At 47.1% G+C, this 137,688-nt stretch overlaps 12 protein-coding genes and 1 long non-coding RNA gene across 27 annotated transcripts; 5 read left to right on the top strand and 8 right to left on the bottom strand.

Annotated features, from left to right (window-relative positions):
* Positions 1–22,699: 22,699 nt before the first annotated feature.
* LOC120641306 (mitotic spindle checkpoint protein MAD2-like) lies at positions 22,700–24,491 on the top strand. Its single transcript, XM_039917366.1, has 7 exons — positions 22,700–22,984; positions 23,075–23,090; positions 23,230–23,360; positions 23,458–23,578; positions 23,684–23,787; positions 23,904–24,025; positions 24,129–24,491. The coding sequence occupies exons 1-7, from the start codon at positions 22,912–22,914 to the stop codon at positions 24,186–24,188; spliced, it is 627 nt and encodes a 208-aa protein (XP_039773300.1). The 5' UTR covers positions 22,700–22,911; the 3' UTR covers positions 24,189–24,491.
* A 236-nt stretch (positions 24,492–24,727) lies between these two features.
* Positions 24,728–28,219, bottom strand: LOC120641305 (trihelix transcription factor GT-4-like). 2 transcript variants are annotated; one of them, XR_005662216.1, is made up of 5 exons: positions 27,550–28,215; positions 26,934–26,972; positions 26,700–26,831; positions 25,939–26,166; positions 24,728–25,116 (listed from the first exon to the last, which is right to left on the bottom strand). XR_005662216.1 is itself a non-coding variant. In XM_039917364.1 (4 exons), the coding sequence occupies exons 1-4, from the start codon at positions 28,085–28,087 to the stop codon at positions 24,914–24,916; spliced, it is 912 nt and encodes a 303-aa protein (XP_039773298.1). In that variant the 5' UTR covers positions 28,088–28,219; the 3' UTR covers positions 24,728–24,913. The 2 variants fall into 2 exon arrangements, 1 of the variants encoding a protein (XP_039773298.1); XM_039917364.1 differs by lacking the exon at positions 25,939–26,166 and having other exon boundaries at positions 27,550–28,219.
* A 1,149-nt stretch (positions 28,220–29,368) lies between these two features.
* LOC120641304 (F-box protein SKIP14-like) lies at positions 29,369–40,424 on the top strand. 2 transcript variants are annotated; one of them, XM_039917362.1, is made up of 4 exons: positions 29,369–29,386; positions 37,577–38,463; positions 39,213–40,000; positions 40,158–40,424. In XM_039917362.1, exons 2-3 carry the CDS (start codon positions 37,609–37,611, stop codon positions 39,735–39,737), a joined length of 1,380 nt encoding a protein of 459 aa, XP_039773296.1. In that variant the 5' UTR covers positions 29,369–29,386; positions 37,577–37,608; the 3' UTR covers positions 39,738–40,000; positions 40,158–40,424. The 2 variants fall into 2 exon arrangements, with proteins under 2 accessions (XP_039773296.1, XP_039773297.1); XM_039917363.1 differs by lacking the exon at positions 29,369–29,386 and having other exon boundaries at positions 36,754–38,463.
* Positions 40,425–41,613: 1,189 nt separating this feature from the next.
* LOC120641307 lies at positions 41,614–44,271 on the bottom strand. 2 transcript variants are annotated; one of them, XM_039917367.1, is made up of 3 exons: positions 44,081–44,150; positions 43,795–43,959; positions 41,614–42,615 (listed from the first exon to the last, which is right to left on the bottom strand). In XM_039917367.1, the coding sequence occupies exons 1-3, from the start codon at positions 44,133–44,135 to the stop codon at positions 41,657–41,659; spliced, it is 1,179 nt and encodes a 392-aa protein (XP_039773301.1). In that variant the 5' UTR covers positions 44,136–44,150; the 3' UTR covers positions 41,614–41,656. The 2 variants fall into 2 exon arrangements, with proteins under 2 accessions (XP_039773301.1, XP_039773302.1); XM_039917368.1 differs by having other exon boundaries at positions 41,614–42,618; positions 43,922–44,271.
* A 24,507-nt stretch (positions 44,272–68,778) lies between these two features.
* LOC120641308 lies at positions 68,779–70,462 on the bottom strand. Of its 2 annotated transcripts, none has more exons than XR_005662217.1 (4): positions 70,249–70,462; positions 69,950–70,048; positions 69,112–69,192; positions 68,779–69,007 (listed from the first exon to the last, which is right to left on the bottom strand). It is a non-coding gene; the product is annotated as an uncharacterized LOC120641308 (long non-coding RNA). The 2 variants fall into 2 exon arrangements; XR_005662218.1 differs by having other exon boundaries at positions 70,297–70,462.
* A 621-nt stretch (positions 70,463–71,083) lies between these two features.
* On the bottom strand, positions 71,084–78,138 carry LOC120641302 (glucose-6-phosphate 1-dehydrogenase, cytoplasmic isoform-like). Of its 7 annotated transcripts, none has more exons than XM_039917355.1 (16): positions 77,839–78,138; positions 76,608–76,812; positions 76,224–76,309; positions 75,905–75,953; positions 75,653–75,833; positions 75,011–75,168; positions 74,860–74,928; positions 74,503–74,561; positions 73,962–73,998; positions 73,597–73,668; positions 73,181–73,328; positions 72,877–72,972; positions 71,995–72,065; positions 71,782–71,897; positions 71,543–71,588; positions 71,084–71,434 (listed from the first exon to the last, which is right to left on the bottom strand). In XM_039917355.1, exons 2-16 carry the CDS (start codon positions 76,782–76,784, stop codon positions 71,264–71,266), a joined length of 1,536 nt encoding a protein of 511 aa, XP_039773289.1. In that variant the 5' UTR covers positions 76,785–76,812; positions 77,839–78,138; the 3' UTR covers positions 71,084–71,263. The 7 variants fall into 7 exon arrangements, with proteins under 7 accessions (XP_039773289.1, XP_039773291.1, XP_039773292.1 ...); XM_039917357.1 differs by having other exon boundaries at positions 76,608–76,826; positions 77,839–78,127; XM_039917358.1 differs by having other exon boundaries at positions 76,608–76,809; positions 77,839–78,107.
* A 6,448-nt stretch (positions 78,139–84,586) lies between these two features.
* Positions 84,587–88,837, bottom strand: LOC120641301 (plant UBX domain-containing protein 1-like). 4 transcript variants are annotated; one of them, XM_039917353.1, is made up of 8 exons: positions 88,569–88,837; positions 87,699–87,801; positions 87,538–87,606; positions 87,337–87,410; positions 86,785–86,914; positions 86,010–86,114; positions 85,565–85,766; positions 84,587–85,011 (listed from the first exon to the last, which is right to left on the bottom strand). In XM_039917353.1, exons 1-8 carry the CDS (start codon positions 88,728–88,730, stop codon positions 85,008–85,010), a joined length of 849 nt encoding a protein of 282 aa, XP_039773287.1. In that variant the 5' UTR covers positions 88,731–88,837; the 3' UTR covers positions 84,587–85,007. The 4 variants fall into 4 exon arrangements, with proteins under 4 accessions (XP_039773287.1, XP_039773285.1, XP_039773286.1 ...); XM_039917351.1 differs by lacking the exon at positions 84,587–85,011 and adding an exon at positions 85,028–85,306 and having other exon boundaries at positions 88,569–88,819; XM_039917352.1 differs by lacking the exon at positions 84,587–85,011 and adding an exon at positions 85,029–85,278 and having other exon boundaries at positions 88,569–88,819.
* An 8,017-nt stretch (positions 88,838–96,854) lies between these two features.
* On the top strand, positions 96,855–101,332 carry LOC120641300 (serine/threonine protein phosphatase 2A 57 kDa regulatory subunit B' theta isoform-like). Its single transcript, XM_039917349.1, has 2 exons — positions 96,855–98,937; positions 100,564–101,332. The coding sequence occupies exons 1-2, from the start codon at positions 97,753–97,755 to the stop codon at positions 100,918–100,920; spliced, it is 1,542 nt and encodes a 513-aa protein (XP_039773283.1). The 5' UTR covers positions 96,855–97,752; the 3' UTR covers positions 100,921–101,332.
* A 203-nt stretch (positions 101,333–101,535) lies between these two features.
* Positions 101,536–104,305, bottom strand: LOC120641299 (26S proteasome non-ATPase regulatory subunit 6). Its single transcript, XM_039917348.1, has 8 exons — positions 104,056–104,305; positions 103,847–103,961; positions 103,080–103,170; positions 102,846–102,991; positions 102,537–102,756; positions 102,361–102,469; positions 102,070–102,238; positions 101,536–101,983 (listed from the first exon to the last, which is right to left on the bottom strand). The coding sequence occupies exons 1-8, from the start codon at positions 104,195–104,197 to the stop codon at positions 101,809–101,811; spliced, it is 1,167 nt and encodes a 388-aa protein (XP_039773282.1). The 5' UTR covers positions 104,198–104,305; the 3' UTR covers positions 101,536–101,808.
* A 183-nt stretch (positions 104,306–104,488) lies between these two features.
* On the top strand, positions 104,489–108,662 carry LOC120641297 (elongator complex protein 3-like). 2 transcript variants are annotated; one of them, XM_039917346.1, is made up of 9 exons: positions 104,489–105,041; positions 105,762–105,831; positions 105,948–106,120; positions 106,259–106,433; positions 106,535–106,698; positions 106,831–107,053; positions 107,140–107,244; positions 107,530–107,682; positions 108,383–108,662. In XM_039917346.1, exons 1-9 carry the CDS (start codon positions 104,548–104,550, stop codon positions 108,539–108,541), a joined length of 1,716 nt encoding a protein of 571 aa, XP_039773280.1. In that variant the 5' UTR covers positions 104,489–104,547; the 3' UTR covers positions 108,542–108,662. The 2 variants fall into 2 exon arrangements, with proteins under 2 accessions (XP_039773280.1, XP_039773281.1); XM_039917347.1 differs by having other exon boundaries at positions 106,535–106,701; positions 106,834–107,053.
* A 764-nt stretch (positions 108,663–109,426) lies between these two features.
* Positions 109,427–115,727, bottom strand: LOC120641296 (anaphase-promoting complex subunit 2-like). Its single transcript, XM_039917345.1, has 16 exons — positions 115,513–115,727; positions 114,976–115,065; positions 114,477–114,708; positions 113,616–113,887; positions 113,429–113,500; positions 113,086–113,327; positions 112,133–112,549; positions 111,842–112,043; positions 111,615–111,729; positions 111,453–111,535; positions 110,884–111,003; positions 110,707–110,795; positions 110,556–110,637; positions 110,019–110,210; positions 109,858–109,926; positions 109,427–109,762 (listed from the first exon to the last, which is right to left on the bottom strand). The coding sequence occupies exons 1-16, from the start codon at positions 115,693–115,695 to the stop codon at positions 109,640–109,642; spliced, it is 2,583 nt and encodes an 860-aa protein (XP_039773279.1). The 5' UTR covers positions 115,696–115,727; the 3' UTR covers positions 109,427–109,639.
* Positions 115,728–125,020: 9,293 nt separating this feature from the next.
* On the bottom strand, positions 125,021–126,723 carry LOC120640207. The gene is made up of 3 exons (XM_039916068.1): positions 126,214–126,723; positions 125,689–125,756; positions 125,021–125,075 (listed from the first exon to the last, which is right to left on the bottom strand). The coding sequence occupies exons 1-3, from the start codon at positions 126,721–126,723 to the stop codon at positions 125,021–125,023; spliced, it is 633 nt and encodes a 210-aa protein (XP_039772002.1).
* A 1,372-nt stretch (positions 126,724–128,095) lies between these two features.
* Positions 128,096–136,250, top strand: LOC120641295 (kelch domain-containing protein 4). Its single transcript, XM_039917344.1, has 20 exons — positions 128,096–128,372; positions 128,736–128,822; positions 129,244–129,312; positions 129,551–129,683; positions 129,775–129,821; positions 130,156–130,242; positions 130,693–130,754; positions 130,964–131,006; positions 131,114–131,194; positions 131,622–131,729; positions 131,901–132,006; positions 132,760–132,823; positions 133,298–133,340; positions 133,626–133,847; positions 133,922–134,083; positions 134,240–134,359; positions 135,261–135,407; positions 135,604–135,690; positions 135,782–135,850; positions 135,948–136,250. Exons 1-20 carry the CDS (start codon positions 128,241–128,243, stop codon positions 136,056–136,058), a joined length of 1,980 nt encoding a protein of 659 aa, XP_039773278.1. The 5' UTR covers positions 128,096–128,240; the 3' UTR covers positions 136,059–136,250.
* Positions 136,251–137,688: the final 1,438 nt, after the last annotated feature.

Below are 137,688 nucleotides of genomic sequence, written 5' to 3'. Positions count from 1 at the left end.
CCCCAAGGCGACTCCGACTGGGTGCAAAATGACTGCGCAATCGTCTCGTGGCTGTACAACCGCATCGCGCCAGATCTTCTCACTGTCGTCTCCACCGATGATGACACGGCCTACTCCCTGTGGCATGGAAACCGCAACATCTTCCGCGACAACAGATCCGCCCATGCCGTCTACCTCAACGCCGAGTTCCGCTCCTTCCTGCAAGGCGATCTGTCCGTTCTCGCCTACTGCACTCGCATGAAGACCATGGCTGATCGTCCAGAACATCATCCGTGGACTAAATCCGCGTCTGCACCACTACATTCCACATCTGACCCTGCGCCGGCACCTGCCCTCCTTCCACAAGGCTCGATCCATGCTTCAGATGGAAGAACATCGCCTCGCCGAGTCCGCCAAACTTCAGGCTGCCTCAGCTCTCATCGCCCAGGCTCAACGCGGCAGCCTGTCTTCCCCACCTCCAACCGGGGCCACGGGCAGGTCTACCACCAGCAACAACCCTCGCCGGTCCACGCCGTCCTCTCCGTCGAAGAAGAAACGGAAGAAACAATCCTCTTCTGCCAGCTCTTCTTCCACGGCGGCCCGTTCATCGTCGTCCATGACTGCTTCACCGGGCTTCTTCCCCAGCATCAACCCATGGACAGGCATGGTGCAAGCCTGGCCGTTCCCACTGATGTCCCATCCCACTGCTGGTATTCTTGGATCGCGGCCCACCAACCCCGCGCCCCAGGCACACCTTCCCAGCAACACTGCGCCGCCTGCCTTGCTAGCTCAGATTGATCCTCAGCTCTTAGCTGCACTGGCGAACATCTCGCTCCAGCAGCCTTCCTCGGGTGGCAACTAGTACCTTGACACTGGCTCGTCCAGCCACATGGCGTCGGGCTCTGGTAACTTCTCCTCCCTCCAACCTCATTCTTCTTCCTCACGCATAATTGTGGGCAATGGTTCCTCTTTACCCATTACCCACATTGGCAATGCTCTCATTCCTACTGCCACATCCTCTCTCGTTCTTGATAATATACTCGTTTCTCCTTCCCTCATCAAGAACCTAATTTCAGTCCGCTCCTTGTGTCATGACAATCCCATTACAATTGAATTTGACAAGTTTGGCTTTTCTATCAAGGACATCAAAACGAGGACAGTGATTCTCCGCAGTGATAGTGTCGGCGATCTCTATCCTCTTCAGACGTCCTCGCCATCAACCCACTGCCTCGCTACTATCACCGCCGACCTTTGGCATCAACGGCTCGGTCATCCCGGATGGGAATCACTTCAGCATTTGCTTCGCTCATCAAGTTTCAGTTCTAATAAAGATCTGTCACACACTTGTCATGCATGTCATGTAGGCAAACACGTGCGTCTTCCTTTCAGGAATTCAAACTCCAAAACTGCAGCACCATTTGAGCTTGTTTTCTGTGATGTTTAGACCTCACCCGTGAGCAGCTTCACTGGGTACAAATATTACTTGGCTCTTCTTGATGATTACACTCATTTTGTGTGGACTTATCCTCTGCGCCACAAATCTAATGACGCTCAAACCATCAAGAACTTCCATGCCTACGGTCGCACGCAGCTTGGCCGCCTGATTCTCGCCCTCCAAACAGACAATGGTCGTGAGTTTGATAACACCACACTGCGCACGTTCTACTCCGAGCATGGCATCGTTCTTCGTCTCACCTGTCCATACACTTCACCACAAAATGGGAAGGTTGGACGAATCCTTGGCACCCTGAATGACGGAGTCCGTACCCTTCTTCTTCAAGCTGACATGCCACCCCACTTTTGGGTCGAAGCTCTCACCACGTCCACCTTTCTTCTCAACCGTCACCCATGCAAACTAAAACTCCTTCAAACTCCTTTTCTGCTTCTCTTCGGGCGAGCACCAGACTACTCGATGCTACGCGTCTTCGGCTATCTATGCTATCCCAACACCACTGCAACTAGTGCACACAAGCTGGCTCCGCGCTCGGTTGCATGTGTTCTACTTGGTCTTTCGCAGGATAACCGCGGATATCGGTGCTACGATCCGGCTACTCGACGTGTCATCATCTCTCGGCACGTCTACTTCGACGAAGGCGTCTTTCCCCTTCGCACCCAGCAAGGCGCACCTGCATTGACAAGCCCGGACCTACGCTCCCCGCTGCTCTGCGACTCCGTGCCACCAGCACCCAGCGTGTGGGCACCGTCCATGCCGTCCTCCCCAGGTGATCCGGTGCTACCGGGTCCTATGGCAACCACTACACCAACGGCTTCATCACCGATCACCCCGGCTCCTGCACCAACCGCGACTTCCCCGCCACCTCCGACGCCAACGGTGCCTGCAACCACATCCCCGACATCTGCGGCCACAACACCGCCCACGGGAACGTCTTCACCAACCAACATTCCCATTGTCGACCGAGCACCTGCGCCACATCCGATGACAACACGTTCCTAGGTCGGTACACAGAAACCAAATCCACGTTATGCCGCCGTTGCCACCACTGCACCGATCTCACCAATCCCGAAGTCCGTCCACGCCGCCCTGCGTGAACCGAACTGGCGTGCAGCAATGCAAGCCGAGTTCGATGCTCTCATCGGCAATCAAACCTGGGAGCTTGTTCCTCGACCGCATGGCGCCCATGTTGTGAGCGGCAAGTGGATCTTCCGCCACAAATACAAGGACGACGGCACACTGGATCGGTACAAGGCGCCCTGGGTGGTCTGTGGCTTCACGCAGCGCGACGGCGTCGACTACGGTGAAACCTGCTGCCCCATCGTCAAGTCCGCCACCATACGCACCGTCCTCACACTCGCGGCGAATCGAGGATGGCCGGTGCATCAACTCAACGTCAACAACGTCTTCCTCCATGGCTTCATCGACGAGATGATCTACGCACGGCAACCAGCGGGGTTTACCGATCCTGATCATGGTGACCACGTCTGCAAGCTTACCAAGAGCCTCTACGGTCTCAAACAAGCTCCGCGGGCGTGGTACACATGGTTCCCCGGCTTTCTCCGCGTCCTCGGCTTCAATCCGACGACATCGGGCAGCTCGTTGTTCACCTCCGTCGTGGGAACGACGCCGTCTACCTTCTTCTCTACGTCGACGACATTGTGATCACTGCCTCCTCGATGGACCTACTGCACCACATCACTGCATCGATCAATGCAGAGTTCAAACTCAAAGACATGGGCCTCCTTCACTACTTCCTTGGCATCCAGGTACAAAGAACAGACTCGGGCTTCTTTCTTCATCAACGCCAATATGCCCTTGATCTGCTGGGCCGCGTCGGAATGCAAGATTGTCGCCCCTACTCTACACCCATCGACACCAATGGCAAACTCTCTGCTGATTCCGGCACTAGGCTGACAGACGCCGCATCCTCATCATATTGCAGCATTGTTGGTGCCCTGCAATATCTGACAATGACAAAGCCTGATCTTCAGTTTGCTGTGCAACATGCGTGCTTGCACATGCATGCCCCAACCATCGATCATGAAGCTCTCATCAAGCGAATTTTGCGTTATCTTCGTGGAACTTGCTCTCTTGGTCTCCAGCTCCGGCGATCGACAAGCACTGATATCGTGGCTTATTCAGATGCCGACTGGGCCGGATGCCTGGACACATGGCGATCAACTTCAGGATTCTGTGTCTTCCTTGGTGATGCACTGATTTCTTGGTCCTCAAAGCGCCAATCCACTGTCTCACGATCCAGCGCTAAAGCTGAATATCGGGGAGTCACCAATGCAGTCGCTGAATGCACATGGCTTCGACAACTTCTCAGTGAACTCAGCTGTGCACCTGATCAAGCAACGGTGGTCTTCTGTGACAATGTCTCGGCTTGCTACATGAGCGCAAACCCAGTTCATCACCGACGAACAAAACATATTGAATTTGATGTTCACTTTGTCCGGGAAAAGGTTGCCATCGGATAATGCCGTGTTCTTCATGTTCCAACGACACAACAGTTTGCCGATGCCATGACGAAAGGGCTGCCCACATCGACCTTTCAGGAATTCCGCAATAGTCTGTGCGTCTCGGATCATCTCGACGCTCACACTACGGGGGGTGTTAGCGCACGTTGTACATGGTGACCACGTCCCGTGGCTCTCCTCGTTTGTAGCTAGATTAGCTGAGTTAGTTGCTGACTTGTTTAGCTTGTACTTGTCTATATGTACTCAAAGATCACATCAATATAAATTGTTGTTGTGTCCATCTTCGTTTCCACCGCTTACAATTTCTTTGACTTCATCATGTGTAGATTTGGGTTCAACCAGAAGCTCCAAAACAAGCAGGGCCTTGCTTGCAGAATCTGCAGTTCCTTTCTCTTCGATGCATTCATGAAGAGTGTGATCTAGATTGGACACTGTTTTTCTTACAAGCTGCACCGCTCCTAAAGAAAATGTTTGTAGAGGTACTTTATCAACTGTAAAAATATTCCATAGTTATTTACTCGCCCGGTCCACAAATATAAGCATTTCTCACATCCGCAAATACTAATTCCTCTTTTGAAACTATAATTTAGTTTAACCTAACTGCCATTTGTTTATAAACGAATAGAGTGTTAATCATCAATGACACAAGCTTCTTTACATGCTCACTACTTGTTCATTTTTCAAAATGCCTTTAACGAGTATATTTTTTCTCTCTCCAGTGTAGGTATGGGACCATACAAGTTGTGCACATGAGGAGGATGAGCCCAAGGAGTTCACCGAGCTATGTCAACTAGTCTATCAGAAGAATAGTGATTCATTAACCTGGGCACATAATGATTTGAAGCATTACAGTTTGAAAGAGCTTATCATTAACGGATATCAGATCGAAGAGAAGTTCATAAGATATACAAGGCGTGTTGTGGAAGCAGCTGTAAATCTAGAGTTGGTAATGTTGCTTGATTTCACTTCGTGTGAATTCTGTAATTTTTCTGCTTCAACAAGATACCCACGAACTGAGGAGGAGAGATATCTGATAAGGAACCAAATCTTAGGGTGGAGTACTTCCGGTTCCAGACCCATCAAAGTAGGATTTAACGCATGATTACATCCATGTTATCCAGATCTTGTATGCCGAGCTTACGATTGCACCATGTTTTTACATGTTGTCGGTACCCTGTAGCAGGGATACCCACTCCTACTACAGCAAGGCAGGACTCGCATAGTCATCCATAACTATGCCCTAAGGAGTGGAGCAGCCGGGCCCCAGGGGGTCAGGCTCTTACCTCACCGGGCCAACGGCCACGGACCCGTTCCCCGCTCTGGGACGGGTCCGGTGACGCCACGTGTCCCTGAGGAGGGGAAGCTCCGCGCCTACAGCCGAGGGCTCGGAACCCCCATAGGGGTCCGAGACCTCCCCGCGTCCGTCCGGACCTCCCACGCGCGTAGAACCAACATACCGCCGGGGCGGGGTCCGGGGGCGCCACGTGTCCCGCAGGCGCAGGCGCGGGCGCGAGTCTTCCGTTGGAAGACTCTCCCACCCACCGCATTCAATGCGGGTGGTTGAGGCGTGCTCTGCCGCCGCGGCACGCGAGGCAGCCTTTGTCAGGCCTCACTGTAGACCGCATATTACCGAGGTACACAGTGCAGCCGCATGCGCCGCATCCGTGCAGAGCCCGTCTGCCGCATTAAATGGATACGACGGCACGGCACCTTTTCATCATACTGCCTACGCCGCAAGCTACACGGCCCGTTCAGCTACACTGCAGGCAACGCCGCAAGCTACACCCTGGCGCCGTTTCGACAAGACAGGGCATGGCTATGCAGGACGAGAGATTCCCATGGTAGAGCAAGGAAATCCAGGAATGAGATCTCCGTTGCCTGCAACGCCATAATGTCTGTACAGTATGTTATTTTATACTACATCGTTGGGCCCACCTGTCGGGGACTCAATGGCCATGTACGCGCCTCCCTTGAGATAAAAAAGGGAGGCGCTCGCTGCACACAAAAAGGCTCTGAAGTCCCTCTAGGCTGGCCTCTGGGGAGACTCTCTCAACACTCTCACTACACAAGCTCGGATTCACTCCGAACGAGCCCGTTCTCAACCTCTTGAGAGCGCAAGCAATACAACACACAGTGGACTACGTATTACGCTCCGGCGGCCCGAACCACTCTAAACCTGCTGTGTTCATCGTGTTCTTGCATCGAGATTGGGCCAATCCAAGCTAACCCTCGAGTACTCACCCTCTAGATTTAGGCGGGTGCACTACGCCACCCGGCTGTGGGTTTGCACACCACGACATTTGGCGCGCCAGGTAGGGGTGGTTTTAGCTAGTTTTAGCTCATCTCTTGCCCATCTCCATGGTTCGGGTGGTTGAGCACTCCCACAACGACGACGACGTGGAGATGACGGAGGGTGTGGCGTCCTCCGCGCCACACGCCTCTCGCCTTCCTGCGCCAGGGATAACCATGCCCGTGGAGCAGCCACCGTCGGCAGCGGCGCGCGCTGCACGTCGGCAAGAGTCAGGGCGCCCTTCAAGGGCACCCTCACAAGTTCCAAGCGGCAGAGCACTGGCGGCAGCTAGGGAGTTGCTTCGCAACCCTCCAGCTACTGCAGCCTCGCCAGACGCCCTGAGGCAGTGGTAGGACGACATTGACCATCTCCTCTATCTGGCTCAGGCCTCCCCCAGTTCTACAAGGACTGGGCAACGACCTCCGCCGGGCAATGCGGTGGTACCCTACCACCGACGCCAGGGCGGTGCGTCGATGTCCGTGCGCTCCCCCACAGTGAGGGGTGTGCAAACAGAAGACCTGCGGGTGGAGCTCAATCGCTATCACGTGGGTGAGGATGCCCGCATCTCCGTGGAAAGGGCGCGAGAACGCCGCCTCAACATCGAGGGCCGCAACCACAACGCCGACTTGGATGCAGCGGCACCCAAGCCTCTGGGAAACGCCCGGATACAGGAGGGCACCCCGGTGGCTGGGGTGGGTTGTGCTGCGCTGGTGGATCACCTCCGCGCGGTGGCATGGCCATCCAAGTTCCGCCCGCACCTGCCGGAGAAGTACGACGGTACCACTAATCCGTCGGAATTCCTGCAGGTGTACGTTGCCGCCATCACAACAGCTGGTGGCAACGACGCCATCATGGTGAGCTACTTTCATGTAGCCTTGACTGGGCCAGCCCGGACTTGGCTCATGAACATCACTCCTGGGACGATTCAGTCCTGGGAGGAGCTCTGTGCGAGGTTCACTGCGAACTTCGCCAGTGCGTACCAGCAGCATGGTGTGGAGGCTCACCTCCACGCCGTGAGGCAGAAACCCAGAGAGACGCTCCGAGCATTCATCTCGCGCTTCACCGAGGTACGGGGTACCATTCCTCGAATCTCTAACGCATCTATCATTACTGTTTTCCGTCAGGGGGTACGTGATGAGAAGATGCTCGAGAAACTGGCGACACACGAGGTGGAAAGCGTTACCAAGCTTTTCTCCTTGGCTGACAAGTGCACCAGGGCCGCTGAGGGCCGCGCATGGCACTCAGCCCCCCCAAGATGGAGACGCTAAGGCTGGTGGCTCCGGAGCTACCGTCCAGGGCGGTGGCAAGAAAAAGAAGAACAAGAACCGGGGGCGCGGGGAGCCACATCCCGGCGGTCCAGTCACTGCAGCAACGGCACCAGTTGCTGCGGCAGCGGCTGGGGGCCAGAATGCGCATGGCAAGCGTCCGCGCCCGCAAGGTGGCAACGGAGGTTCATGCCCAGTTCATCCCACCGCTCGCCACAGCGCCACTGACTGCCGCGAGATCCAGAAACTCGCAAAGCGGGTCAGTGGGCGGCATGAGCAGGCCTCCAAGGATGGCTCACCCCCTCCTCGCCAGCGGTCTGGCAAGGAGAAAGCCACCGGCAGTGAGACCGCTGCCGGGGAGAAGGAGCTGGGGTACCAATCCCCCGCTCGAGAGCTGAAGGGCATTTACAGCCACGACAACTCTGACTTTGACAACGAGGAGCACCGCAAGAAGCTGTACGTAATGTACGGCGGAAGCTGGGAGCTTGTCTCCCGGTGGGATGTGAAGACCCTTCGCCGAAAGGTCCTTTCAGCGAAGCCGGGGGTCCCGAAGGCGGCGCCGCACCACAGGTGGAGGAACACCACCATCTCTTTCGGGCCATCTGACTTCCCGGAGAACATGGCCGGGGCTGGTGTACTTCCTCTAGTCACCGCCCATGTCATAGCCAACATCAGGCTCTACCACGTGCTGATTGGCGGTGGGGCTGGCCTCAACGTCATCAGCTATGCAGCGTTCAAGCAGCTGCAGATCCCGGAGTCCAAGCTGACTCCCTCTCGCCCATTTTCCGGAGTGGGCCCACATCCGGTGTTCCCTCTAGGGAGCATCACTCTGCCGGTCACGTTCGGGACCGAGGAGAACTTCCGCACAGAGAGCATCCAGTTCGATGTTGCGGAGGTGAACCTCCCGTTCAATGCCATCATTAGCAGGCCGGCTCTCTACCACTTCACGGCCATTGCCCATTACGGGTATTTGGTCCTGAAGATGCCTTCCCCTGCCGGTGTCCTCACCGTGTGGGGTGATCACACCACTGCCGTCGCTGCAGTTGAGAAGCTGCATGCTCTGGCGGCAGAGGCTGCACGTTCCGAGGAGGACACATCCACCTCGTGAGCCAATGTGCCTTCCAGGGCACATAAGGTTCAACCGTCTGACCCGGACAATGTTCCCATGAAGACCATACAGATCAGAGCGGACTCCTCCAGGACCACCTGCATCGCGGAAAACCTGGAGGAGAAATAGGAAGACGCGCTCATCACTTTCCTTCGGGCAAATGTGGACGTGTTCACCTGGGAACCGTCACAGATGCCCTGGATCCCCAGGGAAGTGATCGAGCACCATCTGAGGATCTACCCCGACGCCACGCCGGTATGCCAGAAACCTCGGAAGCAGTCCATGGAGCGGCAGAACTTCATTCGTGAAGAAGTCCGCAAGCTGCTACACGCTGGCTTCATCGAGGAGGTCCACCACCCCGACTGGTTGGCCAACCCGGTCGTCGTCCCAAAGGCCAACGGGAAGCTTCAGATGTGCATCGACTACACCAGCCTCAACAAGGCATGTCCTAGAGACCCCTATCCTCTTCCACGTATCGATCAGATTGTGGACTCCACCTCCGGGTGTGACCTTTTGTCTTTCCTAGATGCATACTATGGTTTCCACCAGATTCAGATGTCTAGAGAGGATAGGAAACATGCTGCTTTTGTAACTGTGGATGAACTTTATTGCTATATTGTCATGCCATATGGTCTGTGGAATGCCTTACCCAAGTTTGTGCGAGCTATGAACAAAACTTTCTGTAATCTAATTAGAGATATAGTTGATGTGTATGTCGATGACATTGTGGTCAAGACTAAGGTAGGGTCAACACTAGTAGACGACATGTCCCTCGTCTTCGACCTACTGCGTGCCATGCGCACGAAGCTAAATCCCGAGAAGTGCGCTTTCGGCGTCTTGGCAGGGAAGCTGCTGGGTTTCCTGGTCTCACATTGAGGCATCGAGGCAAACACAGCCAAGATCAAGGCGATCGAGGCGATGAGGCCTCCTGGCCGCATCAAGGACGTCCAGAAGCTTACTGGATCTCTGGCCGCTCATAGCCGCTTCATTTCGAGGCTAGCTGCGAGGGCCCTCCCCTTCTTCAAGCTATTGAGGAGGTCCGGTCCATTCACTTGGACTGAAGAGGCTGAACAAGCCTTCCAGGAACTGAAACAGCACCTCACCTCACTGCCAGTCTTGGTGGCTCCAGAGCCAGGTGAGACGTTGTTTTTTGTATCTTGTTGCGTCTGTAGAGGCGGTCAGCATGGTGCTGGTGGCCGAGAGGATGGAGCAAGCTTGCCAGGGGGACACCAGGGTCTCCCCGGCCAAGGATGGTGAGCCGGACCACGGACATGAGGGTCCGGCAGTCACTCCTCTGTCTGAAGGTCCGGACCCCGGACAAAGCGGTCCGGAGGAGCCTCGACCCAATGGGTACCCAGAACCGCTAGGGGCCCAAGGACCTGACGTGGTGGACAAGGGCGAGCCGGAACCAGTGGCCAGGGTCCGGACCATCCAGAAGCCAGTCTACTACGTCAGCGAAGTCCTCCACAAGGCAAAGGCCAGGTATCTTGAGACGCATAAGCTTATCTATGCCATTCTTATTGCGTCCAGAAACTACGCCACTATTTTCAGGAACGCAGAGTTATCGTAACGACATCTTATCCACTAAGAGCGATCCTGCACAACTCCAACGCCACAGGCAACATCGCCAAGTGGGCAGCAGAGTTGGCTGAATTCCAGCTGGACTTCCAGCCTCGCCATGCAGTCAAAAGCTAAATCCTGGCTGATTTCATAGCAGAATGGACTCCTTCCCCAAGCAATTCTGGGGGTCCGGACCTCAACGCCGGACCCCCCGGAGCCGGAAGTCAGGACACCAGTCTTCACCGAGCCCCACTGGACACTCTTCTTCGATGGGTCCGTCCGCAAGCAGTGGGCTGGAGCTGGTGTGGTCCTCATCGACCCAAACGGAGATCAGTTGAAGTACATGGTGCACCTTGAGTTCAAGGCCACTAACAACATGGCTGGAGGTTTCAAGTTATGCAGAGCTAGATCACAGTAGTGGCCCCACCTACGGGTTCGTGGCTTTTCCCGAGGTGGGCCCGGGGGCCACTATCGGTACCCTGTAGCAGGGATACCCACTACTACTGCAGCAAGGCAGGACTCGCGTAGTCATCCATAACTACACCCTAAGGAGCGGAGCAGCCGGGCCCTAGGGGGTCAGGCTCTAACCTCACCGGGCCAACGGCCCCGGACCCGTTCCCCGCTCTAGGACGGGTCCGGTGACGCCACGTGTCCCTAAGGAGGGGAAGCTCCACGCCTACAGCCGAGGGCTCGGACCCCCCATAGGGGTCCGAGACCTCCCCGCGTCCGTCCGGACCTCCCACGCGCGTAGAACCAACATACCGCAGGGGCGGGGTCCGGGGGCGCCACGTGTCCCGCAGGCGCAGGCGCGGGCGCGAGTCTTCCGCTCGAAGACTCGCCCACCCACCACATTTAATGCGGGTGGTTGAGGCATGCTCTGCCGCCGCGGCACGCGGGGCAGCCTTTGTCAGGCCTCACTGTAGACCGCATATTACCGAGGTACACAGTGCAGCCGCATGCGCCGCATCAGTGCAGAGCCCGTCTGCCGCATTAAATGGATACGACGGCACGTCACCTTTTCATCATACCGCCTATGCTGCAAGCTACACGGCCCGTTCAGCTACGCTGCAGGCACGGCCGCAAGCTACACCCTGGCGCCGTTTCAACAAGACAGGGCATGGCTATGCCGGACGAGAGATTCCCACGGGCAGAGCAAGGAAATCCAGGAATGAAATATCCATCGCCTGCAATGCCATAATGTATGTACAGTATGTTATTTTATACTACATCGTTGGGCCCACCTGTTGGGGACTCAACGGCCATGTACGCGCCTCTCTTGAGATATAAAAGGGAGGCGCTCGCTGCACACAAAAAGGCTCTGAAGTCTCTCTAGGCTGGCCTCTGGGGAGACTCTCTCGACACTCTCACTACACAAGCTCGGATTCACTCCGAACGAGCCTGTTCTCAACCTCTTGAGAGCGCAAGCAATACAACACACAGTGGACGTAGGGTATTACGCTCCGGCGGCCCGAACCACTCCAAACCTGTTGTGTTCATCGTGTTCTTTCATCGAGATTGGGATAATCCTAGCTAACCCCCGAGTACTCACCCTCTGGGTTTAGGCGGGTGCACTACGCCACCCGACTGTGGGTTTGCAAACCACAACACATGTGTTTTGGTTATTATTTAAGTTGTATGCTTTTGTAATCTCTGGTGCCCTGAATGCTTGATTTAAGAGGTTTTTCTCTTTTGAGACATTTGCATCATGTCTTAATCAGTGGCTGTAACACCCAGTGTTAATTTTGTGCTTAAATTGCTAATCATGGGACTAAGATTGTCATTAGCATTAATTAAGGAAGCTTAATACTTTCCACCTTGGCTGAGCTTTGTTTTTCTCCTAAAACCTCCAAGGTTCAAATCAAGTTTTACCCAACATCGAAGTTGTAGATCTTTTCTTCCTCTACAACTTTTGTTTTGGCCAAAATTCAAGTTCCCATATGAAATTTAGAGTTTCGTCCAATCAAAATTGAGTCAAACCATTTCAAACTCGTTCTCCTATTTCACCTACTCCCCTATGATGTTGTACCGATGGCCATGCCGGCGATCAGAACAACGCCGACTACTCCATGCATCGACCATCCGGTAGCGGGCGTCCTATCCTTTCCTCCTCTCCTTTTTCCTCCTCCGGCTCAATTCGAGCTGAGCCGAAGCCGAGCTTCGCCGCCGGCGCCGCGCCGGCCAGTCCCCATCATCCCGCTACTATTCGGCGCGCCCCAAGCCTCCTAGCCTCACCGGGGAAATCTATTCCTCGCGCGCACTGCTGGTGCGCAAGCTGTAGATGGGCCCATGCACTTCTTCAATCTCAAGCTCGCGATGCTGGTGGCGCCGGGTTTGTGGGGGGAGGAGGGGTTCTAGGGTCCGGGGGTGGGAAGTGGGCAGAGCTTAGGGTTCGGGTTGCCAGGGATGGGGTGGTTCTATGGCCGGAGCCAAAGGAGGCAGACGACGGCGGGGGCGCTCGGCCCAATTGTAGAGGGCGATGATTAGAGGTCCCCGCGCTATCGGTGTTCGGACCTCGCAGTTTAGCACCAACTAGTAATGATGTTGTGTGCCCTAGTCTCTAGATGGTTGATGCAAGAAGGGACACAGTGACACCGGGTTTATCCTGGTTACAGCCGATGAGGACGTACGTCCAGCAGGGAGAGGGACACCGTATTATCCTGCACCGGAGTGCTCATAGTAGGGGGTACAAGCTTGAGCTAGAGAGGGAGAAATGCTCCCAAGTCCCTGGGTGTGCTAGAGTTGATTGAGACGAGTGACAATATCAGGAGATATGAGTGTGCGTGTGTGTGCGACTGAGCATTCTTGGCCTGTCTTCGGTATGTGTGTTCCTCCCTCCTTTTATAGACTCAAGGAGAGAAGTTACATATGTGAGATATCTACAGGGCTGTCCATTTCTCCCCGAATCGGGAGGGAACTATTGGTTGTTCCTGTCACCGAGCACTGTGGGGCATGGTGTCGGGCGTGGTCGTCGTCCTTGTGAATCCCTAACCGTGTCCACGACGTGTACCTGTCCTGTAGTGCCAGTCGTCGGCGTGGTGATGGCTGTGGAGGGTGTTGTGCTCCGTATTTGACAAGGCGGGGCGCCGCGGGTGCTGCAGACGGCGGTCTTGCCCCGGTCAAGGGCCGTACCACATCCGAGGGTCGTCGCCCACGCCTGCCGAGGGTTTTGCAGAGGATGAAGTACCAAGGGTAGGCGGCGCAGTAGCGGGACGGTGTCAGACCTGTCCGCACAATGTTCTGTAGAGCCACACTGCGCCGGGAATAGCGGTACAGTGGTTGGAGCAGGCGGACGAGACACCGGTCACATCTGCTGAGCGGCGTGGCAGCCGACGCCAGCTGACGCCATCTGACTCCCTTCCCATGCCGCGGAGTGGTTGGCAATACATGTGCCCATCCCGTCGGGTAGTTGGGCCGCTGCTTCAGTCTGCCGAGGGAGGTCTCGAGCAAGGCGGAATTTCACGCCGAGGCTCCCGGTGGGTTCGGCTGAGGGGGCCTCGGGCGAGGCGGAGATTGCCTACGCTCCGAGGGGGCCTCGGTAGGAAGCCCTCGAGCGCGGCGGAGTTTGCTCCACGGCTGGCGAGGTCTCAGAAGAGCCGTACCGTGGTGCTGGGCCACGGGCCGAATGTTCATTTGGGCCTTTTACTCTTGGAGAGGCTTTGAGCATCCAAGTTTAGATGTCAGTGCTGCTCCAGGGAAGGATTCGGCCCAGGTGCCTAAGTGTGTTTTGCGTGTTTGTGGGCGTTTTAGTCTCTGGTTAGGGTGCCCCATAATTATGGTACCCGACACCGCCTCACCTAGCACCCACGCTGCACCTTCGCGAGCCTAGCCGAGTCATTTCACTGGCCGAATCGACACCTCCACTGCCGGCCGCCATTGCTGTTCCGCTGGACCGCCACCCAGTGGCGGATCTAGAAATAATTGAAGGAGGGGTTGATTTCTTCTTCCTCCTCCTCTCTTTCTTCTTCCTTCTCTTCTTCCTCATTCTTTCTTCTACAAAATGGAGGAGGGGCTCAGGGGGGGCTCCATTGTTTCTTGGGGTCTAGGGGGCTCCAGCCCAGTGCTGGATCCGCCCCTGCCGCCACGCCCACACGTCGACCTCCTTATTCTGGCCCTCCTCCGTCTGATTCGAGTGCACGTTGAGCTCTTTCATGCCCTTCTCATCCTCCCGAGGCCCATTCCCCTTCACCTCCAGCGCCGCCACTGCCGGAACGCCGCCGCGGTCCGACCTTGTGCGGGACCGCGCAATGCCGCCCGCGCGCCAGCACCGCCTGTCTTCGCTGGCCGCAGGCCTACCCTACCGCGCCGCCGGCCGACCTTGCGCCGCCAAGGCACGCCGCACCGCCGCCGCCATGCCAGCCGAGGCCATGGCTGCCGCCATGGCGAGCCTGGGGGCTGGCCGTGGCTTCCCACTGACTTGTGGGGCTAGTTTAGGGTTTAGGGTTTTCTGAATATAGTTAAATTGGCTGAGATCTTGTAAAATTCTTATAAAATTGTAGAAAAATAAAAAAATACAAAATCATTTTGTTTAGTTTAGTTAGATCATGATCTTCAGAAGAATTTTTTTCCATTGCATGTGAAATGTCAGTTTTGCTACTGTTAGCATTTATTTTGTGTTTAAGCTTGTTTATTTAATAGCTACAGTTCTAGAAGTCCAAAAATCATGAAATTTATGAAGTAGTTTCTCTTTGCATGGGTAGTTCTCTGTAAAGTATTCATGTGCAGAAGCTATGTGCATGTTTGTAAGGCTATAATTGTTCAGTTTGTCTTGCTAAGGCCAAAATAACTATTTCCTGTTACCAATAAGTATTGATAATTTTTTCTTGCATGCTCTATAAATATCTTATCATGATAGTAAAATTTTATTACTAGATCTTTTGTTCGAGTTAAATTTTTGCATCTGTTTAATTCCTAGCTATAGTTTTCCTTTTTATGTTGTTGCTAAGTAAATTTTTTTCCGCATGTATCTTTTCAACAAATTGTTTGGTTCCAGTTTACATTTCATGTTCTTGCATTAGGATCAAAATACGGTAACTTGGTTCTATTCGCTTGCTAGTTAAATAGAATCTCTAGGTGGTTTTTCTTGCCTTATGTTTTTGTCTATAGCTACCCTAAGCAAGTTAGTAGTGTTGTTAGAACCAATCTTTTCAGGCTAAACGAGTATGAAATCATCAACAGCAAACCGTTTCTTTTATGAGTTGGGTTGCTTTGTTGCTTAGTAAATGTTTGCCAGTCTTGTCTTTCCTTTTAATTGCATGGCATTGCATTACATCAAGAGCACCTTGCATCATTCCATTGCACAGCTGTTCCTCTGACGCTTGCATGACATCATTCCATTCGTGTAGATGCTGCAAACGACGTAGTCTACGAGCTGGTTGCTAAGCTGGTCCAAGAGCCGCAAGCAGGAGAGCAGCAGGAGGAAGTAGTTGGGCAAGCTCCGGAAGAAGTTGCTAACCCTGCTGACCTGCAAGGCAAGCCTCCCGAGCATAACTCTTTACTTGAAAACTATGCAATGTTGTATTTATTCATATATTGTGGATCTACGTTTGTAGGAGTTGTATGGAACCCTAGTATGTGTGTTCTCCCCAATACAATAATCAATGGTATAATTGCACTAGAGTAGAAGAAACCATAAAAATGTATCGTATACCCTCATATGCTTATCTCTTCATTTGAATTATTTTTTATCTCGTCAACCTGTTCAAATATAACTACAGTAATTTTATATTGGTTGATACTACCTTCCAGATTACAAGCGCAGGTCCGGGCTTTAGTTACACGTATAAGAGTCTGCTTGCTCCCACGTTTAGCTGTGGGTACCAAGGTTATGAGCCTTGCGAGCTGACCTAACAGCTCTATTCCACATGCCTACCTTTCGGCACAAGTTTTTTTTAGTTCTAAAAAGAAACAGTTTGAAAAGGTTTAATTGTAGGAAATGAATTTCTATCTATGAGTCCTTACTTTTATGCATAGGTCGTCACAAATGCTTGGCTAATTAGAAACTCGGTAGAAGTCGAGTGATTTTGTGTCACTCGCGAGAAGGGTTTGGTTATCAATGCCAAAAGTACTTGGACATGTTCATTTGATGAAATTTGAGACCGGATCGGGATTATATTGATGGTCATGCTGATGTTTGGAAATGATCCCGTCCGTGTCGATTGAGGACTGTATCGGTGTTGATAGTGTCGATCAAGTTTGAACAGTACAAGTCACATCCGGGAGTAGGACGTAGTCGGAACCGATAAACTCATGTATCTCATTTACCACGACTTTCTGTATTATGACTTGCTGCTCTGGGAGTGGAATAAAAAAAGAAAAATAATCAATACATATGCGCAATCTCCCACGCAGCTAGCCCAAAAAATAGCTAATGCCAAATTCAATTCCATCTCCTTTGCGGGCCTCTATCTACATGCACTGGAAGTCGTAATGGACTGAACTAATAGTCAAGTTTGCGTGGGGTTTCTATCTATCTTGTGGAAGATAGATAAGTCATTCATCTTTAAAGTCCACTCAATTAGTTTACATAAATGTTCAGCATTTTTTTAACTATGTTCAACATTTTTTTAACCATGTTCAACATTTGTCATTCAAAATGTTGAAACTACACAAAAAAAAAATTGAAATTGTGAACATTAAATATTGAAATGATAAATTTAAAATGTTGAACATTGTAACTGGGACCTTCTTCTCCGCCTCCGGCGACCTTGCGGCAGCCGGGGGCGCAGTGGCGCCCGAGGGTGGGGGTGCGCGTCAAAACTATATATCGCGCGGATTACAAATTCATGATCCATCGCTTGAAGGATCAAGGGGCGCCAGCAGCTAGGTAGGCTGGCACGCAGTAGCAGCCCACGCGGGGGCGCGCACCACCAGCACAGCTGGGCCAGGCGGCCCACGCCGAAGCGTGTGGCACAACGGTGTTTTTTTATTTTTTTTATTTTTCAAAATTGTTTTTTACAGAAATATATTTTCGGTGCGGCCGGCCCCCTGCCGGGCGGTAGGGACCTCATTGTAAATAAAATTTACATTTAATCGCATTTTGGCACCTGGGGGGAGCCTGTCGGGCGGCCGGCAGGTACCCGCCGCCCACTGGCGGGGCGGTAGGCCAGGCTGCCGCCCGGCAAGGGGGCGGCAGGCTCCCCCCTCTATATAAAAGGGCTGAGCTCCCCCTCCCCCTTCATTTTCTTCCCACGACATCTAGAGAGGGGGAGGGAGAGAGGAGGGGTGAGGGAGGGAGTTGCAGTGGCGAAGCCCTGCCGGATTTTGGATCCGAACCGCAAGTAATAAATATCTCTCAACTTTCTCATTCTAAATTTTTTGTATGTTTAATTCTATAATTAGTGTATGCAGCAGTAATGATATTTTAGCGATTTAGTTACTGTTTTTATTATAATTTAGGTAGAATTAGGATTAGTTTTTAGAATAACCATTTAGGTTTACCAACCATTTCTGTGGTATTGATTAGTTGTTTAATGCGAGAAAAAATTTTGAAAAATGCTCAGAAATAGTAGAAAATGCTAGAAAAGTATATGAAAAAATAAAATAAATTATAGAAAATGCAAAAAAATTGTAGAAAATTTTATTTATAAAAATTTATTGTACAAAAATTGTAGTAAATGCTAGAAAAGTATATGAAAAATTCATATAAATTGTAGAAAATGCAGAAAAATGTAGAAAATGTTAGAAAAAATTATTTATAAAAAATTATTGTACAAAAATTATAGAAAATGCTAGAAAAGTTTATGAAAATTTCAGATAAATTGTAGAAAATGCAGAAAACTTATATTTTTTGTGTTAGGTATGGCCGAAGATACGCCAGCTCTACTTGACTGAGTCATAGACTCGTCGCACCGGTCCTTTCTTTCAGTGGTTCAGCGCGTGAAACTTAACGTGCTGCGTCCACGTCCACCAGCGGAGTGGATTCCTGTTGACCCACGATGGGTGCCCAGGTGATATGTCGTCGGATTATGTTTATGAGAATACGTTGGTTTCGTATACGTTTCCTACATAATGTACTTACCTTTGATCATTCTACTTTTCAGGTTGAGTGGGGCTGGTCTTCTTACTATATGCCGTCTTGCTGAGAGTGGTTTGGCAAAGCTGGACAGGTCCCTACTGACGGCTCTGGTTGATAGATGGAGGCCTGAGACACACCTTCCACCTCCCTTGTGGGGAGATGTCACCGACCCTACAGGACGTTGCGATGCTGCTGGGTCTTCCTATCAGTGGGGATGCCGTAGGGCCTCGCGTTGTCCCATCCACGTGGTTGGACGATCTAGAAGAGCGTTTTGCAAATATTGACATCGCGATTAATGTAGAGGAGCACCCAAAAGCAACAGGGCCTGCCAAGTCATGGATCCTGCAGTTCCAGGTACATACCTCATTTTATTATGAGTAATGTTGGAGTTATGCTTTTGACTAGTGCAGTTATGGTTTTATTTTATAATTGATCTTGTACTCATAAATGTTCATCTTTTCTATGCAGTCCGACAATTTGGCACATGATGCTGATGAGGATAGCGTCACTCGATCCCTTGAGGCATACCTGTTGTGGTAGTTTGGATATATAATGTTCAACAACTCACACGGGGCCAATGTGGATAGGGTGCTTGTGCCTTACGCACAGCAGATCGCAGAGGCAGCTGTGGAGGAAATGCCTCAATACAGTTGGGGTTCAGCGATACTTGCAGCCACGTACCGTGGCCTCTGCAAGGCATCGGTGCAAAATAAGCACAATGCAATTCTTACAGGATGTCCGATTCTGCTACAGCTTTGATCGTACGAGAGGATAGCAATTGGTCGTTCGATTATCGACCACTCACCGTATGAGCCGGATATGTACGGTGACACCGAGGATGATAGGCCCACCATGGGGACTCTCTGGTATGCTCGTCAAGTACGGAAATGACTGTTACTCGTACTATTCTGTTGACAATTTTGTTGCTTTGTTTGACCCTCTTTGTATTTCTTATTGGTATATATTATTAATTTTGTGCAGAAGAGTTGGGCCCACGTACAGTCTCGGCGTCCTATCCTGAGTTTGTAGCTGAGTTTGATCGGTTGACACCTGAAGACGTTGTGTGGGAGCCCTACTCCCAGTTGGCTATAAACACTCGTGCACCATTCGGGATATCTTCGGTTTGCTCTCAGGACTAGGGCATTTGGATGACAACTACAGCGTTGATGTACGACGTTTACATTGAGACCCACTGCCCGGACAGAGTCAGGAGGCAGTTCGGTCAAAGACAGTTGTATCCTATGCTGTCAGCATTGGATCGGGTCCAACGTCATGACCACAGGTAACGATTCATATATCATTTCAGTGATAATGCATTGCTGCTTTAACTAATCAATATTTAGTTTGTCGAGGGCTGGTCAACCTTTCTCGAACATGTGGGTGACAAGGGTGCAGCCTTGGGTCGATGGCTGGGACCAGGCAGAGGAGAACGTGGCGCTTCCGACCCCTGCACACACGGAGGCTTCGTACAGGGCGTACCTGAGCTGGTACCAGCCTAAGACTCGTTGCCGCTTGCTATATGCTGACATGCATCCACAGCCGCATGTTGCGACCCCACAGGATGGCTATGCACGACATAGGGATGAGGCATTAGCTGGGGCGGTGAGTCAAAGTTATCATCGCTTTTCAAATACTTTGAATTAGAGTGTTAATGTCTTCCTTTTTCTTGCTTGCAGTTTGAAATGTGCAGGTTGATGGACGTAGATGCCAGGGAAAATTTGATGAGGATTCGAGCGGGATCTATGATGGATAGGAATGAGCAAGAGTCGGCCTGGACCCGAGTTTCACAAAGAACACATTCCATGCTTGAAGCCTTTGGTAGCCGGACATCGTACGAGAACTCTTACGGTTCGTCTCAAGCCTCGACCTCGTTTCCTTGTGGTCCCACACAGCAGCAACCTTCCCCCAGGACCTTATTGGTCTCAGCAGCATTATCCAGATACGTGGGGATACTTACTGACTTCCTACTTTGATAACACAATTAATTCTTAGTCCATACAGGTGATGGACACCCACCTTATCAACCTCACGGAGGGACCCAGTTTAGTACCATGGCACCAGCTGCAGGGATGTCATTTCAACCAACACAGGCACCACCACGACCTTTCGGTAATTAATTTCAATTAATTTTGGTATGAAGTCTAATTTCTTTTGCATTTACATATAGGATCACAACAGTTATATGATGCGAGACCTTCTTCGTATTACCCTATGGCGACAGCAGAAGGAACGCAAGGTAAATACATAATCTGTAGCCCGAATTTATCATGTTCTTCTTATTTCTATGAATATTTTAAATAATTTGAACGGTTTACAGGATCGCACCACCAGCTTCCTGATATGAGTCCTTCGTATCCACCACCAACAGGTACGTATGATGAATATATATACAAATAGATGACTTATAAGACGATGATTAAGATATCTTAATTGCTACTACATAGGGGCCACACAGGATACCTTCGAAGCGAACTTCGAAGACTGGAGTCAGTTATTTTCTACACCTAACCAGCAGGCCGATCCTACCTTCGAGACACATGTGGCCACCGGACGTCCAGGTAGAGACATAGGGCCTCCAGACCGACACACCTACCCTACAGACCACGTCCACGCACAGCGTAAAAGAGGTCGACATGGGCGGGGTGGTTAGGATGTGCTTCTAGTTATTTCTGTATTTTTGTTATGGACATGTCATCATGTTATACTTATTTCGTTCTTATGCATCACCTATTTCGTTCTCAGTTGCGTATGTGTATGAATTGCTAAGTTATACTTTTCATATTCATCTACTTTACTAATGGTTTTTATTTCTATCTAAAATATCTAAAACCACATCTAATGACGCACTACACGTTTAAGGTTTAACTTGCAGTGATGAGGGGCCCGCCGCCCCCCTGCCCGGCGGCAGCCTGACCTACCGCCCCGTCAGTGGGCGGCGGGTACCTGCCGCCCGGCAGGGGGGCGGCAGGCTCCCCCCAGGAGCCAAAATGTGATTAAATATAAATTTTATTTACATTGAGGTCCCTACCGCCCGGCAGGAGGGCGGCGGGGGCCGGCCGCCCCGCAGCCGGGCGGTAGGGGTACAAAACTGTAAATTATAAAACCGAAAATATATTTATGTAAAAAACGATTTTAAAAAATATAAAAATAAAAAAACGCGGCACAGCGAGCTGCACCACCAGCATAGCTGGCCAGCGGCCCACACAGACACGTGCGGCACAGCGAACACACAGGAGGTGCAGCGCAGCACGGCCCTCTCCTGAACAATTCGTGTAAGTTAATTTTTTATTCCTTATTATTTTTCTTTCATATTTTTGTTTAACTAACTTATTAACTATAAATCTACGTAAGTTGTAGAACGGGGATATATTCTGTAGAGTTCTTTTATAATTCACTTTCTATATATTAACATATTTAATACGTGTATATATGCTTATAAAAATATTTTTTTAATGTAGATTAAGTTGTTCTCTTTGTGGATTAACATATATACATGTATTAAACATGTAGATTGACATGTTTAATACGTGTATATACAAATGACATGAAGTTCTTCATGTCATTTGTATAACTAATTTATTTGTAACGCTATATTATTTGTTCTCTTTGTAGATTAAATTATTCGGCAATGTTGATTTATTTGTTCGTAATATTTATTTTCCAGTAGTTATTCTATACAATCAAATGTTCGCACTGTTTACTATTTTTGTTCATTGTACATTATTATTTGTTCGTGACGTTTAAATTTTTGTTCTTAAGAATAATTATTTGTTCATGGTGTCAAAATATTTGTTCGCATTATTTTAAAATTAATTATTTAGTGTTAATAAAATATTTTAAAAATATCGAGCAAACATAGGCAAGTGTGGTCTTGTTTTGAAGATCTTATCATAAGTAAGATAATGGTGCAATCTAAATTTAATTTGAATGCTCAGTTTTATAGTTATAACTTTATTTAGTTTTGGATTTGCATGCACATGGGTGATGTCAGCATTTTGTCTATATCTGCATGTATGGCAGATTCTCTTTACTATTTAGATGGCAACTTGCATACGGAAACATGGCTCTTCAAGCGATGGTTGGCGGAATTATCACCTGAAGTGATGCCCAACTGCGCCCGGGGGCGCGTGGCGGCGCCAGGGGCGAGGGCGCGCGGCGGCCCTGTGGCGGCGAGCGGTGTGGGCCCAGGGGTGGCGGCGGTGGCACAATGTTGGTAGATAGGGTTTGGGCTGTGGATCTAACTGTTATAGTTGTTTGCACGGATCTTCAACACTGGAAGATGAAAAAAAATCTACCAGAACATATATAGGAATTTTCGGTTTGTGCGCACCTGGTGCTTCGGGCGATACCCAGCGAATTTATCGCGTGGGCAATGCATAGGCCGATAGGCGCAACTGTCTCTCAACTTGGGCTACAGTAAACAGTGCGCCTATCCGAGTCGCGCCGTCCCAAGCCCAGTGCGTGGGCCACCCCACCTCACACGACCGTTGGACGCGCTGGTCCGGCCCACCTATAAATTCCCCGCACGACCGCACCCGCCCACCGCCGTGCGAAACACCACCACTGTCTGGCTGTCTCGACCCGTTCGAAAACGCTCCCACAAGTTCCCACTTCCCATCGCGCTGCGCCGCCGCCACACTAGCCGTTGCCGCTCCCCTTTCCTTCCCTTCCGTTTCCCATTCCCAAAGAGTCTGGTCCTCGCACGCGCGGCGAAGAGGAGGCGGATCCGGAGGCGCGGTCGAGAAGGTGACCAGAGGAGATGGCGTCGCGGACGGCGTCCAAGGACATCATCACGCTGCGGGGCTCCGCCGCCATCGTCAGCGAGTTCTTCGGTACGCGCGGCGCCGCACCTCCTCCCTCCCCTGATTGGTTTCGCGCCGGCCCGGCGGGTGTTTGACGGAATGCTTGGGCTCGCGTCGCAGGCTACGCGGCGAATAGGTACGGCACGGTGTCCGGCAGGCGAGCGAACGGCGGCGCCGGCGCCGATTCACCGGGGATCAGATCGGTGAGAAAGGTTTGGTGGGGTTTTTTATTGACTGATTGATCCGGTTCCGTTTGGGCTTTTGGTGGTCTGCAGCATCCTCTACAACCGCGCGGTGTACCCGGAGGAGAGCTTCACCAAGGTGAAGAAGTATGGGCTCGCTATGCTGCTCACGCAGGACGAGGGGGTGAAGACCTTCATCGCCAGCCTCACCTCCCAGCTCTCAGGTCTCCTCTCCCATCTGAGATCTCCCTGTCTCCTTCCCGGAGTGCTCGCGAATGCTCTGGTGTTTGCTCAATGGCTTCGTGTCGCTGGATGCTTCAGAGTGGCTGGAGGCCGGGAAGCTGCAGCGGATTGTGCTCGTGATCATGAGCAAGGCCACCAACGAGGTGCTCGAGCGCTGGAACTTCAACATAGTGACCGACGCCGAGGTCGTCGAGAAGGGGTGCGCGCCACATTCACTCGAATTCCCCATCTTCGCCCTCTCCCTGACCATCCAAAGTACCCGTTGTGTCATGGTCTGATCGCGTTGTCTTCTGATGTTCGTCAGGGCCATCAAGGAGAAGAGCGACAAGGAGATCATGCGGGAGATCCAGGCCATCATGCGCCAGATCGCGTCCTGCATCACCTACCTCCCCTGCCTCGACGAGCCATGTAAGAACAGCAATCCACATCTCATAGCCTTGATCATCTCCTGTTTTAGAACCGAGACTGCAACTGTGACACTCTAATCTCCTCTCATGCGCCGGGCTGACTTACTGACTGACCAGGCGTGTTCGACGTGCTGGCCTACACGGACACGGATGTTGACGCCCCCGGCACCTGGGTGGAGAGCGACGCCAAGCTCATCAGCAACCCGCAGATGGTTAAGCTGCACTCGTTCGACACCAAGGTATGCAACAGCAGCATCTCTGATATCCATCTATCCGGTGTTTGGTATTGCTGGAGCTCGATTGGATTGCTAAGAGCACGTTCCTGGTGGATGGATGATGCAGATTCATAAGGTGGACACGCTGGTGTCGTACAAGAAAGACGAGTGGGACGAGGAAGAATGAAAAGTTCAGGAGCACGATGCCTGGCGCGTACTGCCGTGAAAGCTGGCTTGACGTGAAGGTTGTGTGAATCTTTCATTCACGTCTAGGCGCGCGTACTGGTCTACTGCTGCTGCTCCTCTAGGGAATCTTACTGCTTTGGGTTGAAAGAAAAGTCTGCTGCCTGTGATGCTTCTGCCAAATTGCCATTTTTGCGTATTCCCTGAAATCACTGAACCTCTGAAAACAATGTAATTCTGGGGATGAAACTTCCCTCCAGTGAATGACCATTTGCTATCTTTTATATGATGTTTTACTTTCACATCACTCGTCGCTAACAAGCGTTTGTGAGATACCAAAAGTCCATTTGGCAAATATGTGCTGGAGTCAAGTAGTCAACTGAGAACACAAGAACATTGTTGCCCTTGGAACCGGCGTCCTGCTGAACCGTTTCTCATCGAGAAGTGTACCTTTTTTGCAGAGTAGTTTTCCCTCATGCTCTTTGCTACATTGAGATATATAGATATTCTGTAAGGCGACATACAGTCTAGTGAACTAGAGGATCACTTACTGCACAATCCAATTGCATATAATCAGCTACATTTACATTCTAATTAACAGTGTCATCAGCTACATTTTTACATATAATTAGATAATAAAGGATGGACTGACTTAAATTACACTAAATGGTAGTATACTATTCTTCCACTTTGACACATACATGCCTAGCCCAGGGAGATGTCACAAAATTAATCCCCAAGGGACCGCAACCCTTGATAAATCACGCCATAACGGAGATCATCCAGGCTGTCAACATTTCTATAGCCACCATACTCCCTGAGGAGTGTCCAACCACGCCGTGCGAGCAAATCTCGAAAGTCCTCTTCGGTGTAGAATGTCTTGTCTTGTGGGGTCTGCATGCGGCTTGCATCGCAGAGTTTGATTGCCACACCTGAAAAAAATGGGAACAACAAAATATATTGCAATCAGGATGGTAATAGTAACCTAAGGTTGTTAGCCCGAGTGGTGTGAAGCAACCGGCGGCACTCCACAGGTGGGGGGTTCGAACCCCCACCGGGGCGAATTTCCCCGCCTGTGGGAAAAAAACCCCTCGCTGTGCTCCTGATAGCTTGGGCTGTGTAGTCAGCCCGGCCCGGCCTGACGGTTTCCCGGCCCAGTGGGTAACGGTCCCGGCCCGGGTAACGGTTCCAGGAAATGGCACCAGACCCAAGGTCAGAAAGAGCCGGGGTTCGGGGGATTTCTCGGCCTGCGTTAGAAGGCTTCCTTCTTATAAGAATGCTCGGGGGGCGGCTAGCCCCTCGCAGGTCGAGTTTTTTAGGATGGTAATAGTAATACTCCCTAGTCCCTACTCAAAACTTCATTAGTTGAAAAGCATCCAAAATGATAAAGCCCAATCAGTTGTCCCCATGTCTGTCCAAACAACACAAGCAATAAAAGTATTGTGAACAGAATTCTCTTTTCTAACCTAATGGACCGGGCGAATCGAAGTTATCTTCCGGTCAACTGTCCACGCTGTCAAGTTGATCTCATTCATGAATAGCATGGTCTTTTTTTTGGTACAAGACAAAACAACAAAGGCGACATAATTTTGGGGTCTATGTTCTATGTTATATCCATGAAATTTCCTTGTTTCCATGACAAAGCATAAGAACATCCCTACACCCATATACCGATCTAGTATGTGTATGTTATTCCTAGTTATTCAGAGAGTCAAGAATCTCGTTCTACAGCTGAGAAGAGAATGTACAATTACCATCATCAAGATGAAGTGTGTATGTTCCAATTGGCATATCCCTGTCCAAGGTATGAACAACCTCATCTTCATCTTCAAGCCAGAAAGCACGTCTTGTTCTAAGTCCAAATGCTGATTTGATAGCTTCCTTAATTGCTTCAGCAGTACCATCAATTCCTATTCTTTTAGTCTAATCACCCCACTTGACTAAAATGACTCTCCCACCAAAAGTGCCCTGGTTATCTCCACCTGCGTGGGTTGCAGAATTGCAAAGAAAGCAACAAATTAAAAATAATAATCACTGGACTAACCAGTTTGAACTACATATTGAACGTTTTTGTAAATTTCCGCCAGAATTCAGTTTAAGTAGTATTTAAGTGAGACCGTGGCAATAATAAGGAATCCTTTTTTTCAAAAGGGGGTATATTTAGCATAGGACATCCCCATCTTACAAGATAGACTGCAAGGAAACATAAAACCTTGAACGCTACACGTTCTTAAAATGCTAATTGGAAATATGTTCATCTATCTAGCTGGTTCATTTATCTCAGTGGGTGTAACAAATTGAGCGATAGCAGTTAGTAAGAGTAGTCCCTGCCACTAAGAATATAAGAAAAACTTAGTCCTGGTCAAGTTCAGGAGTTTCAAACCTTTTGTTTCCATAGGGTTATAAGAACGCCAGGGAGTTAAACCGAACCCAATTCGTACACCAAACAGTGGAATAGCAAAAATTCGAAGGTATTCAATTTAAACTGCAACATGTGCAGTGTGCAGATTATTACCGTTAGTTGAGGTATCTCTCCAATTCCATGGGTTCACACCATTGGTTGCAACTGCATCAGCAGCTGTTAATGGAAGCAGATGCCAGTCATCCTCCAAACGATCACCAATATTCAGTATTGATCTACCGTTTGCTACAAACATAAAAAAGGTATAGTCAACAAGAAATTCGCGTAGTTACTACATGAGATAAATTAAGAAATAGGTATTGTTATACATGTAGGGTAACTCAGTACCTTCAACAGGGCCAAAGGGAATATTAGCATCTTCAAAGCCTAGATTGAATGCAGAAAATATTAGTGAATGAGCTAATAAAAGTACCACAACCAAAAATCAAATAAAGCACAAAATTCAAATATACAGCCACTTAGCATGATTAGGAACTACTATTAATGAAACAAGTAACTAAAGCATATGAAACACAGACCATATGACTCATTATTCATTAAGCTATCACATATATGCACACCCTACATCAAACATCAGTGTGTATTGCATTTGCATAAGCAATATTAGTGTCAGCGCTATAATCTAGGTCATATTTTCTCAAACAACTCAATAAGCTTGAACAGTTTAATTAGCCTTATATTTACACATCTGTACCATTTGTCCAAAAATAAACTACGCAATAATATTCTTAATTTTAAGAAATTCTACATTAAGGTACTTTTAAGTTAATAGTTAACCGTTACACAATTAATAAAGAAACCGTTGTAATAGCATAAATTCACACTGCCATATACCAAAATGGTTGGCTTGGATCAAAACCTAAGCTTTGCATTGTCAAAATCTCAGAGGTGGAGTTCAAGGCACATCTAGTCATCATTTCATCTAGCAAAGCATGAGGTGCACCGTTATCGGTCGTGAACTGCAGGTAGGACTCGATCTTGGTGTTGGATGTGGGGCTCTTCCCGGCGCCACTGACGCTGCCACTGCCAGCGCAGCCGCTCGCCTTCCCGCGGCGCCTGAGCCGGTCGTCGATCTCCTTGTAGTAGGCCATCTTGGCGTTGCCGCTCCCCCCGGCGCCGCCGCCGCTGCTCCGCGCGTTGCTGCGCGCCTTCTTGAACTCCTTGAGGAGGTTGCGCCACTTGTCCGTGCACATGGTCGGGGAGCGGTCGAACCCTTGATCCCGCATCCGGGCGGAGATGGCCTCCCAGAGGTGCTTGTTGGACTTGGAGGTGTTGAAGTGGGCGTCCATCTCCCGGCGCAGCGCGATGAGGCAGAGGGTCTCCTCCCGGACCCACGTCTCCGCGCGCCTCTTCGGCGCCGACCCCGCCGACGCCACCGCCGCGGCGGCGCGGGAGGAGGAGTCGTGGCCGCCGTCCTCGCCGCTGCTCTCCGGGAGGAGCAGCGGCGGGGTGGGCGCCGCCGGCGGCCCGGGGAGGAGCATGGCCGCGGGGGGAGGCCGGTGGCGCTTTGGTTTTTTTTTACAATTTTACCATTATATTGAATAATAATCATCCGAATATCACTCTTAAAATGGCGTTTACAACTTTACCATTCTTATTTCGTGCCTCTTGTATTTTATCATATTTATCTATGTAGCACAGTCAGCCGGGACACGCGAAATATCATTAGGCTGTCCACACTGGGACCTGTATGCCATCCAGTATCGGTCTTGCAGGACGAGAAATACTGGAAATTTCCTGCAGCGGGAGCCTGTAAGCAGTCCTGTAAAGTTTCAGTTTCAGGATCATCTCCATTCCTCTATTCCCAGGGGAGCTCCCCGGATTCGCCATCCGCCTCCCACCGCTCCAAGCTCCAATTGCCTCGGCTTGCTCCCGCAATTCCCCCCCCCCCCCCCCCCCCCCCCCCCTCTCTCTCTGGAGCACTCTGCTCCAACACGCTGCCGCCGCCGGCAGCAGCAATGGACAAGGTGCCGCGGACCGAGCCGGCAGAGGCATGGACTTGGACCGGTCTAGCAGAAGCCAGCGTCCTTGCGGAAGTCGCTAGCCACCCGCCGGAGCTCCGCGAAGGAGAAGACCACCAGCGAGTTCCGCGACGTCGAAGACGACGCGCCGTGCCGCCGGGCCTCCACCTCGCCGAGGTTTGACGGCAGCTTGCGGTCCTCGCTCTAGTCCCGCTCCGACGAGCTCTGGATCTTGGGAGGAGACTCTGCAAAAGCAAAGGGGCGTTCAAGCGTCGGAGGTCGAGGAGGTGCTCGAGGAGGGGCCGGCCGCCCGCCATGGAAGGGAGGGAGGAGGGAGGAGAGAGGAGACGTCGCTGGAGCGCCGCCTCCGCCAACGTCCCCCAGCGCCATGGCCCTCGTTCCGGCCCCTGCTCCACCGGGAATCCTAGATTTCCCAACCGCGGTGCCGAGTTGCAGCGCCGCCGTCCTCCCTCCCGCGGCGGCCGCCCCTGCTCGCCTGGCGCAGCTTGCCTTGCCTCGTGCAGCTCGCCTGTGCGAGTGAGGAGGCCCCTCGCCGCTCCGGGTGCCCACCGCGACGGCGGATCGCCTGCACAGGCCGCGTGTCGCGCTCGCCGGCCGAGCTCATCGGCGGAGCTCGAGCTCGAGGATGGGAGGGGCGCACGGCCTCGAACCTCACCGGCAGCCGAGCGCCAAGATCCGCGTGGGCGAGAGAGGGAGGGAGGACGCCGGCGGAGAGCGCCGCGCCGCCGCGTGCGTCAGCCATGGCGAGCGTGGAGGTGGATTGCGGCAGCGCGAGGAGAGAGGAGAGAGGAGAGAGAGGTAGGCCGCGGGGGGTTTAAAAATAGTTCTGATTCGTGGACCCCACGTCCTGTTAGTTGATATACAGTAGAGATATAGACTCTCTTCGCTGCATCTTCGTTGCATCCAGCCAACAGTTTTTCTCTCTCATACAAAACCAGCATCAGCCAGCCAGCAGTATTTTTCTCTCACAAAAAATCAGCACCAGCCACTAGCACCAGCCAGCCGAACACAGTGATAGATTATGAATGGGTGCAGCAAAACTAAAGATAGAGGAGAGAATCTTGATAACCAAGCAAGAATATTCTTTTTAGAGGATGAAAATAGAGGACAACGAGTGCGAATAGCCTTACTGCCCTTGACGTGCTTCTCTCTTCTCCATCTCTGAAATTTGGGTCCCGCAGGTCCTCTCATTTTTAGATTGGCCCCCACTCGTCAACTTTTCTTCCACCTTCGGTACCCGCCCGTCAATCCTCACTAGCCGCGGTGTTGATTTATCCTCTGCCCTTAGGTCGTTCGCCGTGAACATGTGACGATCTGCAGCAAGCAATCGTCGAATCCGGAGTCCATACGTGCTGTTTAGAGGTTGTTTGATTGTATAGGCTAAATTTTAGACTATGTCATATCAAAGAGAATTTTGATATTTATTAGTATTAAATGGAGTCTGATTACAAAACTAACTGTAGAATCTTGTGCCTAAAATGTGAGACGAATCTAATAAGATATATTAATTTATAATTAATGGATGATTACTGTAGCATCACTGTAGTAAAACGTGAATTAATTGAGTTCATTAGATTCGTCTTGCAAATTAACACCCATCTGTCAAAAAAATTATAAATAAATTTTATTTGATACTATTAAATGGTAAAATTTCTTTTGACGTGACAAGAGTTAAAGAAGCTCCTCAAACCAAACAGCACCATAGATTCAAGAGTTGTGCATGCGCATCAAGTTGGGGGGTGTTTAGTTAGTGAAAATTTTTGGATCAAAGGTCATATCGATTGTTTGACCAGATGTCGGGAGGGCTTTTCGGGCACTAATTAAAAAACTAATTTCAGAACTCACTTGGAAACCACGAGACGAATCTTTTGAGGCCTTTGACCGCGTCATTAGCACATATGGGTTACTGTAGCACTTATGCCTAATCATGCACTAATTAGGCTTAAAAGATTCGTCTCGTTATGTACATCCAAACTGTGTAATTAGGTTTGTTATTTAATTACATTTAGTGCTTCATACATGTGTTTAAAGGGGAGGTGAAAATTTTTGGGTGAAAATTTTTGGGAACTAAACGGCCCCCAAGCTAGCGTGCTTGATATCTGTACTATGGCTTCATGTATGCTCTCAATCCAGCCAGAATGCTCATGTATGGATCTTTGATTTTTTTTTTATCATGAGCTCAAACTTCACAGCAATATTTACATTCTTTTTTTTCATTCCTATTGATCTGCAAAATCTTATTGATTCTTGTTAAAAATCGGTGCCAGATCCGCTCGCGCCCCGCATCACCCAGCACCCTGGTCCGCTCAACGTGAGACCACCAAAAATAAATACGTACAAACCATTTCTCCGCGACTACTCGACTACTCCAGAAGGTGAGATGGGATCCTATACTTTCGAAGTGAGGCAGTACTCGGCTTACCGGTTTCGACTACCTCCTACTCCCGGCATGCGGTTAGTACATTTCAAACATGATCAGCGGGGCCGACAACGGTACGGTCCTTAACCGACACAGACGGAGCTACACTTTTCTCCTCCCGGTCTCAACTTCTATTTTTCCTTTCCTTCCAAGATTAGTAACTCATATATAGAAACATGAAATAACCTATATCTCACGAGTAACTGAAAAATACCCGACTTCTACCAAATCCTATTTAGCGTAGCACGACTATCATCCGACATAAACTAGTGTATAACTCATGGTACCTAAGAATTATGCATCTAAGGTTCCATTCAACTCCTATGACTTTAATGCATAAGAAACATATATATATATATATATAATGTTGCATAATTTGAAATAATAGTTATGCACCGGGGCTTGCCTTGTGGCTGTTGCTCAGAACTAGGGTCAGACGGGCCTTGGGCCGGGTTCTCACGCCTCTCCTCCTGTGCTTGATCCGGTTGCTCCTGCGGTGTCGCAATCACCTCAAACACGGCGTCCTCAACTGCGGATGCTACACGAATGCATATGAAATGATTGAGTGCAACTCAAACTATATAATCACTATACCCAAAATGAAATGTCCCGCGGACTGTCCGCAACTAAATGGTGGACCGTCCACAGTTCAACTTCGTAGACCCACCAACATCTCTGGAGAATTTCTAAACTGACTGGCAGACAGTCCGCTACTGAGGCGCGGACAGAATTTTCGAACTCAACGGTGGACTGTCCGCTCTCTAATAGCGAACCGTCCACAGTTCAATTCTACGAAAACACCAGAGACAACATCATCTCTGGACAACTTCTAACTCGACCTGCAGACTATCCGGCCCTCCTAGGCGGACCGTCCGCGATTCCTATCTTTTGACAACGCGCGCCGCCACCAGTGAGGCTGGCGCGGCGCCGCGGCGTGCCATTCCCGCCGACGGTGGCCAAACCGACGGCGAGGCTAGCACTACACCATTTACTGGACGAGGCGCACACGGGCATGAGTGATGCACGCGAAGAACTCAAGCCTAATCTAGTCGGCGACGTGCGGCCCGTGGCGGTCGAAACGACATCGTCGTGAATGTGCGTGGAAACAACAAGAACGTGGAGGAACGAGGGGAGCATGAGCATTAGCGACTCACTTATAATCGATTTGAGCCCTTGGGCGAAGGAAACGGTGCTCGGACGATGGAGTTTCACGGTGAGGTCGAGTTTGGACCAAACTAAGACCGACGGCCGGGGAATCCGAGATTCCCGGCGAGGTGGGGGTTATGGTTGTGGTTGGAGGGGTCGAGGAGGGAGCTAGGGAGGTGGTCGAGCTTCCAGTGCGGTGGATTTGAAATCCATGGGGGGGGGGAATGCGCGGATTTGGCCGGTGAAGGGGAGGGCGCTCAAACGTCGCCCATGGCGTCGAGAGGGAGAGGGAGAGTGAACCGAGAGAGAGAGTGTGTGTGTGTGAGGGAGTGGGCGCGGGTGGGTGAGGAGGATGTGCTCGCCTTCAATGCGGCGTACGGGGTGGCCGGGGAAGAGCTCGATGGACGGCACGTGGCGACGACCGACGATCCTCGGTCACGGAGCAGGTGAAACAGAGCCGTCGCGGACCGTCCGCCGTCCCAAGCGGACTGTCCGCGAGGCCGGGCGTTACAAATTTAATGTCAAATATCGAAAATTCTTATATTTGGCACGAGCAAATAAAATGGAGCACATGTTATGTCCTTCGCAAAATGAACAGCGGATTCTACATTTATTGTGGGATTATAATTACGTTTGATCAGTTGGCTATTTAGCTGCGGATTGCTTTGTCGATGGGGAACGGATGCGCATTAGCGACACCACCATCGAACACAGGCAAAAGGACACCCCCAGACACGCTCTCATCCTTTAATACAGTCAATCGTGGATATTTCAGTTTTATAAATACGGCGATCATACCTGGAGGGATGTAGTAGTTTCTCTTGTAGCAAGAAAATCATAATCCGAGCATAACAGTTTCAAGTACGAACCCTATGGCATTGATTTTGTACCGCAGAACTTGACCGTTTCTAAGACTAGCTGTTGACTAAATAAATACCAGGACTCAAATCTTTGATTAAATTGTAGAATTGTTGGTTGAAAAACTTGAAATGGTGCCCGCCAGGAGCCATCAACTCACGGGCGCCGATGTCAGAACACGCCGGTTTATGCAATGCAACCACACAGTAGATCTGCAGCGCGCAAAATTGCCCAGGCATAGAAGCACGTTCCGGAGGTTGTTGTCGTTGGGTCTCAACAGAGCTCCAGCGCACCGCCTTTCCTGGTTGCCTTTGCTGCCTGATCTTTGCAGTTTGCCTGTCAGGCTGGTCAGCGAACGAGGCAGCAGCCGACGGATCAGTTGGCGGGCGAAAACCCGCCAAAAGTATGCGGCTTTCTGCCCGCCAGCCCCTCTCGGGCTCTCTCCCACCACACCAGCGCGCGCGCGCGCGCGTCACTGCGTGCGGCCGTCAGCCGTCGGCGTCTCGGTCGTCGGCGCGCCACGCAACGGCGAACTGACCGAAGGACCCGGCGGTCTTCAGTTTCGTGCCGGCCAAGCCGCTGCCGTCGGCGCCTCGGCCTCACGCGGGCACGCGGCGCGCCCGCGCGTCAGCGCCTACGGAGGCGCCACCCTTTTTACCCGTCCGCCGGGACGAGCCCTGAGCACCCGGTGCTTCGCCACGAAGGAAAACCGGGGGAAGGAGGCGTTGCCTTGGACTCGCCGGACGCGCGCGCGCGGGGTCGTGCGTTCACCCAGTCAGGTGAGGCGGGGCCCCGTCGAGGAAAAGCCGAGAAAGGCCGTGTATGGATCGGTTTTGGAAAATTTTATAAGCAGTGTGAGCATGTTATTTGAAAAGAGAATCTCACATGTATGGAGTATTAAATGAAGTTTATTTGCGAAACCTTTCTTTAGGAATAGGTGTAATTTTCCGCGACGAATCTAATGATGATAATTAATTTATGATTGGCTATATGAATGTTACAGTAACCATTTTCTAATCACATAGTTAAAGGTCTTATTAGATTCTTTAGGTTTCTAGCGCAGAGATTTTAAAGTTGATTTTATAAATTGATTTTGTTTGACACTATAATTAACTGTGAAAGTTGATAAAATTTCTAGCCGGACGCGCGCGCGCGGGGTCGTGCGTTCACCCAGTCAGGTGAGGCGGGGCCCCGTCGAGGAAAAGCCGAGAAGCTCTCTGCTCTGGACAAGCTGACATCCGGAAAACGCCCCGCTCGTGCAGCGCTGCAGCAGGTGCGGCCGTGCGGCAGCGGCACCACGTCCACCGCACCAGGCCAGGAAGGTACCACGCTTTTTTTTTTCTTCCGTTCCTGGACTAGACAAACCCGTGCCCCCGAACCTGAAAGCGAGATAATCTCGCGTTCTACTTGGGATCTGTCACGCCGCACTGCAACTATCACTACTGATACCGTGTCTCGAATACTCCGAGAGCAGCACGTTTCTGTCGACGTCATCTGACTAACCGGCGGCTGACAACATTTTTAGTGCTGCCGTTGGAAGCTGCTGATCTCGGTCTCTGCTCTGACCCTCTGATCCGGTCTACCTGCAAGATCTCTCTGCCGAGAATCCAGAAATTAAAATCTGTAGAGAGATGAACCGCAGGCCTTATCGTCGTCCTCGATCCAGCGCCGCCCGCTCCGGCGTCACGCCCGCCGTCACGCCGCGGTCACGGCGGCTCCCTCTCCACGTGTGGGCGGCGGGGCACACGTGTAAGGAGCAGCGCCCAACAACCAAGCCCCCTTCTCCCCTCCCGCTGAATCCATCGCGACCATGAATGCGCGCGCGTCAGTAGGGGGTCCCGGAGCGCGCTGTCTCACCGCTGTCACGTAAGCAAGCCAGCGGGCCGGGGCAAGCTGGCGTCCCCCCGGCGTTTAGCGGCCAAGGCCGTGGGCCGGGGCAAGCTGGCGTCAGTGGTGGCCCACGCGTCAGCCTGCTCGGCGCGTGGCAGGGCGCGGGAGACCTGCGGGCGTTACGAGTCTGAACCGGGAGATGCGGATGGAGGGAAGGAACGGGCAAACGGCTGGTGTTTCTTTTTGCAGAGAAGCCCCTACACTCTGATGAAAACGTGCGTTTATAAGAAGAGGGGGGCAAGCGATATTCACGAGGCTTAGGGGGCAATGTATTATTTCGTTCCATAAAAATGAATTTCGTTCCAAAATAACACTTTCCATTTGTAAATATTTCTAGTGGCACACAGTGGTAACCCTAACTCTTTTATGGTTCTTTTTACCCTTGGATGCTTCCACCCATCGAGACAACGTCTCAAAGCCATTTGATTATCAGTCTAGCCGCAAATAGTCTACCAAGACCGCTATAAATACCCCGATGATATCGCGATAGTAACCCTAGTCTTTCCATCCTTTCTTTCTTCTCTTGCGCTGCCGGCTTTTACCAAGGCGACTATTAGATATTTCGGCGCTACCTGCAATACTAACCTTAGCATTTCCATCCTTCTCTTCCTCTAGCATCGCCGACTTACCAAGGCAGATATAAACATCTCGGTGGTACATGGTAGTAAACCAAACTTTTCCGTCTATTATTTTCCTTCTGCACCGCCACTTAAACTTTGATTCCTTTCATTCTATACCTCTGCTACTATTGTTCCCTTTTTATGATAGTTGCATATGGTAGATCCAGATAGACACAAGGTTTGATTACACACCGTGTGGTATTTAATTTAATCACACATCCACACATCCATCTATTTAGGATTATAATAGTTGGTTCTATCCACCGGTCTTATGGCTGGTGGAGTCATCTTGCTATCTACTTGTTGCACTACCGCTCGTTTGGAGATGATGGTCTTGTTCGGCTGGGAAGAACTGGTTGGGCTGGAGCTGCTGCTGGAACAACCAGCTAACCAGCTCTAGCCAGCATCACGCCAGCCCCCAACCATTTCCCACCATCCGAACACGCTCGAGGTTAAGGAATTGATCAACAAATTAGAAGGAGAATCAAAGATTTGGACAAATCAGGAGAAACACAATGTATAAACTCGTAGTAAGGTCTGTCACCATTTATCGATTCTAAATTAATTGTTAGAATTATTTATCATCCTTTTATTTTTCGCTTGGAGAGATGTTGGAGAGACGAAGAAGATGATTGCCATTAGGATCTTGAGGAATCAAAACAAGCACTATGCATAGCCTTATATATAAAGGTACGTTTTCTCATCCATTTGTTTCATTTTCGCATGTATTTGTAAAACTTTAAATATAGACAAAATGTTCTTTACTATTCTAAAAAAATTACATTTGGGTGTGGACAAAATGCCCAATCGATACCATTTGATACGCCTTTCTCACACACATGGCGTGTCATTATTATTGTTTTATTCTTTTGCGGCACGCGGGTTAGATCGGGCGATTCGAATCTTATCGAATCATTTCTTTTCGGATTCAGACCCTCCCGTGGCATCTAGAATGGCCGTGAATTTAGGATTGTCATTATCACTGTGGAATCCAACGCACCCACGCTCTTTGATCCCCGCAGATATGTGGAACCAAGCCCACGGAGTTTCCAAATTCCAAAACCAAGGCTCCGATCAAATCCTCGCGGCCTCGCCTCGCGGAGTCCGCCACGAGTTCCCACCCGCGCGCCCCAACGGCGCGGCGCGAACCCTCGCAGCCGCCACCCGCCAGCCGCGGCCGCGGGCAGGCAGGGGCATCAAACGGGAGGGAAATCCCCACCCGAACGCAACGAGGAGGCGCGGCCGCGAGTAGAAAAACCAGATCGCGCTCGCCCTAGCCGACCGCTGCCCCGGCCCCCACCAGACTCCAGAGCAGAGGCCGCCACACCCTCTCGTCCCCTCCCTGCCCACCTCTCTCCTCCGCTCCCCTCGGCGCGGCGCGGAAGGAGGCCAAGGAGAAGGAAGAGGAGGCTTCGAGATTTTCGCGGAACCCCCACGCCACCGCCCACCGCCCTCTCTCCACCACCACCACCGCCCCCTCCCCCTCTTAGCCTGCGTCCCGTGTAGGGTTTCCGCTTCGCCCCCCCTTTTCCACTCCAATCCCAGCCAGACACACCACCCGCCCCGTCCTCCCGCTGCCGCATTCGGAGCTCTGCATCTGCCTGCAGCCGAGTCGCCCAATCGCCGCCCGCGCCGCCCCGAGGAGCCTTCGTGCCGGTGTGGGGATTTCGGTTTCCCACTGTTGCTGCTGGTTTGTGTTGGGGATCTGGGAGGGGTGTTTTGTTTTGGAGCGGTTGTTGTTTCTCGCGATTTGGGTGTGATTATCCGGGTCGATTGGATGTTGGTGATGTCGGGTGATTAGATTCGTTGTCTGACTGGGGGAGGGGATTCGGTTTAGTTTTTTTGGGCCCCCTAGTTTCTCTGCTATTGGATTGGATTGGGATCCATGATCGAGATTGCTCCGTGAAGTTTTTGGTCCTAGGGATTGTGTTGTTTTTGATCGGCCCGGACCAGGAATAGAGGGTTCTCTTTGAGGAGATCTAGGGCCGCGTGTTCTATCGTCCTCTGTAGATATATTTCTGAAAAGAAAAAAAAAGTGAAAATAGAAAAAAAAAGAGAGAGAAGCAGTAGAAGGGAGTTTGGAGGGCATGGCGCTGAATTGCTCGTCGCGCTCGCTCCTGGTGACCGATGATTGTGCCGGCATGATGCTTGGGTGTGGGTGTCGGTCGGAGGAGGCTTCCCCGCTGTCATCCTGTGGGGTGAATTCGCAGTGGTTGGATGAGCTGGAGCTGGAGGTGGAGGAGGAGTCTGACCCCGTGGATCTCTTACCCACGGACCCCTTTGGGATGAACCTGGAGACCTCATTCACTGCGGCGATCGCCAGTTGCATCGAGGATCTCACAGTCATGTCCGGTGCTGGGCATTTTGGAAATGGCGGTGATGATGATTTATTCGCCGACCTGAGTTACTACTTGAATCAAGCTTTTGTGTTTGCTCCGGAGCCGTGGATTGGTGGCTATACTGGTGGTGTTTTGGAGGGCTCCTTTGGGTCTGGAGGCCTCTCTGGTAGTGGAGGTGTCAACCAATTTTCACGGTTGCCTCTTAATGAATCCTGCTCAGAGCCTACTGGGTCCATGGAGGATCCATCTAGCTCTTGCGAGGCAACTTTGGCATGCTGTGATACAGTTGATGCTGCTCCTGTCCAGGGGGGAAATGATGCACATGAAGGAATGGTGTATGTTCTAGGCTATCTTGGCTTATGTGACATCCTCTCTGTCGAGATGGTGTGCAAGTCAATGCGTTCAGCTGTTCGGAACGAACCATTTTTGTGGAAATGCCTCCATATTGATACGCACTTGGGCAAGAAGATTTCTGATGTTGATCTTCTGCGCCTCACACAAAAGTCCCCGGGTTCTTTGCAGTGCCTAAGTCTGGAGGGCTGCGAGAACATCACTGATCAGGGATTGAAGGCTGTTTTAGAAAGTAATCTACAGTTGTCAAAGGTTAGTATGGTGTGGTCCTCTTGCAAACATCTCTCACTACCATGACTGCTTCATGTGTTGAAGTTGAATAGTTTTATTTATTATACTTCACTAATGAATGTTGTTTGTATCTCACCATATTCTTGGCAGTCCAGCGTTATTATATCACCATACCATTTTATGTGATTGTGTAATCCTGTCAATAATCTTCATTATAGATCAAAATCCATTGTGCATGCTTCTGCTTGCTCTGGATACATTTTCAGTACTTACAGCTGTAAATATCCAGTTTGAATGTTTAGTGATATGATGATCTTCAATGTTATTTGATTCTTATATACATTTTTGGAACATGGCTACTGCTTTAGATATTCTCAGTTTCTTCAGCTATCTGTTTGATCTATAAGATGACTGAAATCTTAGATTTTACATGTCCTACTTTTCATTTAGCTAATTGTACTCATCTGTCCTTATATTTGCTAGACCATGATCTCAAATGCAAAATAGTGAGGAAACTACATACATGCTCTGTGACATACATAGATATCAGTTAGCTTGAGAATGTTGCATGTTTATGCAGAAGAGTGCAAATAGGAGACAATTAATTTTGAAGCAAAGACTTCAGAAATTTGCATTTGATTGTTCATTTAATTGTAGTATTTTGGATTTGTTGCATGAGCAGTTGGGGCCGTATGAAAAGCTCTGCCACCATTTTAGGGGCAATTCACAGTTCTCTATTTACTGAGCTTCCTCTTTTTTTTTTGTTACAGTTGGGCATTTTTGGCGCATTCCGGATAACTTGCCAAGGTCTTCTTGACAATCTGAGGTCATTTAATATGGTAGCAGATACTGGTATTAAAAAACTCCGAGTTGCAAACCGCTTCACTGCATCAGAAGCGCAATATGAGGAGTTATTGTCCTTGCTGCAAATAGACAAGGGGCAGGCATTGCATAAACAGGAGCCACGTATCTTTCATGCTGATTGTTATCTACCAGATCTTCAGGGTGGATATGTTCCTGATTGTTTCATACCAGATCTTCATGATGAATATGCTCTTGATATTGAGAAATGCCCTCGTTGTCCGAATTACAAGCTTGTTTTTGATTGCCCATTAGAGGAATGCAATATCAGGGGATCTGCTTGCCGAGGGTGCGCTGTTTGTATCAGAAGATGTATGCAGTGTGGGAGATGTGTAGACAACGAGTTTCACGAGACATTTCTTTTGGAGAACATCTGCCGTATCTGTCAGCCTATTGATCCGCCGCATGCAGATTCACCTCCTTGTGAAAAATAGATGTTCTCTTTTATCCATCGGATGGATACAGTCCTAACATAGCATTTCTTTCGTTGATGCCCCCATCCATGTGGGGCAACCTGACAATATTTCTAACAAGGAAAAGAACAAAAAGAAAGATACAGTTTGCTATCAGTGGAAGTGCAGCAGATGGTATAGTGAAAAAAGAGAAAAAAAATAAAAAAACCAGAAAAACACAAAAGTGGAAGGATGGATTTGCTATTGAACTGTGAGCAGTGGGTAGTGCTAAACTGACAATGGAGGTAGGTGACTTTTGATTGAAATTTTTTTTTGAACTCTTTTGGAATGGCAGCAATTTTGTACTAGTTCAGTCTGCATGAGACTAGGAACTCGGATACTGCTTTTTGAATCAGGGTCTCAGGCGAGCATTTGCTTATCATGTTCTGTTTCTTGTTTCAGGAATGTTTCCCTTAGGAATTTGAAGTGCTCAGGAGTGTGGAAGTATTGCCTGTAAGATTGTTCCAGTGGGCTGCTTGTTCTTGGAACTTCAGATAGAAGTTGCAAATTTGCTTTTGGCAGCCCCCAAAGTAAAACCTGATGTACCTTCCTGTGTACTTTGTATCTGATGACAAATGTACCTAGTAGCCGACTGGGATGTGGAAGCATGGCTCCATCTGACTTGTGTACCAGCTACATTTGAATAAATAAAAATTGACTTCTAACTTAGCTGCTATTGTCTTATGGCACCTGTGTTTGCTAAGGCGCCTGTTCTTCCTGCCAGATGCATATGTTTGGAGATTGTTTCTGGTTGCTGCCTGTCGTGATCTCATTTCATCAGGCGCCTCTTTTTTATGTGCCAGATTCATGTTTCTGGTGGTTATGCCGTGATCTCATTCTGGCAAGTTTTGAAAATGTGGTCGTCCTTTCTGTGCTGCTGGGCGTATAAATGGACGTCCGTTATTGTTGCTGAGTGCTGATGAAAGTTGTGTCCCCCTTTTTTGCTATATTCGCTGTCATGGTTTCATGCCTCCGAGTGCTGCGGTGCTGCCTCTTGTGAACAAGTGTCCGGTCCCTTTTCTCCGGACGGAACAGACGCTTGGTCGCTTAAACAACACCTGCAGGAACGCTGGCTTCCAGAACAGAAGCTTTTTGCTACTCTAATTATAGAGGCACTCTAGAAACATGCTGAGCCAGACAGGTGCTGGCCTCTCCTGAGCACACGGCCTAAGATACATTGGCAGGAGTGCGGCATGCTGCGCTACAACCAGCAAAACGCTTTACGGACCGCATGGTTTACCGGTCAGTTATAGGACCTTACTTTGGAAAAGTTTTGAACTGGTCTGTCTCCTGCCCAATGTTCTTGGTCAGGTGCCGGCCACATGATCCATGGATGGTTTCCAAACAGCCTTGCTTGTCCCACAGGCAAGGCAAGACAAGGATTCCTGAGAGTTCGGAAGTCGGAAGCAACCGGCAGGTGGATTGGATGGATAAGAGGAGTAGAGGAGCAATCAGTTTTGCCGTTTTGGACATCCAGGACGGGGGGGAATGAGAATATCCAGGAAGCAAAGCAACAGCTGTCCCCGTCAGATTGCTTCTCCTTCGCGTACAAGCGGAAGAAAAGGCCAACGCAAAAGCATCGCAATTTACAATGGGCAAGGCAGGTAGTTCCTGGTGGCAGGAAACCATTTGAGAAAAGAAGAGCTATCACATAGGAAAACCATAAAGAACTAGCACATCTACACTTCACGTTCGGGCAATCCACCCGTCTCATTGTTTGATATATCCTTTTCAGCGAATGCAAATCTCAAATCTGACGAACACACAAAATAATCGCAAGGCACACGGTGCCAGATTGCACTCTTTATAAACATATACAAAGGATATCACGCAGAGCTTGGAGAGTCATTCATTCATGATTGATGATTTAATTTAAAGAATGGTCACAATACGGTGTACAATCATTGGAAGAATTCTACATGGCCGCCAACATCCATACACAATAGCTTGGCTTCTGAAGCCAGCTTCCTGCTCCTAAACAGCACCAGGTTCGTGAGGCGGTGCTTGGGCTGCGGCTCAAAGGATCTTGCCTCAGCGTCCTTCCCCAGGATCACCAGCTCCCGCGCCGGCATCACGTTGCCCCACCAGAAGTCGCGCAGGACCTCATGGATGAGCTCCCAGTATGCGCGGTCCCTGGGCACCCGGAACAGGCTGCTTCCATTGGGCGTCCAGCAGTAGAGTTCCACCCAGTCCCTGTCCATGATCTCCATCAGGCCCTGCACCTGCGGCATGTAGTAGTACGGCATGGCGCGCCACGGCAGCGCGAGCTCAGGCTTGCCCTTGTTGAATGGGCACTTCACCTCTAGGATCCCGCCATCAGGCTCACATCCGAGGATTCCATCGGGTGAGGCTCCCAGCCATCCGGAGTTGGCCTCAGTGTGCACCGCGAAGCCGAGGGTACCCACAAATTTTCCTGTGATGCTTGTGTACTGCTCTATGGCTATGCTTTCATGATTTGTTCCCCAGTCCATGGCAGACCTGGCCGTCTCTGCCAGCTTGATGTCCACTGGTCCAAAAACTTTCTCATTCCACAGCTCTGCCCGTCTGTTGCCAGCCCAGAAACCCAAGGCCGTGCTGAAGGTGCTTGTGGTGAGCTTGTCCTTGCGGAGAGCAAACCATTCCTCTGACCGTTGTTCCACATCAGAAGAGGTGAGCTGGGACGACACCATGAGGGGTGAAGATGGCTGCAGGGTTAGCGGTGATGACCGGCTATAGATCTTCAATAATGAACCTGAGCAGCTTCGTGGAATATAGCCTTCAAAGTTTCGTCTTGATGGCAAGAATGTAGATAGAGTTAAACACGCGCGAGGAGTTGAAGAGACTCTTGGGATTTGCAGGAATGTCCTAAACAAACGAGGAACTGCTCAATGGTTAGGAAGCATGTGAGATGATGATGTATGTAGTATCTTAACAAAGGTGAGAAGTTAATCTGGGAAAGCATGTAGGAAGCACTCAACAAGAAGGGTTAATCACAAAACATGCAACACCTGACAATGGTATGCTTCATTTATATGAACTCGCTTCACTTCTTGAAGGAATGGTAGAATATTGCATGAAAGGGTTTATACCTTACCCAATTTCAACAAGAAGACGTTGCTTGGGACAAGTAAAGATCTGGGCAAGAAAGCTAGCTATAGAGTTCCCAGACTCTCAAGCAATGGTGTCAACTACAAAGAAGCAAGCTCCAGGAGGTCAACAGCAACAGCATGCAACCCTCTACGATCTCCCAATCAATGTAAATTGCTATGATATCCCAACCAGATAGGAAAGTTGACACTACAAATAACAGTGTATCTAAGCATTTTCAAGTTCAAGGTGTGTTGCATTAATCAGGCAATTCATTCTAGTTCCAGTTTCAGATCAACATCATCAATGCTATCTTGTTCCATGTATTTATACGCAATTCAGAATTTCTGACCAAAGTGAAAAAAATCCTAACGTGAGAATGTAAGGCTGCGGTGATTGAGTTAATATTCAATTCGTCACTAGTAAAACCAAAAGTTCATAGTTACTACTTACTCCTACAAAGCTAAAGTGAAATCACATGATTGAATAAAGGTTAAGTGTCAACAAGTCCATTTCCAGAGTTGATGGCAGCTAGAAATTACGAAAACAATAAGAGCAATTAGTTGCAGGGGGTTAAGGTGTTAGCGCGCCCCACCTAGCCAACTCGACCATAAAACCCAGGTGTTATAGTGGGAGGGGTGGGGGCTTTTATCCATAGTCCATCATTCCCCCTACGGCGTGCGAGCCCGGCGTAGCCCGCAGCAGGTCTCAGCTCACGAGAGGCGCAGGGGAAATTGCGCAGCGGAAATGCGTGGCCGGGTGGGTTTGAACCCGGGACCTCGGCTCTGGTACCATGTTAGCGCCCCCCACCTAGCCAACCCGACCATAAAACCCAGGTGTTATAGTGGGAGGGGTGGGGGCTTTTATCCATAGTCCATCATAAGGAAATCAAGCAAGACTGCAAACAGACCAACATTAAAAATATGAAGCACATTAAAAACAATAAGACCAATAAACGCACCAGTCCTAGTACCTGATGCAGCGGCGCGACAGGCAGGGGCGAACGCGGACACGGCCGAGCGGCGCGCGGGCCTACGGGCGGCCGCCGCCGCCGCGGGCTGCGCGCGGGCGGCCAGGGGTGGCAGGCGCCGCTGCGGCACGTGGTCGAACACATGGCGGGCGTCCAGCAGAGTGGCGCGGCGGCTCGAGTAGCAGTGCGGAGGTGGCGGCCGCCGCCGCCGCGGGCTGCGCGCGGGCGGCCAGGGGTGGCAGGCGCCGCTGCGGCACGTGGTCGAACACATGGCGGGCGTCCAGCAGAGTGGCGCGGCGGCTCGAGTAGCAGTGCGGAGGTGGTGAGCTCACCGCCGCCCTCATGCTGCGCGCCCCGTGGCTTCGCAAATAGGGCGCGGCGATCGGCTTGGCGCGGCGGCGAGCTCCTGCGTTAGCCGGCAGCGACTAGCTAGTGGTGGCCTAGTGGAACGGGGAGAGAGCGCGGAACCGGCTCCGCGAGTAGAGAGGGCAGAGGGATATTTGGGCTGGGCCCGTTCCGCTCTCCAGCAAAAGATTCCCTAATCTTCTCCTCGACAGCCGACCATCCGTTAGAAATCGGACGGTTCAGATGCTCCGATCCGTCGACACATTGACCCAAGCCGTTTGTCTCCCGCAAACCCAAGAGACCTTTTTTTTTTTGAAAATAAAAACCCAAGAGACCTACCCGCGTCAAAGACACAGACGTCTAAAACCCTGTCGCGCGGCAGCAGCGAGCCAGCGAGGAATCCATGGACGGCGGCGGCGGCAACGTCCCGGAGGACGCCAACGACCGTACTGGTTATACTCTAAATTTACTCTTTAAACGAAATATTTCATCTTAGTTAGAAATATTCTTTTCTCTATACTCAATTCTTTCGCAGTAATTCATACTCTATCTCATTCGCTGTCCCAACTACCAACACATGAGGTCCACGTGACATACACTATTATATTTTTTTATCCCCACCCACCCCACTCATCCGTGGACTAGATTCCATAACATTGCTACAACATGTCACGAGGAAACATTGCAACAATCTGAACCATTGCAAACAAATCCGACGTCTCATACTCATTCAGCGGAAGCACCCCGTTTTCTCCACCCCGTCGCGCCCAAATCGGACGAGCGTGCACCATTTACACCTCGCCCGCGCGCCGCGCCACCGCTCCCGCCACCCCGCGCTTCAAGTTGCCAATGGGTACCCACTACCCTTACCCAAATTCATACCCATTGTATTTGGATAGGGTATGAATTATCCATTTCAATTTGGATATGGGTAGGGTATATATGAATAATATCTGTTTTACCCACATACCCATTAGTTAGTTCTTTTTCTATTCTCTTATGTTCTGTAGCTCCGCTCTTGACGTGGGGCGCACGTGTAGGTCTAGCCACATTGCTTTGCACAGAGTAGCTGCCGATCATACTGAATTATTTCCAACAAATTATAGTCAATTTCGATAAAATTTTATAATGTGAACGCGAAATTTTATTTCTACAATCCGGCTCTTGACATGGGGTCCACGTGTAGGTCTAGCCACACTGCTTTGCACGGAGTAGCTGCCGGTCATACTGAATCATCTCCAACAAATTTCAGTCACTTTCGATAAAATTTTATAGTGTGAACCCGATGTTTTATTTCTAGGGTCCGGCTCTTGACGTGGGGGACACGTGTAGGTCTAGCCACACTACATTACACAGAGTAGCTGTCGATCATACTGAGTCATTTTCAACAAATTTCAGTAAATTTCGATAAAATTTTATAGTGTGAACACGATGTTTTATTTCCAGAGTCCGGCTCTTAACATGGGATCCATTTCAATCCACTACACTTGGAGAACTATTATCTACCCATTGTATTATCTATATCCGTTGGACAATTATTCACTCATTTGGGTATGGATAAATTGGGAATGGGTAGTTTATGGGTATGGACGTGGATAATCCATTGCCTCCCCAACGGCAACGTGACCCGCGCTCGCCCCTCCGTGGAAGTCCCAATCCCGTGCGAGGCCGGGGAGTCGGGGACGGGCGGACGCCGCGCGAGGACCCGGCGAGCGGGCGAGCGCCGCACCCCTACACTGCCGCCGCCGGCACCGGAGCCCACCGTCCAGGCACGACTGAGGAGCTCGCCGGGGGCGCCGCCGCTGGAGGCTGCAGGGGCCGCCGCCGCGAGAGGCTGCAGGGGGCGCCGCACCCCTGCCCTGCTGCCGCCGGCACCGGATTGGAAGGCCGCCACGGTGCACTCGTGGAGGAGCAGGCCGAGGAATGGGGCGTCGGCGCTGTGCAGAGGCAGGAGGAGTAAGCTGAGGCAAATCATCGGGGGCTGGTGCAGAGGCCAAGCTCCTCGCCTCTGCTCGCGACGGCAGGGCCACCGCGGCCAGCTTATCCTTACTTTCGGGGTGGCGGCCTGAGGCGGGCAAGGCGAATCAGTGGGCCGCGTCACGAGCACGCGGGATGGGGGTGCCGGCGGACGCTGTGGCGTGGCAGCCTGGCCGAGCTCGCGGCGGCAGACTGAGGCAGTCAAGGCGAATTGGCGGGCGGCGTCGCGAGCGCGCGGGAGTGGGGTGCAGATGGGCACGGCGGCATGACGGCCTGGCGGACACGGCGGCGCGGTCGGGCTCGCGACGGGCGGCGCCGTGAGCGTGCCGGATAGGGGCGCCGGCGAACCCGACGAGCGCGGCGGCCTGGCGGACACGGTGTCACGAGCGCGCGGGATGGGGGCGCCTGCGACACGGCGGCGTGCGGCGGCCGGGCGGACTCGGTGGCGCGGCGGCAGGGACGAGCTCGCGGCGGCGGCCTGGACGCGCTCGCGGCGGCAGCATGAGGCGATCGAGGCGAATCGGCGGGCAGCGTCGCGAGCACGCGGGAGCGGGGCGCCGTCTCCCGCTTGTTAGCCCCAACGGGATGGGATTGGTATTGGTTTTTGCCAGCAAGTTCAGGGACAGCACCGGGCCTTTAAAAATCAGGGCCAACAAAAATTTCTATGTTACGAGACATGTCAAGTTAGTTATAAATAACATCTTTGCTTATAAGACAGCTCATTTAGATATTAAAAGAGACTAGGATCATCTAAGTATTTGACATGGGCTTTGGAACATTAGCCCAGGACTAATTTTGAGAGCTAATGTTTAGTCTTAAATTGGTAGGCTAAGCATTAGCCCAAGGCAAGTTGTTTGGATCCATGGGCTAATGCACACCCTCTCTCTCATTCCCATATCTAGGTGTGTGTATACTCATATTTTTTGTGGGGTTCATACTAAATTAGCCCCATTATCATCTCTTGGAGGGGCTAAGAATTTTAGGAGAGATAATCCACTTTAACTCAAAATTATCCCTCATACATCCAAACAGGTGGGATAATTTAGAACTAAAAGGTGAGGGATAACTATTATCTCAATGTATCCAAACAGACCCATGACCCCCTCATAAATTTTGTAACCTATATTGTTGTGCGTGACATCTCTGTCCAGTTGGAGGAATAAAGCCGCGCCCTGATCTGATAGAGGAAAATCAATCGACAACTTCTCCAACATCTGCCCAACTACACGCTTCAGTGCCTCCTTGACATCCTCGCAAGACGCTGCCGCTGTCTACATATCGCCGATTTGCTACCTACTTGTAGGGATGGCAATGGGTACCCGAAACCCGAGTACCCGACGGGTTTTACCCGATAAGAAGACGGGTATGGAATGATTTTTCTACCCGTGGGTACATTATTGGACAAAATCCTATACCCATCGGGTATGGCGGGTACGGGTGCGGGTTTATACTACCCATACCCGCCTACCCGTGGGTAAGAAATGCCCGCAGGAAAAACAAATGAGCCTAAGTATCTAACTCATTTTAGCCCATATGACCTATGAATTTAGCTCAAATCCAATTAAACCCTCTTAGTATATATATTGTTGAACCCTCTCTAACTCATGTTAACCCATATGAGCCATTAACTTGTTGAAATGAAGTTTGTAATGATTTATTTTTCATGTGAATGTCTAATATTTATATGTAATACTCGGGTATGATTTCGGGTGTGGGTTACCCGACGGGTAAAAATTACCCGCGCGGGTACGGGTATGGAATCATTTTCTTACCCGTATGCGGGTACGGGTAACCCGACGGGTAAAATTTAATCCTAACGGGTACGGGTATGGGTGGCCACTACCCGACGGGTATATACCCGTTGCCATCCCTACCTACTTGTCATGCCGATTACCAATTTGACTTTTTATGTTTTTATAGTTAATGGGGGCCTCCATTATTTTTTTCGCACTGGGCCACCAAAAAGTCAGGGGCGGCCCTGCCTGCAAGCGGGCCCAAGTAGTGGAGGTCGCCGGACTTGTTTTGTACGGCTGAGATCTGCTCCATGTCTCGTTGTGACATGCTATAAGCATGTCACTGAATCTGAATCCCTCACCCGTCGCCCCCCTCTCTCTCCTCCATTCTTCTCTCTCCCCATGCCACGAGCTCCTGTGCAGCTCTGCTCCTGGCTCTCCCTCCTCCCCGGAGCTCCCCCTCGTCGTCGACGACGGCCAGGCGGGGCGCCGGCGGCGACGGGGTGTGCGCGCGCAGTGGCAGCGAGGCGGGGCGGGGCGCGGCCCCAGCAGGGCGGCCGGCGCGCGGCGTGGCCCTGTCCCCGGTGGAGGCGGAGCCGTGCGCGTGCCGCGGCGGCGAGGCGGGGCCCCTAGCGCGCGGCCCATGCGGGCCCCCCGCCTCGCCAGCGGTTCCACAGCAGGTGGGATGGCGCGCATCGGTGCGGGCCCCGTGCCACATCAGCCAATACAGTCGCTCACCACCAGCGCTGGAAGTAGTGCGCGGAGACCGATGCTGTATTTTACCGCGCGGGATAGCGCGTCGCGCTACGGGCTTTTTCACTGTAAAACCGCACTGCAAGTCACGTTGCATTTGTTTTACCGTGCCCACTGCGGACAGCCTAGACATCTCCTGCCGCTTGTGCGGAGTTTTTGTTTCTTGAATTATTCCGCGACCTCCTTTGATCGGTTCTGCATTCGCCGCAGATTGGATTTGTTTTCCAAATAATATTATTTTTGTATAAATTTATAGAAATAAATATCAAAATAAAATTATTGCGGATATAGCAGTCGGCTGTCCAACAACCAACAAATTGCCCCGGGACGCAGTCGCAGGGGTGGGCGGGGTGCCCCCAAACTAGTAGGTCTGCGCCACCGCGCCCAAGGGTCCTCGCCTAATATGTAGAGGATCTGGTTCCAATATGTAGCCATACCAAACCCGTAACCCCGCCGCCATTTCCTATCCGGTCTTTGCGTGGTTCGGTGAATGGCATGAGCATGAGCACTGTAACCTTTCCCCTGTTAGGAGTACTTAGTTGTACATTTGCATCAATGTTTGATACTAGAAAGGTCTGGTTGCAATAGTGTGGAGGAGATCGGTGAGAACTGTTGGTGATATGCCCAAGAGCCCATCATCACAATACGGTTTAAAGGCCCAAGAGGATATTGATCCAAAAGGAATTAGGGTTACTAATGGGCCTATGAGATAGAAGACCATTAGTACGCACTATATATACGAAGGAGGGGCTAGGGGGGCGACACAACCTGTGAGCCCCACCACCTTCATAGCCGCCCCCTCTCTCGGCCGCCGCCCTTGCCGTGCGTGCGGTGCTACCACACCGACGCCCAGAGTTTCATCCACGTACGTGTGGACTCTGTGGAGGTGCTGCTGCGACTGCTGCGCTGATCGGCTGCTGGAATCAAGGATGAGGAGCTCGGTTCATGGGACGTGATCGACTACTTGCTCTACATCGACGCACGACTTCTTCCGCTGCGCTGCGCGTCTAGTGGTAACGATCTATGATCTTCTACTCGCAAGTATCTTGGGTATATGCGGTAGTGATGCTAGCGTAGCCTATCCGTTTCCCTACAGTGGTACCAGAGCCATCTTGCATAGTTTTTGGTCTGGATCATTAGCATATAGGTGATATGTTGTTGTAGTAGATTGGATCTATTCCTTTTTCACGGTTTGATTAGATCAATTGGTCATAAGGGGTTAAAACTGGAGCGAGTTGATTGCGCGGCATGTGACAAAAAGATTAGTTCGTGTTCTTTCTCTGTTATGCATACGACATGTCCCTACCGGCTGGAATCACCATCAGGGACTAACTGTGTGCATAGTCAGCAGATTGAACCAACAGATCGAGGTCATGTGTAGATGCAGTCTTCTCAAGTGCAAAGTTTGCACGGTCAATGTGATTGACCTAGTGAAAATTGAGACATTATGAATGGCTCGGATTTGAGGTGATGCGATCACTCTGATGAGATTTCATAGGGATTCCATAGATGCGATCTGTGTAATTCCGTGAGGTTTTCAGGGCGCTGCCCTGAGACCCACGGGGGTGGCTCCCCCCTCGGATTTCATAGGGACCGCCGTTGCTTTCTCGCTATAGCGGCTTCCTAAGCGCTACTTTGGTAGAACACGTCGTACGCCTAACTTGTTTTTGCAGGGTGTGATGTGCATGGTACGGCCTCAATATCATGTGATGATGTTTGTGAAGATTTGTGCGGCCTGCGTGTCGCAAGTTAACACAACCGGGTTGAGATTGTACCATTATTGTATAACGACCTGCGTGTCGACTTGTGATGTTTGAATCCTCATGTAATTATTTCACTAGCTATTAGATGAAGTAGCTTAGTATCTTTTCATGGAGGCTTCAATCATGATGGCGATGATGATCACCACAAGACATGACGGATGGCAATGGAGGTCACCTTGGAGCCATGGTGATGGAGCCCATTGTGATGCAAAGGGCCATACTATTCATAATATAATATGATTATATGCCTGTGATGTTTATTTTCCTGTCATACTATTCTTTCATGCTTTTACATATGGTGGATGTTTTAATCATGATAGAATAGCTTCCCTCAAAAAAGGCTGAGTTTTTTATGCCTTTTACCAATTGCTACACCTATAAATTTTGATCGTTGTGTGGTAGGTTTATCAAAGTAGAGTACCCTCAGCTATCACTTTTGTATAGGGTGGATGTCGGACATTCACAAGCATAGTATTGGTTTACTCAACAAAGCTATCAAAACAGTTTTGGGCTTTAAGGCATAGGGTTGGGGCCGGGGCATTGGATGCCACCCAATAAACAAGAGTCGCATAGAGATGTGATTAGTAATTTGTTGCTTACCTGTATCACTATTTTTCTAGCCGTGATGCTAAAGCTCACTAGGATTTTAGTGATTATGGATCTTGAACCACTATATGTCATTAGAGGGAAGATGACTTTGATATAGTAGGTTGTCTTTTGTTAAATCAGTTAATGAAAGTCTTTACATAAACTTAGTGCTGAAATCTTGCTTTACTTTAATGTTGTAGATCATGTCTGCCAGTAACAATTCCACTTTCAATTTGTGTTCTATTCTTGAGAAAGAAAAGTTGAATGGAACAAACTTTATTGATTGGTACCACAACCTGAGAATTGTTCTCAAGCAAGAGAAAAGGGAGTATGTTCTTGAGCAGCCATATCCTGATGATCTCCCAGACAATGCAACTGCTGCTGATCGCAGAGCTTATGAGAAGCACTGCAATGACTCACTTGATGTCAGCTGTCTGATGCTCGCCACCATGTCCCCTGATCTGCAGAAGTAGTATGAGCATGCGGATGCTCACACCATGATCGAGGGGCTGCGTGGGATGTTTCAGAACCAAGCCAGGACTGAGAGGTTCAATATCTCAAAGTCCTTGTTTGCGTGCAAGCTGCCAGAAGGTAGCCCGGTCAGTCCTCATGTGATCAAAATGATTGGTTACATTGAGACTTTGAACAGACTTGGTTCTGAAGACTTGGCTACTGATGTTATTCTCTAGTCGCTCCCGGCGAGCTATGAGCCTTTTATCATGAACTTTCAGATGAATGGCTTGGATAAAACATTGAGTGAGTTGCATGGGATGCTAAAGACAGCAGATGAGAGCATTAAGAAGAATCCCAATCATGTGATGATGATTCAGAAGGGGAACAAAAAAGAGGAAGCGTTGGACGCCTCCTAATCCCAAAGGTAAAGGCAAGGAAAAGAGTTCCAGTGGTGAGTCCTCGGGCTCTAAGCTAAAGCCAGCACCTAAGGCCAAATCTGGCCCTATTTATGAGGATGAATGCTTCCACTGTCATGAAAAGGGACATTGGTCTAGAAACTGCAAAAAGTACTTGGAAGAAAAGAAGAAGAAGAAGGGAAGTGAGACTTCCACTTCAGGTATAAATGTTATAGAAATTAATATTGCATTATCTTCTAGTGAATCATGGATATTTGATACTGGATCGATGATTCACACTTGCAAATCGTTGCAGGGTCTAAGTGAGACTAGAAGATTTGCAAGAGGCGAGTTGGACGTTCGTGTCGGCAATGGCGCAAAGGTTGCGGTGTTGGCGGTCGGCACCTACCACTTGTCTCTACCCTCCGGATTATTTTTGGAATTAAATAATTGTTATTGCATTCCTGCTTTGAGCAAGAACATTATTTCTTCTTCATGTTTGGAAGAAGATGATGATTTTAAGATTGTAATAGAGAACAAACGTTGTTCTATTTTTTGCAATGGTATTTTTTATGCTCATTGTCCATTGGTGAATGGATTATATGTCTGTAACATTAATACTAAGAGGCTTAGACCAAATGATTTGAATTTCACTTTTATTTGGCATTGTCGCTTAGGCCATATAAATGATAAGCGCATTGAACAACTCCATAAAGATAGATTGTTAAGCTCATTTGATTTTGAATTATTTGACACATGTGAGTCTTGTTTGCTTGGAAAGATGACCAAAACGCCTTTCACTGGTCATAGTGAGAGGGCGAGTGACTTGTTGGGACTTGTACATACCGATGTATGTGGACCAATGAGCTCAATAGCTAGAGGTGGTTTTCAGTACTTCATTACTTTCACTGATGACTTTAGTAGATATGGCTATATCTACTTAATGAGGCACAAGTCTGAATCGTTTGAAAAGTTCAAAGAATTTCAGAATGAAGTACAAAATTAATTAGGCAAGACAATTAAATTTCTGCGATCTGATCGTGGAGGAGAATATTTGAGCCTTGAATTTGGTGATCATTTGAAGCAATGTGGAATTATTCCGCAGCTAACTCCGCCTGGAATGCCTCAATGGAATGGGGTATCCGAACGGAGGAACCGAACCTTGTTGGACATGGTTAGGTCCATGATGAGCCAAGCTGGTCTTCCATTGTCATTTTGGGGTTATGCTCTTGAAATTGCTGCGTTCACACTTAATAGGGTTTCAAGTAAGTCTGTTGAGAAGACACCATATGAGATATGGACTAGGAAACGTCCCGGATTATCTTTTCTCAAAGTTTGGAGATGTGAGGCTTATGTCAAACGTTTGATGTCAGATAAGCTCACTCCAAAGTCAGACAAATGCTTCTTTGTGGGGTATCCTAGGGAAACCAAAGGATATTATTTTTACAATAAGGCGGAAGGCAAAGTGTTTGTCGCTCGCAATGGTGTTTTCTTAGAAAAGGAGTTTCTCTCAAAAGGATTTAGTGGGAGCAAGGTGCAACTTGAAGAAATTCAGAAAACACCTGAAACTGTTTCAGCAACCACTGAAGATCCACGGGATGTGCAAGATGTTGCACAACCCGTAGTTGAGGCACCAGCCCCACGAAAGTCTATAAGGGCACGTCGCGCTACTGACAAGCTCAAACTCCTTATTACGAAGGAGCGCCACGTATTATTGATGGAAAATGATGAGCCCTTGACCTACAAAGAAGCAATGATGGGACCCGACTCCGACAAATGGCTTGAAGCCATGGAATCCGAGTTAAAATCCATGCATGATAATGAAGTTTGGAACTTGGTCGATCAAATTGACAGTGTAAGACCTGTCGACTGTAAGTAGATTTTTATGAAAAAATTAGAAATGGATGGAAATGTTCACATCTATAAGGAACGATTGGTGGCGAAAGGTTTCCGACAAATTCAATGTGTTGACTATGAGGAAACCTTTTCACCCGTCGCAATGTTAAATCTGTTCGGATTCTCCTAGCAATTGCCGCATATTATGACTATGAGATATGGCAAATGGATGTCAAAACCGCTTTCCTTAATGGACATCTAAGTGAGGATGTGTATATGACACAAGCTGAAGGTTTTGTCGATCCTATAAATGCTGAGAAAATATGTAAGCTTCAGAGGTCCATCTATGGATTGAAGCAAGCATCTCGGAGTTGGAATATTCATTTTGATGAAGTAGTCACAGGGTTTGGCTTCATCAAGAATGAAGATGAGCCTTGTGTTTACAAAAATGCTAGTGGGAGCGCACTTGTGTTTCTGGTCCTATATGTGGATGACATATTACTGATCGGAAATGATATTCCAATGCTTGAAGCCGTTAAAACCTCATTGAAAAAGAGTTTTTCGATGAAGGATTTAGGAGAGGCGGCTTACATTCTGGGTATTAGGATCTATAGAGATAGATCAAAAAGGCTAATTGGATTAAGCTAAGACACGTACATTGACAAGATATTGAATCGGTTCAATATGCAAGATTCCAAGAAAGGTTTCTTGCCAATGTCACATGGCATTACTCTAAGCAAGAGTCAGTGTGCTACGACACCTGATGAGCAAAAGAGGATGAGTACGATTCCTTATGCTTCAGCCATAGGGTCGATCATGTATGTTATGCTTTGCACACGCCCAGATGTTTCCTTTGCTCTAAGTGTTACGAGCAGGTATCAGTCCGATTTCGGTGAAGCTCACTGGACAATTGTAAAGAGTATCCTTAAGTACTTTAGAAGAACTAAGGATATGTTCCTAATATTTGGAGGCGAAGATGAGCTCCTTGTAAAGGGTTACACCGATGCTAGTTTTCAAACAGACAAAGATGACTCCAAATTGCAATCCGGTTTTGTTTTCTGCCTCAATGGTATGGCAGTGAGCTGGAAGAGTTCCAAGCAAGATACGGTGGCTGATTCGACGACAGAGGCCGAGTATATTGCAGCTTCCGAAGCTGCAAAAGAAGCTGTTTGGATCAGAAAGTTTGTTTCTGACTTGGGTGTTGTTCCTAGTGCGTCCAGTCCAGTGGACCTCTATTGTGATAATAGTGGTGCCGTTGCACTAGCAAAGGAGCCTAGAACAACTAAGAAGTCCAGACATATACTGCGGAAGTATCACCTCATCCGTAACTTTGTTGAGAGAGGTGATGTGAAGGTTTGCAAGGTGCACACGGATTCAAACGTTGCTGATCCGTTGACGAAGCCTCTCCCACAACCAAAGCATGAGGCGCACATGAGATCTATGGGTATTAGATACTTACATCAGTAATTCTAGTGTACGTGGGAGATTTTTGTGTCATGAGTATGTTTATGTAATGATAAATAATTGTTATTTGTTCCATGGATGATTATTTTTACATTGATTATCAAGTATGTGACTTGTTCGTGAAACTCTTTGTTGACAATGATATGATTCTAAATTATCCCTAGTTTATGTCGTTATGTGGGACAACAACGACGTTGAGACTAGCACATACATTAATTGATGATCATGTTTCACGGATCATGGATATGGAGATATCGGATTAATGATGTGGACACATGTTGGTGAACATAGTGTTGGATTGACCCACTCCAAGACAATGTTGGGATTGTTATTTTGTATGTGCCATCAGTTGTTCTTGAGTGTTATACCTACTGGATTGAAGCGCCCCGACCCGACGATCAAGGCTAAACCATGTATTAATTACCGAATAAGGTCTCCGGCATAATACATGTTACATCAAGTGGAGTCCAGAGTCATACAGAGCTTTATTTAATGGGTCAGTTGGATCCATGCCACTCCAATTTCTTGAAATTGGATCTCATGTTGAAATCCATGCCATTGAGTGGCATGATTTTCAACATGACACCCAATTTTACGGAGTTGTGGTGGCATGAATCGAATTTTCCCTTATTTAATATGTACATGAGGAGTAAAGTGACAACACAAAGCTACACAGAACAACCATAGGATAACAACTAGCATAACGACATGGAGGACTAGCTCTTCATCCATCACGGCTCCACTCGATCAGCTTGGGTGCGGACACGATCTACTCGTAGTCTTCTGGCACAAAGTCAGGATCCTCTGGAGAAAAATCAACAGGGGTGAGTACAAAAGTACTCAGCAAGCTCCACCTCACCCTACGGGAGGGGAAATGACATGCACGACGCACATTGAGCACAATGCATTAGCAATGCAACTAATGGTATGCAACCCCTTCCCAACACAACCCACAATAGGTAGCTCACTAGTTGTCAGGACCACACCGTAGCCTGTCCATACCGTGGACACGGACCATTCGAATGGATTATACACTCTGCAGAGGTCGTACACTGTACCCACACGCTCGGCTATCCGAACGGACAACCGACATAGCCGACACCCAGCCGTGGTCACGCCCCAGCCCGGCCGCACAAACCCTCGGGCCCTGACCCCAATGGTCTATACCCGTAAACCATCCCTGCGACCGCCAGGCTAACCAGTGGGACTAGGCTAAGTCCGGCCCATACCGGAACCTGTGGTCGTACTAAAGTAAGCTAGGTGAGATGTCAAAACAACTCGGTCCTTATGGTTCACCAGGGCAGCAACCATACCTCAACATGTCAACTCGAGCCTACCACCACGGTAGCACTCACCTGCCAGTCTACCACCACGGTAGCGCCGGCTCCAGCATACCCAGCTGCCCTGGTCTCAGCCAGATCCCTTCGTATCCTATTCTCAGTTCTGGATATGCATGACTACTCAGATGCATGCATGAGCACACTCAATCACTCAAGTACTGGTATATGTAATCGATCCTAGACCCAGGCTACAGCTAACCGTCCTCACATGGATGCAACCGCTCACGTAGGGGTCGATGAAACTTGCCTTCGCTTGCGTACGAGTCGTCGGTGGCGGCTTCCTGCTCGTGGTACGGTTCTTCTGGCTCCTTGGCGGGCTCCTCCTCGATCACTCCGTGATCTACGGGCGAGAACGGCACAACCGGCAAACAAACACAAGCAAGCAATAAGCTCAAATGGAGATGAAAATAGGAGGAAAAAGAGTTACGTGAAAAGGAGTTGATATGAAGGAGATTTTGAGTTTACAGTATTGATTGGTAGAATGATTTGGATTAAGTGCTCACGGCCTGGGGGTGTTTTGGGCCTTTATTAGTGGAGTTAATGGTCGGGGGAGCTGCCTGCCATCTCACCTTGGCGCGGAACAGCTCGAGGAAGAGGATCAATTGTTGGAGCTTCGTTTCGTGAGTGAGCTGGGCTCGAGAGGAGTGGTTCAGCTAGCGGAGCGAAGTGGCTCGGTGTGCTTGGGCTGGTGACGGGGCTTGTCACGGTCTTGCTCCTTTTATAGGCGAGGAGGGCAGGAGCGGTGTTGTGCAAGGACGGCGACGGCGTGGGCTGTGGCAGCTCGTCGTCAACGCGAGCAGTGGCAGTGCTGAAGGTGCGAGCGCCGAGGCGGCAAAGCCGGCGAGGGTGCTGCAGCGGTGTGGCGAGGTGGGGACGCGGGAGTGGGCGGCACAGCGTGATGCCGGCGGCAGTGCGCTATCCCGTCGTGGGGCCGGCGTGTCGCGCGTGCGCGAGTGAGAGCGAGCGGGTGAGGCGGTTCGGCGGAAAAAATCTCGGCCGGCACTGTGCGTGGCGACCCCGATTTTTAGTGAGGTGGGTGCTGCCATGACGGGTCTTTTCAAGGTCAATGGTGTGGGTACTCTGTGGCTTCCAGGGAATAATAAAGTTATGGCAAAGGAGGTAGGCGCTGTCATGATTGTCTGGGAATTATGGTACGGTGACTTGAGAGGCTTTTATGGAAAGAGACGAGATGATTTTTGTCGTAGGTGCATGCATGTGTATGCTGGTTACTGGAGGGAACGAATGAACTAACGCAAGGCAAGAGTATAAAATAGTTTACCTAGTAGTTATGTAATACCGCGTATGACGTTAGTATTATTTTACGTTACTAGTTTAATTGCAACATAAGTTTTATTTTAGTGATTGTTGGAAATTGAGGCAGCCCTACTAAGTTGAGGATCTACACCAACTCACTTCAGAGTCGGTCAGCTTCTAGTTACTTAGTGTACCGGGTCCTTTTGACGGCAGAGCCGCCTTTTGCTTCCGGGAGGCAGAGCCTACCAACAGATGAAGCTGGCTTCCGGGTGGCAGAGCCAACCTTCGATGAAGCCCAGACCCTTTTGTGATCCCGGGTGGCAGAGCCAACCTTCGATGGATCACAACTTATACACTAAGTACTTAAATTTAACCGGGAGACTAACACTTATAAAGACGTTTACCTTATTGAAGCAACAAAGGAACACACACCTAGCACACTCTACCTATGCTCACTTCTACCATGCCCTTGGATGTGTGTGAGATGGAGTGGAGTAGTATGGCATGGCAAGGGGTGGCACCCTCCTTATATAGGCACCCATACCCTCTTGGATGAGTGACACTTGTCACAATCTAGGAAGTTCCCTACAAATATCTAAGTTCCCTATAAATATCTAATTCTAGAAAATTCTAATTTTTACCATGACAAGAAAATATCCAAGCTTCTTGTCTTCTTATGATTCTTGTGGAACATTCTAGAACCTTGTCATGGTGAACAAAATTTTGCCATGGTTTATCCTTATTTTTATAGAACCTTCTAGAAGTTTGCATTATAAATTTCAATACTCCCCCTTAATCGTGATGAAAACTGGGATGTTACAAACCTACCCCACTTAGGTTGAATCTCGTCCCCGAGATTCAGCTTCACCACTAAAGAGACTAGGAAACTCGGCTCGGAGCGCGTCTTCTCTCTCCCAAGTTGCTTCTGCTTCCGAATGCCTGCTCCACTGAACTCGGCAAATCCTGACTTCTGAGTTGCGGGTTCTTCGCGTCACAGTGTCCAGAATTTTTACTGGTACCTCTTGATATCTGAGATCATCCTGCAGGTCGATTGTCTCTGGGGCCACTTGTTCTTCTGGTACTCGCAGGCACTTTCTGAGTTGGGACACATGGAATACATCGTGTACATCTGACATCTCTGCTGGCAACTGAAGCTTATAGGCTACCGCTCCCACTTTCTTGATAATTGGGAAAGGTCCAATGTAACGTGGAGCCAACTTTCCTCGTACTTGGAATCTGCGTGTGCCGCGAATTGGGGAAACTTTAAGGTACACATAGTCTCCAACTTCGAAGCTGAGAGTACGTCTTCTTTTATCGGCATAACTTTTCTGGCGGGATTGAGCTGCCTTTAGATTCTCTCTGATTTCTGCTATCTTGTCTTCTGCTTCTTTAATAAAATCTGGGCCCCCAATAATGCGGTCACCGACTTCGGTCCACATGAGAGGTGTGCGACACTTCCTCCCGTAGAGGGCTTCAAATGGCGACATCTTTAAACTGGACTGGTAGCTGTTGTTGTAAGAGAACTCTGCATATGGCAAACTGTCTTCCCAATTTTTGCCATAAGTAAGAACACAGGCTCTTAGCATGTCTTCAAGGATCTGATTAACTCTTTCGGTCTGGCCATCAGTCTGAGGATGATAGGCTGAACTGAAGTCCAACTTTGTACCAAGTGCTTCATGTAACCTGCTCCAGAATCTCGAAGTGAACTGGGTGCCTCTATCTGACACAATCCTCTTAGGTACTCCATGCAGCTTCACAATACGCTCAATATATAATTTGGCTAATCTATCACCTCCATAAGTGGTACGCACTGGGATGAAGTGTGCCACTTTAGTGAGTCGGTCAACAATCACCCAAACTGAGTCATGACCGCTCTGGGTTCTTGGTAGACCGGTGATAAAATCCATACTAACTTCATCCCACTTCCATACTGGGATCGGCAACGGCTGGAGTAATCCACTAGGCTTCTGATGCTCTGCCTTGACTCTTTTGCACACATCACAATGAGCGACGAATCGAGCGATATCTCCCTTCATACCATTCCACCAATACTTCTCCTTAAGGTCCAGGTACATTTTCGTAGTGCCAGGGTGAATGGAATAGGCTGAGTTATGGGCTTCATCCAAGATGGTCCTGCGGAAATGGCCTTGCTTAGGCACACATAATCTCTTCTTGAACCACAAGACTCCGTCTTTATCTACTCTAAAATCTGGGGCTTTGCCTTCACTATTGCGACCTTTAATCCATACCAATCTTTTATCCTCCATCTGAGCCTCCTTTATCTGGTCATCCAGGACGAGATGGACACTAAGGTTATAGTTGCAAGAGCGGCGTACAACCCTTAGGTTCAACTTCCTCATTTCTTCACTCAGCTCTGGGACTTGTGTGACTAAGTGATGGCAATATGCTTTACGACTGAGCGCATCAGCCACCACATTAGCCTTTCCAGGGTGGTAATGAATTTCCAAATCATAGTCTTTGATCAACTCCAACCATCTTCTCTGTCTAAGGTTGAGGTCTGACTGGGTGAAAATGTACTTCAGGCTCTTGTGATCTGTGTAGATTTCACACTTGTTCCCGATCAGATAATGTCTCCAAATCTTGAGGGCATGCACAACTGCGGCTAATTCCAAGTCATGGGTGGGGTAGTTCTGCTCATGTGTTCTCAACTGTCTTGAGGCATAAGCTACAACTCTTCCTTCTTGCATAAGCACACAACCCAATCCTTGTCGGGATGCGTCGCAATAAACGACAAAGCTCTTCTGATTATCTGGCAAAACTAGCACTGGGGCAGAAGTTAGTCGCCTCTTCAACTCTTGAAAACTTCTCTCACAAGCTTCAGACTAGACAAACTTCGTGTCCTTCCGGAGCAACTCGGTCATAGGCCGGGCTATCTTAGAGAAACCATCGATGAATCTCCGGTAATAGCCGGCTAATCCCAAGAAACTCCTGATCTCCGAGGCTGAGGTCGGTTGCTTCCATTCTGATACTGCCTTGACCTTTTCTGGGTCCACCTCAACACCTTCAGCTGTTAAGACATGACCTAGAAAACTGACTCTCTGCAACCAGAATTCACACTTACTAAACTTGGCATACAACTGGTGTTTTCTGAGCTTTCCCAGCACAATTCGGAGATGTTGTCCATGCTCCTCAGCACTCTTAGAGTAGACCAGTATGTCGTCTATGAATACCACGACAAATCGATCTAACTCCTCCATAAACACCTTATTCATGAGGGTCATGAAAAAGGCAGGGGCATTAGTCAGACCAAAAGGCATCACTGTGAACTCATACTGGCCATAACGGGTCCTGAAGGCTGTCTTGGAGATGTCCTCTTGTCGCACTCTGAGCTGATGATAACCTGACCTTAGATCTATCTTGGAGAAGAACTTAGCTCCCTTCAGCTGATCAAACAAGTCATCAATCCGAGGCAAAGGGTACTTGTTCTTGATGGTGACTGCATTCAGATCACGGTAGTCCACACAAAGTCTCATGCTTCCATCTTTCTTCTTCACAAAGAGCACTGGGGCTCTCCACGGAGAAGCAGCAGGTCTAATAAATCCCTTTTGTTGAAGCTCTTCAAGCTGCTTCTTCAACTCGGCAAGCTCTGGGCTGCTAACCGATAGGCATTCTTTGCTATAGGCTTGGTTCCAGGGACTAAGTCAATAGTGAACTCTACATCTCTTTCTGGAGGCATACCGGGCAATTCATCTGGGAACACATCTGCGAACTCCCGAACTACTGGCACCTCCTCTGGGGATTCTGCTTGGATGTGGTTCACCATGGAGTCTGACAGGCTAGGCTGGATTTGGCATATGACTGTTAACCCTTGGCGGTTGGTGACTGTCACTGCTCTCTCAGCACAGGCTATATTTCCGCGGTGCTTGGTGAGCCAGTCCATACCGAGTATGACATCTATCCCTTTGGAAGTAAGGACTACTAGGTCGGCAAGGAATACTACCCCACTTAGGTTTATAGGGATATCTAAGACACCTAAGTGGCAAGGTATATGACCTCCAGGGGAACGGGTTATTAGTGGCCTCTTAAGGGCTATAGTAGGTATGTCATGCTTTTCCACAAAGTGGGAGGATATAAAGGAATGCGATGCTCCAGAATCAAAAAGCACTGAGGCTAGAGCTGATTGGACCAGAAACTCACCGAGAATCACTCCTGGTGCATCCTCTGCTTCTTCAGCATTCTCATGATTCACTTTTGCCTTGCCGAAGGACTGTTGCTGGCTCTTAGCTGGTGTTGCATGGTTGGCTCCAGTCGGCTGCTTTGGTCCTTGAACAGAGTTGGAGAAAATAGAAGGGGCGGGCTGCTTGAGATACGGACAGTTTGCCTTGTAGTGTCCGGCTTCGCGGCAGTGGAAGCAGGTCTTCACATTGGTTACTTGACTTCCGCCAGTTTGTTGGGTGCCGAAGGTACTCTGGGTCTTCATAGCAGGAGCTGACTGAGTGGGCTTCTGGAAAGAACCGGGCTACGCTTTGAATGAAAAGGCACCCTGGCTCCTTGGGCCTGAGTGAGCCGGATACTGGGTCCTCTGGAACTTCTCCAACTGCTGGGGCTTCTTGCTTTCAAACCGACGTTTGCGCTCACTGAGCTCTGCCTTCCTGTTTCTCTCAATGGTGATGGCCCTGTTGACCATAGCATTAAAGTCACTGTGGGTGGTGACTTCAACCAAGATCCTGATTTCAGGGTTAAGCCCACCAAGAAAGGCTTCTTGTTTCTTCTCGTCATCATTGATATCCTCTGGTGCATAACGAGACAACTCTGTGAACTTATGAAGATACTCTGTCACAGTCATACCACCATGACGAAGCTTTCTGAACTCATCCCTCTTGAGCTTCATAACACTGCTGGGAATGTGATGTTCTCTGAAGATCTTGACAAAGTCAGCCCATACCATCTCATTAGCGTTTTCATTTATTTCCCGGTAACTCTACCACCAAGCAAGGGCTGGTCCCTTTAACTGCTGTACTGCGAGCAAAACCTTGTCTCTATCATCTGCATGGACCACTTCAAGCTTCATTTCAATTTCTCACAGCCAATCATCTGCCTCGATCGGGTTATCAGATCCTCCAAACTTAGGTGGCTGCAAGCGGTTGAAATCTGCAATTCTGCTGCCATTGCCATTATGTTGCATTGCAGGTCTATTGTTGCCAAGATTGCCTTGAGCTTGAGCTGTGAGAGTGGTCACAAGAACTTGAAGGAGTTGGTTCTGCTGCTGCAATATGGCTGCCAAGTCAATGGGTGCTGGGGCACGGGGAGGTAGCGGCGGTAGTTGTCCATTTTCTGGTGCTTCTGGGGCTACATTCAGAGGGGCTTGGTTTCTCGGGTTGACCTCGTCACCGTCTTCCTGAGCATGGAGTCCCTGGACTCGGCTCGAGCGACGAGACATCTACGGTCAAGGAGGGCAAGATTAGGTGACTCCCCTAGTATAATGCTGGGGTATATTTGTATATATAAAATATTTTGTACCGCACAATGCACACAAACAAATCATTCAAGCACCACACAAGCATTCATTCAAACAAGCAGGGATACATGACACGACGGATTACAATAACGCGGCTCCACTTTTAAGGGTCGGCCGGGACGACTCGACTACTGAACCCTACAACACGGTCTTCGGGGTCACTGTTTCCGGGATCTCGGGGAGATGCGGGCGGCGTGGGCGGCACTGATTCACAAATCCTCCTGCGTGGTTGGGACGAGGAACATAGCAGAATTCCCTCTAGGATTGGCAGCTCCGCGGCAGTCCTGGGATGGTGTTCCTTGCGCTTGGCACGGTCCACTAGGTAGACACCCCTAAGGAGCTGACTGTGACGATCTGCCTGCTCCCTAAGATTCTCTTCGGCCATGGCAAGGCGGCTTTCAGCTTTCGGCTGCTCGGGCTTCTGCCTGGGCTACGGCCAGTTTAGCCTTACGCCAACGGGACTTCGCTTCCTCAGCACGCTGGATTAAATCTCTCACACGCTAATGCAGTTGGTCGCACAAATCGTCGAGGCTAAGCAAATAGCCAGACATAGCGACAACTGTGGGGTTCTTCTCTGTCCCTGCGGGGCTCTCCAGGTTGCGGATCCTCGCCGCCCAAGCAGGACGGCTACGGTCCAGCGGTGGAAAGTACTTCATGGGAGTGGAACCCAAGTGCCATTCAAACATCTGGCACAGGTACCGCAGCGCCTTGCGAGCTGCAAGTTGAATGGTGTCAGGCATACGGGCTCCAGTGGCGGTGACGCTCCAGGGTTGCATCTCCAAGTACTTATCACTGGCACCAATATGGATAGTGACCTCACAACTTTCGGTGCCATGCTCCACGAACTCGCGACCCACGTACTCCGGTCGTTCCGGAATACCAAGTCGCACCGTGGCAGCATAAAGCACCCTGGGGAATCCATCTTCGTTGATGCAGTAGGTGGTGGTCCAGTCATCCGCCATCTGATTTTCAAGGGTAGGGTTAGCATAACAAGGATAAAGTTTAAGGAATAATATATTTTCAAGGATTGACCATCCTAGGGCTCCTACGGTCATCGTTTACTACCGGTTCGCGTCCTACAGCCAAGCATGGCTCTGATACCACCTAAAGCGCCCCGACCCGAAGATCAAGGCTAAACCATGTATTAATTACCGAATAAGGTCTCCGTCATAATACATGTTACATCAAGTGGAGTCCAGAGTCATACAGAGCTTTATTTAATACGTACATGAGGAGTAAAGTGACAACACAAAGCTACACAGAACAACCATAGGATAACAACTAGCATAACGACATGGAGGACTAGCTCTTCATCCATCACGGCTCCACTCGATCAGCTTGGGTGCGGACACGATCTACTCGTAGTCTTCTGGCACAAAGTCAGGATCCTCTGGAGAAAAATCAACAGGGGTGAGTACAAAAGTACTCAGCAAGCTCCACCTCACCCTACGGGAGGGGAAATGACATGCACGACGCACATTGAGCACAATGCATTAGCAATGCAACTAATGGTATGCAACCCCTTCCCAACACAACCCACAATAGGTAGCTCACTAGTTGTCAGGACCACACCGTAGCCTGTCCATACCGTGGACACGGACCATTCGAATGGATTATACACTCTGCAGAGGTCGTACACTGTACCCACACGCTCGGCTGTCCGAACGGACAACCGACATAGCCGACACCCAGCCGTGGTCACGCCCCAGCCCGGCCGCACAAACCCTCGGGCCCTGACCCCAATGGTCTATACCCGTAAACCATCCCTGCGACCGCCAGGCTAACCAGTGGGATTAGGCTAAGTCCAGCCCATACCGGAACCTGTGGTCGTACTAAAGTAAGCTAGGTGAGATGTCAAAACAACTCGGTCCTTATGGTTCACCAGGGCAGCAACCATCCCTCAACATGTCAACTCGAGCCTACCACCACGGTAGCACTCACCTGCCAGTCTACCACCACGGTAGCGCCGGCTCCAGCATACCCAGCTGCCCTGGTCTCAGCCAGATCCCTTCGTATCCTATTCTCAGTTCTGGATATGCATGACTACTCAGATGCATGCATGAGCACACTCAATTACTCAAGTACTGGTATATGTAATCGATCCTAGACCCAGGCTACAGCTAACCGTCCTCACATGGATGCAACCGCTCACGTAGGGGTCGATGAAACTTGCCTTCGCTTGCGTACGAGTCGTCGGTGGCGGCTTCCTGCTCGTGGTACGGGTCTTCTGGCTCCTTGGCGGGCTCCTCCTCGGTCACTCCGTGATCTACGGGCGAGAACGGCACAACCGGCAAACAAACACAAGCAAGCAATAAGCTCAAATGGAGATGAAAATAGGAGGAAAAAGAGTTACGTGAAAAGGAGTTGATATGAAGGAGATTTTGAGTTTACAGTATTGATTGGTAGAATGATTTGGATTAAGTGCTCACGGCCTGGGGGTGTTTTGGGCCTTTATTAGTGGAGTTAATGGTCGGGGGAGCTGCCTGCCATCTCACCTTGGCGCGGAACAGCTCGAGGAAGAGGATCAATTGTTGGAGCTTCGTTTCGTGAGTGAGCTGGGCTCGGGAGGAGTGGTTCAGCTAGCGGAGCGAAGTGGCTCGGTGTGCTTGGGCTGGTGACGGGGCTCGTCACGGCCTTGCTCCTTTTATAGGCGAGGAGGGCAGGAGCGGTGTTGCGCAAGGACGGCGACGGCGTGGGCTGTGGCAGCTCGTCGTCAATGCGAGCAGTGGCAGTGCTGAAGGTGCGAGCGCCGAGGCGGCAAAGCCGGCGAGGGTGCTGCAGCGGCGTGGCGAGGTGGGGACGCGGGAGTGGGCGGCACGGCGTGATGCCGGCGGCAGTGCGCGGTCCCATCGTGGGGCCGGCGTGTCGCGCGTGCGCGAGTGAGAGCGAGCGGGTGAGGCGGTTCGGCGGAAAAAATCTCGGCCGGCACTGTGCGTGGCGACCCCGATTTTTAGCGAGGTGGGTGCTGCCATGACGGGTCTTTTCAAGGTCAATGGTGTGGGTACTCTGTGGCTTCCAGGGAATAATGAAGTTATGGCAAAGGAGGTAGGCGCTGTCATGATTGTCTAGGAATTATGGTACGGTGACTTGAGAGGCTTTTATGGAAAGAGACGAGATGATTTTTGTCGTATGTGCATGCATGTGTATGCTGGTTACTGGAGGGAACGAATGAACTAACGCAAGGCAAGAGTATAAAATAGTTTACCTAGTAGTTATGTAATACCGCGTATGACGTTAGTATTATTTTACGTTACTAGTTTAATTGCAACATAAGTTTTATTTTAGTGATTGTTGGAAATTGAGGCAGCCCTACTAAGTTGAGGATCTACACCAACTCACTTCAGAGTCGGTCAGCTTCTAGTTACTTAGTGTACCGGGTCCTTTTGATGGCAGAGCCGTCTTTTGCTTCCGGGAGGCAGAGCCTACCAACAGATGAAGCTGGCTTCCGGGTGGCAGAGCCAACCTTCGATGAAGCCCAGACCCTTTTGTGATCCCGGGTGGCAGAGCCAACCTTCGATGGATCACAACTTATACACTAAGTACTTAAATTTAACCGGGAGACTAACACTTATAAAGACGCTTACCTTATTGAAGCAACAAAGGAACACACACCTAGCACACTCTACCTATGCTCACTTCTACCATGCCCTTGGATGTGTGTGAGATGGAGTGGAGTAGTATGGCATGGCAAGGGGTGGCACCCTCCTTATATAGGCACCCATACCCTCTTGGATGAGTGACACTTGTCACACTCTAGGAAGTTCCCTACAAATATCTAAGTTCCCTATAAATATCTAATTCTAGAAAATTCTAATTTTTACCATGACAAGAAAATATCCAAGCTTCTTGTCTTCTTATGATTCTTGTGGAACATTCTAGAACCTTGTCATGGTGAACAAAATTTTGCCATGGTTTATCCTTATTTTTATAGAACCTTCTAGAAGTTTGCATTATAAATTTCAATACTCCCCCTTAATCGTGATGAAAACTGGGATGTTACATGGATCCTTAGACCTGAGATCGCCATTGTTTCTCACTGTGTGTAGTGGTGCATCTTGGGGCTGCTAAACGCTACTCCGTGACTGGGTAGTTACAAAAGTAGCTTACAGATGTGTCATGAAACATGGAATGGGATGTGAGCGGATCAAGATGGAATTTGCCCCTCCTAGATAACGTGAGAGATATCTCTGGGCCCCCCGAGATAGTTGGATTTGAAAGTGCATGGTCATGCCAAAGTGATTAAAGAGTTAATCATGATGACTAAAGGTTAGTTATGAATAGAATCCACTATTAGATCGAGAGAATGGTCGAGCTATCACAAAGGTGGCACGCATCTCGCCTTGAGCTTGACTGGTATCGTGTGGCAAAGGGGTCGGTGTATGAGTATATCTAAGGTTCGGCCGATATGATTTTTATGTGTATTTGTGAGTCACTATGCCCTGCTAGGTGCCGCTATTGACTTGTGATTCGGAAATGATTTCCGATCACGACCACCTACACATGAACCTAACGGGTCATACACTTAAGGGTTTGGAATGTTGGAAAGCTTGCCTGTATGATTGTCTCTAGTGCAAGTGGGAGATTGTTGATGATATGCCCAAGAGCCCATCATCACAATACGGTTTAAAGGCCCAAGAGGATATTGATCCAAAAGAGATTAGGGTTACTAATGGTCCTATGAGATAGAAGCTCATTAGTACGCCCTATATATACGAGGGAGGGGCTAGGAGGGGCGACACAACCTGTGAGCCCCGCCACCTCCCTAGCCGCCCCCCTCTCTCGGCCGCCGCCCTTGCCGTGCGTGCGGTGCTAGCACACCGACGCCCGGCGTTTCATCCCCGTACGTGTGGACTCCGTGGAGTCGCTGTTGCGACTGCTGCACTGATCGGCTGCTGGGATCAAGGATGAGGAGCTCGGTTCGTGGGACGTGATCGACTACTTCCTCTACATCGACGCGCGACTTCTTCCACTGTGCTGCGCGTCTAGTGGTAACGATCTATGATCTTCTACTCGTAAGTATCTTGGGTATATGCGGTAGTGATGCTAGCGTAGCCTATCCGTTTCCCTACAATAACCCCGCATCAGGATCCATCCATGTGTTGGTTCTACCTTGCTGAATAATAGGGAATAAAAAACAAAGAGAGAGATATAAAAAAGGGGAAAGAAAAAATGATGAAAGAAAAAAAAGGAAAATGAGAAAAAGTGAGAAAGGAAGGAGAGGGTCACTACCAAATAAATAGCTAATGCCACTGTTTTTTATCACAACACCCAGAATTTTGTTGCGATACATGATTATATAGAATAATAGCAGAAATAAATTGGTTATACATGCCAAGAGTACCAGTTGCAAAAACAGCTTGTACTTTTGGCTGTTTTTTATTAGTGTACGCGGTGCACGCGATGCGCGCACTAGAAACCCATAAAGCCAGTGGGGTAGGAAATTTTTGAATGAGCTCCTCTATCCCCCACCCCCTGTATCTAGCTACCATGGCAACAGACCGACAATGATGCCGGTCATGGTTAGATGCTCATGGGATCCGAACGATGCTGGTGTCGTGGTTCGCTTCCCAGACTTATTTATCTCCTGTACGTGTACTCATACATGCCTTACATAAAGAAAGAAGTGCTATAAATGGGCCTCATCAAACTTTTGCCCTAATAATTTTATTGTTCTTTGTTATCATGCCATGACAGAATACATGATAGAAAAAGAGAGCTGGCGACATAGTTATTCTTTCACTTCATTATTCTTCCTTGGGTGCCGCTCCCCTTGCATCAACGAAAGCTCATGGATCTGCACTTTGCGAGGGTGGCGGTAGTGGGGGAATCGTAAAAGCTGAGGCAAAAATGACATTAATCTTATGCATGCAAATCTCTTCATTCCTCTTAGCAAATAGATAATAGGTCAGTTCAAACAAAATCAATAGTATTCGTACTTACTTCCGCATTTGCTTCCAACTGGCACCAACTTGCCACATTGACGTGCAAGCCGAAGTAGTTTAGCAACACTTATAGTAAGTTCTTCATCGATGGAAAGGACAAGACAAATGCAAGCCATGTCAGATACTTGCACAGTTGCACGACATCTGTTGCTCGGATCAACATAAGCACCAATAATCGTGATGGTTTTCATGCATTTGCATATAAGAGCAACTCCAACAGATTGATCTTCCTCTTTTCACTTTCTCACCATATAGGGAAATCTCATTTCTCAATTTCAACATATATGGAAGAATTGCTCCAGCAGATTGATTTTCCCCCCTTTCTATATAAAAAGGGAGATGAGATGTCTCCCCTTTCTATTGGGGATTGGAGAGAAATTATTGGGGATTGAGAAAAAATAAAGGGGAAAGAGAAATGAAAAATCAATCTACTGGAGTAGATTTTTTCAACATCAATCCCCTATATTGAGAAAAAGTGAAAAGAGGAAAGGGGAAGATCAATCTGTTGGAGTTGCTCTAACTGCATCTTTCTCAGCATAACAATCCTGCTCCCCCCAAGCTGGACGCGTGGCAAGCATGCTAAAAACTAAAGCAAAGACCATAACTTGAAGAACTACTTTTGGAGCCATCATGCATGTACTAGAACAAGGATGCGGAAATTGCTAGGCCCGAGTGCTTTCTCAAGGCTAAACGTTGAGTGCCGATTCTTATGAATACAATGCTTGCATTAGCTCTTCTATTTATAGCATATGAGGAGCGAGTCTCACTGTTAAGTTGAGCCACATACTTATAGCGGATATCCAATTGACCTTTCTAGTGGATATGAATACACATACCTTTCTAGTGGATATGAATACACATAAAGTGGATTTCTGGATATCCATATCCACTGGATGCGGGGTGTCGACGCCAGCGAATATGGATACAATTCATTGCTGAAATTAAAATGAATGTCAAGAAACCTTTGAGCAAATTAATAACACTATATTCAAATGTGTGGCATATTACAAAGCTTTATATTAAGATTTTGTAGTGACTAGGCAGAAAAGGCGGGTAGCATTCACCTATTTTACTACCTAAAATCCATTGAACTACACATGCAAACAATCCAACGATGCTACCACTGCCGAATTACCAAATTAGGCGGCTCCAAAGGTAAGCAGTGCGGAGGTGGTGAGCTCACCGCCGCCCTCATGCTGCGCGCCCCGTGGCTTCGCAAGTAGGGCGCCGGCGATTTCGGGCTCGGCACGGCGGCGAGCTCCTGCTGCGGCTATAGCCGGCGGCGACTAGCTAGTGGCCTGGTTGGACGAGAGAGCGCGGAACCGGCTCCGCGAGTAGAGGGATATTTGGGTGGGTTGGGCCCGTTCCGTTCCACCAGCAAAAGGTTCCTTACTAATCTTCTCCTCGACAGCCGACCATCCGTTAGAAATCGAACGGTCCAGATGCTCCGATGCGGTCGACACATAAACCCACAAAACATAAACCCGCGCCAAAGACAGAGAGGCCTAAAACCCCGTCAAAACATAAACCCGCGCCAAAAGCAGAGAGGACTAAATCGAAGTATTCCACTCGTATTTAAATAGCTGTAGTAGCTGGAGATGTATTTTGATACCATGAAAAGCTGTAGTAGCTGAGAGATGCTACTTTAAATCGAATCCTCCAGGCAAGCTCTGCACCATAAGTTTGTATGAGCTTATGAGACTGGTGAAAGTTTAAATTGAAATTAGCTTCTGTTAGTCTGCTTCTCCTTTTTCAGCTGTTTATTATACACCAACGTTTTATCTGCCATGCCAACCAAAGATACTGAAAGGCAATGCGTTGGGCCCCACAAATTCCACTCGTCAGAATTCTCAGAAATTTCTATCTGCGTCTGTTTGCTTATCTTGCAGCCAGGAGGTATTGTTGGGATATTGCAATTCCAACATTGTTATCAGCCCATCAGCATTGCAGGTGCAAACAGCATTCCATCATATCGATTGAACATGCATTTTTATTTCATATCGGAGTTGGAATATTCAGCACAACATTATTACAATGCCGTGGTTGTCGGTAACAGTGAAAACTGGGTGATATATATGCGTGGCTTTATTGTAGGGCACTCTTCCTAGATACACAATTCCTATGAGGCCATGGAAACAGACCTTTCTCTTCTATGCAAGGGTGGGTGGTATCCATATGTAACCGTGGGTCTGGACATAACCAACTTTCGCGCTCAATTCATCAGCTTCCTTGGGGCCTCGACTTCCAGGTTGATATGGAACAGCCATCAGCTTGCCATCGTCAATGTCATGCAGCAAAGGAGTGAAGATCTGCCAAGCAGCCTGAGAACCAACGGGTATGGTGTTAAGAGTGACAGGAATCAGGAGAGTTCTTGAAGAAAAAAAAGTCCCCATAACCATAAGGACATTAATATGCAGGATGGCACAAACCTTTAACTCATCTCTGCGAACAAAGTGCTGCTGGTCTCCTCGTATTCTGCAGAAACATGGATTATCAGACGATCAATGCAATAAAGAGAAGCATGTTTGCATAGAAGAAAGCTTTGCAAGGTTATATGAGCATAAGACATTGTGTATACAGAGCTATATGCGATTCCAGGATGGGAAGAGAGAATTTCTTTGTAAAGAAGAGAGATATAGGCTAGAACAACGAAAAGGATGACACATACGTATCCAAGATGAGGCGTTCATATGCCTCAGGAATTTTGACATTTTGGTAGCGCATCCCATATGACAGATCAAGCTCACTCTGTTCAGTAGCCATCTCTAAACCAGGTTTCTTAACCTGCAGTGATTCAATTTTCAAAGATTATATTAGAAATTTTGTTGCACATTCAAATCCCATCAAATTTCCTTTTCTCCAAGGAAATATCAGAACTTACAGTTAGTTTCACGTACATGGCTTCTGATGGCTGGAGGCGTATAACAAACTCATTTCTTCCTTGCTTCTTACCTTCAACAGGTTATATTAATATTCAGTCAATTATACGATCTCTAATTCTGACTTAGACGACATATTAAACCCAATAAGATATTCATTGCAAAAGCATTAACCATAGAGGCATTTCAAGAAGCTATAAGCTGAGCAACATCATCACCCTTAATATCGTTGCAAAAGCATCAACTAGAGATGCATTCCAAGAAGCTATAAGTTGAGCAAGATCATCATCCTCAATATTATTTTGGTGTTCATTGAGGTTTGTCCATCCACCCTACTATTCAAATTTGTATGCTGAACTCAGATTGAGTTAATTTTTTGAAAAGCACTGGCTTGAGTTAATTTAACTATGTACATATTTTATCTATATGACAGCTAATGTAGGCAAACTTCAGTGATTAGTGAATTAGTGAGTATTTTATCTATCCATGCCTTCTGCACATTGTATTTTATTCAACCTAAAGTGAGTACTATCCTGGCTTCCCAATATCATGCATGGATCTGTCCTACCTGTTCTGCACTATCAACAAACCTTTATCCAATCCTTTCGTAGTTTCAGATCTCATGGGCAACTCATGAAAGACCATCTAGCTTTCTACTGTCTGGTTATGTAAAAGAACTCTCCATTTTTATACTACAACTACTAAAATCTACTCCCTGCATTCTAAAATATATGACGTTTAGGACAAGCAAATTACTTCATTTTTAACTAACTTGATTGTCCTAAACGTCATATATTCAAGAACGGAGGTTATACTTGATTAGGTAGCAGCCATTGTAAGCTATGAACTAACTACACCATGAACATTAACTTCTATGCACATACATTTAAAAATGTCACCAGGAACATCCTTGAATTGCACCCGAACTTCTGCTTTCCTTGAGTTTAATGCTTTACCAGCTTTAAGAATGAAAGGAACACCTGCATGATATGAATATTAGAGGACTGATACTTAAAGTAAGGATACTACGATAGAGAAAAAGGCATGATGAACAAAAGGAGAGAGAGAGAGAGAGAGAGAGAGAGAGAGAGAGCAAGTATTTCAATTCCTTTTTTTCTCTCTCGAATACCAGCTATACCTTTTCAACTCTAATGTATAAAGAAGTTGTTATGTGGGTGAAAGAGATACCTTCCCATCTTTCATTGTGTACCCGAAGAACAACAGATGCAAAAGTTGGGGTATTAGAGTCATCTGGCACTGTAGGGTCATCCTTGTAGCCATCGTATTGTCCAAGGACTACCTCTTCAGGATTAATAGGGTTCACAGATTGCAGAACCTGACATAAGACACGAAACTGGTTTTTCTAAGCACTAATCAAACAACAAAACCTTAAGATGCACACTCTGCTACATTTCTTTTTGGAACACACAGGAGAGCTGTGCGTCATTTCATTAAAAGGAAAAAAAGTTGTAAGGCAGTCAGGGCCTGTAGTCTAACCAGGTTTGTCCTTCTGCTACATTTCAGAGAGCAAATCAAACCACACCAAGAGAACTGGTAGAGCTGCAATATAGTAATAACATGAAGAGAGTAAAGAGAGATTGGACCTTGACTTTCTCATCTCTGATGTGCTCAGGCTTAAGGGAGACAGGCTTTTCCATTGCAACCAAACAGAAAACCTGCAGAAAGTAATAAAAATTTATAACTGAGAGTGTTAACTCCTAAATACAATAATACAGAACTACTCTTCAAAAATTTTTGTCATCGGCTAGTTATTCCACAGAAGTTAAGCATGTAAACCATAGATGCAAGTATTCTGAATGACAAGTAGAAAGAATTGTATGGAAAAAAGAGTTCCTTATTGTCCAGTGATCCAGTCCCTAAAATAATAAAACTTTAAAGATGGACGCCATTATGTAAAAATTACAGAATCATATCATATGCATGCTCAAAACATCTTATTTATGTTTACCTGCAATAAATGGTTCTGAATAATATCCCGAATGATTCTGTAGCAACAAAGCAGAGTCAGATATTTATAGAGCAAAAAGAAAATGAAGGAATGCGGAGAAAAATATGAAAATGTTTAAGCACTGTGATAGAGGCAGTATCATCCAGTAGTTATCAACTCATTATCCTTAACTCATCTGTTCACCTATTACAGGAGAGTGACAAACCTTTTCTGTAATTCAAAGGACAAAGGGAAGCATGCTATTTCAAGTTCTGTGGTTGCTCCATTATTGTATTTTTCTTCCCTGGATTTTACAAGTTTAAGCAACAAGGGGGAACATGCATTTTCCACAGTTTCAAATACAGAATACATCTATCCATTAATAAGGACCAACCACCTCAAATATTTCTAAAATTTCTCATCATTGCCATGCATGCATGTTTCAAAGGAGATTGATATGTTTGCTTCTAAGAGCATGGTCTTAGATCAAAAAATTTTATAAAAATGCTATTGAAATACACTAAATTAGTGTTTATAAGGAGAAAACAATCCTTGTACATACCCATATTGATCGAAATATCCTCCACGCCCTTCAGTCCCGAAGTCCTCCCTAAATACAATCTGAAGGGTTGGATTAATTAGCATGACATGTAGTTGATATTATAAGTTTATTAAACTATTTATGGAAAAACATTTATGCTTTCAGTATCTTAGGTTCAATTTTGTCCCTTCCAAACAGTAGTAAATTGTAGCGGTCAAATACAGCAGCTTTCTACTATAGACACAAAAAGGTCAAGTATAACAATTTACGAAACAAACTACAAAAGTGCCTTCTTGAATGATAAAGGAACCACACTTATGGTACAAGGAAGCAAAACAAAGTTACCTACTGCTAGCTACTGACTACAAATCAGCTTACCTGTATATTATCAATGTTATCACGGTTCCAAAGAGGCATGAACAAGCGGTTGGCAAAACGAAGGACAAGCTGTAACATGTGATCGGTTTTAAAATAGTTAGACAGGTGTTAGTAAAATGGAAAGTAAGTCAAGCAAAGTTGCAGCCATTACCAAGTTTTGGACCAACTCTTTTCCTAGGTAATGGTCTATTCTGTACAGTTGGTGTTCCTCGAATAGCTCCCCAAGTTGGGCACTTAATTCTTCTGCAGAATCCAAGTCCTTTCCAAAGGGCTTCTCAACAATGACTCTAGTCCATCCAGGGTGAGAAGCTGCACGCACAACACTAATGTGAAGCCCAAATTCTGACAGATGTAACAGTGCAATTTAGTACAGTAGTATGCTGCTCGATTTTTTGAATCTACATATTACTGCTAAGAGAACCAATACCGGATTTATTTTGCTAAACAGCATGGATGTCTTTTGTATCCCTTCCAAACAAATTCATATTTGACAGGTTGTTTATTTTTCCTAAATTCCAATGGAAGCACTACACAAAGAAAGAAATGAACTGCAGGTAGGAACCAAAGCAAAAAATAGTTATGCTCTCATTACTACAGAAAAACCCAAAAGTTTTGAAGAACAATGTAAAAGTTTATGGTGCTCTAAGAAAAGCAAAAGGAAACAGATGTTGATGAAGCTGAAGCTTTCACTAACTTTCACTAACTTCGTCATGCTTGTTTGTTCATTAAACAAATAAAATGCAACAGCTTATCAAAATTCTAAAAAAACACATAGAACACGGAATAAACTTACATGGATTCATGCAGTATGTTCTGATCATTTTGCACACTGAAGGGTAGACAGATGGAGGCAATGCCAAATAAAAGAGCCTGCGATAGCTTTCTGATTTGCTTGACGCCTCATACTCTGATATTGCCTTGTTCAATTTCTCAAATCCCTCCCCATTGTCATAAGAACCACTGACATATTTTATCTGAGACACAAATTACCATAATGATGTCTGTGACACATAATTAATTCAGTGTAGTTATAATAACAACTTACCAATTGCAAAAATTCTGAAAGATCTTCTTCCGGGGCTCCTTTGAGATATCTGTATGAAAAGAACACCTGTGACTGGATTTCAAAGAGTAAAGGCGCATGCATTTTCAATTTTCATTCACATGCAGCTGCAGAACATCTAGGAATATAAACACTGCATTTCAGATCAAAGCAATATTTATTTTGAGGTTACACATGTCTAAATGCAATAAAATGGAAACATACAAGTTTTTATGTCTTGGTGTGGAAAACAGGGAAACTCTTTGCACAATAAAACAGCTGTGTATGCAACCTAAGAACTAGCTCCAGCTGAAAACCTTACCCACGAATGCGTTCTCTTAACCCGTCATCAGAAAGATTTGATCTAGCATAACCAAATATATGCACTTCGCCAGACTGTATAAATCCCTGTAACACATGAATATTAACTTCAATAAATATATTAATGAACTTGATAATAATTATCAACCACAGAACTAGACATATTCTTAAAAACAGGAACTACAAAGAGAAAGATACAATGGTCTTCTACACTATCATATCTTGAACATGAAAAAGATACAAGTGTGTGTGCTCGTAATTGTGATATGGTCATCCCGAGAAAGTATTGATTACTTGCTAAATAGTGGCTCAACTGGATGTGCATTACAGCTTAAATTTGTCTAAATTGTAGAAGGAATTGTAAGTGCTAAGTGCAGTTAGATACCTGATCGAAAAGGTGGTAGAGTGCTGGGAAAGTTTTCTTCTTGGCAAGGTCACCAGAAGCCCCAAGTACAACAATAGAGAGACACCCTTGTTCTGAAGGAAGGTCTAGGTCTCGAGATAAAGAATTAAAGCTGGTCCGCCTTGATGGTGGTGAAGACCCCCCTGATCCTCCTGACATGATAAACAGGACGAGCTTCTTCTACCTGCTACAATGATGCACCTAACCAAGTGAGATGATACGATTGATGTCACCATAAGTATTTTCATACTGCTAATGAAATATCCAGCAACAAACAAAATAAGCTAGCAGGGCACATCAATAACTTTTGTAGACTGTAGTTGTTCCATGCAAATGCAATGCCATTTCTTTTGTGCTAGAATGTCAACTACTGCAATCTCAGAACTGGATACAAAAACTGGGCAGGATCAGTTATAACTTATAAGATCGCACTCCTTTTCATTCCCTTTAAGGGAATCAGATCTAATGGCATGACTCGCGCTTTTTAGGACAACAAAGCACATCAGATTATTGTATCATCCCAAAAGGTAGTCAGCTTATTGTATCCTCGAAAAAGCATCTCAACTCATTCCTCTAGCTGCAGAGATCACTAAAAGCACCATATCTAAAGGTCAACATAGCAGTATCCACTTAAACCCGAGAGGTCAACTCTAATCTAATATTCTAATATCTAAAGGAGCAGTGCAAGTCATCACTAGATTTGGAGTTTATGCTTGCTAAACCCACTTAAGGTAACAAATGCACACGAAGCACACACACACTTGTGGTCCAGCCTGATAGTAGGAGTAGAAATTAAAATTACAGCATCCCAGTTTAATATGCCAAAACCTTCGCTAATTCGGAATTCGTGGCTGCAGCAAAAACGAACCACCTCCTGCCCCACAAGAAAAACAGATCGACAGAACAATCGGAGGCGAGCACACGAATCCCACGAGTAGAGAAAACCGCTAAAACCCAGACAAACCGGCTTGACATAATACCCTCCACCGAAGTGAGAAAAAAAAGGATCTGCAACTTTAGCAGCTCAAGATCCGCGGCGAGCAGAGCGGCCGCCGCCGCCGCGTAACCGTTAGCGATTGAGGAGAAGAATCTAGAGCGACATGCAACTATAGAAGCAGGCAAAGGCGCGGCCCTTTTGTTTTCGCGACGAGGAAGAGGAGACAAGGAGGAGCAGGCGGCGGGCGTGGAGGCCGGAGAGGGAGATATCACTGACCAGCGGCGAGATTTCTGTGGTGGGAGCGAGCGCCGAGCCGACCGGGTGGTAGGGAGAGGGAGGCGCTCTGTCGCCGCTTCGGCTGGTCTCCCTCGGCGGCCCGCCCGTTTTTATACCGCGGACGGCGGCGGCCTCCCCCTGCTGTCGCCTGGCTTCGTCTCCCCCCTCTTCTTTTACCTGCCCGGCACCTACCTACCTTTCCCCGGCTCGCCTCACCTGCGCGACACCGCGTGCCGGCGTGCCCTGCGCCACCAACCGCGAGCCCCCCCACCCCCCCGGTTCCGCCAAAGCCGGTGGCCTGGCGCGGGATGGAAACTGGCAACGGTAGAGGAAAGTTAATGGCGGGGGGCGTTTACGTGCCGCCCCCTGTTAATTCCTGGATTTCGCTTGCGATACCGGTGGGTGATCAATTCAAACCATAGCAGCGACGAGCATAACTGTGGGTTTTGACTTACGAGCGGATCGGCCGGGGCGTGTCGACGACGTTGACGATCCCGTTTGCACGTGCCGGGAAGACGAACAGTCATCTCAGCACGCAGTGCAGGTGCGGCTCGAGCAGCAACGGATTCTGTTCCTGTGTGGTTGCATATGTTTCACGGGTTCGTCAGAAAACCATTGTAAGGCCGTGTTTAGTTCTCCTTAAAATTCCAAAAAAAATTCAACACTACATTAATTTCGAACGTTTGACCACTAATTAGAAGTTTTAAGTGTGGATAACTGGCAAAATTCATTCCATAACTCCGGGTATAATTTCGAGATGAATCTTTTAATCCTAATTAAGTCATGATTGGACAACGTCGTGCTACAGTAAATAATCTCTAATGATAGATTAATTATGCTCGTTAGATTCGTCTCGCGATTTAGAACCCATCTATGTAAAAAAATTTATAATTAGATTTCATTTAGTGCTTCTAAATGCTAAAATTTTGTTTCCAAAATTTTTGAAAAAGGAAACTAAACACAGCCTAAAGAAATGTCTTTGCTAGCCTAGCCTAGCCTAGCCTAGCCTTGTTGGCCCGACAGCAACGAAGCGTAGCTGGGGCATGTGAGCACGGGTTCGTCTGATGATCAGATCAGAGCACCATCGTCCCGAGAAGAAACTCCTGAATCCTGATCATGGCCAGGGTTCACCAAACCGGTGGGAACCGGTCCAGTTTGACCGTTTACCGACCGGTCCGGCCCGGTTCCGATTTGAGCCGGTACTAAACTGGTCCAAATTCAAAATTCAAATTTGAATTTAAAAAATAAAAAATTTCTAAAAAATACTTCAAGGTGCGACGAGTTTAATAGTGTCAAATTTTCTCAAAAATTCATTCATTTAGTATAGTTTGCGGGGATTTGAAGTTAAACAAAAAAAATGTGTATATAAAAGTATACAAATACAATATAAAAATAGTACAAAAGAGGATTGGAGGGTTCATTTAGACTAAAATATGTTATACAAACATTTATTTAGTATACTTTGCGGGCATCTGAACCGCTACCGGACCGCGCCGGTTTGACCGGACCGATCGATTTATTTAACCCTGATCATGGCACGCGATAATCGCAGTTGGTCCTCGTACCGGCGGCCATGCGCCCATGCCTTCTATTCCCAGCAGCTGCATCTTCCCCCTCCTCTCTGCTCTTCCCCCTTCCAGCTCACAGAGAGACAGATCTCCGTGCGGTTCAGATCTGTGTGGGCCGTGGCCCCTTCGCCCATGGGTCCTCCGTCCTCGGCCGATCCATGTGCCGCGCTGCCGCGAGAACATGCGGCGCGTTACGGCCGCCATTGAAGGAGGTGGCCTCCGTCCGGGGCCATGTTGGCTCGTCAGAGGTGGATTTACACGTGACCTCCTCGTGGCGTGCTGGCTTCACTCGCCCGCTCCCCGTAAGGTGGACGTGGATTTTTTGCACACATTACTACCGTATATTATTTTTTGAAAAAGATTTGTATGTAGACAATGTACAGTCCAAATTTATTTTATACTACTAAAATATTGATTAGTGGTATGAAATAGTAAATTAGGTAGTATACTTCATACAAAAGGGTAGTATAAAGATAATATGGAAAATATTATTATCCTTTTTTCTTTCATGATCATGCGCACAATAAAGCGGGCGCCAACAACAATGCCCGACACACGCGGGCCAGGGAAGGAGGCGGCGCCCTGGAAGGGAGAGTGTGCGAGAATTGCGAGGGCAGCGGTCTCGAAGGCAGACGCACGTGTCGCAAGGGGCAGCAGTCTCGATGGTAGAAGGGGCACACGTATTGAGGCTAAAGAGCAAAGAAAATCTAAAAATTATTTTCTATTTATATTAAGTTACTAATAATAATCTTATTTCTTCTAATGGATGATTAGATCCTTTTTATACTACATATTATGAAGTAGTAGTATTACGGGTAAAAGCGGCTAACCCCGTCGCCATCACCATCGCCTTCTCGGTGTGTGGTTTCCTGGTCCTGGTGGTGGTTCTCCTCTCGCTGTCCGCACGCTGCGGTGCTCGGAAGGAAAACGAAGTAGACGACAAGGGCGCGTGGGTCACGTGCGCGCCCGCGGCCAGCTCGGCCTCTTCCTCCCTCTTTGGCCCCGGCGTACTACGTGCTCCTCGATCCACTACGCAATGGAGCAACAGCCCGATCTGCGACACTTCATGTGCTTTGGGTCTTGTTTGGTTACAGGGATTTTTTTAGAGTAAAATGCACCGTAGATCCATGAACTTGCACAATTATGCTAAATAGGTCCATCAACTACCAAACCAGGTATCTGGCCCATCAAACTTGCGAACCAGTTCACTCAAGGTCCAAATGCCAAAACCAGCGCGGTTTTGCTGACATGGTCTTCCTGTCCCACATCAATCTTGAAAATAGAGTCCCTAGTCGCGAAATGGAATAGAGCACACGCACAGTATGGCTGTGGAACTCGCCAACGGCTGGGGTTCCAGCATAGTAGCATCGACGGCGAAAATGGCGGCACAGCGGTGGCATACGGAGGCGCGCCGGCACGGCATGGCGGTGAAGCCGCGCGGCCGGCCATATCCGGCTACGAGGCGGACCTTGGCGGAGGGCTAGGGTTTGGGCTAGTGCGCAGAGCGGTGACAGTGAAGCATAGCCGCACACGGCCGAGCGGCGCGCAGGATGCGACGGCGATGCGGACGCGTCCCGGCAGAGCGGCGGTGGAACAGCTCTCACGAGCGGCAACACTAGCTTGGCCACCCCTTGGCGACGCATGAACGCGAGGGAGAAGGGACTGAGCGGCAGCGCCAGCGGCCGGCCACGACGAGCTGCGAGCTCATTGGAGCTATGGCGGCAGCGGCGCGACCAAAAACGCCCAAATCGGGCTCCTACCTTCGTCGAATGGCACTGCGGGTGGTGCGGTGAGGTTGGTGAGGTTGAGCGAGTAGTGGCGAGACATGTGCGTGATCTAGAGAGGGCGGTGCTGCGGTAGTGGTGCTCGAGCGGCGGCACGGTGGTGTTCCGGCGAGCTTGCGGCAATGGCGTGCGGCCGGATGTCGCCGACGGTGAGCTTTCCGACGGCACGAGCACCACCATCACACTCCTCTCGATGATGCGAGTTCGATGTCCTAGCTAATGGCGGCTATCAGGGTGCCTAGCTATGGCGGCGGCGAGAGAGGCGGCACGGCGGCGCGGTGCGGTGGCGGCCTCGCCGTTCCCGGCGATGGCGAGGTCCGGCGTGGCGCGCGTGAGCATCGCGGCAACAGGGCGAAGCCCAATCTAGGGTTTTCGTGACAGCGGCGTGAAGCAGAGCGAGCTGGCCGCGTGCATGGCGGCGCAGCGGCGAGTGCGTCGACGGCGAGCTGCATTCCGGCAAACCTACGGCAGGAGCGGTGCCTTTAGCTATACGAAGAGCACCGGCATGGCAAGGCAAATACGGTGCGCGCAAAAAAGGAGAGGAAGGAGGTCGGAGCTATGACGACGGCGGTGAGGCGTGGGGTTGCCAGAGCTCAGCCAGCGGCGGCGATGGCGAAATCGCCGATTAGGCGCTCACCTGGGCTCGGCTTCAGCTTCCGGTGGCGCACAGAGATGGAGCGGGTGGTGGCGAAGCTCGATGGCGAGGAGAGGGAGAAAATGGCCGCGGCGGCGCGGCAAGGAGCAGCAATGGCATCGCCCTGCTCGCGCTGGAGAAGAAGAAGGGCGAGGAGGAGATGGGAAATGAGGCCGGCGAAGTGGAAATGGGAGTGGGGTGTCGGGGCATCTCGCCCACGCGGCTTAAGACGGCGAGGAGCCCACGGGAGGCGAGAGCCACTCGGCCATTGCATGCTGCGGCCGCCGGCCGACCATTTTCAAATTGAAGCTTTCCCAGGGGTGTAATTGCGAAGTTTGATGTGGGATAGGAAGACCACGTCAGCAAAACCGAGTTGGTTTTTTCATTTAGACCTAGAGTGAACGGGTTCGCAAGTTTGAGGGGTCAGATACCTGGTTTGGTTTGGTTGTTGATGGACCTATTTGGCATAGCTGTGCAAGTTTATGGATCTACAATGCATTTTACACTCTTTTTTAAGTCCCTGTCACATCAAAAGGAATATTACTATTTTATAGTATCAAATAAAATCTATTTATAAATGTTTTTTGACAGCTGAGTGCTAATTCGCGAGACGAATCTAATGAGCCTAATTAATCCATAATTTGCTATAGTGATGCTATAGTAACCATTCGCTAATTATGGATTAATATATCTCATTAGATTCGTCTCGAAGTTTAACCATAGGGTTCTGCAGTTAGTTTTATAATTAATCTTTATTTATACTTCTAAATACTAAAATTCTACATGGTCTAAAGTTTAGCCTCTGGAACCAAACAACCCCTTGGCCGTTTGGCGCACGAGCACCACTGTTGTTTCCGTACCATTAGAGCAGCTCCAGCGTGCAAATTTTTTTGGTGGGGGGGCTGCTAAGGGCTGTCGGAGAAAGATTCCCTGCTGCCACACGCTGGAGGAGGGGTGCTCCGTAGCACCACCGCTCTGTTTTGCACCCGCCACCCAGTGCTCCAAATAAAATAATATATTTTTTTACCATGACCATTGGCCCTTGTGATCGGCAGGAGATAGAGGAAAGAAATGGAGATGACTTTTTTTTATTGGATAAAGCTCCACCGCTTTGACTAAATGCTGGACTGTGTGTGACTTTGGAGCTCCTATGTGACTTGTCCAGGTGATCAGTTAACCCGTGTCCTTGCTAAAAAAAAAAGTTAACCTGTGCCTTTTTTTCTCTGAAGAAAAAAGAGGGATCAAGTACAACCCAACTCGCTGTTAAGCGCTTCCCAGGAACCAGACCGCAAAGTAGATGGATCTGCTGAGGTCTTGTTTAGTTTCCTTCAAAATTTCAAAATTTTACAAAATTTTCCATCACATCAAATCTTTTAACGTATGTATGAAGTATTAAATGTAGTTAAATAAAATAACTAATTATATAATTTGTCTAGAATGTGCGAGACGAATCTTTTAAATCTAGTTAACTCATGACGAAATAATAATTACTAAATACAAATAAAAATACTACAATACTTTATGCATCTAAACAAAGACTGACCTGTGAAGCGGCAGCCAGCAGCACCGCGGCTTTTTTTTTCTGAGCGAGTCGGAAAAGGCCAGTTTTGTTTTTTTTGTTCTTTTGTTCTCGTCGGCTGGTTTGCGTCGGAGTCCACGGACTTTTGGGTATTTGCTGCCCGGGTGTCTTTGCAAATTTCAGCGCATCGGCTGAGACTGGCAGAGGCTTGAAAACGGATTCCTTGCCTGACTTTTGACTATGAGCGCCGGCCCCGGGAGGCCGCCAGGCCGGGAACATGAACTGGTGGTCGGACGACGGGAGGAGTCGTTGCATCCGCCGGCTGCTATCAGCCTATCCTCGTAGCCGACCAACCACCACCCCTGCAAGGCTGCAACGCAAACTTTGCTAGTAGCTTTTACGCCAACAAGCCGGCAAAGCCGTTCAAGCCGGCAGCTCCAAGCCAACCTTTACCTAGGCTACGCGAAAGGCACGCAGCAGGCTCCTCCCGAGATGCCAGCAAACAAAAATTGTTCAGACTTCAGAGAGGCCTGAATGCTGGTACAAATGCATTCTGAAAGCTCATGTTCCCTTGGACGAGCAATTGCCAGATCCCTCACGTTTTGCTTCTGCCTACTGGCTGGTGCCTGGATGCCTACCTCGGTCGCCTACGATTCAAGAAAATTGCATCATGCCGATCTCACGTCAGGCCCCCCATCATGCTACATGCTGCCCGGTGATGGGGAAAACGGGAAGTGACGACCAAAACGCCAGATAGAATCATTCAGGATTGCAAGATAACATAAACATCGAGCGATAGGGACAGCCACGTATAAGCAGCCTCCCCTAGCCGGCTAAGCCCTCAAGAGTCCAAGTCCCGACAGTAGAAACGCTAGCACTAGCAGCAGCCATGTGGGTCCCTATCCGAAGAAATGTTGGAAGCAAAAGGGAGAAGCTATACTTTCTTCAAAAAAAGGAGAAACTATCATGAGGTGGATGCAAACTACAACAATGCTGTCTTCAGCTCAAGCCAATAGTAGTGTAGACGCTTTATGATGTCACATGCTACTAACATGTTCTTGTCAGAAGCAACACCCATTCCTCCGAAGACACACAGCAGTCAGCAGGTCCTAAACATTGAACAGAAACACACAGATGTCGTGATGCATGCCACTTAGCGACAGATAAGTCGCTGATGAGGGCTCCATCACCATCAATTACGAGAAAGCAACATGCCACAATATCATGGACTTTAGGCAATCCAGATCTGAAACCCCAAGTTTGTTGGTATATCTTTCAGGCTGACTCGAGCACTTTCAGTTTTGTAGAATGTATTGTGTGAGGCCATAGGCACAACAGGCGCACAGCATTGCACCCTGGAGCGTAACAAACACCCGAGTATTATTTCCACTGTTGCTATGGGGTTTACACGACGCGTAAGGTGGCAGAGCGCTTAGCCAGAGCACAATTCTGACGAGTCGCAACACATCAAATTTACATGCCACTCGGCTCCCACCTACATAAGTGGGAACCCACTTCTAATGCCCCAACAGCTCGAGGGCAGTACTACAGCAGTGCAGCCTGTTCAAATCTGAAGTTGCTGAACCATGAATCACGAGTGTTTAGAACCTTGACAGAGTGATCCTGTGTTCAGGGCAGGCAAATACTGGACGCCCCCAGTGGTATCACCTGCAATGGTGTGGGTAGAAAACAGTCATTTGTTGTGATCTAGTAACTCAAAAGATGTTCTGAAACAAATGAAAGCACACATGGAGTTCAATTCAAGCAAACAAAATTATCACGATAGAAATATCCTTTGGTTAGGTTGCTTCAACACACAACAGAGTATGAGATGCATGCATTGAAATGAAACTGGTTAAAAGGTAAAAGTTCACAGCAAACAAAAATTAACCAAAAATATGGAATCTACTAAGCAAGGATACACTTTAAGGCTCCCTGTAAATTCTAGCAATGTTCTGAAATGCTGGATAAGGGCATATGCACACTGATCAAAACAAGATCAGGATTGTCACCAGAAACAAGCTTTTCTCCTTCTAACTATTCAACCACAATGGAAAGAAGATTACTTTGGATTTTCTTACCAAAAGTATGCGATTAACTTCAAAAGTATTGAATGCATGAAGTTGTCATAGTTTCCTAACAGTGTGGAACTAGAAGATTGATAAAAAGACTTGGAAAAGAGACCCCAAAACAAAAAGACTGCAATTGATAACAACACTACCTTTTGAGCCACTTTGGTTTGCCGGGCTTTTTATTTGTTGTTGGTACAGGATTAGGTTGAGATACACTAGACTGAAGAGCAGACGAGTTCATCCTAGAATCATCAGGTTCACTAGCAGGTTTCAACAGAAGTGACAATCCATCTAAACTTTGAATTTCTTCACGGAGAAAAGGTCCAGCTTTTAGATCATCTGTATGCGAACCTGCATGTTTAAAGCATTTGATACCACTCATTAAAAAAACTTATGAATATCTGAATGTCTAACAAAGTGAAGCTATGGCTATTTTTGGATAACTATAATCATATGCGTGAGGAAATACAGCTTTATAAAGGTGTGACATTAAAATCAATTCTGTTAAGATGTGCAATAACTATTTAAACAAATAGGAGCTGAGAGGTAATTATTGTTTCTTAACTTAGCACTAGTCATTATGATGATGCGTACCTTCAGGCAGATCATAAGAAAAGTGGATATTAGCTCCAGGGACAAAACCAGCTGTATAGAAGTCCTGTGATGTGTCTAGTATTCGCTTCTTTGGAGGTACTGTATCTGTTGTGGAATTGAAGGACCCAGCACTAAGAAATTGTAAACAGTACATACCTAGGATATGACTATAGAAGATACATAGAATCTGAGTGTAATTCAAACGCATGCCAAATAAAATAACAACAGAGATCACAACCATTATCAGAAGATTTCACAAGTTCAACCCAAGAAACATTTTGCATACTAGTTCAGTGGCACATGATTCATCTAAAGTAGGCACTATGATAATCATAGCATCACTTGATATGATGCTGTTGTTCAAATTGTGGTCCAGACTCCAGAATAGGTACCAAACTGTCAGAATAAAGCACAATAATGAGGAGAGACATCCCATTAGCTACTGTTGTACAGACTTAACGAATCAGTGTTGTCAATGGTTTTACACTTCTACAATATTACTTTATTGCCTAATAGCACTTAACAATATAATTTCCTCATAATTGAAAGTAAACCCTTTGCACAAAATGATGTATTAAAATCTTCACAGGTTTTGTAAGCAGGAAACTATTTATGCCAGTTAGCTTTTCCCTACTTGCCATGATTGCCAACATATTTGCTTGCCAGAAACAAATATAAGAAAGTCTTATCATAGCAAACCACACCCAAATTAAATTGTAAAATACAAAGGAATGATCAAGGGTGAAATATGACAGGAGAGAGAAGCAGAACTTACAAAGATAAAATGGCAGATCTGGTCTAGCAAGTACTTTCATGAGCAGGTCCACTAGACTATGAATCCTCTCAGATGGAAGAAAGTCAGCCTCGAGAACGTAGCCATCAGGGAAGCGCACCCTCATTACTGCCTAAAACCATGAATGTAACCCATCAGGGAATAGTACCCTCATTACTGCTATAATTAAGGTGGTTACCGTCACCGGCAAGATGGAAAAAGAAAAGGGCGAAAAAACAAGTAAATCAACATACATTTAAGAAATCTAAGAATCTGTTATTTAAAAACGTGCAATTTATTATGCCATATTTTCTTAAGACAAATTCACATGCTAGAAGTTAATTAGGACATACATTTCCCTGTCAATATTAAAAAAAAGGGTACATCTGCTCTTCAAGCATCTCTTAAGGCATTTCACAGTTAATGCTGGATTAAAAAAGGAGCGAACTAGGACTCACACAGAAAGGAACAAAAGAAGTGCTTCAAATTGTTTCTTTGTATATATTGTGGGCTGGACAAAGAAGCATATAGGAATGATGTGCATCATAACTCTACCTTTGTTATCTTTGCTCGCTGAGCAGCAAGTTCTGCCTCCCGCATCTTGCGAGTCTTTAGCATTTTAGATTGCTCTGCACAAAGTCATCATTTTAAACATGTTACAGTATATAAATCAGAAAGCAAAACAGTACAGTTTGACCAATATTAAACTAAGTTGATATTAAAGTAAGTTTAAAGATACAAAACCATATTTCGTACCTGCTATCATGTTCGAAACCAAGTTAAAGTAATCAGCAGGCTGAAGCTCGTAAAAGTCATCATCTTCCTCTGCAAGAGCAATGTTCTGATGTCACAACAGACCTAGCATAAAGATAAGAAAGGTTTTCGTACAAAAACAAAATCAGATGAAGTTTCAGTACCATGATCTGCACTGGGCAGCTTGTTAGGTTGTAGAGCAAATTTCTCTCTTGAGAAAACCCGGATCTGGTGTCCAAGTTCCTCTGACACTGCTTTCAGTTTGTCCTGTGATTTTTCCAAAGAAAACAGAGTTATCAGGCTTTGTCGCATCTATCTTTCCTACCGGTGAAAAACTGAAAACTCAGAATAGGTTTCAACTTTCATCCAAAGAGAAAGCATGATCATTACTCGAAAAATAAAACCCTCATCGAAAACAATTCAACCATTGTAATTTAGGGAATGTTGTAGAACCATCGAAGCACACATTGCTCGGGTTGACCCCCCAGATGACCAACTCAGAAGCAAAGAACCTATCTTATCTTGTACTCACAGATTCAGCCATTCAGGAACTAAACGCGAGCAAGAAGTGAACTCCCTAAACACCAACCCCCCCCCCCCCCCCCCCCCAGATGACCAACTCAGAAGCAAAGAACCTATCTTATCTTGTACTCACAGATTCAGCCATTCAGGAACTAAACGCGAGCAAGAAGTGAACTCCCTAAACCCTCTAGCAGAACGCGAGAGCCCGAAAGAACCAGTGTCATCCCCGAAACCCGAATGGCAAGTACAAATCTTCGCTCATCCCCACCCTATCGAAAGAACCTGAACCCAGCCTCCCCTCCGGACCCTAGGGCCGGCCGCCGGCGCGAACCCGAACGAACATAACAGGGGGCCGCCAATCCTCAAGAACCCGCGCGCCGCACTAAGAACCGAAACTACCGGGAGCAATCGCCCGCCCAACCCAACCAGCAAGCACGGAAGCGATCAACAAGATAATCGCGCAGGGTTGCGTGGCGGGGTGGGGAAGCGGGGGATTGGGGCCGCGCACGTACCGCGGCGCGCTGCGCGTCGGCGTCGGGATCCATGCCCACGGGCGCCGGCGAGAGGTCGTCGTCGCCGTCCTCGCCCCTCTTCCTGCGGCGAGTCGGGCACGGCCAGAGGAGGGTGGTGGAGGAGGAGGGGCCCGCCTGGAGGTGGGGGTACTCTGCTTCCATCTTGGACGGGAAGGGAGAGGAAAGGAGGCTTGGCGTGGCGAGGAGGAGACGGGCGGGCCCGGGTTTCGGGCTTCGGGTTCCAGATCCGGCTCCGAATCCGATATTGGGGAGACGAGAGAGCGCACGCGGCGGCCAACTCGTTTTATACTGCTCGTCGGCCTGATGCGTCTGGGCCCAAAATGATTCCGGGCCGGGTTTTTTTTATCGTCAGGCGCTTTTTTCTTTTTTATATTTTTTAAAAATAAAAATTTCAAAAATATAAGTCCGTTTTGAAATATTTCAAAAATACCTCCGGTCGCCCCCACATATGGCGACAGGCCTTAAGTGTAGTTTTTTTTCTTCAAATTCGCAATGAGGTCCCTGGAAGAAAAAAAATCCCTGTCGCCCCCCCCAACGGGTCCGCCCTCGTAATCCCGGCCTCTGATGTACGCCACAAGTCAACTAATGAAGGAGATTTGCTTTCTCAGTCTTATCTTTACATTAGCTTAATAGCACCCGCCTGTGCAGTTTGATGTTTTCCTTTTTTCTAAACGGAGTTTTCTTCCTTTGCTGCTAACGATCCAAATAGAGCTGCTGACTTGTGGTCAGGTTGGGATGCCCCTTCTAGCTGGAAGGCGGTTCGGACTTCTAGGGACCTGCTCCGGAGAAGTGGTGCTCGTATCCTAGGGTGGAGGGGTTCTGCGTAGCCGCTTAGCCTGGTAATGCACCCTAAGCCTACGCACTTCACCACCCTATTACGAGTATCCTAGTATCCGAAGCTGCTGTGTCTAGTGGTCCGGACTCTTTTCTAGTATAAGGCTTGGTTTCCTATACCACACCGCGAGGTCCGGTAGCATATCTCGGTGGATCGATGGCAACAGTCCAAGTCCACTCCGGTGGCCCGCTCCGGCGGAGACCGCTCGCCACGGTCGCCAGGAGCCGGGTCCGAGGAAGTAGTGCTTGCTCCCTGGGCGTTTCAAGGTCCGTGCAGCCGCTTAGCTCGGTTCCGTACCCTAAGCCTGCACCTTCGCCGCCTTGCGGAGAGCGCTCTAGTACCTGAACCTGGCAACAAGCGCTACGTCCTTGACGGGGTCCGGAGCACTCGCTCTCGACATGAGCACGCAAACGCAACCAGCATTGCGTCACGATAATGGCCCCACCTGCGGGTTCGTATCTCTCCCGAGGTGGGCCCGGGGGCCACTGTCGGTACCTCTGGACTAGGGTACCCCCTCTTGCTGTGTCAAGACTCGTGTAGTTATCCATAACTACGCCTAAGGGAGCTGAGCAGCCTGACCCCCCGGGGTCCGACTCCATCTCACCGGACCAATGGTCCCGGTCCCGCGTTCCGCTCGGGGTCGGGTCCGGTGTCACCACGTGTCCCGGAGAAGGGAGCACTCAGCCTAAACAGCCGGGCCCCCCGGACCCCATATACTATCCGGACCCCTCAGCAGGAAGGGAACAGACACCCCGCCTGGGGGGGTCCCGAGCCGCCACGTGTCCGCATGCGCAGGTACGCGCGCGGCTGACAAGCTTCCTCGGGTGTCGGTGTCCCGACCCGGGGGCCCGAATCCCAACTAGTAAATGCTGCGTGTTTCCTCGTCCCAGATGATGATGCAAGAGGCAACACAATAACACACGGTTTATCCTGGTTCCGGCCGCGGGGCCGTACGTCCAGCAAAGGGGGTGTGCGAGGTCACTGTATTATCTTGCACCCGGAGTGCTTGTAGTAGGGGGTACAAGCAAGGCGAGAGAGGGAGAGAAACTCCCAAGTCTCAGATAGGAGTGGAGTCGGTTGAGATGAGTGCTCAGTAGTCCCTGAACGTCCTCTTGAAGAGAGAAGCCAGAGAGACCAAACAGACTAGAATCCAGAGAGAGCCTAAGCAGCCAGCAGCAGCCAGAGTCCAGCCCCCGCTAAGGGGAGCCCGCCTCCTCCTTTTATAGTCACAAAGAGGGGCGGCGTACATGAGTGGGGCATGGAAGTCGCCGTCCTCCCCTGAATCGCGGAGTAAAGTGGTTGGACACTGTAGGAAGTACACTGTGGGAAGGCGGCGTGCATCGCTGTCGTCCGGATTTCGTCCTTGGTACAGCGAAGATGACGCCGGTCGTCCGGTAGTCTCCCGGCGGTAGAAATGGCGCGGGACGGCCCCGGATCCCCTGGTCGGAGTGCGGTCGTGCGCACTAGAAGGTCCGGGGGACACGTGGAGATCCCGGGCTCCTAAAAAGGGGAGGTCCGGGGCCCCGTCCGTGTACGCTGAGCGCTCCGTTTGGGAGGACACGTGATGTTACCGGACCCCTTCTCCAGTGGGAGGTGAGTCCGGATGGTCGGTGTCGGCAGAACAGGAACGAGGGCCGTGCCGAGCCCGTCTTGTCTCGCGTTGCATGTCCCACAGTGCCGCTACAGCCTTCTGGATGGCGGAGCGGTGACCGAAGTCAGCGGATGGGACCCCAGTCACATCCACTGTGGGAGTGGTGGCCTGACGCCGCCTGTCCTTTGAGCCGTGGCAGAGTGACTGGCTTTCAATGCCTTCGTACGGCGAGCGGTTGGGCGGCGGGGCCGTTTGTCCCTTGTGGTGAGAGACGGCCTCGAGCGAGGCGGAGATGAGTCACCGCTCGAGGGTAGATCCGCTACCCTCGAGCGAGGCGGAGGTGCGTTGCGTGATCGAGGGTCCCGAAGGGAGCCCTCGAGCGAGGCCGAAAATGAGTCACCCGCTCGAGGGTAGATCCGCTACCCTCGAGCGAGGCGGAGATTGTCCAGCGGGCCCGAGAGGGACCCTCGAGCGAGGCGGAGATCATTCTGCGGGTTCGAGGGGGATGTGAATGGGCCGCGTACTGGGCTTAATTGAGTCATTTCCTTTCTTCCAGATTAGAAGGAGGACGTGGGCCTAGTTGCCTTAACAAGTGTTTGTGTTTTTAAAAACGGTCTTAGTACCCCGATTAGGGTGTCCCTAATTGTGATACCCGACATCGGGAAAACTTGCCCACCAATCGCATTTAATGCGGGGAACGTTAAGTGCGCTCTGCCACAGCAGAGCCCGAGGAGACTCTTGCCAAGCTGTACTGTCGGTCGCGCGTTACCAAGGTGCACAGTACAGCCACCCACGCCACGCGCGTCAGTTTGCTACGCCAGTTAGACACGACGACTCGGCGACGGAGTATCATAACGCCTACGCGGTAGACCCAACAGTCTACGCCGCAATCTACACTGCCTCAACGGGCGCCTCGCCGATGGGACAGGAGAAGACCCCCTCGGTCAGAGGGACTACAGGATGATGAAGTGTATCCGGCAAGAGATTCTCCATCACTGTAGCACCTTCAGTATCTATTTAAGTATGGTATACATTTTTGTTGGACCTACCTGTCGGGGTCCAATGCCTGAGTACGCGTCCTCCTTGCTCTATAAAAGGAGACGCCCGTTAGAGAAGAACCCAAGTCCAGATAGGGACTGGGAGGCAGAGGATAGACTCATCCACAGACACAAAGAGCAATACTACTCTCAGTGGACGTAGGGTATTACGCTCCGGCGGCCCGAACCACTCTAAATCCTCGAGTGTTCTTGTGTTCTTGCTCCATGAGTAGATCTGAAGAATAGCTTGCACATCCCTATGTAACCACCCTCAGGGGTTAGACGGGTGCACTACGCCACCCGGCTGTGGCCTTTCTTCTAGAGCCACGACAAGCATAAATTAAAAAACAACGAAAAAGACCAAACTAGCTCCTAAGCTGAATCTCTCTGGTGTGTTCCAGATTGTCCTGTTTCTCTCCCGGAGCTCTCTTCCGCTGCTAGCACATTGTGTTTCTGCTCCGCTGGCCACAACAACATGTTGTGCTCTTCTGTTGCTCCACCGCCACCAGCAGGGTAGAGTCGGGCGCCAAATTCCTGTAGGCCGGATCCGCCCTGTGTGCCGGCATCGCTGCCAGAGACGAAGTCCGGGAGCCGCAGCTGCCCACGCTTTCGCGCCGGCCGGATCTGCGCGGCGCGCCGCCCGCCCGCCGGGGGCTCCGCCTGGCCGCGAGGGGGACACGCCGGCGGAGCCCTTGTGGCTGTGTAGCCGATGGAGCCCCTGGCGTGATGACGCAGCTCGGCGAGGCAGGCGGCAAGGCGCGACGGAGCGGCAGGCAGCGCCGGCGGTGTCGCGGTCGGCTCGGCGAGCTCGGCAAGGCAGGCGGCGAGCTCGGTGAGCTCGACTTGCGGCGCGGCAGCCAGCGCTGGCGGCGCCGCGGTTGGCCTCCGCTGCGACGACATCGGCGGGCGGCTCTACAGCAACGACCTCCACTCACGCCAAAACCGTGTTCATCCGCAGTTCCGCACCTGATCCTTGGCTACCGTTACTCCTGGGAATGGATCAAAGTCCATATCCAAATACAAGGAATCCAAGGAAGATCCAAATATTAACAATACACATCCAGTTTAGTCCAACTTAAATTGAAAAAAAATCCAATCCAATCCAATCCACCGGTCAAATGTCCAAGTCCATATGAATGATCCAAGCAAATTTTGCAGCAGCTGTTTCCGCGCTCGAGAAGAGCAGCCGCGCGTCTTCCATCTCTGTCCGTTAGCCAGTCACTGGGGCTGTGCGCGTGGGGGGTTGGGGCAGGTCCTGTAAGGCTGAGGCGCTGAGCCAGCAGCACGACGGCGCCGGCGCTCGCTGACCTGCGGCAGGGTCTGGACCCACAGGGCGCCTCCATCTGCGTGCTGTGCGCGGCGGCATGCAGTTGCGCTTGCGCGGGCCAACAAGCTTCCAGCACACTTCTCTTTCTTTCGGCAGGAACAGAGGGCGGCCGCCCGCCGCCGGATGGAGCTGAAGCTTCGTGAAGATCCTACAGTGGTGCATGCGCCAGCTCTACGATCCACAGCTGTCAACACCGGTGCTGGCCGGGAGAGCTCCGCACGGCGGCCGGAGAGCGACCCGCGGCGGCCGGAGAGCGACCCGCGGCGGCCGGGAGAGCACCTCTCCGTGCGGCAGCCGGGAGACCTCCGCGCCCGCGCGGCGGCCGGGAGAGCGACCCGCGGCCGTGTGCTCCAATTGGATCTGGATTATTCTCTTTTCTTTTTTATCCAATAGAATCCAATTCTAATTGATCTAAAGCAAATAGACATCCAAATCCAAATAGGTCCAAATTCAGTTAAGACCAAGAGCTAAAATCCAATTGGATTTGGATCTAGATCCATTCCCAAGAGTAGCTACCGTCGACGAGCCACAGCACATCGCACAACGGGACAGCGTTGTCGTCTCCTTGTGTTGGGCAACGAGCCCGCGCCGTCGCCTCGCGAGGCGACGAGGGCGTCGTCGTCTCCGTGCATTGGGGTGTTTTTTTTTTTTTGCAAAATCTACCTCTTGTAGATGGCACACAGACGGCTGTTGTACATGCCCTATAGTCGTTGCACGCCTATTTTTATTCATCCGAAAAAATAGCTGCAGTTAAATTTTGAAATAAATCTAAAAAAAATATAAATACCGGTGCCGAGTCTCGAGGACTCGAACCTGGTGGACAGGTTCCACCACAAATCTGAGGTCGCAATCGCACGCCCATTTGATTTCAAAAGGGATGAAATTTTGTAGAGTTGCCATTGCGAGGGAACGCAAATTGTAGCTCTAAATGGTAAAAACTAACAAGCAAATGTGCCATGACACTTATCTAAAAGGTAGCAACGATTTGAGAAAATGAGAGACAGGGTCCATTGTGTATACGAAATAACTTTTAGAACCTGGATATTTGGTTTGTCGTGGCTGTTGGGTTGCATGGGACTGCAAAATGATATATTAAAATTAGCGAATGTTAGAGTTGAGGATCAAAGAAGAGCGATGAGTCGATCGGAGGGATGGCAAAACGCCATCACTTTATGGTGAGTTAGATCAAGATGAACACGAGTTGAGGATATTCTGAGGGAGTTAGATCCATGTAGCAGCGGGTTATGTTCTTCAAAAAAAGCATTAATATAGTAAATCACTCGCCACCAAGTATTCAACATCTTTGGGCAAAACCCCTAGAGTAACATTTTTTATTTTATTGGATGGGCATCCTATGACATTTGAGAAAACTATGATTCCTCCTGCCAAATCAGCCGTGAGCCATTTCTCCATGGGGGTGGGGGGCAATTCGATGAATGGCCGTGAGCCAGATCACCTCCTTTTTTGTTTATACCTCAAATAAACCAAAAAAAGGGTTAAGGATGTATACAACGAACCTAGCTCTCGAGAGAGCACCGACGACCATGCATTTCGCAAAAGAGAAAAAGACGACCATGCTTTTGCGAGCGTGTTTTTAAGAAAGAACCAAGTAATGGGCAAGACGCGACACGATGATGACCGATGAGCGTGAGCTGTTCCCCATACCACGCGTGTAGCGTCAAGAGCGCTGTCCGTGGAGTGTGGGCACTGGGCAGGCGTCCGTCACGCACGGACGAGGACAATGGACCAGGAGTAGCAACGATGGATGGAGCCCCCGGGCTTGGTTACTTCTAGACCTGGGCATCCTCCGGGCCGGGTCGGGTTCGGGTCGGGCCAAAAAAAGCCCGGTGTTTTTTCTAGTGGCCCGTGCCCGACCCGACCCGGTGGCCGGGCCGTAAAATTGAGCCCGCACCCGACCCGACAGCCAGTCGGGTCGGGTCGGGTTCGGGTCGGGTCGGGCCGGGCCTATGTAAAATGTCGGGTTCCTTCGGGTTTTTCGGGTTTCGGGTCAAAATTTTTAGCCCGTGCCCGGCCCGTCAGTCATACCGGGTCAAAAATTTTGACCCGAGCCCGCCCATCAAACTCTTCGGGTCGGGTCGGGTCGGGCTATTTTCGGGCGGGTTGGGTCGGGTCCGTCGGGTCGGGCAGTCCATGCCCATGTCTAGTTACTTCGCAAGGTGCCGTCACCTGTCACGCTGCCACACGGCTGCCGGCCCACTCCTCCCTAATCTCTTGCCATCGTCATCATCACTCATCACTGCCCTCCGGCGATCGATCCGGCCGCCCCGCGCCTGCTCCGATTCCAGGGCAGGCTCGCCTTTAAAATTCCAAAATTTTATAAAATTTTTCATCGTATCGAATATTTCAACACATATATGAAGTATTAAATATAATTAAATAAAATAACTAATTATATAATTTGTCTATAATTTGCGAGACGAATTTTTTAAACCTAATTAATCCATGACGGAATAATAATTACTAAATACAAACAAAAGTATTATAATATTTCACACTAAAAAATTTACGCATTGCCACCAGGCAGGCAGGCGCCGCGTCGGCGTGGTCCGCGGCCGCGGCCACCGGCACCGGCAGCGCTGCCGCTGCCCATCCCCTAGGCCCTAGCAGCAGGCCAGCAGCTGCGCCAGGCCACCAGGCCACCAGGCCAGAGAGAGAGCCCCACGGGCGGCAGCCGGGCAGAGCCGAGAGCGTGCGGCGTCGGCCCGGCGACGGGCTGGCGCTGGCAGACACGCGCACGCTCCCCCGCACGTTGGCACGCAGCCCGCACGTTGCAGCACCCCCACTCGGAACGGAAAAGTTGCACGGGTTGCTACGCTAGGCGCCGCCCCCCACCCCCCCCCCCCCCCCCCCCCCCCCGATCGCTTTGCTTTTCCGCTAGCGACGCGACGAGGTGGCTCTCGGCCTCGCTGCTTTTTCAGAGCTCTCGTTCTCGTCTCCCTCCCCCTCTCTGCCTTTGACGTGTCGCTGCAGCTGCTACGGAAAACAGGGAGCGGAATGGGGTCTGGCGGCTCGCGACGCTGGGTTGGCAGCCGCTACGCTCGGTGCCCTTTCTGCCGGCGCCGGCGCCCATCTCCTCTCGCGTGATAGTTTGGGCGGCCCTGGACGACGGAGCGATGGAATCCAGAGGTCTGCGATCGAGCAAGGCACGCGACGAAGGGAAGAAGACGATGAGGAGGTGGTAACTTAACTGGTACGGCGCGGCGGTAACTGCAATGCACGATTCAATTTCAACTGGAAGCAGAGCAGAGCACAAGTGCACACACCGACAGTCTCCCAGCGGCGGGTAGGCCAGCCTCGGCCGTTACGACACCCTTGTTTATTCAGCGGGGTCAGTACTTAGTAGTTAGGAGCAGTACTATAAGCTTCCCGTGCCGTGCCGTGCTCATCACTGCTGCGCTAGAGGCAGAGCTCGGCGCATCGCTTTACTTTCTTCCCAATCAGCCGGCTAAACACCATCAGATTAGGAGCTGGGTTCAGATTCCGGTGAGGTTTGGTGACAAGGCAGCGCTCCTCCAAAACGGAGGTGAGTTGACAGAGGAGAGGGGAGAAGGGAATCACCGTCACCGCCAGAGTCAAGGGCTCAAGGCCAGCGCTAGCATCGGTGACAGGGTCCTCCAGACAGGAAAATGAGTAAACTAAAGTGATAGCGGCGGCAGCAGCAGCTGCGTTAGTGCGGTGCGGCTCACCCCAAGAACAGCTAGAATACTGTGGGTTAGCGTCACGCTCCCCTCGTCCCCGTCTCTGCCTGCCGCCCCTTCCCTTGCATACTTGCATCTCGCTCTCCTCGCAGTCGCATCGCAGTGCCGCCCGCGCGAGCTTTTACTCCTACTCCATCCCCTCCCTTTGCTACTTTTGGGGACCTCTAGGCCTCTCCAATCCAGAGAACCAAAAAGGAGAGAGAGAGAGAGACCGAGAAAAGGTTCCCTCCTCCTCAGCCTTGCGCTCACCCCCGTCCTCCCACATCCGATTGTTCTCTGCGCTTCTTGGATCCTAGATTTGGTCGACCGGCGGCGGCGGTTCCGGGAGCTGGGAAAGACTGGATTTTTCTGCCCATGGAGGCGTGGCCTGATCCGTTCAGGCCCGGGCGCTGGAGTGGCTCCCTGACCAGGTCCGATTCGTATTGGTTCAAATGATCTGGGCAGCCTGATTGGTTGGTTGGTTGGTTGGTTCCGCCAGGGGGATCGGAGCTAGGGTGTGGGTTCTTGGCTGTCTGGGCGGTGGGTTCGTCAGCTTGGGTCTGGTGAGATCTTGGGGTTGTTGGTTCAGCTCAGGAGCCGCAGGTCTGCGTAGATCCCTTCTTTGCTTCCGTGGCTGATTTGTACTGCTAGGGTTTTGGTTGCCTGTTGTGGAAGATGATTAAGCAGATCCTTGGCCGGCTGCCGAGGAAGCCAGGGAAGGCTGGGGATAGCCGGGATGCTGCTGCTGGGGTGGCTGCGGGGAACGGTACAGAGCCGTCGAATTCTTACAGTGTTGCCAGGAGCGTGGACTCGGGGAACAAGAGGGCTGGAAATGGGGATTACTCAGTGCCACCTGGGGTAACTCCTAACCCGGTGATGAATGGGGCTGTGCTGTATCACTCCAATGAGCCGCTGCCAGCCTTCAAGGATGTGGCAGCGTCCGAGAAGCAGAATTTGTTTGTCAAGAAGGTGAACCTGTGCTGCGCCGTGTATGACTTCATGGATCCGACAAAGAACCTGAAGGAAAAGGAGGTGAAGCGCCAGACGCTTATGGAGCTGGTCGATTACGTCACTTCAGCAAATGGCAAGTTCTCGGAGGTTGTCATGCAGGAGATCACCAAGATGGTGTCGATTAACTTGTTCCGGAGCTCCAGCCCCGCGCCCCGTGAGAACAAGGCCATTGAGGGAGTTGATCTGGAGGAGGACGAGCCCCTCATGGACCCTGCATGGTCGCACTTGCAGATTGTGTATGAGGTTTTCTTGAGGTTTGTTGCATCGCAGGAGACAGATGCAAAGCTCGCCAAGAGATACATAGATCATTCCTTCATTCTTAGGCTACTAGATCTTTTTGACTCAGAGGACCCCAGGGAAAGGGACTATCTAAAGACAATACTTCACAGAATATATGGTAAATTCATGGTTCATCGCCCATTCATCAGGAAAGCAATTAACAACATATTCTACAGGTTCATATTTGAAACAGAAAAGCATAATGGTATTGCAGAGCTGTTGGAGATCCTGGGCAGTATTATTAATGGTTTTGCCCTTCCTCTTAAGGAAGAACACAAGTTGTTCCTTGTTCGTGCATTGATCCCTCTTCACAAGCCAAAGTGTGTATCTATGTACCATCAACAGCTATCTTATTGCATCACACAGTTTGTTGAAAAGGACTGCAAACTTTCTGACACAGTTATTAGGGGCTTACTGAAATACTGGCCTGTGACAAACAGTTCAAAGGAGGTTATGTTCTTGGGTGAGTTAGAAGAGGTTTTAGAGGCAACACAGCTTGCGGAGTTTCAAAGATGCATGGTTCCACTCTTCTGCCAAATTGCCCGTAGCATGAACAGCTCCCATTTTCAGGTCAAAATCTTACTGGGCTTGTACTTAAGCTTGTCATCAATTTCAACCAAACTTGTTTGTTGGTTCTTCTAATCCATGTAACATGCGCTCTTAGCCTCTGACTTCTTTAGGCCTCTGATTCTGCATTTTTTGCTCGCTTATGCACATCGATTTCTTGCACGCATTTAATAGCTAGACTTCTGCTCCCTGAGTATGGAAAATAACATCGATAGTGTCTCCGGCTTCACTATTAAGGCACATTCTATGCCACCTTTATGTTTTCTTATGTATAGTTTGTGCAGATGGATTTCATGTTGTTTTGAAATATGCTAATCTGTTATTAAGAACAGTTAAAGAAAGCATTTGTGCTAGTTGATACCACACGATTGGAGAATAATATGCATAGTAATCTGTTCCCTTTCTTTTCGATGTTTCTTTTACCTTCAAGTCTTAGACCTTTATATCTGCATCTTTCTTAGTAATCATATTATGTACATAGCAAGCTTTTCATGTTTATATTTCTACTTCTGCAAAACACAAACTTCTGTATAAATCTACTCCTAAGTGTGGGAAAGATTAATATTTAGTGTTGCCAGCCTTTGCCGTTAAGATCCCTTCTCTGCGCACTAGTGTTTATTTTTGTGTATAATTTAGGCACCTGGATTTTCGTTTGTTTTTATATATATGCTAATCTTTGATTAAGAGCAGTAAAAGAAAACATTGGTGTAAGTCATTTGTCCTTTGAGTTATAATTATATCAATTTTTGTATCTTAAAGTTATCTGGAGAATGCAAATGATATTTTGTTCCTTTTTTTTGTGTTTCTCGCATCGAAGATTTAGAGAATGTTCTGTTGCGTTTGCGTATAGACCTTTGTGTACCCTATTTCTTAGTAATGGGATTAGTGACTCAAAAAAATTCTCTTTTCTATATGTACTATTTAATCCTTTGGGGAGCTGCTTCTTCCTCTGGATTCCCTTCTTATATATACAGACCCCTGGCTAGGGCAGCAGTGTTTTAAAGAAATAGAAGCAGTTTGGTTTTCATTGAGCTTGCTTCTTAGATTCTTTGCTTTGAACCGGGCAAAACAGATATTTTCCGTGTTGTCGTGATGCCTGGTATTCATTTAGCCTTATTACTGAACTGCTTCATTGGGTGTAACCTGTCCATCAATTTCTTATTGTCGAAATCTGTTTTTCTCTGGCTGTTGCTCCTGTCCTGGCTACGTTTTTTTTTCCTGGCAGTCGCTCCTGTCCTGGCTATGCGTGAAACCATGTTCGCCTATTTCTGACTCTCAAAGCCTTGTGTATTTTCTGGCTGTCGCTCATTTATTTGTAAAATCCTGATCATCTATTCCTGACCATTAAAGCTTGTCCATTTTAGGCATAATTGTTTGCTATCCTCTTAGTGGCCTATCATTCTAGCTTATAACTGTGTAATTATGCTGCTCGGATCCCGCTGGTTCTGTAGGACAGATTGTATTTTTTGTATGGAACCATCATTCATGGTTTCTGGTGGTTTTGTTTAGTTGTGTTTCACTTGAGAACAATTTTAGCTAGCTGCAAGTGGAATACCCATCATTAGCTTAATGCAGTTGTTTATATACTCATCATTTGTGTCTTATGTTTTTCTCCTTTTCTGTTCATAGGTGGCAGAGCGAGCTCTGTTTCTCTGGAACAATGACCATATTGAAAACCTGATTAAGCAAAACTACAAGGTGCTATTACCTATCATCTATCCAGCACTCGAGAGAAACACCAGAGATCACTGGAACCAAGCTGTTCGTAGCCTGACATTGAACGTACGCAAGATCTTCTCTGATCATGATTCTGCATTCTTCGGGGAGTGCGCTCAGAGGTTCAACGATGAGGAACTTAAGCAGCAGGAAACTGATTCAAAGCGAGAAGCCCTGTGGAAGCGCCTAGAGGAAATGGCCACCTCGAAACTCGGTGAAAACAATCCCTCGGGCACACCCAATGGCAAATCCAGTCAAGCTGCTGGCTAGGACACCCACAGTAACAGCTGTGGTCTTGCAACTCTTTGACTCATGTGCCCTGGAACTCAGGTGGTTGTGATTTTAGTGCTGGAATTTTTTGTTGGTGCGTTGGTTTGCCCCTGTTGTAGGTGGGTAGGACGTGTTTGGTTTCGTCAGAACTGTATGATCAAAATGTACACATACAGAAGGATTTCCAAGAGATTTGGCATGTGTAGTGACATTACATATAGTCCAATAAACAGCGTCGATTTTGATTGCAGATATCACTTTGGGTGGGTTTATACTTTAGTGGCAGTGGGCATCGTGTTATTATTTCACTATTATACTGAAATGGTAGTGCGAGTATGTATTATACTGGAATATGATTGCCCACTACAGTTTTCTTGTAATTCTACTTTATGTAGCATGTTTAAATTCTGTTTCTTGGCTGAGCAAGAAAAGCATTATCTACGAAAAAGGTATTCTGACCCGTTAGAGATTGCTGTTTGATGTAGCAGAATACAAACTATGTCTTCTGTCATGCAATTTATGTTTACGAGAGTTTTTTTTTTTCTGTGCCTGAAAGATCAAACTAGAAGGAATAGCAGCCACTAACGATAACAATGGCTCTTAGTAGCCAAACGATAAGACGGTAAACCAAGATATATAATTAATTCATCACAGAAGAAACGCCTACAAGCAATGCCCGTATTTTTCTTGGATCCATGTAGTTAGGCTACAAAAGTACAAAACACAATTTCTCAGAACACAAATATCCCTAAAGCTCTTCACCGACCGTGACCGATGTAAGTCAAATGCTGCTCGTCTCCTCAGGAGCCAATGTAAATAATACAATGCAAGTCATTGCACGGGGAGCTCGAGAAATAAGTTCTGTCAAAGGACTCAAACGGGGCTTGCCTACAGGTCAATAACTCGTGATAGCTTCTGGATGCGGTTCAGCAGGAAGTCGCCTTGCTTGATGGTTGCCTGGTAGAAGGCATTCCTGGCATCAGGTCGGTTTGTCTCCAAGACGCCAGCAACTTTGTCTATCTTGCAGTGCAGCTTCCCAGCAGCAATAAAGCGCGACAATTCTCTGCATTGATGTGACACAAATCGTCATAAACTAGCTTACGAATAACTACAGCTAGAATATGAGCACCAGGCATAGACTGCACTTACTGGTCAATGAAATCAATGGTGACACCAAAAGCAGCAGCCATTGCTTCCATTGTCACACTCTTGTACGATTCCAGAAATTGTGAGTAGACAACAGTGCGCACTTCACGCATGTAGTAGCGGAAATGAGGCTGCAGGTAACGGTCCAACTTGATTTGTTCCGTCAAGCCAGCTGAAGAATAAGAACTTGCGATGAGATTTCACTATAGGCAGGCAACCACAACAATTATCCACAAGAGCATTACTTATCTATATGGAAGAATGGGGAAGGAATATTATGATTCTGTTACTTACAGAATGCAATAAAAAATGACTTGTACTGGCAATTGTAGAGCGAATTGAGAAACTCGGATAGGTGAGGTACTTTGCCAATTACAGCGAGGATCTCAGGTGCATCCACAACCTGCAAAGATCCATGTTGGTCAGAAATCCAGGCAATGAAGAGGACTTCTACAAACCAAATTGCATACCTTCTGCTTTAGAGAAACACGATCCAGTGAGATAACACTTGTGAGGACTGTGTAGAAGATGAATGTATCGTAGGTGAACAGCTCATAAGTTGTGAATGTTGAAATTGAATCCAAAAATAAGCTAGCAGCTTTCTTGAAGTTTCTAGTTGCCATGTAGTACAATCCTTCATACACTTTCAACCTGTTTTTCCTCTCCCAATCACCACCCTCCTCAAACAGGCTTCCATCAGGCAAAATATATCAGCATATCAGATTTCATAATGCAAATCAAGCAGAAAGTGAAATAGCTAAATGACCTCAGAGACTTACTTTTTGGCCTTGTCAATGGACTTTGAGATGAGATCAAAGTCCATGTAGAAAAATCCAATTTGCAACGTGTAGAAAACAAGGTCCATCTTTTGGCCAACAGCCACGGTTTTTCCTTCAGTAACTTTAAGCTGCTCCAGAGCTTTTTCCTGAAATTTAGAAAAATCAGGTAAGACAAGCATGCTGGAACACATTAAAACAATTCTAAAAAAGGTAAAAAAAAAATAGCAGATATACCTTCTCCCCAACCCTTATGAAATACAAGGATTTGGCAAGATGGGCCTCCCTCACTTCACTCTCACCCAAGTTCTCCTCAGCATCAGCAATTCTTCATAAATAAGAAATATAATTAACCAAGAGAAGATACTGACTGAACATTAACACTCAAGCATAACAACTAAAGAACTGATATGCACCACAAGAGAAAGATGATTGTACACTTCAGAGTCTAGGTGCCATGATTAAAATTTTACTTGGGACAACTGTCAGGAGCATCTTTACAGCTAAATCAGAAGCTAGTTAAATGAAAGCCTTCCATGACACATAGATTTGTTTGCACACACTGTGACCACTATTTACCATCATCCATCATTCCTTGTGATCTAAATAGTTGGATGTGATGTTTGAACAACAGTTCTCTATCTACCACCATCTAAATTAACAACCACAATTTACTATTGTCCTTGATGCCGATCAACAAGCCATGATTTGTAAATTCAGATCGAGAACACAGAAAAGTTACTAATTGCAATGCTCTTACTTCAGCTACTACTCAGAGCTAACAAAACCACCAAACCAATGACAATAGTATCGCATTGGAGCGCATAAATCACAAACCCAGTGAGTTCCAAGACTAAATTACTACTGAACCGAACAATAATAATGTTCAAACTACGAACAATGCGGTCCCAGAGCTAGATGCATCAGCACTCGCAGCGTGAAATCCTAGGAGCAGGCCTAGAAATCGAGCAGGAAAAAGGTTACAAGTGGCGAGATCTGCTCACTTCTCGTCGAGCTTCCGGATCTCCTCGTCGATCCTGGCGCGCATCTCGGCCAGCAGCGCCGCGTCCATCTCCAGCACGCCGTCGGCCGCCAGCGACTCGTACAGCGCCGCCATGTCTGCACCAAACACACCAATCAGATCAAACCCCGAATCCCGCCGGCAATCGGAAGCCATACTCGAGGAAAGGACGGGGCGCGGCGCTGGTACTACCGTCGGATTTGACAGCCGCGAGAACGTCGGCGCGGAGGTCGACCTTGGCGAGGTCGTCCACATCGGGGTGCGACAGCAGGAACAGCTTGTGCGCCAGCACCAGGTGCGGCTGCTGCTTCCCGTCCTCTCCGGCTCCGTCCATCTCGCCGCCGCTGAGCCGCCCTCTCGCTTTGCTTCCGCCGCAAGAAGGTTGGGAGAGAGAGAGAGAGAGAGAGAGAGAGAGAGACCAGAGGAGGAGTTTTTTCTTTTTCTTTCAGCGATGGAGGAAGTGGAGAAAATATATTTTCAGACTCGAGCTTGTACAACTTGCTATGCAACAATTACCGATCCGAACCGTTCATCATATGATCGAACGGCTGTGCAGAGCCGAGAGCTTTTGAACCGTGTGCGCCTGTGCGGAAGGGCAGGGCGGAACGCCGACCCGACCGAGCCCAACTCGTTCCCGACCCGAGCCCAAAACCCCCTTGCTAGCGGAAACCCTTCTCTCCCCCCATGGCGACCGCCGCCGCCGCCGCCGTGGCGGCACCGGAGCAGCCGCGCCGCCGGAAGCCGACGCCGGGGCGCGGGGGAGTGGTCCTCCCCGCGGGCCTCTCGGAGGAGGAGGCCCGTGTGCGGGCCATCGCGGAGATCGTGTCGGCGATGGGGGAGCTCTCGCGGCGCGGGGAGGACGTGGACCTCAACGCGCTCAAGTCCGCCGCGTGCCGAAAATACGGGCTGGCTCGGGCGCCCAAGCTGGTGGAGATGATCGCGGCCGTGCCCGAGGCCGACCGCGCCGCGCTGCTGCCGCGGCTGCGCGCCAAGCCCGTGCGCACGGCCTCGGGCATCGCCGTCGTCGCCGTCATGTCGAAGCCGCACCGGTGCCCCCACATCGCCACCACCGGGAACATCTGCGTGTACTGCCCGGGAGGCCCGGACTCCGACTTCGAGTACAGCACGCAGTCCTACACTGGATACGAGCCCACTAGCATGCGTGCCATTCGGGCAAGGTAATTTAGCTTACTGGCTGATGATGCCACTGGTAAATACTAATTCGGTTGCTTTGCTTGAGTGAGGGAGTGTTTCATTGTGGCGAGTAGCTTCGTTTAGGTTAGTCTGAACTGAGCTGAGCTGCAAATTTGAACAAACAGTACTGTTATTCAATGAAATGGATACTTAATTTAAAATTTTACATTGCAACAGAAATCACTAAGGGATATTTGAGAGTAACTTTATCATTCGCGTCCATGCTCCCTTCGATTTCTCCGAGCCTTTCTGCACCTAGGAGTGCAGTAGCTTTCAGTTTTTGTCGCAGCTGTGGTAACATGGCACAAGAATTTGTAGTTACACATGCTATTGCTAGACAGCTGATAAATCATGTCGTGATTCATAAAACCTATTATGAATTTTCTAAATGAGATACTGGACATTTTACTGAACATGCTAGGGTTGTGTAGATATGCTATGTTCCATACTAGTATTACTGGGTTTGGTAATTGAAGAGTGCAAATGATGTGTAAACCATTTAATAGGAATGTTAATAAAATTATTTATTTGTTGCTCATGAAATGTGAAGGTACACTATGCCAACTAGGGATCTTTGGATATGGTTTTCTTATAGCCGTGGATTATGTCTAGTGATTTAGATGTTCGTGTATTGTGGTTATTTAAACTGCTTTGTAGATACGCTTTTGGCAGATATTTTTTCTGAGCTGCTTTTGTGATTTTAGGTACAACCCATATGTGCAAGCCAGAAGCAGGATAGATCAGCTCAAGAGGCTAGGACATAGTGTGGATAAGGTTTGTCGGTAGCCCAAGAGAGCACTCTGTCCTGTTTTATTGATTCTCTTATGCTCACTGCATGCTCTGTTTACTTTTGACCAACAGTAACAAGATAATTTTGACATACTCTGCAGGTTGAATTCATCTTGATGGGTGGGACTTTCATGTCCCTACCAGCTGATTATCGTGATTATTTCATCAGAAATCTTCATGATGCTTTATCGGGTCACACTTCTGCAAATGTTGAGGAGGCTGTTTGTTATTCAGAACATAGTGCTGTCAAATGTATTGGTATGACGATTGAGACGTAAGTATCATTGGACAATTGGATGTTTCTCCTTGCTTAGTTGCTTTCGCTGATTTTTTTTCGTTTCTTCCCCACTTTCCGAGGAAAAGATATGGTTAACTTCAATCCTGAAATGATTTTTCTCTCCCGAAATTCTAGGAGACCTGATTATTGCTTGGGCCCTCATCTGCGCCAGATGCTATCTTATGGATGTACCCGCTTAGAAATTGGTGTGCAGAGTACATACGAGGATGTCGCCCGTGACACAAACAGGGGGCACACGGTGGCTGCTGTTGCTGATTGCTTTTGTTTGGCAAAAGATGCTGGGTTTAAGGTGATAGCTTGTTCATCACATAGCATTGTTTGGTTGATTTTGTTGCTTGTTTTGTTTATGATTGTTCTAATTCTAATTGTCTTGATTCACCCTGTTGACAGGTGGTTGCCCACATGATGCCAGATTTACCTAATGTTGGAGTTGAAAGAGATCTGGAAAGTTTCAGAGAGTTTTTTGAAAGTCCAGCATTCCGAGCCGATGGTCTTAAGATTTATCCAACACTTGTCATTCGTGGAACTGGTCTTTATGAGCTCTGGAAAACTGGCAGCTCAAGTGTCTTGCTAAATTTTATCTACCTTATTGTGGTTATTCTTTATGAAATTTAAGGGTAAGAACTTCTGTACTTGTAACAAGGGTTCAGAAAACCATGGCTAACATGGTAGCATTTGCTGCGTCACAGATATAGAAATTATCCACCTGAGCTGTTGGTCGATATTGTGGCTAGGATTCTGTCTATGGTACCACCATGGACACGAGTGTATCGGGTCCAGAGAGATATTCCTATGCCTCTTGTCACTTCTGGTGTCGAGAAAGGTAACCTTCGTGAGCTTGCTTTGGCTCGGATGGAAGATCTGGGCTTGAAATGCCGAGATGTCAGAACCCGTGAGGCAGGGATTCAGGTAAATACGAAACACATAGTAAAATCATTTCACCTATATTAAATAAGGATGTCTCCACATTTTCCTAGTTGTGCATCTGTATGTAGGATATTCATCATAAAATCAGGCCAGATGAAGTAGAGCTTGTCAGGCGTGACTATGCTGCAAATGAGGGTTGGGAGACGTTCCTTTCTTATGAGGATACACGACAGGTATTTATAACCTGCCATCCCAATTTGTGGGATCACAAGGATGTTTTTTTTATAAAGGAAGTGCTTGTATCACAGGGATGTGAATTCTGGAGTATGATGTGTTCCTGTATAGTGTATTTTCTAGTGTGATTATAATCTCCACCCTTTCTCTACTGATTTGGATCTTTCAATTCTCCATGTTACAATTGTTCTACAGAGATTAGGGTCTAAACAGCTAAAGTACAATCTCTTGCCTTCTTGATCTGATGCAATATATTCACAGCTTACTTTTCATGAATTTTACAGGATATCCTGATTGGCCTACTGCGCTTGCGTAAATGTGGCCGTAATGTTACATGCCCTGAACTAGTAGGGAGGTGTTCAATTGTTCGTGAGCTTCATGTCTATGGAACTGCAGTCCCTGTGCATGGTCGTGATGCAGATAAACTACAGCACCAGGTAATTTTAGCGAAGTTAGATGAAAAGACACTATCACACTATATGATCAACACCCAGGATTTTGGTCCTTGAGGCTACCATGTTTAGAAATTAGATATTCTGATCTCATGTTATGCTTGATCAATTGTAGTCACTGTTCTAAATTGAGCCAAGTATTTAAACTCCTCAGTAGTGTAAGGTCAACTAAAAATGATGTAGTGTGTCTAGCTTTGTTACATTTCACCAAGGGTTATCTACTGAGGTTGTATTTATCAGCCATGGTGAAGAAGAATTGATTGAGTGAAATACATGTTAATTCAAATGGAACAAAGCTAAGTGGTTAGTGATAGATTCCAGCCATTCTTGTCACACCAGAGATAAAACACCACTATGACTCCAACATGCTCCAACACACTGCTTTATAGCCAGGAGAGACACCACTAATACTCAGACATGCTCCAACACACTGCTTAAAGCCAGGAGAAACACTGAAAATGAAAATTAGTGCTTTCTGCTGTAGTCCGTTCAATTTCCCCAAATAATTCTTTGGTGCCAAATCTTAGTTTGCTAATTGTGATGCCTGAAGCCATTTATTCTTTTATAATGGAACAGCCACAGTCCATCGTAAGCATTCTGTCCATATCCATTTATTATTCTGCAAAACAGATGTTATCTGCTTTAACAGCTGTTTAACATTTGTTCTGTCCATGCTCATCGATAGGGTTATGGAACTCTACTAATGGAAGAAGCAGAGAGAATCGTTCGAAGGGAACACCGTTCCAAGAAATTGGCTGTGATTTCAGGAGTTGGTACTCGCCACTATTACCGCAAGTTGGGTTATGAGCTTGAAGGGCCTTACATGGTCAAGTGTTTGGCATGATGTCATTTCAGTTTTCATGGAATCATGTAAAGCAGACTAGCGTCTGTCATGTAACATTAGTAGTTTTTAAAAATGTTTTTCATTGAGTAATGCAAATGAAAATGTTTTCTGGTGATGCTAAGTGGTTAGAAACCTACAGCTCTTAGAGATACTAATTCTCGTTAATCAAAACTTTTTAAAAAATGCAATATTAAGAAACACCTTCCACCTTTATTTCATTGAGTCAAACAAATGAAACAAGGTGGCAACGGGAGTGTTTGGCAGTAAAAAAAAGTAGCACACCTTCCAATTATATGTAGATTTTTTTCCTATGTTAAAGTAGTGACAAATCTATCCCTGAAAAGGATAATTTCACCAAAAAAACTATATTAGGTGATCATGCGGCCATCACAAAAAGTATTAGGTGATCAGCTGCCAAGGGCAAGGAAATTGGAGCCTGCATTCGGCTAGGTGGTTGCATGGGCTGTTGCGAACTTTCGATTCAACTTTAAATTTATGATAATCACTGGGCGTAAAACAGATCCAAAAAAAATAAATAGCCAATTCAATTAGGGAATTTTAAATTCAAAACAAATATCTACAAGGTCTAAGAACTAACTCTTCAATAGCTATGGTTGCTGTTTCTGCGAAAGGGTGCCTAGCCGAATTGGTTAGGTGGCCTCAGTAGCACTCCTCAGGTCCTGGGTTCGACTCCCGGTGGGAGCGAATTTCAGGCTGAGGTTAAAAAAATCCCCTCGCCTGCCTACACGCCAAAGCACCCGTATGGGTTACGGCGCCCCTGTGTAAAGGTGGGGCAGGGGTTTTCTCGGCCTGCGTGAGAGGTCTTCTTCTTACATTAATGCCCCTCGCAGGTAGAGTTTTTTATGGTTGCTGTTTCTCAACAACTGGAAAATATCAGAATATTACAGCACCTCCATTCAAAGATGCACGGAGAGTGACAAAGTACAACATGGGGTCATCAATGATCCTGATCTTTACTTTCTAGGATAAAATACTAAAATATTTAAGGAACCCAACAGCATGGTGCTAACAATTATGTTTTGTTTGATTATTCAACACCTTCAATCTAACAACTGGTTATCCTAATATAGACAACTGCTACCTCTTTAGCAAGTATAACCCATCCCTCGTTTCTAGCTTTTCATCCGCTACTAGACCAGAAAGAAAACTTTGCAGCTGCTGCAGTGACTTGTCATATGATGGCTCTGCTATACAGAACATCTGAAAAATGAGCAGTTTGAAAAGGAATCAAAAGGTCAAGTAGATAAAAAGACCAATATCAGATAAAGGCACTTGTGACATGGTCTTGATCTTACCTTTAAAGTGTTATGTATCCTGTCCAGTGACATACTCCCAAAATTGGTTAGCATTCCAATGATAAATTTCTGCAGTGCACACAGCATTCAAATGATTGAAAATGAACACAAACAAAATGTAAATCTTGATTTATCCAGTATTTCTTCCTTTCGAGCCATACCTCGTACACAGTCATTTCTTTCTTAAGTTGTTCCTCAACTGAAGCCACAGAGCTTTCACCTTCATCCTCAGTCATTTGATACTCTGCCAAGCGTTCATTCGCAATACTGTTTTTGTTGACATCAGACATGCTATCAACAACAGTAAAGGTGTGATCATCGGCATCTGGTCCTGCTGATTCTGTCAGGATCCCCTATATCATATTACAGTAATGTTAAATCTGAGAAAATGCATGCACAGATATCATGTAGCCTAAGTCATGTAGTCATGTCTAAGATTAAGAATATCCTGTATTTATTTCTATTACAGATAACGAAAACAATAAATATAACTCGTGTGGAACCCTAAATCTATGTGTTATCAACTATTTAGTCCATCAGACTTTAGCCAAAACAACTGTATACAATAATATTGGTTAGACCCAGTTTCATATTTGCTGGTATATTCAATGGTGATGGTAGTGTTAACATGATCTGCATAATGACGAGCATATTTCATATAAACAATTAAATTATCCATTGATATATGTGGGCCAGACCTTGCTTGTCCAGAAGCTTATCCTTCTGTTAAGAGAATCCATAGGTATGCCAATTTCTGTAGCAAGTGTCTTTGAAGTCCAACTGGAAAGTTTCGTAGATTTAGTCAAGAGAATACACATGAGGCATACAATAAGGTAGTTCTTTCATTACCTAGGTTTCTCTTGAAATCGCATTATGATTGCAGCATGAACAGGAGCCACAGTAAACTGCATGCTTCTTCCCTCAAATTCCAGTTCTAACTAGAAAAGCAAATTAAGTGTTATACCCACTTCTATTCATACGAGGACAATTTTCATAGTACCCATCAATTAAACTTGTTTTTCTAACCTTGACTGTTCCAAGATTTTTCTTCCATAACAGCTTCCGTGGAGTTTTTATCTGATGAAATCTTTTTGCATAATTAGATAACAACTGATCAACTGAAGCAGGAACAACAAGGTCTTCTGTCTGCATTTGCACCGGATACCAAGCCATCGATAAATACAGAACATATAAGAAATAGAAAATACTCACTGGTCAAATTATCTCCAAAATATTTGATATTCTCTCATGAAAAGTTGAAAAAATCAGTGTTAGAAACTTTTTGTGACAGTTATTGATGGTAGTGACAGAAACGACTCTCATCATCTGCAGTATATAGGTGTGACCATGATTTGAATAATTGCAGTGGCAAAAGGGTTATGGCAACATATTCAGTGATTAAGAGTCAGAATCTATTAACCGTTTAAATGCTTGACGATTCAAAGATACTGAGATTATTCTCTTGGGCCGTCTACAGTCCTTTTCCATAGATACAAATATATATAACCATAGGAGTTTCCCCAACTGTTTTTGCTCAAGAAGAAATTGATAGGTTCTGACTAGTTAATCATGATTTAAATATCCTTATGGCATACCTGAATTGGTGGCCAAAAGTTGGACGATATTATTGTTGCATCAAGAATATCATGAGATATTTCTGCCTCCTCTTGCCCAGGAACTAAAAAAAAGAATCAAAATGTAGTTGCAGTATAATTGAGCTTTATTTTGTAAAGAGACTGGTGGCATTTGAGGTATACCAGTTTGAGATGACTTTAGCAAAGATGTTTTGATGTTCGAATTGGTTCTCTTTGAGTCAATCAAGTCATTAAGCATAATCTCACACTTCTGCATGCTGCTCTCACCAAAATGAATCTGCAAAAATAAAAATATCACTGTTGTAGCGAAAAAATAGTGTGTCATGTGACAGCCAAATCTCTTGGATACAGAATTAAAAATAGGTCTACCACAAAATTAACAGTCTAACCTTCAGGAGTTCCAACGTGCGAATATCTGAATCTATTTCAAAGTCAGCTTTGTTGAGCAGCTTTTCTGCCAGCATTACACGATATTCGTTGACTAGTTGATCCTTTGAGCCAATTATACTAACCATTAGTCCAAGTATATCAACTTTCCTTCTATTCCTGCTGCCTTTCAATGGGTCTGCTTCTACAGGATCAGGTTCCCAGCTGTAAAAGTTCAAGTCACAGTAACGTGTTATTTAGAGTTCTTAGAACTCACAAGTGACATTACGATCAATTGAATGACGAAAATATACCTTTGAGAATTTAGCCATGCTTGTTTCTCATCAATGTTTGCATGATTGTCATAATCAGCATTTTCCTGGTTTTCAGCATCTCTGTTCAACTCTTCCAGAAGATTGTCACCTGCATTTCCTGTTCCACTTGCATTTCCTCCAGACCCATCAGTTAGCATTGTCACTATGCATTTGATTGTGTCTTTTCTACCTCTCAGATAATCCCTAATTGGTTCACCAACTGCCTCCAAGAACACGCCAGTGGGGTCAATTGTCCGCAATGCCTTGATAGTGGACACGTATTGGTGCAATATATCATTTGTTGACGCACCAGCAGTAAGTAGACGATATCTAAGTGACGAGATAAATGAGTCAACAAGCTTAGAGTGCTGGCCCGTGTACTCCAAACACAGCTTTAGGTCCTCAATAGCGGGAGAGCTACATCAATGCGCAAAAAATGTGTATGGATTTGACATCAGTTATTAAGAAAATAAGATATGAATAAGAGAGTGAGACCAAAGGTAGAATTCATATGGTAGCTCGGAAGCTTCAGATGGATGTATTAAGAAATTTGATCAACTCCTACAGATCAGATGACAAAAGTCCTAAAAATGTATACAGAATATGATAGATGAAACAAAACAGGATGTTTGTTTTAACTTTTAAGGCATCGAGGTGGAATAAAGAACAAAACTCATTAGCCATACAGAGAAAAAAAATCAACAGAAATGATGAGATGCCCATTGATGAGCCACAATAAGAAATTAAACAATTCTTCCAGTTAAATGAAGATAGCTTGCGAGAACGTAAATGTTTTCAAGATGGACATTGCAAAAGTAATCTCATCTATCAAGTCTCCAAAGTCTATGTATGCTAAGCTTCACAGGACAGAAGAAAACTATTCAACAAGCATAAACAATATTTGGATTGTCAAAGCCCCCTATCACAGTACCATATAGGGAAAAATGACTGACCTCTCAGGGTAATCTACAATTATTTCAAAAAGTTTGCCAATTCGTAGGTCCTGCAAGGTTTCATAAGCAAAATACTCAAGCCGCATGTGCCATCGCACAAGGGCTTCAGAAGGAACACCGATCCCTGGGAAAGAAGAAGGACGTGAGGCTAATGGTGATTTTAGACCAGAAGATCCACTGTCATAGTCCACCGAGTCGCCAAGATATGTTAAAAGAGCATGCAGAAATTGAAGAGGAACAGCCTGACAAGATCCGAATTTCATGTCAGAGAACATCGGCGGAGAAAATCTACATTCGGAAACCCAAATTTCATTCTTTGCAAAATGGTGAGATGAGACAGTACCTGAATCCACTTCTTCACACAACCAAGGACAGGAACTCTATAATCATCACCAGCTAGTTCATAAACTTTAGACTGAGGAATGAGAATGAGAGATAATACAAGGTTAGTAAAAGAAATTCAAGAGTATCTACTATCTATGCCAAAATATGTGACGCAGTAGGTCATAGACAAAGCAGGGAATACAGACCTTTAAGAGCCAGATTATAGCAGAGGAATAAGCATCTTCAGTCACTGATGTAAAACCAAGACATCTAAGATCACCAACAACTTTTCCAATGTTCTTTACCAAGAAGTTACTCTCTGAAACTTCTTGACCATCAATATCCATTCCACAATGCCAGTCAGAGGCATTACTACTTTCAGAAGGTTCATGATTCCCAAGTTGATCACTCTCATAAGATTCAGCCATAATAACATTAAGTTCTTCCAGCTTCTTTTTGAAATAGACATTTAATATCTCTGAAAATTAACAAATAAGAATGAACATTCTTCCATTTTACAAAGATGAGCAACATTTTAATGCGGTAGAGAAACACCTGTTCAATATACTAATTTGAATCTGTAATTTTGAATGAATTGTTATAAATCAGAATGCATCTGGTAAAATTATAGTTAATAATTTTGGCAGGGATTATGTCTTCCAAGGATATTAATTTGCACTCAAACATGTACTCACTAAATTACTCCAGTACAATAATGGTATCTAGTATACCAGCAGTAGTGGGAGGTGACAAATGCTATAAATCCATGTATCAACCCCAAGGAATCAGTGAGCTAACCCTATGACTCTTAGTGAACCTAACTAGCCCCCATAAACAGCTCAGTGCCAGACCAGGTGCGAGATCACAGGAACAACTGAGGGAATAACTGGTACCTGGAAACAAAGAGGAAATATGGTACTGTTTAACAGGTATAATTTTTTTTTTCATGTTTGCAGAGCATGATTCAAAGAAACAGTGAACATGGTCCACAATTGTGCCCAACAGTCAATAGAGCATTAGATAAAGATCTTCACTACCCATAATACAGAGGAGAAAATGACACTGACCAGGAAAGCTCGAGGGCAGTGTTGTCAGAAGTACTGATGATACCATTAATTGGTACCTAGGCATTAAGCTGGAACTGCAATCCACTGCTTTTAATTTTCTTTTGGACATTCTATCCTCATATGATTGTAAAGCATGGACTAGAACAAAAACACATTTTTCCTGGTAACTCTTTTCCAAGCATATGTCCTCCAGTGCTCTGCTTAAGATTTCATCAGGCCAATGTTCTTTAACCTGTAATGCATGAATTGAGAGGTCTTGTCAATAAAAGAAGGATAAAACAGGAGTTAAGAGGTGAAGCCATCAAACTATAATCATATTGTTGATGGGCCATTTCAACTTGTTGACATGACATATGTAGGGCACAACATATTGTGTGAGAAAAGATACTAGAAATAGAAAACATGCAAGACATTATTTCTTTACAAGATTGAAAGTTCATTCTGCAAACTCCAAAAAAAAAGGTGTGGTGACAAGTTAAATAGGTTTTCCATAACTTACACAGAACTTAATTCGATCTACTGCAGAGGCACTGCAATAAGGATGAAAGTGCTGCCAGAACTTCCTGACTGCATTGTTTCGAAATGTTTCCTGCACCAACAGAAATTGAATGGAACAAAAAGCTTTTGAAATCATCAGGATCGTTTTTCTGTTGCAAGTTAAGAACTTGAAAAAGAAAGCGGCGCGATTGACTGTTGCAAGTTAAGAACTTGAAAAAGAAAGCCGAGCCCAGCAATACTAAATGCTACACCCAAGCAAAGCGCTGAGATCTCACTTGGGCCATTTCCATAAACACCCAAGCTAAGCACAGGATCCAGATTCCATCCTCGCATACTGTGGCTTCTGCCATTTGGTGCAGGCATTCTCACAAACACCTAGCATGCAGCACACGCGAACCTTCACACTGCACAGCTATCATCCCCCAAATCTCCACCGGAACACGGGAATAGCAATACAGCAGCAGCCGTGGGCGCGAGAGGGAGAGAGAAAGAGAGAGGCCGCCGGGGGGGGGGGGGGGGGGTAGGTTATCGTGTGGACCTCGAGGGAGTGGAGGAAGTAGTCGCGGACGAGCGTGGCGAGGCCGCGGGTGCAGAGGTCGGCGACGACGGGCGCTAGGCGCGGCCCAACGGAGAGATCGCCATCGCCACCGAGAAGTTCGTTGGAGAGAGAGCAGAATTGGGCCCACGAATCGAGACTGCCGTCGGCGTCGTCCGCCTCCATCGCCTGACCGGCACCGCTAAGCTGGAAGCTGCCAAGGTAGGGGGGGGGGGGGGGGGGGGGGGGGGGGGGGGGGGGAGTGATTTCAAGCGGCCGGCGACAGGCGCGCGGTACGCACGCCGCGTGGCCAGCGGAGCAACCACGCGCTCAACACGCCGCCGGGGCGCCGGTGGTGCGAAGGCGAAGGAAGGCGTCGGCACGGCGGCCGGCGGGCACCGGTTTAAATTTTTGGGAATAATAATAAATCTGTTTTATATATAGGAAAAAGTCCGATTACACTTTCAAACTATTGTAAAAATTCTATTTTCAATTTTTAACTACAAAACTGAGTAAAGGTTATGCAACTGTCGAAACAGGACAAATTTGGCTCTTAAGGAGGTTTGAAGGTGGTTTTGTATTATTTTTTTTGCGCAAAAAGACGCGGTTTTATATTTTTCAAAAAATAAAAAATCTAACTAGATCTAAAATTTCAAAACTAATTTATTCAAATAAAAATATGATACTAGTACCAAATTTTTTAAAAATATAACCTATCTATTATTACTATATTTGAATCTTAGTTATTCAAAAGCAATTGACATAACTACAAGCGACCAAGTATTATGAATATAAAAAAAATTAAATCTGAGTAATTGATAAATATCGTGCCAATAGGTAGGTTATATTTTTATAAAACTTTTGATACCTATTTCGTATTTTTTTGATTTAAAATAAATTACTTATAATTTTTTTTAATTTAAATTTAAATATTTTTAATTCACATAAAATAAAAGACAACCTAAGGAGCCAAATTTGTCTAATTTCAATAGTTGGATAGCCTCTGTTATCTTATTTCATAGTTGAAGGTTGAGAATTAGACTTTTGTGATAGTTTGAAGGTGTAAACCGAACTTTTCGCTTATATTTTTTATAAGGACCAGATATATGAGAAACAGTGAAAACTGTAAATGGGTTACAAATACTTGAAAATTCATGTTCTCATTATTTAAAAGAGTCAAGGCAAGGGCACTAAAACGTTGCTTATTGTTCTAGGACATAGGCATAGGGTATTCAAGTTAAATTCAGTGCTTAAAAGCTTAAAAAAAAGGTATCGTGAAAGGTAAGAGGCAGCGAGAAAGGAATTGGTATGCATAGTTGTCTGATTAGCAAAAGGATAAATTACTAAAAAAGTATCGTGAAGCTCATAATAACCAAAAGAAAGTTATAGCCACCGTACCCTTATTGATGTAGAATACTATGGTTAGATGGGGTCAGGGCAAATTGTGCATGAAAAAGTATAATATGCGTGCAAGAAAATTGCAGCAATACGTGCAAATTATATGGCATGATATGCAAATTTAAAACCCGAGCAAAGATGGGCAATACATGATGGTCAGAGGTTGCTTTATGCAAACATGACATCTGAAGAAACTACACAAAGAGAAACCGCGAAAAAACACGACATCCAACTAAGAATTCCATCACCATGAAGAACCTTTCGTATAAATGATCTGATTCACATTGAATTTTTTTCCAGATAATATCTTCAATTTAAACATTCTAAAACGTGAGGTGAGATTGAGAATATGCCAATTCTCATTGTTTTGTTTTGTCGATGTATGTTTGCACAAGTTATGAACTTAAGATTGTCAATAATGTGATCCAATATTATTCAAAAAAAATGATAATACCTTGGATTCCAATCGTGACAACGCCCCGTTTGGCATAGCTTTAGCTTCTCTTAAAACAGTTTGTGAAGCGGCTTTTCTAGTGAAGCAGCTTTCTTGGTGAAGTTAAAGCTGTTTTGAAAAACGTTTGGCGAACTTCTTTCCAGTGAAGCTGGGTGAAGCCACGTTTTTTAGCTTCACCCCGCTAGTGGAAGCACATGGATAGCTTCACTGGTTGCTTCAAGGAAGAAGCTGCTCAAGTTTTACCTCTTTGGCATAGCTTCACAAGAAACTATTTTTGAAGCTCTTCTTGAAGCTATGCCAAAGGGTTATTTTTGTTTTTATACCTTTGCTTTTATTTAGCTAAAATTAATAAGCTTAGTTTGTGCAGGAGGATTTCATTCCTATTTTGGAAATAGTTGATGTGAATCTAAAATCAAGCACCTAAATAGTTTTGGGGGCATACCTGTTGAGCAAGGGGCATGTGAGTTTTTTTCTCTCCCATTCTAATGCCCGGGCATATTGGCTAGTCTATCATTAATAATATATACAAAATTGACAATGACTGAACAGTAATGTCCTAAATTATTTATATTTATGAATTTATGATCAATGAAAAGAAAATGGCTCATGATTTATATAATCCAAATACATAGTATAGAAAAGTGGATAGGTTCGCTGATAAGCCACATCATTATATAGATGCTGATATTTGAAAAAGGAAAAAGTAAAAACTACTCCCTCAACTATAGCTAAAATCCGGATAACAGACTAAACTATAGTTTTTTTCTAAGAAATACAATATAAACATAGACGCTCACAAACGCACGCACACTTAACCCTATGAAGATACAGACACATTGTTACTGAGTTATTGAAAAATGTTTGAGACTTTAGCAATACTTGAAGTGAGTAAATTGAACCTTTTTCAATAAGTTGTTACTAATTAGCTAACGATATGTCGGGAGTCAAACCACTTCTGAACTCATAGTACCAAAACGAAACTACCAGTAGTTTAATTACAACATCTGAACGAGTCCAGCGTTACAAACCACAAACAAACTAGGTGCCAATTCCTACTTTGATAGGTGAGGATCCCCACTGCAAGATTTGTTTCCTTGTCAGATCTCTCTCCTCGTCAGTTCGTGGATATCTTGTCGAAGGATAAAACTTACAGCCTGTGCACCAATCACTCTCAAGCAATACTATCAGTTCTAAATTTACGGCTGCTTCCACGACACGTTTTATATATCTGGTGAACTTCTCTTCGTCCTGGTATCCCTTTATGGCTAACTCTTTCAATCCGTAATGCTTGAAACCGTTAGGTGCCTCCCACGTTACTAAACTATTTTCCCTTTGGCAGACTAATTGATGTAGCTCTCCTTGGACACATCGTCTTCGTATATACAACTCGTATGGCCCCACACCTGCACAAGAGGCCAAATTTTATACACTAGTTGTCAAGGCATTTGATGAATGTGTGAGAAACTGAGAGTAGAGTGGAGCTAGCGTGATAGACTATTAATCCTATTTTTGAGAGAATTAGATGATTGGTCTTATCTTACTAGTCCACGATTTTTTTAATGCTGACTAACACTTTTCTTTCCATGAAAGAAAGCAAGAAAGAAGAAAAAACTATATGAATAAGGTGCTACAATGATATTTTTTCCACAGCACATGAACCCACCCTTCTATATGTGAAATGAAACTATTACGATTTGCATTGAAAAGGTAAATTTTGAGAGCTAAAAACAAATATTACCTGTATATGTAGCGTGTTTAATAGCGGTGCAGCTTCTAAGAAAAACAATGTCCAATCTTGGTCATATTCTTCGTGAACACGTTGAAGATAAAGGAACCGCAGATTTTGCAAGCACGGGCCCACTTGTTTTGGACCTTCAGGTTGAATCCAAATCTGCACCATATATATATGAAGAGTAAGAAATTATCAACACAAGTATTTCCTTACGAATGCAAATAGACACATCCCCGCAGGCACGTAACTCACATTTTCGCATGAAAAATTCAACTCTAGCGCTTCTACCATCACATTAGTTAGGAACTCACTTAGCTGAATTTTTTTGTGAAATATGGCGCCCTGATTACTTAGAATCAGCGTCGAAAGTTGTGGAACATAACCAAAGGATAGAGGATACCTATCTCAATGAGGCATCCAGATAATTGAGGCCACCAAATGCTCGAGGACCAGCATAGAAAAATTGCATAAAACGTATTCCGTAGGTGATCCAATGATCTTCTGTGCAATTCCTATCCACAGTTTCTGACGTCATCAGGAAGTACAATGAGGTGATCTCTCTGTTGGCCATGGCATTATCAACACAGCGGACAATGTCGATATAGAGTCTTCTACCAAATCGAACCTTAAGCTCAGAAGGTTGATGGGGCATCGTTTCTCATGTGCCAATATACTCTTTGTCGCTTTGACCATGTTGGAGTTGATTTGTGCTAAATTATCACGAGTTAACTTGGAACCTTTGTACCTTCGATAGAAGACTGCCAAGTCTATCACGAGCCTTGAACGGAAAACAAAAAGATATCTCCACCGTCTTGAAAGGACGCTAGTTCGTGCAGCCTCAAGTAGCTGTAGCCTTTCTAATATAGAGAACAGAATGTCATCAGGAAGATTGCTGAGCCTATCTTCGTGCTCTAGTTCCTCTGCTGATGAAAGATTGTCTTGCTCAAGTTCCTGGTTTGAAGAAATGCCTTCCTGTGAGAGTGGAGGAAGTAGTCGCGGTCTCGCGGATGAGCGTGGCGAGGCAGCAAGCGTAGCGCGCGACCAGCGGGCGCACCGAGCGCTCGCGTGTCGCGTCGCCGGCGCCGCTGGGCTCACCTGATGCTGAGGCGAGGGTGCAAAGTGGGTCCACGATTCAAGGGGCCATCGCCGGCGAGGGAGAAAAGCCACCAGCCTAAAGAGAAAGCTGGGCCGTATAAGATTCGGACATGCGGATCCAAATTGGACGGACAATCCAAATCTCTCTCCTCACGCACTCTTATAAATAGGGTTCGTCCATATCTTACCCAGGCGAAATAAGGTTAAAGCCGAAGCATGATCCATGGCGTCGGCAAGCGACTCCCTGATTAGCCAGAGCGAGGTGCGTAACATGCCGTTTGGTCGGGCCCTATGCAGCCTTGAGATTTTTTATAGCCTCTTTTATTTTTTTTCTTAGCTGAGCGAGGATGATTCAAAACAGTCCAGATGCATCTTTTATCTCTTTGGCTTCTTACTATTGTTCCTCTCTTCCATTGCGTGATGCGCCTTTAACCACCAATCCGCGCGCTCCACCATGCTAATTTTAGATCAATGCCCCTGCCCTGATCTAGCCCACTAGGGTTGTGTTTAGTTGTTTAGGTATAAATTTATTTTAAAAGAAATCTTGCTATTTCGGAGTACTAAATAAAGTCTATTTATAAAACTTTTTGTATAGATGGATTGTAAATCGCGAGAAGAATCTAACGAGTCTAATTAATTCATAATTAGTGGATGGTTACTATAATATCAGTGTTGCAAATCATGGATTAAGTAGGCTCATTAGATTCGTCTCGCGATTTACAACCCATATATGTAAAAAAATTTGTAAATAGACTTCATTTATCAAACATGTGCTGTGATGTTTTTTGCCAAATTTTTTTAACATCTAAACACGGCTACCTAAGCGGTAATCTGTCCGGGTCTTTTGGAAAAAAAACCTAGGTGTCATCGTTATTTTGTGCAACTAAACACGGCTCCCTAGGCGGGAATTTCTTTGTGCAACTTTATTTTGTGCATAAATTTCAACTAACATGAGCTATTCTCCTATACTTGTTGCTCGTATATAAATTCATAATTTCATATCCAGGGAATCGAACAGGCAGATCGGCTTAGCAAGCTGCCGGACGACGTCCTAATCTTCATCCTGAAGCGTCTGGATCTGCGACACGCCGTCAGGAGCAGCATCCTGTCGAGGCAGTGGAGGCACATCCTCAGCGTGCTCCCCGACATCGTTCTGGACCTGGAGTCCTTCGAGCCCAGCTAAGACGCAGGGTTTTCATTTCCGACCGGACCGGCCCAACCGCCGGAATCCGGTACCGGTTTACCGGTCCGGTTAGGCCGGTTACCGGTCGGAACCGGACAAAATCCTGTTTGAATTTGTTTGAATTCAAATCTCGGCGTTCAAACGGTACGGACCGGTATACCGGCCGGCCGGTCCGGTTTACCGGCCGGTTTGGCCGGTATACCGGTGATGTGGGAGGGGCCGCTCGAACTGTTAAACCGGCCGGTTATACCGGTATACCGGCCGGTTGGACCGGTATACCGGTTAGTTTTCCGCCGCTTGAAAAATAGATCCCGGTGTACAATAAAAGAAAATTTCGGCATGAGCTATGCACATTTTAATGTAAATGACCATACCAAAGCAACAAGTTATAATCATACATACAAATACAATAGTAATAAGCGTGCATACAAAACCCCATGAAACGAAAGTTCAACGTAGAAATGGGAAGACCCCCATTTGGGACGCGGTTTGGTATTCGGCGTTGGACATCAAAGCGATACCTCGCACTCTAAGCAGCTCAGCCTTGTAGTGTTGCCAAGTTTGGCCCGTCCACGCCGATGTTGTCTGCCATTCCTGAACTAACATAGTGTAAAAATGGGGGTCTTCCCATTCGTACACCCATCTCGTCGGTGGCTGCATGCTGATGTCAGGAATGGGATAGTGAAAAGAGTGCCTCGAATCGCTGTAGGAGGAAGAAGAGTGCTGTGGACTATCATGGTCCGTTGGTCCACCTGTTCTCCTCTGCGATTGCGGTGCTCCATGGTCGGTGTCCTGAGTAGCATGTGTGAACTGAGTCTCCCCTGCAATCAACCATATTTCATAATTAGTAGTCAATAGTCAGAAATATGTGTCTATTTGTATGTGCAATGTATACCTGTGAAACGAACACCACGAGCACGACCACTACCACCAGCAGCAGCATCAGCACCACTACCACCACCACCAGCATCAGGCTCAGCACCGTCACCATCATCACCATCATCGGCCGAGCTGCTATCATCGGACTCCTGATATGGAGGACTACGCTCACCTTTGCCATCATCAGTCTCGGTGTCGCTGCTCACTGGTTTTGCTGTTCCTTTGTCTTTTCGACGCTTCGGGTCACCCTTCTTAGGTCCCTTCTGCAACTTTCTCTTCCCTAGGTGAGTGTCACCTACATTTGTACGTGCCCAATCGCTGATGGAATCATTCCCCGTAGGCTCACGTAGATCTGACTCGTTTATTTGATCTCTGACAATATGGGACGGGAGAGGGATGTCGCCGTCATCATCATCCTCGTCCAGAACTGGAGCCCGGTTAGATCTACCATATTCCATCCATTCCCGCACCGGGTTATTCTCATCATAGAAAGAAAGATGGGCCAGCTGGTCAATGAAATCACCTTCTTCACGCATCAGTGGGCCGGATACCTCCTCAAGTCGGAGACGAAGGTTGTAGTTGACATAAACAAGCTTATTAAGTTTCTTGTGCGACAACCGATTGCGAACCTTTGTATGCAGCAAGGCAAAAGTACTCCAGTTCCGCTCGCATCCACTGGACGAACAACATTGTGAAACAAGTCTCATGGCAAGGTACTGCAGCTTTGGAGTACTTGATCCGAACATCATCCACCATGACGCTGCATGTGCAACCGAGTATGTAAGCAATATATTCGAATAGAGAAAACAACAATTTCATACGGAGTAACTCTTACTTGGGGATGTCTTTGGGTCCATCGCCATCCGCATTGCCATTTCACTGCTATACTCGCCAATCTTCTGCCGAAACACGTCAAACTCCTGCAATGCCTGGACGGCGCTCTGGAGATCCGTCATGCGCTGAAATGTATGGACTGTCAGCCTGTCTTCCAGGAACTCCTGCAATATGGAAAAACTTTGACCAAGCTTTACCAATAGCTTCCTTTGTGTTCTTACCCTTCTGCGTCCAGGAGCCTGTATCAATCCTTGGTTGCATCATTCCTCTTCTCCCACCAGCTGCCAAGTTATAGTCCTCCACCACAGGACTCTCCCTCTGCGAAGTGGACCTTCGAAACATCCTCTGCATAACATTCCCCCTCGTCGAACCACTACCCCCCTCCACGCTCATATGCACCTCCTCTCTGTTCCACCCCCCGTCGGAACTCTGCTTCCGCTCTTGATAGATCCATGGCACGCTGTACCTGAGCTTCCTCATCTTCTTCATCACCGGGATAGTTTCCCTCCGCTGCAGCCTTCTCCCGTCTCAACCTCTCTCGAGCCCGGTCAGCAGTTGCCTTCTTTGCCCTATCCAACTCACGCTGAAAGAAGTCTCGCACATCAGGTGGCACATTCCTGCAATGGACCACCTCCGCCCCGCGCCCAGCCAAATGTTGTTTCAATCTAGTCGCACCACCTCCTCCTTTCTGCGTACGACAATAGTTGCATCGCCATCCGGGATAAAGATTTTCCCCGTGTTCCCATACAACATCTCTGCTTGCCATTGTCTATCTGCATACATGGACAACAAAAATATATCATCTAATATTCTAACTCCTAAGTCATAGTGTCAAAAATCATCTAAATACACCTAAATCCTAAAACATTCTAAATCCTAAAACATTCTAAATCCTAAATCTTACCCTAAAAAATCATCTAAATACACCTAAATCCTAGGGGGGAAAAAACTTACCTGCCGGCGGCTTACCGCCGCTCGTGGCGGTTTACCGCCTAAACGGGCCGGTAAACCGGCGTCCAAGGGCGGATAACATTAAGTAGGCTCATTAGATTCGTCTCGCGATTTACAGCCCATCCATGTAAAAAGTTTTGTAAATAGACTTCATTTAGTACTACATGCATGTGTCCTAACATTCGATGTGACGTTTTTTTTGTATTTATGAGGTTTATGGGTAAAGATCTAAACAGAGCCATGGTCCCACACCTGCAAAAGAGACCAGGTTTATACTAGTTCCCATGATGAAAAGCTGATTGCTCAAAAACTATATTTTTAGACTGAAAGAGAGCGAATTGACTGTCTTCTCGTCCTGTACAAAATACTAGTTTGAAATGGTGGAGAATGACGCACAAATAAAAGGAGATGAAACAGAATAACAGCAACTTTTCCCGTTCTTCTTGGAGCTAATTAACTCACTCTTGTAGGCGCACAACAAAAATTAGCTAATTACGCACACCGAAAAATCAACAGATGACTGGAGCGATTTAAAAATAAGCATAAACATACCTGCATGTTTATGCCAAAGGGTGCTTAGCCTAGTGGTTAAGACACTCGAGCGGCACTCCACAGATCCTGAGTTCGAATCCCCGTAAGAGCGAATTTCAGACTGTGGTTAAAAAAATCCTCTCGCCGGTCCCGTGTGCCAAAGCACTAGTTAAGAGCCGGCCCAGGTCGGCCTGAGGACCGTGTATGGCCCAAGCAATTTCCAGGGGTTACGGTTCCAAGTGTCAGGGCGAGGCTGGGGTTCGGGGATTTTCTCGGTCGAGGAAGCCGAGGCTTCTTCTTAGCTTAATACCGGTGGGGCGGTCTTTCCCCACCCGGCCGAGTTTGTTTATACTTGCATGTTTATTTCCTTAAGAGAGGTGCAGTTTCTAAGAAAAACGTAGTCCAAGAGAGGTCACACTTTCCATGAATGAAACGTAGCCTAATCATCTGAAGATTACGCATAAGAGCTAATCGTCTCGGGCTCTCGGCGCTTCAGGTTGAATCCAAATCTGCGCAGATAAATAATAAAGTAGAGAAAATCATAAATGAAATTATTACAGACCAAACATCTTAATTACTTGGTATTAATATGCCCACTATTACTCACCCTTTGACATTGGAAATTCAAATCCAGGTTAACTATGTCCACGTTTAGGGATGAAAACGGTCGGCGAAAAACTCCACCACTTTTACTTTCACATTTTTTTATCGGAAACGAAAGCGGTACGGTATTTTCGGAAACGAAAATGGCGCCGGTATTCCGGTAATTTCGAAAACGAAAATATAAGGTCGAGAACACATCGATAACGGTCGAAACCATCAAAATAGTATTTAAAAAACGATAAACATATCAAACAATAGAGCATAACATTAACAATATGACTTAACACATCTCATATGCAAGTAGCGAAGATTCGATTAAGATATTAATCCAAATATCGAACCAATCCGTGATAACTGACACATAGTAGCATGCACAATAGTATGGCACAAAGTTGCACACAACATACATGACATAGTCATACATGATCATTAACTAAATTCAAATAGAGACTTAAACATATACTAGCATGCCATTAAGAATAATACTAGTGCAGGGCCGCAGGCTGCCTATGCCTACACCTGAACTCAGGCATGTCATCATCATCACCTGCCACATAATCATTATTGATCAGATCTGAAAATTCATCCTACAAATATAAAAATATATTAGTACTCATATTATCATACCAAAGTACAAAACCAATAGCCAATAATAGAATGAGGAGAACCAACCTCACGAGGGTCACTGCCTCACTGGGTCAGGGTGTGGGGAGTGGGGGATTTTGAGGCTAGAGTTAATCTGAAAGGCTGGGCCAGTAGGGAAGCCCGCGAGCTATTGGGCCGAGAAAATATGTGTTGGGCTGGGCTTCAAATACGGTAGGATCCCTAAAATACGGGAATACCGGCGGTAAATTATCGCATAAATACGGTAATTTTCGAAAACGGTCGGTAGAGGCTGAAATCATTTTCGCTTTCAGTTTCGGATAAAAATACCATTTTTATTTTTGTATTTTTGGTAGCCATTTTCATTTTCATTTACACCAGAATCTCAGTAAAACTTCGAAAACGTTCCGGTAATCGAAAATTTTCGTTTTTGTTTTCAACCCTATCCACGTTGCGAAGGAGCTCGCTTAGCCTAGTATTCTTGTGGTAAATTGAAGCCATATTACTAAGGCTGAGCACCGAGAGCTGTGGAACATATCCGAAGGTCAATGGACCTGCATCGTCATGAGCAGGCATCCAAATCTGAAAATTCAGATGAGTAAGCCTTGGAAGCCTATTGAGCTCGACCCTTTTACACGCGCAAATCGCAATACGCAGCTCACAAAGTTGTGGGTGCTCTATCTGCAAGACAGATCCAATCCCAGCGTCACAGTTTCTCAGGCTGAGGTACTCCAGCTTCCTGCATTCCCTGAGCACATTAGCCATGTCGAGCTTGCCGAGTCTCAGATTATACAGGCACAAGTCCGTGAGACCGTTGAATGCGCGGGGATGAGCATTCAGTAACTCCATGAAACGTCTCCCGTAGATGGCCATGTCATTAGGCGAGCAGCATTCGTCTGACATCTCTGTAATGATCTTGAACTCCGCTCTGGCGACCTCCCGGCTCGCCATGGCGTTCTCCACGGCGCGAACGATGCCAGCCGATTCAGCCCTCAGGTAGAACTTTATGCTCAGGGAGCTGATGGTGTGCTGGCTCCTGTGCGCCAGGATACTCTTGGCGGCTCTGACCACGGAGGCGTTGGCTCGTGCCAGCTCGCTGAGCGTGTAGGTAGAGCCAATAATCTCCTCAGGCTCGAAGTCTGCCACATCGAGAATCAGGTGCGGAACTAACAATTTGTTTTTTTATTATTAGGAGAAGCCAATTATACTAATTTATATAAAAATTTAATTAAAATTCAAATATTTAATATAAATTTGAAAACCATAAGAGGACCAGGCCTCTGCCCGCCCCTCTGTCTCCGCCCCTGTCGAGAACGATCTCTGAAAGCGATCCGGGCAGATGCCTCCACCGCTTCGAGAGCACGCAGGTCCTCACGGCATCGCGTAGCGGTTCGAGCCTGCCTAAATGTTGGTGAGAATCTCGTCGGGAAGCTTGCTGATCATGTCTTCCTGTTCATGTCCCTGCTAGATAGCAAACAGATTAACGATGATAAGTCTCACGCGACACAGAAGAGTACGTACATGTATTGCTGTATACTACTCCCTCCATTCCAAATTATAAGTTATTCCAAGAATTTTGGAGAGTCAAACTATCTCAAAGTTTGACCAAAATTATAGAGAGAAATTTAAATATTTATGACATCAAATAGGTGCACTATGAAAATATAGCTAACAAAGAATCTAATAATATTTAATTGATATCATAAATATTATTATCTTGTCATATAAATTTGATCAAACTTGAAAAATTTTGACTCTCCAAGATTTTTGGAATGACTTATAATTTGGAACGGATGGAGTACTCAAGCTAGGGTTTGCACATTTTTTCGAGTAGGCCAGATTTCGCGAGACGATTTTCCAAAATCCAAGTTCGCCGTGTACAGTAGAGCGAAGTTACCTCATGCTGAGCATCGTCAATTCAGATTTGCAAGAAACGGCTGGAGGGCGGGGAACAAGGGAGATCGAGGTACCTGGCCCTGGATCTCGGCCTCCTGGCGATTGGGTTCCATCATCTGCTTCTGGTTGAGCTGCCGCCGCAGGTCCATCGTCGGATGCTTTGCGAAGGCGTCGTCTCGATCGTCGATGGGGAGGCCTAAGTTATATATATATTTAATCTAAATCTAAATACTAGTAGATTCGAATACAGAACGTGAAAACACAACAAAATCTTACCTCGTTACAAACAAACAAAAAAAATGAAACGCTACAGGAGGAGGATTCCCTCGCGGAAAGCTTGCCGGCCCAAATTGGTTTTTCTGGCCTAAATTTGTGAAAGCCCATAGAGGCCCAATCCGAGCGGCGGCGCCGTGGCTCCCAGTCGCCGCCAGCCACCTCCTCTCCCTCCCCTTCGGCGTGAGGCCGTGAGGTTTTAGCACGCCTCCGCCTCCACTCCGCTTCCGCCTCCACGCCCGAGCTGGGAAGTGAAGTAGAGGAAGGGGGAGAGAGCTCTAGCTCGAGGAGGGGAGGAGATGGGGAAGAAGCAGAAGAAGCCTGGGAAGGGGAAGGAGAAGACGGAGCGGAAGACGGCCAAGGGCGAGGAGAAGCGCGCCCGCCGCGAGGCCCGCAAGGTCGGCGAGGAGGACGACATCGACGCCATCCTCGTCAGTAATCCCTCCCCGCCCTCGATCCCTCCCGCCCCTTTCCATGCGGCACAAGTGCAGCCACTCTTGGCGGCCTTGTGGCGGCTGCTCGTTCTGCTCTGCTTCCGCGTGCCGCTGTGCTTACTCCCAGCTCTGGCGGCGGCTGAAATCACACAAGCCTTCCGCGCTGTTTTGTCTGTGGATTAGCTCTATTTATGGTCGCTGATTGTGCATTTGGTTGAACTGCTGCTGTGCATCATATAATGCCTTTGGTGTTTGGGAAATTGCGAACTTGCAATCGCCTTCATTCTCCACACTGATGCACATCTGCTTCTTCGTATGCTCTTCTGCTGATCTCCTTACTTTTGGTTATCTTAACTGCAGAGGAGCATACAGAAGGAAGAGGCGAAGAAGAAAGAGGTCCATGTGGAGGAGAATGTCCCTGCACCATCTCCTCGGTCTAATTGCTCGGTAAGGAACTGCGTAGCTTCAAATGCGAATGAAATAAGCTAGCATATCCCTGTTGCCCTCTTTACCTGTCTCGTGTTAGTTCTGTAATTCAAATGTTTGTACTGGTCTTGTTTGCTTCTTAGAAACTATATCTGTGGTCTTGTTGCAAATGAATTAAATTGACGTGTTTCTGTATCTGTATGACATGATGGATATTTTCTTAATTGATGCTTTCGGTTACATGAACCTGTCAGTTTGTTCCAGATCTCAGTTGAGCCTGTGACCTTCACTTGATGGAGTGCTTTTTACAGGGTTATTGTTCGTGGTACTGTGTACCCGTTTACCCTTTAATTATTAATAACCCAGAATCTGTTCATAAAAGTTCTAGCTAATCAAGTAAATCTGGAAGGTTTCATTTCAAATCTTGCATTTCCTATTGCAGCTTACTATAAACCCGTTGAAAGAGACAGAACTGATTCTATATGGGGGAGAGTTCTACAATGGTACCAAGGTGCGGACCACATCTTGTGTGATTGAGTAATGTTTACTATATCTTAGTGATTTTACTAGGATCTTGTTAGTGTTTTTCAGAAATTTCCTTCAATATTATAATTTCATAGCTGACATTGCAGCTCCTGTCATAATGTAATGAGTTGCTTAGCCTTTATTTTAGGATTTTTATTAGATTCTTTTTGAAGTATGACATGCTGTAGTGATGAATAATACCGTTGTCCTGTCTGTGCATGCAGACCTTTGTTTACGGTGATCTATATCGCTGTGATGTAGAGAAAAACGAGTGGAAGTTGGTATCTAGCCCTAACAGTCCACCTCCAAGAAGTGCTCACCAGACAATAGCCTGGAAGAACAACATATACATGTTTGGTAATAGAACTTTACTCTGGGGAAGGCATTCTATGAGTAACATGCTGTTTCAGTGTATGAGATTAACACTTTCACTACGTTGATGTTTTAGGTGGGGAATTCACTTCACCAAACCAAGAACGTTTTCATCATTACAAGGTACAAAACTAAGTATGATAATATAATTTTTCTCATTACCTTTTTGGGGATGTTTTCTTGGCATCAGGCATACACCTTTGTCAGAAGCAATATATGTACATATTTCACTTGTATTTTCAATTTTGAACCAAGATAGGAATAATGATTCTCATCACATGATTTTAATTCAAAATTCTCTTGTAGTCACTAACATTTGCGCTCTTTCTGCCATCAGTAACTCGAGATGTAGAAACTTCTTTAGTTTTGAGGGAGCAATGTTGAACTGCACTACATATCTTGGATGCAACGATCATAAGGATGGTGTTTTTCTTATTCCTTGACTAATTTTTCTCAGGACTTTTGGACGTTGGATCTGAAAACAAATCAATGGGAGCAAATTCTTGCCAAGGGCTGTCCAAGTGCACGGTCAGGACACAGGATGGTTAGTATTTTTTATCGTGCAATCACCTAGTCACTTACTGTTTCCCATTCTCCTAATTTTTTCTGTATTATGAGCATGGACAAAGCATATTTTCCTGTAGTACTAGAAGTTGTTGGAAACATGAGTTTGTGGTGCCAGCAGCTAATGCTTGGTAGTTCATTACTGTTTGTAATATATTTCAAAGAGTAGCTCAGGCACTTACATATTAGAAATAGCAAACATTACCATTCAACTTATGCAGTGCCTTTTGCATATCAAGTCAGCATGATTGACCTAAGCTTTAGGTACAAACCATTGGAAAATCTTTTCATTGCTCACTATCATCTTTCAATTTTAAGAGGACAGATACAAACATTTATGTTCATTTCTTTTCAGTGCTAGCCCCTTATTATATTTTATGGATTGTCATTTAGCCAGTTTAAGCCATTCATTATTTCATTTTGTTTACAGGTTCTTTACAAGCACAAAATTGTGCTATTTGGTGGTTTTTACGATACTCTTAGGGAAGTGAGGTCAGTAGAATTAATAGTAATAATCTAGATCTTGTTCAATAGAGAACAGGAGTTACACAACATCATAAGTTGCGGATCACTTTGGATACTAGCAAATTCTGACAGCTGATAATTCACAAAGTGATGCAAAGTAAACTGATGGCATAAAACATCTTCTCCATTTGACATGATCCACTCTGACTATGGTTGATAATTATATCCTCCCGCAGGTACTACAATGATCTGCATGTTTTTGATTTAGACCATTTCAAGGTAAGTAAACATTTTGAACTTCATTAGTACCACTAGCTACATAATCTCTCTTAGTAACACATACGGTCCTCAATTTGAAGAGTCTTATTGATCACTTTTTATTTTAGTGGGAGGAAATCAAGCCTCGCCCTGGGTGCCTGTGGCCAAGTCCAAGAAGTGGCTTTCAGCTTGCTGTTTACCAAGATCAGGCAAGCATATATTTTCCATTTTCTTGGATATTTATAGTGCATGATACTTATTTGCTAGTTTTGTTAACCACCTATACTTTTCAAATGTCTATGTGCCACAAGGTTTTGTGAGAGCTGTTGTTCTGTTATTGTTGACTTCTTGTGATATTGAACTTCTCATATGTCAATTGGTGCCCTTCTGAATCATCTGTGCTAGCATCTTTATGTCATGATGACAGAATCAGGGGCATATGTTTGTTCAATCAATATTAGAACTTTTCTCCGACTCAACTAGATGTAGCAGTGTAGCACATTTGTTTTTTCTGTTAGTAGCCAGTTACCTACGTGACAAGTTGGTTTATGTCACATTAGCTGATAAGAACGAATTGTTATGCCTTGTTTTGACTACTAATATTTGCAAATGTCTTTATGTCTGTTATATCTGTAGATATATCTATATGGTGGATATTTTAAAGAAGTTTCTTCTGACAAAGAAAAAGGAACAGTTCATGCAGATATGTGGTCTCTTGACCCTCGTACTTGGGAGTGGAATAAGGTGAACACTTACACTTATCTAATCATCTTAAATGCTTCATCTGTTGATTTCTATCTTCCCATGTACTTACGTCCAGGAAATTGTATATCGGCAATATTTCAAGTTTAGCTTCAAAACCTACTGTCCCCCATCGAGTTGCATATTTACTTCTTTAATCTGAACTGTTGATAGGTTAAGAAGGCTGGGATGCCGCCTGGTCCCAGAGCTGGGTTTTCAATGTGTGTGCACAAGAAAAGGGCTGTTCTTTTTGGCGGTGTGGTAGATATGGAAGTTGAAGGTTACTCACAACTGAACTCTGCTCCTGTGCTCCATTTTTAGCTATATATATTTGAAATGCATGTTTGTTCTGCTATTACTTCTATTTGGCGATTAAAATGGTTAAATCCATGTATTCTAGTTGTTCGGCTGTTCTTCTATTCATCTGAATGTTTCTAGCTCATATCTTATGCCAATGGCTTAGAGAAGAAAAACAAAATTACTGAGAAAAGCCACACGTTTCATGATATGTATTGGACCAAAGACTGAAAAGCTTGATCAGTAATCATGGATCCGTATATATTTTCAAGGTTCAATAATCTTGAATCAGAGATGTTTCACAACTCTGTTCTGAAGGCTCAGGCAGTGACTGATTTTATGATTTTATTGATATATGCTCTTGAACTGTGTGTTACTTTTACTTTATCTTGATAGTGAACATATGGTTGGCTTGCCCCTCCTATTGGTATTTCCAGTTACAAACAGATACTCCTTCTAATTAGCCTGCCCTAAACGTCATATATTTAAAAAGTGAGGAGCAGTATAGGTGGATAATAGCAACTATGGTACTTCTATAGTGAATCAAATCAAGTTGGTTTGTCCATAGAAGTGCAATGAACTGTAGAGGTACACCATGCAGTAATCAGTCAACGCACACTCATCATTCTAGGAAAAACCAAATGGAATTGAAAAATGACTTATTTGGTAGTCAATTTCTAATTACATATTGTTGGAAACCTATGCTGACCATCCTGCTGAAATTCTTGGCTTGTAGGCGATGTCATTATGAGCATGTTTATGAATGAGCTGTATGGTTTCCAATTGGATAACCACCGTTGGTACGTTCCTCTTAGCATTTCTATTACATGTTTGATTTTCTAAAGTTAATTTAGTTATATGCCAGCTTGTTTTCCTTTGTTGCCTTTTGAGGCTATTGCTTGAATATGACTGCTACTGCTACTTTTCAACTCATACCACACAAACTGATATTTTTCTACCTAGGTTTGGAAGCTGTAATCCTTCGCAATTGATGTCTACTTCTTTCGTTCATTAATCATCTTGGGTTGAACATCCCTTGTAATCTTCTTGTGGTTCTCTAGATAACTTAACTATCCTGGGATCCCTTGCTTCGAGGCACATGCTTTATTCTGGTGTGATTGTTCCCTGATATGTCAGATTCGGTTGGCACTAGTTACTTTTTCTGTGGTCCTCCATTTGAATGTGATTATTCTACATTTGAAGGTTATGCTTTCTTGTTTAATTTGTCTATTCTGTTTGAATGTTGAATCGATTTCTTCCCTTGAATATAACAGGTATCCACTAGAGCTCAGAAAAGACAAGCCTGCTAAAAATAAGGTGATTCCTCTACTGTAATCATGCAATTAGCCATCTCAGTGTTCATGGTTGGTCAATCTAAAGATACGAAATGCAAATTAATTGAAGCTAGTATTTCACGGAAATTTATTCTGATAATTTAGTAAAACAATACTAAATTTTCCAGCCTAGCTGTTGATATTGTGCATAATGTTACATATTTCGAACTTAAAATATCCTGTAAGGCATAGATCTTTGCATGAAGCAAGTATCTAAGTTTGTTGCTGTCAAAAATGTTCATATGCTCCTGCTGGTTTGCATGCATAGACAAAGGATATCAAAAGGAAAGAGTCAACAAATGATGTAGAAGCTAATGTTGATAATGAGGGTGATGAGGTCATGGAGGACGTAGAAGAAGCTATTGGAGGACAACCTGAAGTCCTTGGAGTTTCTAATCAGTTGACCAAGAGTCTGAGCATCACTAAAGCTGGGTCAAGCAAAAGCTCTGATGTTCTCTCTGATTCGATAACACAGGAAGCACCACCCGAGGTTAAATTTCAATCTTTGTCATTTACATTAATGCAATAATGCTTCTGTTGCTCATTGACTTTTCGTACTAACAGGCGGTGAAGCCCAGTGGTCGAATCAATGCATGCATGGCTGTAGGGAAAGATATGCTCTACTTATATGGAGGAATGATGGAAGTGAAAGATAGAGAAATTACTCTCGATGATCTATATTCACTTAACCTTAGCAAACTTGATGAGTGGAAGTGTATCATACCGGTCAGTTACAGTCTAGCTTTCTGTTCTGCTATAGTAGTGTTAAGTAACAGTATTTATCTATTTAGTTGGAATATCAGAGGAACAAATTATCTTCTAATCATATCATAACCATTCCTATTTGTGTGGAAGGTCATCATTACTACCCTTTTTATTCAGGCATCGGAATCTGAATGGTTAGAAATTTCTGAGGATGAGGATGATGACGATGACGATGAAGCTGATGATAATGAAAATGATAGTGAGGGGGATGCTAGCCAGACAGATGAAGATGAAGAGGTATGCACTAGTACAGTAGTACATAAGGTTCTCGTACCCGACTTCTGTGGAATCCCAATGAGATCCCGGATCAGGTTGTGCTGGACAAAATCTTGTTATGTTAATATAGGTTATGAATTATTATCTATCAGCTAGGTTTTAGATTTACCATCTTATAGAACACACTTTTTTCAGAATAGTATTTGAAAGTAAAGGGATATTACTTTGCCATATTCCCCCCAAAATTTGCCTGAAACTAATTGTCTGCTAATTTCTTTTCTGAGCTGTCAGATTGGGTTTAGATGTCTGTGTCTGGCTAAAATTGCTTAGCTGGGAAACCAATTCACCTGCAGAAATCAGTTCGTGTATTTTTATTAGAGCAGAACTAACAGTAGTTTTTTAAAGAAACATTCAAAGGAGTTGGCTGTCAGCAGTAGAAACATTTGGAGCCTGGGATGCTCCTGTCCTATTCTGATATGTCATTTGATGTGCTCTTGAACAAATAGAACCATTACTTAATGCTAACAGTGCAGTCCATTGTACTTGACTTCGATTGGGCAGATAAAGGAAATATGGCTTCTGCACGGGCTTGGAATTCTGTCCCTTAAAAGTTTCTAGTATGTAAAATATTTACAATTTTTCTGTTTCAAGATATTGTACTGAAGAACACATGACCACTAGCAACCAAGCAGCTTTCTTCCAGAAGTTAGCAACATTTTGCTGCTCATCGGTTGTGTTAATGTTAAGCTTGTGGTTGGGTACAATGGTTTAAAGAATTTCATCTATACCAACAAGTTTCTGGCTTCTTGCGAGTTAGTGAAGCTTGATAGTACACTCCTTAAGTATGTCATTTTCCATTATTGACTACAGTTTGCTCCCATTGCGTGGTTATTTATTTGTGATCCTTGACATGCCTGTGTAGTCTGATGAAGATGCTGCAAAGAACGTGTCTAGTGCTGTTTCTCTCCTGAAGGGTGAAAGTAAGACCATGCGTAGAAAAGAGAAGCGTGCTCGGATAGAGCAAATCAGAGTCATCCTTGGCCTTTCTGATTCTCAAAGGACTCCAGTGGTAATGTTGTATTGGTTAACCTTTGCTTATGTAGATTTATTTCTCCTCTTCATTCCTGGCTGTGTCCTTGAAGGACATCATCTTGTATGTTTGTTCCAGAGGAAACAATATTCAACCGTTTGTTACTGCAGTTAACGAACCTTGCTATTCTTTTTTACTTATAATTCCATTTGTTTATTATTATGATTTATGAAAGCCTGGAGAATCATTGAAAGATTTCTACAAGAGGACAAATATGTACTGGCAAATGGCTGCCTACGAGCACACTCAACACACCGGAAAGGTTAGTTTCTATTGCTTGAATTCCTCCATCAGTCAACTACAATACCACATTTCAGGGAGTGAGTGTTGTAATCCTGCACATATAATGGCAGGAGCTCCGGAAAGATGGTTTCGATCTTGCGGAAACTCGATTCAAGGAACTGAAACCAATACTCGATGAGGTAATTGCTGTGTCGCGCTATATTATTATCTGGTTTGAAAGCAAAGGATATCCAACTCTGTAGTATATCTTGACTCGCTTTTGTGCATCATGTTCAGCTGGCCGTACTGGAGGCTGAACAGAAGGCGGAGGAAGAGGCCAGTGGATCTACTAGTTCTAATTTCAAGAGGGACACCAAGAAAGGCAAGCAGAAGAGCGCAGGAAGATAGTTTTGGCTTCTCGCCAGTGTTTTAGCAAAAAAGACAGTTTTGAATGAGTGCTCAAGTCCCGCTTAATTATTTCATGAATTTTACGTTACGAACCCAAGCAGACAAAAATTGATATATATTTTTTTAATGGTACTTGTAAAGTTGTACTTGTGTTCAATTTCGAATTCATGTGCATTGGCTGAGAATTAATCACGAGTATCATGGGCATCTGGAACGTTTATCCTCCCCAGCTGATTGACTGAACGATCTTCATCACCTACAACAAAAGCTCCATTGCTCACACGAAGAACATGTTCTCGCTAAATTTTCGCCCGAATGGATGTGTAACTTCTGCCTGCCAAGTCGAGATTTGACACTCTTTATTTAATCCATCCAACATGGAGGAAGCAAAAGATTTATATATATTCTGCTGTTTCATCAATTCATAGCCCTGGGCAGGCGTAATCAGGCACAATTTATATATTCTGCTGTTCCTCGTGGAGACCAGAATGCTTTTGCAAAGTCACATTTGAGAAAGGGATGCTCAACAATCAACAGTTTCAATCGTGGACACAATTATATGTGTTTTTTACACTATGCTGACACAACTTTTTGAGGATTCCACTTACTTCGTACGAGCCTCGTTGATCAACAGTTTTTAACAGAAATGTTGACTCAAATTTTCTTTATATAGGCTCTGAGTCGACTTATTTTTTACTGGATCGACATTTTATAAACAGTTTATTTATAAAAAATAGCATAGTATAATTTCTTTTTCCGGGCAAGCTCTATTTGCATTCGGTCGCCCACCCACCTACCTGACACGTCGCTACCATCGTCCTGTCCGTCTGACGCCGGCAGTGCCTCCAACCTCCTCGCTCATCTCCACCGCTTGTCCTGCCCTTCTCCTTTATTACATCTATAGTTGGCCATGCAGCCCGAGCCCGTTAGCCCGGCACGAAGCCCGTTTCTTTGACCCGACCCAAGTATGGCCCGGCCCGTTGACTTGCGGGCTCGGGCTAGCACGGCCCGGTGGAGCAGGCCGTGTCTGGGCCGCACCCCAGGCACGTGGCCCGGCACAGACACGGCCCGTCCCAATGGTTGGCCCGATGGCGGCCCGTTAAACCCCCCCTCCCCCAACCATTCGCTGAAGCGTCGGCCCAGCCCACGAGCCGCCGCCGCCCTCCCCCCTCCTCGCCCACCCCCTCCCCGCACCCCTCCAAACCCTAACCAGTCGTGCCCTCCTCTCGCCGTCGGCCCGCACCTACCGCCGCTGCCGCACGCCCGCACCTCCCACTCTCGCTGCTCCCCCGCGCCACCTCCCGCCGGCCGCCGCAGGTGCTTGCCGCGCATCCAGCCGCTGCCGGTGCGCGCCGCGCCACCCGCAGTCGCTGTCGCGCCCCCACCTCCTCCCACCGACGCCGCCGCACCTCCTCCCGCCGCGCCCCGCACCTCCTCCCTCCGGTGCCGCTGCACCTCCTCCCGCCGCGCCCCGCACCTCCCGCCGCCGCACCTCCTCTCCCCGGCGCCGCCGCACCTCTTCCTGCCGCCGCCATCCACAGTCGTCATCGCACTTCCTCCTGCCGCCGCGCCCCACACCTCCTCCCTCCGGCACCGCCGCGGTGCCACGTCCCACACCTTCTCTCACTGC

Source organism: Panicum virgatum, chromosome 7K (genome assembly GCF_016808335.1).
Source record: "Panicum virgatum strain AP13 chromosome 7K, P.virgatum_v5, whole genome shotgun sequence".
NCBI classification, from domain to species: Eukaryota; Viridiplantae; Streptophyta; class Magnoliopsida; order Poales; family Poaceae; genus Panicum; species Panicum virgatum.
Note: the sequence above shows the minus strand (reverse complement) of the source record. Positions and strands in the feature narration are given on the sequence as shown.

What these genes read in the sequence shown, in the direction of transcription:
- LOC120641306 (XM_039917366.1), top strand. Translation starts at nt 22,912, where the DNA reads ATGGCGTCGCGGACGGCGTCCAAGGACATCATCACGCTGCGGGGCTCC. An exon ending in CCCCTGCCTCGACGAGCCAT is followed by an intron (nt 23,788 to 23,903) that starts GTAAGAACAGCA and finishes CTGACTGACCAG; the next exon opens with GCGTGTTCGACGTGCTGGCC. An exon ending in TGCACTCGTTCGACACCAAG is followed by an intron (nt 24,026 to 24,128) that starts GTATGCAACAGC and finishes TGGATGATGCAG; the next exon opens with ATTCATAAGGTGGACACGCT.
- LOC120641305 (XM_039917364.1), bottom strand. Translation starts at nt 28,087, where the DNA reads ATGCTCCTCCCCGGGCCGCCGGCGGCGCCCACCCCGCCGCTGCTCCTC. An exon ending in GCAGTTCACGACCGATAACG is followed by an intron (nt 26,973 to 27,549) that starts GTGCACCTCATG and finishes CATTCAATCTAG; the next exon opens with GCTTTGAAGATGCTAATATT. An exon ending in TCCCTTTGGCCCTGTTGAAG is followed by an intron (nt 26,832 to 26,933) that starts GTACTGAGTTAC and finishes TTATGTTTGTAG; the next exon opens with CAAACGGTAGATCAATACTG.
- LOC120641304 (XM_039917362.1), top strand. Translation starts at nt 37,609, where the DNA reads ATGGCGCTGAATTGCTCGTCGCGCTCGCTCCTGGTGACCGATGATTGT. An exon ending in GTAATCTACAGTTGTCAAAG is followed by an intron (nt 38,464 to 39,212) that starts GTTAGTATGGTG and finishes TTTTTGTTACAG; the next exon opens with TTGGGCATTTTTGGCGCATT.
- LOC120641307 (XM_039917367.1), bottom strand. Translation starts at nt 44,135, where the DNA reads ATGAGGGCGGCGGTGAGCTCACCACCTCCGCACTGCTACTCGAGCCGC. An exon ending in CTACTCGAGCCGCCGCGCCA is followed by an intron (nt 43,960 to 44,080) that starts CTCTGCTGGACG and finishes ACTCGAGCCGCC; the next exon opens with GCGCCACTCTGCTGGACGCC. An exon ending in CTGTCGCGCCGCTGCATCAG is followed by an intron (nt 42,616 to 43,794) that starts GTACTAGGACTG and finishes ACCATTGAGCAG; the next exon opens with TTCCTCGTTTGTTTAGGACA.
- LOC120641302 (XM_039917355.1), bottom strand. Translation starts at nt 76,784, where the DNA reads ATGTCAGGAGGATCAGGGGGGTCTTCACCACCATCAAGGCGGACCAGC. An exon ending in TTCAGAACCATTTATTGCAG is followed by an intron (nt 73,669 to 73,961) that starts GTAAACATAAAT and finishes TACTTTCTGCAG; the next exon opens with GTTTTCTGTTTGGTTGCAAT. An exon ending in ACACAATGAAAGATGGGAAG is followed by an intron (nt 72,973 to 73,180) that starts GTATCTCTTTCA and finishes CATATCATGCAG; the next exon opens with GTGTTCCTTTCATTCTTAAA.
- LOC120641301 (XM_039917351.1), bottom strand. Translation starts at nt 88,730, where the DNA reads ATGGAAGCAGAGTACCCCCACCTCCAGGCGGGCCCCTCCTCCTCCACC. An exon ending in GCTGCCCAGTGCAGATCATG is followed by an intron (nt 87,607 to 87,698) that starts GTACTGAAACTT and finishes TTGCTCTTGCAG; the next exon opens with AGGAAGATGATGACTTTTAC. An exon ending in AGCGAGCAAAGATAACAAAG is followed by an intron (nt 86,915 to 87,336) that starts GTAGAGTTATGA and finishes TCATGGTTTTAG; the next exon opens with GCAGTAATGAGGGTGCGCTT.
- LOC120641300 (XM_039917349.1), top strand. Translation starts at nt 97,753, where the DNA reads ATGATTAAGCAGATCCTTGGCCGGCTGCCGAGGAAGCCAGGGAAGGCT. An exon ending in TGAACAGCTCCCATTTTCAG is followed by an intron (nt 98,938 to 100,563) that starts GTCAAAATCTTA and finishes TTCTGTTCATAG; the next exon opens with GTGGCAGAGCGAGCTCTGTT.
- LOC120641299 (XM_039917348.1), bottom strand. Translation starts at nt 104,197, where the DNA reads ATGGACGGAGCCGGAGAGGACGGGAAGCAGCAGCCGCACCTGGTGCTG. An exon ending in ATCCGGAAGCTCGACGAGAA is followed by an intron (nt 103,171 to 103,846) that starts GTGAGCAGATCT and finishes TTATTTATGAAG; the next exon opens with AATTGCTGATGCTGAGGAGA. An exon ending in TCCATTGACAAGGCCAAAAA is followed by an intron (nt 102,757 to 102,845) that starts GTAAGTCTCTGA and finishes GCCTGATGGAAG; the next exon opens with CCTGTTTGAGGAGGGTGGTG.
- LOC120641297 (XM_039917346.1), top strand. Translation starts at nt 104,548, where the DNA reads ATGGCGACCGCCGCCGCCGCCGCCGTGGCGGCACCGGAGCAGCCGCGC. An exon ending in TATGAGCTCTGGAAAACTGG is followed by an intron (nt 106,699 to 106,830) that starts CAGCTCAAGTGT and finishes TTTGCTGCGTCA; the next exon opens with CAGATATAGAAATTATCCAC. An exon ending in CAGATAAACTACAGCACCAG is followed by an intron (nt 107,683 to 108,382) that starts GTAATTTTAGCG and finishes GCTCATCGATAG; the next exon opens with GGTTATGGAACTCTACTAAT.
- LOC120641296 (XM_039917345.1), bottom strand. Translation starts at nt 115,695, where the DNA reads ATGGAGGCGGACGACGCCGACGGCAGTCTCGATTCGTGGGCCCAATTC. An exon ending in GCACGTTGGAACTCCTGAAG is followed by an intron (nt 111,730 to 111,841) that starts GTTAGACTGTTA and finishes TTATTTTTGCAG; the next exon opens with ATTCATTTTGGTGAGAGCAG. An exon ending in ACTTTTGGCCACCAATTCAG is followed by an intron (nt 111,004 to 111,452) that starts GTATGCCATAAG and finishes GTGCAAATGCAG; the next exon opens with ACAGAAGACCTTGTTGTTCC.
- LOC120640207 (XM_039916068.1), bottom strand. Translation starts at nt 126,723, where the DNA reads ATGGCGAGCCGGGAGGTCGCCAGAGCGGAGTTCAAGATCATTACAGAG. An exon ending in TCCTTCGCAACGTGGATAGG is followed by an intron (nt 125,757 to 126,213) that starts GTTGAAAACAAA and finishes TTATATTTGTAG; the next exon opens with GATGAATTTTCAGATCTGAT. An exon ending in GATGACATGCCTGAGTTCAG is followed by an intron (nt 125,076 to 125,688) that starts GTGTAGGCATAG and finishes TTATCTGCGCAG; the next exon opens with ATTTGGATTCAACCTGAAGC.
- LOC120641295 (XM_039917344.1), top strand. Translation starts at nt 128,241, where the DNA reads ATGGGGAAGAAGCAGAAGAAGCCTGGGAAGGGGAAGGAGAAGACGGAG. An exon ending in ACGACATCGACGCCATCCTC is followed by an intron (nt 128,373 to 128,735) that starts GTCAGTAATCCC and finishes TCTTAACTGCAG; the next exon opens with AGGAGCATACAGAAGGAAGA. An exon ending in AGTTCTACAATGGTACCAAG is followed by an intron (nt 129,313 to 129,550) that starts GTGCGGACCACA and finishes CTGTGCATGCAG; the next exon opens with ACCTTTGTTTACGGTGATCT.